General features: G+C 38.9%; 3 protein-coding genes across 3 annotated transcripts; 2 read left to right on the top strand and 1 right to left on the bottom strand.

The window, feature by feature from the left end:
* Positions 1-1,330: 1,330 nt before the first annotated feature.
* On the bottom strand, positions 1,331-17,860 carry OPN3 (opsin 3). Its single transcript, XM_032214804.1, has 4 exons — positions 17,488-17,860; positions 4,637-4,956; positions 3,116-3,367; positions 1,331-1,594 (listed from the first exon to the last, which is right to left on the bottom strand). The coding sequence occupies exons 1-4, from the start codon at positions 17,858-17,860 to the stop codon at positions 1,331-1,333; spliced, it is 1,209 nt and encodes a 402-aa protein (XP_032070695.1).
* A 274-nt stretch (positions 17,861-18,134) lies between these two features.
* WDR64 (WD repeat domain 64) lies at positions 18,135-99,527 on the top strand. Its single transcript, XM_032216039.1, has 29 exons — positions 18,135-18,152; positions 19,225-19,351; positions 24,191-24,346; positions 27,043-27,173; positions 31,475-31,577; positions 35,081-35,184; positions 36,374-36,403; positions 37,509-37,619; positions 40,096-40,313; positions 43,037-43,171; positions 43,877-43,956; positions 50,966-51,105; positions 54,815-54,941; positions 57,922-58,070; positions 59,114-59,237; positions 64,470-64,642; positions 68,798-68,977; positions 69,263-69,390; positions 71,777-71,869; positions 75,220-75,310; positions 83,068-83,107; positions 84,234-84,355; positions 88,569-88,674; positions 89,469-89,539; positions 91,515-91,624; positions 92,459-92,647; positions 94,417-94,516; positions 95,837-95,917; positions 99,426-99,527. The coding sequence occupies exons 1-29, from the start codon at positions 18,135-18,137 to the stop codon at positions 99,525-99,527; spliced, it is 3,339 nt and encodes a 1,112-aa protein (XP_032071930.1).
* An 8,146-nt stretch (positions 99,528-107,673) lies between these two features.
* On the top strand, positions 107,674-130,463 carry EXO1 (exonuclease 1). Its single transcript, XM_032216434.1, has 14 exons — positions 107,674-107,796; positions 109,665-109,845; positions 112,217-112,336; positions 113,258-113,381; positions 114,688-114,825; positions 116,505-116,717; positions 119,373-119,560; positions 120,044-120,140; positions 122,872-123,100; positions 123,898-124,141; positions 125,305-125,785; positions 126,279-126,377; positions 128,749-128,939; positions 130,184-130,463. The coding sequence occupies exons 2-14, from the start codon at positions 109,685-109,687 to the stop codon at positions 130,326-130,328; spliced, it is 2,430 nt and encodes an 809-aa protein (XP_032072325.1). The 5' UTR covers positions 107,674-107,796; positions 109,665-109,684; the 3' UTR covers positions 130,329-130,463.
* The last annotated feature ends 4,897 nt before the right edge of the window (positions 130,464-135,360 follow it).

Below are 135,360 nucleotides of genomic sequence, written 5' to 3' on the forward strand. Positions count from 1 at the left end.
ATTCATCAGGTGAAACCACAAATGCTGACAAAGAAGCTGTCCAAATTATCCTGGGTGAACTTGATGAGATCATGACAGAGAGGGAATTATTTCCCTGAATAGATATTTGATATGAACAAAACAGTTATTGTGGAACAAAATTCTAGGTGTCTAGGACAACCTGGTGTGGCCAGCTCACCGCTGGCAGCTTGCCACTGCCAAGTTGCCACTGCCAACTCACTGCCACCAAGTCATTGCAGGACAACTCAACACAGCCAATTCTCCAGGGGAAAACTTGTCACGAACAGCCAGAGGGACAGCAGACGGGCAGAGTGCAGAACGTAATTGTAATTTCATTAATCAATGGCAAGTCTATTTTTTAAAGCAGTATCAAATTTTCAAACAGATAGTAAGCAAGTGGTTGCTCCATGAGTACTTGTACTGGATTGGAGAATTGACTTTCTACAGATTCTCAGTAAAACATATCCCTTTATGACTATGGTTCTGGATATTCAGAATGATGGTTTCTACCACCAATGGACACCCTTTACTCTTCTGATTAGGAACAATATGGTAAAGACATTGAGAATCATTTGGCTCTTGACCTCCTACTGATTTCCTGGGTCTACTAGGACAGGCCTCCCGAAGTTTAATTAAAACACGTTTCAATCACAAAATGATTTATTGAATTACATGGCTGCCCATCAACCACAGCAGGATTATCATTTTTCTGGTCAGGATTACTGAAAATTATAATCTGACATGTCTGGAAGATACCAACCTGGAGAAGGTTGATCCATCTACAACACCATCTACTTTTATAACAAGTAGCTGTGGACATTGAAGAATACAGTGCAAAAACATTCATCATCACCATCAAGCACAAGTGTAATTAAGAAAATACTGCTCAAGTGCTTCACATTTCTTACCTCATGCTGATGGATTTTAACAATTTAACAATCTATAGCAATCAGTTTCCTCTACTTTGTGCATGTTCCTGCATCTACGTGAGTCATAAACCAGCCTACCAAAGTCACAATGGTGTATTCCTTATAGGGAGGTGAAAGTTAATTGAGACAATAAAGAAAATAATAGGTTTAAAAATCCATCTTTCAGGTGTCTGTCACAATCTCAGGTGGTAACAACAGAGCTTTGAGTCACCGATAGTACAATTCATTATAATTATGCTGAAGAATACTGCATTAAGGTTTGTATTGCTCCCCTTCTTGGCAAATTATAATAGGAATGCAGACAGAAAAAGTATTTCATATAAGATTGTACTATCTCGCAAATTGTGCCACTCACAGTTTTGTTAGCAGATGCCAACTTAGAAAAATTTCTGGCCAATCTGCTATAAAGGCTTCACTTGGATCATGTTTCCTTTTGTGCCTATGTCTTTGGAACTGTCATCTATCTGTTGCGTTTCATCATTGGTGATAATGAAAATGACTGAGGAAGAGCTGAATGTCACTTTCTTCTTGGGCCTGTCCCTCACCTTCTGTGACACAACAATGGGCCTTACTGGCTTTTCATTCCTGATTGCTGGCTTTTCTTTCAAAATCCTCTGAAACCTCAAGAGGTGAACACAGAGAAGCTGCGTAAGACACTGTCGAAACTGCAAGGAAAGAAAACTGCACTGAATTCAGACGGCATGAATGTAATATATTTCAGAAACAGGATGACATGAGGATGACATAAAATCAGCCATGACTTTTGCTAAATACAAAAACATGTTTGATATCCAATCAGATGAAGGCCGATCAGTCAGATTTCTACTAGCATTTAAAGAAAACTAGACAGCTCTATGTACAACAAACTTTATTTGTTCCATTATGGATTAACCTTACAAATACTGGCTTTTTAGCTGATGAATGACCCTCTCAGACATTATGTAATGTTCACCCAATTCTACAAGTATTTGCAGTAAAAATGAAGGGTGATCTGATTCATAAAATGTGAACAGAACAATAAAAAAAAAGAAAGCTGAAATGCTATTGGCATTTCCAAGGAAAGCTTGGAAAGACTTTATTTTAATATAAGCAGTGCTTTACCTACGTAGAATTATCTGAGATGGTGTAAAAAAGCTTTTTACATTTCTACATTTATTGCCCTGAATGTCCTATTTTGTGACTCCTTTGATTGTTTTTGGCAGCTTTCAAATGTATGTATGTATGTATGTATGTATGTATGTATGTATGTATACATATATAAACACATACACATACATGTATATGTATTTGTGTGTGTGTGTGTGTGTGTATACACACACACACACACACACACACACACACATATGTTGCTGCAAAGAAGAAAGTGATATACCTCCAGGGCTTGTTTTTTATTTCATCTAGAGATGTGGACATTACAAAAAAACCATTAAAGAATTGCTAAATTTGCTATGCCAACACTGCATTGTTAACAATAACCTATGTCCTTCTGCTTAAACCAGAAATTGAAAAGATTCATTGCTTCCATACCTTGGCTGTTTCCTTCCTGGAATCTACCATTAATTCCTCAGCCAAACTCAAATTAGCTAAGATTTTCCCTTTGGAATAACTGACAGGGAGTTACAAACCTTTGGAAATGAACTATGACAGGAAATGAACTTCTGACAACAGAAACCAAAGTAACCCTGATAGCTGTGGAATCATGTGGAGCTGTGGAGTCAAGATTTTCCAGGAACATCTTGACATTTCTTTCTCCTTTTTAGAGTTCAATGCCCTGCATTGAGGAACAGCAACTTGGAGCTTCTACTAGCCCAGGTTCTACTTAAGATATGATGGATTACAATTTGGATTATCCCCACTAATATGTCTATTGACTTATGGCTTAGGAGTTGTAGATGGATAGCAACTTACGGAGAAGGTTAAGCAAGTAAGAGTCAAACCTTCAATACCAGTTTGGGACTGGGGGAGATTTCCTACTAGGAATTTTGCCTTGTTACTTCCGCCTTCCCATAAAGAGTCTCTTGATTTTGTATTAGAAGAAAAGCTAATCCTGTTGTTTATATATTTCAACTATCAGAGCAGAACATGCGTTTGTGAAAATGAAGTATTAATTTCTTCTAACATTTGAGAAGTTGAGAAAAATGAACTTAGTGTGATTTACCATTATTAGGTTTCTTTAAGGGACTTACCTTTCTATTCATGAAAATAAAGATAACTGGGTTGTAGGCAGTGTTTGATTTGGCAAAGAAAGACGGGATAATAGCCACTGTTGGAGTTATAAGGTGAGCATAACCATAGGCTATTAAAAGTGAAACCACAGCATACGGCATCCAGCAAATAAGAAACGTGGTTATCATTATAAAACACATTTTAGCCACTTTTTTCTCATATTTTAAGATTTTGATCACATGGACAGTTTGCAAGTCTTCCACACAATGAAACTGGAAATGAAAAGAAAAAGATTAAAACGTCTCATTTAGAATTCTAATCATATTTCTCTCTCTTGAAAGAATTGAGATCTTGTCTTTCTGCCACAATGTATAAAGGAGCTTTTCTTGGGACAGGCTACCACAGTGTGATAATCATCACTTAGAATGGTAGAACAGATCTATGTTGCTTTCCAATCAGCCAATTACTTTCCAACCAGGAATTTATTCAAAGGAAACATTGGATTGGATGCTGGAATGAAGGAAGACTGGACAAAAATTACTCAAAATTCTTTTTCTCTTTATAAGACAGCACTGGACTGCAGTGACTAGATTTATGAATCAGGCTAAACACATAGAGCATTGCACTATTAAATAAGACATTCTTAAACACATTTCATTTGCATCAGGAGGATTGAATTGTTTCTAAATATATTTAGTATTACAGCAATACAGCAAATGCATTTCTACTGAATTATATGCTTTGATCTTTATGTGTTTCTTGGGAGCATCATTTCTCATTTCTCACTGAACAAAACAATTCAGCTATATGAAACACACCAGAATTACTTTTTAGCCAAGCTTTCCCCATGTGGCATCTTCCAAAAACTATAATTTTCCAGCCAACATGGTCTTTGGCCACTTTGCTGGTAATTGTAGCAATAGCACTTAGATTTATATACCACTTCATAATGCCTTACAGCATTCTCTGAGCATTTTAGCATCTTGTCCTCAATAATCTGGGCCCTCATTTTACTGACCTCAGAAAGATGGAAAGCTGAGTCACCCTTGAGCGGGTCAGGGTTGAACTCCTGGCAGTGGGCAGAGTTAGTCTGCAATACTGCATTCTAACCACTGTATCACCACAGCTCAGCAATATTTTAGGGAATGCCATATTAGGATCACTACTCTAGTCCTTGATTCTCAGAGTGATTGAGAGTCAGAAGCACACAAGATTAATAAAGTATTAGTATTTTCTCAATTATTTGTTCCATTTCTTTTTAAGACAGCCACTTAACAGAACCTCCATGCCACCTCCCCAATATATAATAAAAATATATAGAGATCAAATTCAGCTATCACTTTTAATATCAGGCAAAATATATGAGGTTGCGCATTGTCAGAAAAACTAAAGCAAATTATGAAAACATGTATACTGTATAAGTAATAATAGGCACGCACAATAAGAAGCAGTTTTTCATGTTCTAATCAGTGTTTAGCCATGCACATTGGATTTGCTTACTGAAAAAGTCTAGGGGCAAGCTATTAGTTTATCCAACTCACCATTCGTACTGCGTGAAGAATATGCCCATAGCAGTAGACCACGATTCCAAGTGGTATCACTAGACAACCAAAAAAGAAAAAGAGGACAAAGGAAGTATCACTGGGTTCTCTTGAACTCCAGTCCACTGAACAACCTAATCCATGAAGTTCCAAGGTGTAGTGGTTCCAGCCAAGAAGAGGTGCTCCTGTCCAGGCTAAGGAATAAAGCCAGATATATGTGATTGCCCTCCAAGACCACGAGAAATCAATCACTCTTGCATGCACTACTCTAATGTACCGCTCATAGGCCAAGACAGTGAGAGTCATAAGCGAAACAATTCCTGCAGGGAGATATAAAACAAAGCAAGCATTATACAATAATTGTTAAATCGTGTGGTGTAACTATCTTGCATACAGACATGTGGATTTCTAGTTTCATTGTTCTATACTTATAGACCAATATCAGAGCTGTCAAACTCGTAGTCTGCATGCTGGATGCATCACACACTGGCCATGTCCACCCCCGGTTTAGAGAAGGGGATAAAAGTCACAATATATCATGTGACACCAACGTGACGCCATGAGTTTGACACCCCTGCTCTATATGCACAATGAAATATAGACAGAAAAAAAGAAAATATATATTTTTTCATCATTGGGAGAACTGCAAGCCAAGAACATCTTTCACTAATCATCACCACAGTGTTAATTCTTGAAATCAAATATTGAAACATCAGATCCCCCTTCTCTCATTCGAGGCACTCCCAAAATGTTGGGAATGCAACTCCCAAGATTCTCTAGTCAGAAGTAATTTCTTACCAACTCAGTTAAGTCTAGGCTACAGCAAAATCATTAAGAATGCAAATAAAATACATTTCAGAATGTATGTCTGTGAAATATTGGGGCTTACCAATACAACTAATACCATTTATAGCAGCCTCAACCGATATATGCAAACTTGAATTTGGGCAAATTCTGGGAAACTGTGGAGAACAGGTGGCCTTGGCATGCTAGAGTCCATGGAGTTGTGAAGAGTTGGACACAATTTAGTGACTAAACAACACCTGATTACTGAACCACAACTAACCAGTAGCCAGGACCACGAAGAATAATGTGAATTGTAGTCTAACAGCTAGGAATGGGTTCCATTTTGCAAATACTAATTAAAACAAATTGAGGCTAGTTCATTACTTGACATAAGGAATGTAGAATTTGGGGTGGTAGGTGGCTGCATGTAACATTTGGGGGCGGGGGAAGAGCAGCATTATGCACAGCTGCCACCTCTGCCACCCCAAAAGACATGCTGAGCACATCCAAGCCTTGTCACAACTGCCAGCTTCAGCATTTCCACCACTATGCTAACTTGAAGAACAATTTTTTGAACAATTTCCATGTATTTCTTTGAGGCTTATGAGGAAGTTTAAAGTATTAAAATGATCCTTCTCCCTAGATGTGCAGGCTGGTTCTATATACAAATTCTAATTGAAAGAAGGCTTCAGCCAAGGCACAATGAAACAAATCCCATTACATGTTAGAAACTAAGAATCTTTTTTGAGTTTGTCCATATGGGCTGACTTAGACTTGTAAATAAATCAGTACAAAGAACACTTAGAGCGGCCAACTCAGATGACATCTGTTGTATCCACTCAATTACCTAAAATAAACAGAATGAACAGTTCATGTGGCACAAATGAATGCTGATTTTGCTGATTGTATGATGGGTATTAATTGAAATAAAGAGAAATTGGAGAAAAAAATTAAGTAATTTAACATCCTCTTGCCCATTGATATTCTATTACCAATACGTCCTCCAATGCCATCTAACATGTTGGGAAGGGAGAAGTTCTATATTAAGGTTTGAAAGATCGATATACATATATCAACAAATTTCAAATTTATTTCAAATATCAAATTTATTAAACACATCTATATGGTTTTCCAACTCACACAAAGTGACTCTAGGTCTGGGATGGCGAACCTGTAGCACGCATGCCACAGGTGGAACGCAGAGCCATTTGTCAGGGCATGCAAGGCGTTGCCCTGTCAACTGGCCAGAATGCATGCGCGCACTGGCCAGTTGAGTTCAGCCTTTTTTAAAGACATTTTTCGCCCTTCCCAAGCTCCAGAGGCTTTATAGGAGCCTGGGGAGGGCGAAAAGAGCCTCCCCCTCCCGAGGCCCTCCGGAGACTTCAGGGACCTTCAGGAGGCTTCCCTGAAGCCTCTGGAGCACTAAAAACCACCCTCCGAGCAAACTGGTTTCCTCGGAGGGTCCTTTTTAGTCTTCTGGAGGCTTCAGGGAAGACTCCTGAAGGTCCCTGAAGCCTCCAGAGGGCTTAAACCGACCCTATGAGCAAACTGGAAGCAATTTGCTCATAGGCTCATTTTTTGCCCTTCCTGAAGCCTCTGGAGGGCCTCTGGGGAGCAGGGGAGGATGTTTTTGCCCTCCCCAGGCTCCTATAAAGCCTCTGGAGCCTGGGAAGGGCGAAAAAAGCATGGAAAAATGTGGAGGAGTGCCTCTCATGCGCACATGTGCACTGGGGGGGTCGCATATTGCATTATGGGTAAGGCACACCTGCACATGACCCCCAGCGCTCTCCCTTATGGCACGCGAGCCAAAAAAGGTTTGCCATCAGTGCTCTAGGTAGCTTACACCAGCAGTCCCCAACCTTTGCAGCTGGGTGGGGGGGAAGAGGGGGTGGACTGTGGGAGTGGAGGGCCGATGCACATGTGTGTGTGCATGCAGCCCTTGCGGAAAGTGGCAGGCCAGTGTGCAATTGCCCACCAGCCCATCATACGTGCATGTTGACCTTGCTATCCATTCATATTAAATACATATCCTTAATACCCCAAAGCTTTCCAAGATTCAGGAATGCAGGAGATAAAAATAGCCTACTTTTAAGCAAGCATGAAGTTCTAAGAGTTTCAGTGCAGGCTATGCCCTATTAACTTCTGTACATCAAAATCATCAGAGCTTCTGTTTTGGGTTTCTGAACTAGCCCAACCTTTAAAAGATGTCTCCATCAACAACTTTTAAAGTTTGTGTTCTCATATTTTAATTACCTCTCCTGTACACTGTCCTACTTCTTCTAATTAGACTCTGCTTGTAATGGATAAATAGCATGTAGAATCTTATAACTTTCTTCCAGTGTGAAGAATTTTTACACTGTACTTTTTTTTTTAACTGGAATGAACCTTTGCTTCCAGAGGATTCAGCCTAACCATTCATACTGCTAATTGCAGTTGTGGTAGAAATCATTTCCAGAGATTTAGTCCCTGAAGTTAACTCAAATTGTTTAAAAGCTCTTGCTTATGGGTATCAGATTCTTTTATGCTAACTAGGTAGTATTGGTCTATATTATAAACTTAGCCAAAATTCAAACAACATGATAGTGTAGCGTGAATAAGATTCTGGCAGTCATTTATTCAACTAAAATGGTTAAGCCAACCCCAGTTAAGCAAAAAGTTTGAATCAGTAAGCACTTTCAACTACCTGAAGTACCAGTGATTTTCCTAATAAGTTAGTTCTGCTTCTCTTTTATGTGAATTTTCTATTTCTCCATTATCAAGCAAACCAACAATCGTTCCCCATTTTGCTTGGAAAAATCAAAGCTTTTCCTTAAGCTGAACCTTGTCAATACTTACCTTTTCTCCTTGACCTTCATGCAGGGGTGAAATGTTACCGGTTAGCACCGGTAGGGACAATTGCTGTTGTTTCTGCGAACCAGTAGTTAAAAAAAAAAAAGCTTTGGAGGATTGCGCGGCTCAGCTGTGAGCTGTGCAATCATTGGAAGCTTTTTTCCTGCTTTTTAAAGCATTTTTTTCTTGCCTATTCATCTGAACCAGCAGGAAAAAAATGCTTTAAAAAGTCCATGACAATCAGCTGTGCCATGCAATCATGGGAACCTTTTTTTTTTTACTTTTTAAATGATTGTTTACTATCTATTTGTCCCAACCAGCAGTAAAAAAAATACTTTAAAAAGTGGGGGGGAAATCCCACAATCACACAGCACAGCTGAACCTTTTTTTCACTTCTTAGAGCATTTTTTACTATCAGTTCAGGCGAATAGGTAGTAAAAATGTTTTAAAAATTAAAAAAAAGTTGGCCACACCCACCCAGTCACATGACCCCACCACCAAGCCACGCCCAGAGAACCGGTGGCAAAATCTTTTACATTTCACCACTGCCTTCATGCATATCTATTAAATTTTCTTTATGTTGTTTATAACTCTGCACGGCACGTAAGCACGAAAATATAATAAGACTTGGGAAAAAGAAATTTGGCTTTTTATTTAGAACAGCCCCGCAGTTGTGCTGGGTTAAAATAATCTTCTAGAGTCAGATACATTTTTGAATGCAGAAGAGAGTCTCAATAAGGTTACTCTCTTCAACTACAGGACATAAAGAATGCAGAGTGGCTTTGCGATAACAGGGCTATGTGAAAAAACTAAACTGCTATTTTTTTATTTATTTTTTGTCAGGAATAAGCCCTTAGGCTCCACTTGTAATTGAAAGGAAGCAGGCATGAATACAGTCATGGGCACTGGATTCATTTGCATATCCTGTATTCTGGAACAGCCAGATAACATTCCAGCAGGATGTTTCAGCTATAGAATTCGACTTGCACATAAAATACAAAAATTAAGTCCAAAAACAATTTTATACATCAATGATTCCATATAAAGACTGGCTTGTTTTTTTATTTAAATAAAAAATGTATACATTTGGTTTTGTTTCCTTAGGAACACCTACCTGGGTCCCTTCCTAATGAGGGTCCCTGAACCAGGCCACACATCTGGAATAGGGTAGCTGATAATTGAATGTCAACTTACAGCTGAGACACTGGCTATGCCTGCCCTAGAGAAGTCTCTAGATAGAAATGATAGCAGTTTTTAAGTATCAGATGGAGGAGGAATTAGGTACATTTGTTTCAGAAAACAGAACAAGAAACAATGAACATACATTGCAAGAAATGAGACTTGGTTGGACATCGCAAAAAAAGGGCTGTAAAACAATGCAATAAAAAGCTGTGGGGTGTATTTATAGAGAGGTTTGATGGAATCTACAGTTGTAGATTCATGAACTGGACAAGAGATGATGATCTTTAAGATGACTCTCAATTCTTGCATTCTACCTTTCCATGATTGTTTCTGGCATTATTATAGATAAATTAAATCAATTTATGTGCATCTAAATCAGGGGTCAGCAACCTACGGTTCTGGAGCCACATGTCGCTGTTTCATCCCTCTCCTGCGGCTTCCTGTCAACAGTTGGATCCACAATTTATAGGGCTTTCGCTTATGACAGGTAGAGGAAAAAGGATGCCGTACTAGGAGGAGATTCTATGGTGGGGGACCAGACTTCTGGTTGGCTCCAGAATTGAATGGGGTGTTTCCGGTTAAGACCTTTGTAGCTCTTACAAAGGTTTAAGGTTTCCAACCCCTGACCAAAACAAATAAGCAGAAAAATGTCTAGAAAAATAATCTGGAATGAATAGCAGACATTACTTCAGGGCAAAAAAAGTGTGTCCAACCTCTTCCTATCAAATGCACATTCCCATGGCTACATTCATGCAATATACTACTATGTTTAAAAATTAAGTGGCTTGCAAAGCCAGCTTAATGCAATATTTAAAAATAAACATCAATGTTGCAACATTTGTGCCACCCATGCAAGTCTGCTTAAAAGAAATGAAAATATTTCATTTCAGTATCTTAGTCAAGGTGATTCAAGGATACCCCATGTATGAATCTGATCATATGGCAGCTGATTACATAAAAATAATAGAGAGCAATTTTATTTAAACTGCAAATCTTTTTAGTGTGCAGAGGCATGCAAACAAAAGAAATACACTTGGATCACAGACTGATTGTATCAATAGGATTTATTATAAAAATATTGTTTTATACCATCACAGCTGTCTCTTGGTGCTTTAAGTTATGTAATACAATTAAACATCTTTCTTTAAAATAGTTCAAATAAATAAATGGATGCATGGACATTTACAAGAAGTCACTCATGTTCCTTATTAAAGGTTGAGTGCATGCAAACGCTTTCTACAAAGCTGAATTTCACTGGAGAATTCAACTGTACAAAATAATTTGTATAAAAGACACCATGGGGAATTCACGATGAACTTTTGCTTAACTGCGTGACTCCCTTATACGTTTTTGCCAAAGACTTAAAGTACTTCTAATGTAGATCCTGAGAACATGTAGGGTTATAGAAGAGTGGCAGAAATTTTCCTTCTGGTTCTCTGAGAAGTTTCCTCTATACAGGAACTGTACTATTGGATTTCACTCTTTGGTGTTTGAATTTTTTAATTAATTTGCAGTCTTAGAGCAGATCGTGTAACATGTAATCATACCTCTCTAATTATATTGCTTGTTGATTTATCTCTATAATTATATTGCTTGTTGATTTTATTTCTCTAATTATATTGCTTGCATTCATTCCCTTAATATTTTGATATTTAATATCTCTGGTAAGAAATACTCAAAAAAGTCACATTTGCATCAGCTGTCCTTGATAATCTAACCTATCAAGACAGTTATTGGAAGATCCAACTTGTAAGTTAACTACTCTATCAATTCAAGCATCCATAGAGAAGTATCAACAATTTTTTAGATAAGATTTATTAATTTATTTACTTACTTACTAGGGTTTCAATGCCACTGTAATCTGGCCCATAAAATCATCACCAGTAAGTGGATTGAAAACAGTACAGCAAAATAACAAAGGGTTGACTAAAGCAAAACAAAAAACCACAATTATAGTACAGGTAGATCACGACTTAATGACAATTGAGCCCAATCATGCCCCAATTTATGACTTTATTCACCATGGTCATTAAGTGAATCAAGTGGTCATTAAGTGAATCTGATACCCCCCCAATTGATTTTTGCTTGTAAGCAGTTCCCTAGGAAAGTTGCAAATGACATTCCCAGGGCCCTGGAATGCGGCAACTATTGTAAATACATGCCAGCTGCCAAGCACCTGAAGTCTGATCATGTTACTGTGGGGATGTTTTAATGGTCATAAGTGTGAGAACACGTCATAAATCACTATTTTCAGTACTGTTGTAACTTTGAATGGTCATTAAACCGTTTTACGTCTAGGACTATCTGTGAACTTTGGGCCAAAGCAGTAATAAAACATCAGGCTTTCTGGAATGTGAATAGGGAGGAAGTTAGTTTACTATGGGTGAGTTATCCTTCCAGATAACACTTTCTTAAGGGCTAATGAGAGCCCATTGTTCCAGATTTTACTGAATGGACAGACACCGCTAGAACAGCTGGTCCCAAAGATACCCTGCGTTTCCAAGCCACTGGCCTGTTCTGGACTCAGCAAACACACAGTTGCAAATTGTAACTGGTTTATGAATGGGATTGCAATTCAAAGAAGTGAGCAGTCACACACCAGCTCCAGAGGAAACACAGGGAAAATAAGATCTTGCTTAATAATTCAGGTGCAGCACCAATTGTCCAGAGACCCAGAGCCAAGGGTAAAATTACTGCCATTAAAGAAAAGAGGTATTAGAAGGCAGGTAGCAAATGGCATGCAGACCCAGAGAAAGGAATGAAGACAGTGTTTAAGTCTAAGATTCAAGAGGGTTCTAACTATAAAGCATAGAATCCAAGCGCAGTGCAAGAAATGTAGATCCAATATTGAAGAATTGTTTCCAGTGGACATTAAAATCCTAGAAACCAACTGATGGCCTCCTGACAACAACTTCTTGGATCAAGCCCTCAGCTGTTGACTTGAATTTGTCAGAGCAGACTATGGCACCTATGCAAGTGAGAATTAGCAGCTTAAAATGTCTCAGGAATATAACTGGTAACCATTGCAGATCCAAAGCAGAGCTATTATACCAAAAAATTGCTATATTTTGGACTCACTGAAGTTTCTCAGTACAGTAGTCTTCAAGGCAAGATTACCTATAGCACGTTGTTATTTTCATATAGGAACTCATTAAGGAACTCATAGACCAGGAGACATTGGACATAGTCTCTTGATCTAGAAAAAGTCGTAACTGGCATATAAGATGTAACTGTATGAAGTTACATCCTTTCCTGCTACATCTGCCACCTGCTCTTTGAGGAACAGCTGAGGATCTAGAAGGACCTCAAATGATGAATTATTTTTACCCAGGATATTGCAAGTTCATCCATAGCCAACAATGAAATAATTCTGCTATCAGAAGGTTTCTATAGTCATAGCCACTCTGTCTTGCTGAGTTTGGTCCAAGGCTGCTGTTCCCCATCCAGATCCTAACAACCTTCAGGCACTGACCAAAACGTTTTGGTCAGAAATCAAGATGTACAAGTATCAACAGCAGCATATTGATATCTGGCCCTTTGCAGAACAAATAATCTCCATCAAAGGCTTCATTTGGTTGTTAAAAGAGAGGGCCAGAAATGTTGACTAGCAGGACCCACAAAACTCTACTAGCCCTCCCCTACCACTACCACTGCATCAAACTTCTCCCTTGGGAAAGAGAGACACTACAAATCAAACTTGGGCTCAGAAGAGATTCAGGATATCATAAACAATAGTGTCAAAAGTGGATGAAATGCCTAGCAAGACAAACTATGCTAGTAGTGTTCTGGCCTTACCACAGGTCATCCACAAGAGCAATCGATGTAGTTGCAGTACCATTCATAATTCATTTCCTAAAGTGCTCTGCAGATCCATCAACTTTTCAGCAGCCTTACATAAAAAGGGAAGTTTGGAGATCAAGTTATAATTATGTAACATTGCTGGATTAAGATACATTTTGGAATAGAGGGAACTGTCTTCAGGGTTACTGGCAACTTACTTTCATTCAAGGAAGTATTAACCAATCCCCATTCCCAGCCTCTTTTTATCTGGCTTTTCATAAGTACCTAAAAACTTGGTTTTATGCCTGGACCTGGTGCTGTGGGTGTGTGATGAAGCCTTTGTTGATGTCCATTTTGAGATGTTTGCTGCAATGTGTTTTTATGTTCAGGACATTATTTGCTTTATTTTAAGCCACCTACCATCAGAAAGATGGGGTGAGCAGCTACATAACTCAAATAAATAAATCAGAAAGAACCCTGCCTGCTTTTTCAGGACCAACACATTCAAACTTTCTGAGATAATAATGCAATATGTAGCATTAAGCCCCTTAACAGCACTAACCTATTATCAATAGAACTAGATCTAGTGTCCAATGCCAAGCAGAGGAATTTTTTATTGATTTGCTTGGTGAAGCCCCATAAGACCTCTTCAATTCCCTAATAGGATCCATGAATGTTTATAATGTTGCTGGATGACAATTTGAAGATGTAATAGCAGTCTGAATATATTGCCTTTTTGCTGCTCTGATTGCAAAGCTGTAAGTTGAAGCATCTGATACATCTGTCTTTGCTTTCCACTAGCAACATTCTAGGCATTTCATAGAACTCCTCAAATAAATGAACTTCTTTAAAACTGTGGTCTAAGACAGACAGCTCAGTTGTCATCCTGGCTAAAGGCCATCATCACTCTTATATTCTAGCTGGCAAGTCAGAAATGTAGCCTACCCCATGTCTCCCATCATATTTCCCTCTGCCCATTACAATCTGAAATCCCTTCCTTAATTCTATTACCACTACCACCATTAGTCCATTTACCCTAACTGGCCTAGGAGATTTAATTCCAACTTTCCACTGAATCAAATTCAGATCTCAATAACCGCAATATACGTATAATTTATTTATGCAATCTGGGATAAGGATTTCTCTTCTTAGTGACTTGTATTAAACCTGGGAATTGATACTTGGTGATATCAAAATATAAATGCATGAGTGTTAAACAAGGCAATTCCCATTAGCCCCAGCTAGCATTGTTGATAATACGTGATGCTGGAATTTGCATTTTAATATCTGGAAGGCCACATGTTGCTTACTCTACAACTTGCAAACAAAAAAGATTTACCTAGTAGGAGATATATACATTTTCCAACAGATTTTAAAAACATGTAGAGAACTTGGGAAGGCGGAATATTAAAAAGCTGTAAATGCAACAGACTGTAGATACTATAAAAGAAAATAAGATTGGAGGTTTTTCCCAGTTCAGTATTTAAAATTGGATAGAAGTTTTAGATTACAACAGGTGACACTAGGATACTGAAAGCAGACAAGTTTTTTTTTTTTATAATCTTCTCTTTTGGCAACATGGCTGTACTTAGTTTCTTAGTTTAGAGATATCTTTCTTTCACCTAAATATCCCATATTGCAAAAGAGATGCAACAAGGAAATAATGAGGATGGAATATGCCTGTTCAGTGCTTCAATTTAGCATTCATCAGAAAGTCCATCTGATTTTCTGAACTGTTTTCCACACCCCTGGGTTTCTTTCACACACATTACAGATTTATTTGTATCAAATAATTCCAGTAGTTGAATGTAGCTGATAAGATTTGGTAATGGCAGTCTAAATGTTTGAAACAGGAAGAGTTGATGGTTCAAGACATCCACAATAATTTCATGATTAATGGCAATCTCTACTCCAAAAAGCTTTAAATCTAAAATACAATGATGCTACAGTGTATAAGAATTAATTACAGCTGGGAAGAAACAATTCAGAAATTAAAAGCCCCGCAGAAAAGATTTTAGGAGGGCTCGGTGGTGAACTTAGAAGCAGCAGCTAGTGCATATGGTGTTAGGCAACCTTCAAAGTCTAGAACACTCTAGACCAGGGGTGTCAAACCCAAGGCCCAGGGGCCAGATCCAGCCCGCAGGGTGCTTAGAACTGGCCCGCAGGGCTGGCCTGGAAACAGCAAAGGGCTGGCCCGCAGTGCCTCTGCCAGTGAAAACAGAGATCGGGAAGGCCCTTTATTTTCACTGGCAGAAGGTTGCAGGAGGCCATCGCAGCTGAAAACAGAGCTCAGGAGCCTGTTTTCGCTGGCAGAGTGCTTGGGTCACCACAGGCGCCTCCAACACGAGTGACATTGAGCTGACCACACCCACCTTTGCCACCCCCACCCGAGGTCAAACACAACCCTGATGCGGCCCTCAATGAAATTGAGTCTGATACCCCTGCTCTAGACAGATTGGACTATAATTTCTATCGTACACAATTACTCAAAATAATGAAGACTAACACAACAGGAGATTGAAAAAAATGATGTAGAGCATATGTGAAATCAGAGCCTGGTAGAATGACTACAAGCACTGGCCATTACAGGATAAAGTCATAGAAGAGGATACCAATACGATATCAGAACAAACAACATTATAAGCATCATATGATTTATTATCACTGCCTTGGTGAGGATTATAAGAAATATTTGGAGAATGATGATGGTGAGAGATCTACGGAGGTGGTCTGCAAAAACAACCGAGTTGTATAAACTGCAAAGATATTTCCACAGATGCACAACTGCAAAGGTTTGTTCTGCAGACTGATATGATCTGCATAGCACTGTTGAGGAGTACAGTACAACTTCCATGTTGATCTCCAAATGAAGAACAGGTGCGTCTGATGCATAGATGCTGATGCCCTGATTGCTTTGTGCCTGAAACCATACAGTGCTTGCTTGATGGAACATCAGCAGTCTTTCTTTCACTAACTGTCACTCAGTAATAGGGATGAGAGGCTTTCCCAAGGTGAGAAACACCTGCATTATTAGAAAATGAGATGTGAAATGAAACTTATGATTAAGCTGACTAGAGGTTAAATATAAAAGGGGGATGCTATGGAGCAGATATAAAGCAGAGAACAGTATGAGAGTCAGAACTGGAACTCTTAGCTTAACTGATAGATTCCCTTCTTCAAGTAGTTTTCCAAAAATGCATACCTGCTATTTACAGAGGCACATTACCCTAACACTTGCTTCTATATATTGTAGAATGTCAGAGAAATGAAAAAATGGTAAGAAAAATAAACTCTTCCCATGTTCAGCCTATACAACTGGCAATCTCAGAAAGGTGTTCCGGGGCACCTTCAAATCACATTGTGAAAAAGCTATCTGATTAATTGATTGTGGGACACTCAAGTCATTTTTGACTCCAGGCGACCCCCTAGGTTTTCTCCAGGATGACCTATCCCTAATGAACTCAGAGATTAACTAGAAGAGATCAAGCAACTAAAGCAGGCAGGCCAGCTATCTTATGAGGGGCAAGTAAGAGGATAGAATAGAATGAGCTGGAAGGGACCTTTGAGGTCTTCTAGTCCAGCCCCTTGCTCAACCTATACCATTTCAGGTAAGTGACTGGTCTAGACTCTTTAAAAACCTCAGGTGATAGATCACCCACTGTTTCTGAAGGCAAGCTGTTCCACTGGTTAATTGTCCTTACTATTAGCAAGTTTTTCCTTAATTCCAGGTTGCTTTTCTCTTTGATTAGTTTCCATCCATTGTTTCTTGCCCTGCCCTCTGGTGCTTTGGAGAATAATAACCCTTTATTAGCTACCTTGACATTAAAGAGAGGCTCGATCTTAAACCCTTAAAACCTAAATTGGGGTTCGATTGGAAATGTCAACATCAGCACCAACGCGCATCAGAACCCATTTTGGCACTGAAATAAGAGAACTCTGCTCTGGCTTTTCATCATCATCATCATCATCATGTGATTAATTTTTGGTGAGATTCACAGCCTTTGGGGCTGGTTGGTAGCTCAACAGCTCAAACCAAGGACCTAGGAACTGTTAAGGTAATGTAGGAGTATATATGTTGTTCCAAGTAGGGTGTTTTTTTGTAGAATCAGAATGTTCAAGTCAGGCAAATTTAGAAATTATTATTAATTATTGATTATTATTATTATTCCCGTTCTTGTAAATCTTGCGCCGGTCCCACTGCACGAATTCAGAGGGAGGTGCGCCGACCCTAGAGCAGGTCTGGAGCTCAGGGGTCGTGAATCGGTTCCCCTTACCGAAGAGGCTGTTGCTGAAGCCGTCCCACATGCAGCCGGCTTCGTCCCAGGCCCACCGATTTCTGAGGCAGGAGAGGAAAGTGAAGCTGACGCCGAAAAACGACACCAGCAGGTCGCTGAGGCTGATGTTCACCAGGAAGAGGTTGGTGGGCGTGCGGAGCCGCTTGAACTTGGTATAAAGCACCAGGACCAGCAAGTTGTTGCACAAGCCCACGAAACCGATAGCGGCGATAAGGAAGGCTAACAGGTGGTAGGTGCTGGCGCTGAACGGCGTCCCCGAGTCCCCCGCCGCCTGCGGCCGTCGCCGCTCCAAGTCCTGCTCCCCCGGCGTGGGCTGCAGGCGGCTGCCGCGGCTGCTGTTCCCGGAGTACATAGCTCGAGGTGGATGATCGGGAAACTCCGTTCACATGCTGCCGGCTGCTGAGAATCCCGCGCAAAATCTATTGCAAAAGGGAGCTCCCGCGGCTGCTTGCACTACCCCCGTCCGCTCACCAAGCACCCCTTGCCGCCAAAGGCAGAACGAGGGAGGAGTGAACTCTTAGAGAGACCGTGGAAATCCGGGCGCGTCCCCGTTCTCCCCCTCCCCTCCCCGGCGCGCTCCGCCTCGTTAATGGCACCTGAGCGATCAACCGTGCGACAATTCGAGAATGGAAAAGGATCTTCGAGTAAGGCTGTAAGGACCGCGCCGTAGTAAGGCAACTCCTTTGTGCAAGTCGACGCGATAGCCGAAAAGAGAGGAAGGGGGAACGCCGGCGCTTGCGCTAACAGCGCGAAACGTGGGACTTGGTGTGTTCACGGTTGTACGTCTCTTCCTCCCTCCCCCACGGGCCGTCAGGTTTTTGAATTGCTAATACTTCGGGCTTCTAGTTCGTGCGTAATGATGATTGGAGCTTCCCAATCTAGGGTAATAGTTTTGCAACTTTAGGGATGACGACGGCAGTCAGGCAAATGAAATTGTAGTAGCACCTCTCTGTCACTCTAGTCCAGTGGTCCCCAACCTTTTTATCGCCGCGGACCAGTCAGCCTTTGATAATTTTACCGTGGCCCGCTGAGCGCGCACAGGGGTGGGGGGGCGTTGTTCGCGACGACACATTGATTGTTTATATATCAGATTGTTTTGATTAAAGGCGCAGGAACACCGGGGAGACGTCTTCTGAGTGAGGCGTTTTCTGTAGAGCCGCAGGGAGACTGGGGAGACGTCTGCAGGGTCGCAGGTGCACGTCAGCTTTGGGCCACACCTGCGTACCTGCGCGGGGCTCTCTTCCCTGGAGCCTTTGCGCACGGCCCAGGAGCCTTTGCGCTGCAGCGATCATGTCCCCCGGCCGCTGCAGCGATCATGGCCCCCGGCCGCTGCAGCGATCATGGCCCCCGGCCGCTGCAGCGATCATGGCCCCCGGCCGCTGTGCGGCCCGGTGCCAGGTACTCCACGGCCCGGCACCGGTCCGCGGACCGGGGGTTGGGGACCACTGCTCTAGTCTATACACAGACAATAAGGGGGGGGGAGGAGTCCATTAGAACGAAAATGGTTTGGTATCGCCTTCCTATAATTTGTTTGATTTCTCGAGGAGTCCAAAATGTTGGTATTTCTTACCCAGGTACTGTTCTGTTTGTTCAGGCATCTTTGAAGATGGACCTTCTCAAAAAGTAAATCTCTTAGATTTCCCTATAACTGTGTTACTAAGGTGTATGTGTTACTAATAGGTGTAACATCCTATTTTGGCCACATTATGCATCTAGCTCTCTGAAGAAGGCTCTAATGCTGGAAAATGTGGAAGCACAGAGAAAAAGAGTTCAATCAGCAGCAAAGTGGATACACTCAGTTACAGAAACAATGAGTACAATTTAGGAACAGCTGAAAGACCAAGTTAGGGACAGATTATTATGGATCACATAATTATAACATTTCAGGCGTGGTTGTCCAAACGTCTGGCTTGCCTGGGTCACATTAAATAAGGAGGAATTATCTTGGGCCATATATAAAATATGTAAAATAGAGTTGATCGGCAGTTTGGCGGTTTGAATCCCTAGCACATCATAATGGAGTGAGCTCACGTTACTTGTACCAGCTTCTGCCATCCTAGTAGATTGAAAGCATGCAAAAAATGCAAGTAAAAAAAAATAGAGACCACCTTTGGTGGGAAGGTAATGGTGTTCCATGCTCCTTTGGCATTTAATCATGCTGGCCACATGACCACGGAGACGTCTTTGGACAGCACTGGCTCTTCGGTTTTGAAACGGAGATGAGCATCGCCCCCTAGAGTTGGAAATGACTAGCACATGTGTGCAAGGGGAACCTTTACCTATAAATCACAACTTTATTAGTTTTATATATTTATGTTCTTGTGGAGTGCATTATTGTTCAAGGCTGCCTGTGGGTGATGGGTTGGCCACACCTGGTCTAAGCAAATGTTTTCTACCTATATACTCTCAATACTGTTCTGGAACTGAACTTGGTTCCCTTTTTAAAAATTGTCATCACACTACGTATTGGTATAGTACAGAGGCTAATGTTTAGAGTATGTTATTTACAAAAGTCTAGAAACCCTAGGATGGACTTTTTTAATATAGAAAATGGGTAAAGATGAACAGGATTTCTGGATTTACTGATTAAAAGTAAATAGAGAAGGGAACTACATTATGCACTTTTGAAGGTGGGAAATAGTATCAAGTATGTTTATAACTGCTGTAAACAAGAGCAGAAGTTCCTTCATTAAGAGTTTTTTCTTCATTGTTTCCAACTTTTTTATTTTTTTCTACTTCTATATTTTTCCATATTTATTTTTGGCTTTAAAAAAAATCCTTAATAAATACAGATATATATTATTATCTATTTCCAATGTTTGCTAAACGACACATTTTAAGGTAAACCAACATTGGACTGGGGTTTAAAGAATCAATTTCCTAGAACTTTGCAATGCATGTCAGCTAGCCAAATAAGTGCTTTTCTGCCTGTTCTCACAGCAGGAATCTGGGATTAATTTATAGTTATTTTTATTTTGTGGAGCTCCATATCACAGAAGTTCTGAACGTCATATCTGAAGCCCTGACCATTTTTGAAATAGTCAGGACTTCAAAGATGACATTCAGAATTTGTGACAAGGAGCTCCACAAAAAAAAAAAACAGTAAGAAAAACACAGCACAAAATATTTAATGTAAAAAGAAACATACTCTTGAAACACTTGTTAGTATGTCTAATCTGTGCTTTGTAAAATATTCCATGCTTTACAATTGTTCAGTGGCTGAAACATTCTTAACACAGAATATAGATTAATTGGTTTCTTATAGGACAGATGGATGATTTAGAAAACAAACCACTGTTTTAACTGCATTTTCCTTACATTAGCCCTTTCTAAAGGCTGCACTGTGCTTCACTATCTGTCACATAAACCATGTTAATAGTTTTTTTTTGTTGTTTTTTTTTATTTGTCTCACTCATTTATTCTTGGCTAAAGTTAGAACACTGTAAGTATATGCATCATAAGTGCTACAAATTCTCAATAAAACTAAAGCCCACCGATTTCATTGGAGCCCTCTTGTAGAGAAATGGCTACAGCAGTGGTCCATGAGTTAGATCCTGCCTGCAGGTTGGATGTTATTATTGGGGAGAATTGAAGCTCAAAACCTCATTGTTTCCTTGGACACAAAAAGGAAAGAAATCAAAGAATTTGAATAGACTTGAAGACTGCTATTCTTTCTCTCTATTGAGCACTCTCAAGAAGGGAGTCTATTCGTGCCAGTATTTTGAAATGTTTGCTTGCAGAGCATTTTTGCGGGTTGAATGAACTTCTTGGATGATGGATTTTCACTGCTAACTCTAATTATTCTGAATTTGTCAGAAGCAAAGCTCTGGAAGACATATGTGCTTTTGTCCTATATTTCTCTCAACTTAATAACAATCGTGGAAACTACTTATTAGTTGTGAGTTAAAAGAGACACCAGTATTTTTCCCCGTATTGTGTACATTTTTGTACTGAGGAGGAATCATTATGGCATGTTAAATGTCAACAATAGAACTCCACTTACATTTGGACTGTCACATTACAAATCAGGAAATCCTTTTACAAAGCTGGTAGCACAAATCATTTGGCTTAGCATTAAAACTATAGTCCCATCAGCTAGATCAATAGCAATAGCACTTAGACTTGTATACCGCTTCACAGTGCTTTATAGCCCTCTGTAAGCATTTTTCAGAGTCACCCTATTGCCCTCAACAATCTGGGTCCTCATTTTACCAATCTCGGAAGTATTGAAGACTAAGCATAGTACATATATGAAAGACTCTGAAACTAGTTGAAATGCACATACATACAAATGCTAATATCCTCACATACATTTCCCTTGTTTAAATGAACAGCAGTAAAATTTGTGAATAAATATTATAGAGCAACCTTGTCCAGTCTGATGACCCTAATACATAAATACCTGAAAGGGATAGAAGAAAGGAAAAATAATGTGTACAATGACTATATCATGATGATACATAATCTGTGTCATTTGTACAATGCCAATGCATATAATTTAATATCATTGCAATTGTTCTTTCAAAAATGACAAGAAGGTCTGAAATCACTAATTAATACACCCATATGCTGCAAGACCATAATATGACATGATCTATATTAGGGGTGTCAAACTCAAGGCCTGGGGGCCGGATCCTGCCTGCAGGGTGCTTAGACCTAGCCCACAGGACCACCCTGGAAACAGCAAAGGACCGGCCCACAGTGCCTGTGCCATCAAGAACAGAGCTGGCAGAGGGTTGCAGGACACCCATCGCAGCCGAAAATGGAACTTGTGAGGGCCACGGGGGGTCCTCTTGAGCTCTGTTTTTGCTGGCAGAGTGCTCAGACCACCACAGGCACCCCCAACACAAGTGACGTCAAGCTGGCCATGCCCCCTTCCCCCGCAAGGTCAAACACAACCCTGATGTGGCCTTCAGTGAAATCGAGTTTGACACCCCTGACTTGTATGCATTATCATAATTATTTCATTTCCCCCCTTTTAATTGTTAGAGTGACACTACAAGTTGTGAGAGTTCTGACTTTTTCTATAAAGACCAAGGTTCAGGGAAGAATACTAGGTGCGATGCTCAATGGAAGATAATGGAGAGACTGCAACTTCAAAGCAGTTGCATAAGAGAAGAGGTGTGAACATGGCGTAGACCAGTGGTGGGTTTCCATTTCTTTTTTTACTACCGATGTGCTCGCTTCTACGCAGATGCATCCAGGTATGTGGGCTGAGCCTCCTGCCACCGCCACTACCTGTTCGCCTGATCTGGGCCAAACCGGGAGCAACCCACCTCTTTTGTAGGCCTTGTGGACTTCTGGAAAAGAAAGTTTGAAACTCAAACATTTTGTTCTATGGGCTTAGATGTACTGCTGTATAATGAGTTGTTCTTGTATTATAATTAGGAAGACAGTTCAGTCTGATCTATAATTCTTATCACTTAAGATTTCCTTTGAAGATAGAAAATATTATTATTATAAGATAGGTTGTGGTTCACCATTAGTCTCTACAATACAACCAGCATGTACATAACAGTACTCACCAAATCTAATCTTCCATCATTGAAACTGGTTGGGTTTAAATGCATGACTGCTCTCCTCTAAATCTTTCCACCAAATCATGATTTACTTGCTTAGGTTTAGAGGAAAAATATTTATGATAAGATTTGACTGAGCACAGTGGTTGACCATTTGACTCTTGAATGCTTATAGAGGAACTACAGACTAACTATGGTTGGTGAACACAAAAACCTTGGTCCACATGTTGCACAAAGCAATAGTTTTGTTTATAATTTGTGGATTATTCAGAAAACTGTGGTTAAGTTCATCAACTGCATAAACTCCAACATGCAAACCACAATGCCTAGGTTTCGGTAACATACTAAGTCAAAATAAAGTCAGCCACATTATATTTGTTAGCACAACATAACAGTGTTAATTAAACCATTATTTTCTCAACCCTTTTTTCTTTGTTTCCCTGGCTATTGGTCATGCTGGCTGATGATAGTAGTAATGCAACGCATCTGGAGGATATTAGTTTGAGGAAAGCTATGAAAACAAGACACTTTCTTTTATTTCTACCTCTGCAGCATTATATTAGTTTTCCTTGAGCTGAGGAATTTGCAATTCCCAATATTGCCAACCAGCACAGCCAAAGGCTATCCTGATGGAGAGCTATTACTCCCAATACACCTGAAGTGCAGCCACTGGGAAACATTGTACTGTAGTAAATTATTTAATTCAATCTACAGTACCTAGGCTGCCTTTATTTTCCTTGCATTTTATCAAATTGTCTGCAACTGTATTACAAACAAGGATGTTATCCCTTTGCAATTGCTGAAATAAAATTAAATACATTTTTACACAATATTTCCCCTAAAATTACCAATTTGCCTTTTGAATTTACTATGACTCATCTTTGCCCAGAAGGTAAACTTCCTTATGGCCTTCAGCCTGCCAGTTTGGTTTGTGATCTAGATTGGCCAATAGACCAATGAAACTGAGGGAGGAGTTGTGACATCAGGTATTTGATGGCACATTGCCCCAACAAGCTACTGCAGTTATCATTTTTCCAGTTCACCAAAGCAATGCTTAAGATCTGTTGGGGGTATTCCCACAAATGTTATTATTAGGAATAAGAACAGAAGAAAATATTCTGACTGGCAAAAAGAGCTTCTCTGGATTTTGTCTAACTCAGTAGCTTTGATGTCTAGAAGAAGGATTCATGGAGATGATCTACTTGACCTCCCAGATGGAGAGTTATTTAAAAAATCCTTGAAACTGTTTCAGCAACTGGTTGACAAAACAGTGGATCGGAAAAGGGAGGAAAGATTAGGTCTGCGTGTAAAGGATTCTGGTAAGAAAATACTTCATTTGATATACTGTTCTTTGATGTGTGTATCTACTTTTTATTAGCTCCTTTTTGGATGGATGAAGAAGGCAAAATAAATTACAGACAGGTGGATGATGGCAAATAAAATATAACTATGCAGCATAGTGCTCAAGTTGTTAAGTCCAGGACCCCACAAATAGAACCTTAATAGGACAGCAGTATGATTAATAAAGTACTATATAGTACTTTACACTTGTATGCTAACCCTTACAAAATAAGAGAATTGAACAGAGGGTCATAAATCCTTTGGAATAGGAAATTCCATCAGGATGAATTTCTACAGAATTACCGGAGGTTTAATGCTGATCTTAAAGTATAGTGAATGCATTAGGGGGTGACAACAAAACATTTCAGCAGTATTAAATGGAATTTTTAAATTTTCCCTCTTTTTGTGTGAGATATATGGGGATTCTACACACTTCTTAAAGAGACTAGCACGTTTTTTATTATACACTCCAAAGCCAAAGGTTTCTTACTATACATTTTCAGAATTTCCAAGATTTGTGTGAGTTTGTGTCTATATATACATTTAAATACAAGTAGTAATAATAGTATTAATATTTGTTATTTAGATCATACTTATTAGTATTTGTGATAAAATATAGGCCTTCATTATTTAGTTTTTCAACATTTAGCCCCCATTCCAATGACAATAACAATATCATTAAAACATACATAATGTCACCATCTTTCAACATCTAATCCTTATATCTAGCTATTACTTTATATAGTATATATAGTAATATAGTATATAAATAATATAAATATATTACTATATAATATACTTAGTATATTATGTAAAATATGTATAATAATATTCCCCCTATTTCTTGTTCCTGCCTCTGTTCTAGCTCCTAATAAAGCCAATCTTTTGTTACATAACATTTCCTCTATCCATCATCTCTTGCCCGTTTTAATATTTCATTTCTTATTCATTTTTTAACTTGCCTCCCAAATTCCTCACTTGGGTCTTCATCTCTACATCTTTCCTGGTTAGCTTATGTATTTCTTCCATCTCTATTAACTTTTGCTGATAAGCCTCCAGAGGATCTGCCCAATTCTCTATTTGTTTTTCAAACATATCTTTCTGTTTATCCAGTATCATTTTTTGGTCTTTTAGCATGTATTGTCCCTGAATTGCTTCATAAGTTTTTATTGCCTTCTCTTTCTTATCTTTTTGGTTTCATTTGTTGATTTGTCCATTCTATCTTTTCCTTGTCTCTCTATTATCTCCTCTTTCTTGGACTTTTTGATCATTATTCATTATCCCTTGTGGAACACTTTCTAACTTCCCATTTATGTTATTCATTAAATGCATTATCTCCCTGTGATTCCTTGTCATGATATCATGAATGCTTTGAAACATCAACATTATTTTTTGCAACCCACTTATTTCCCCCTGCTGAAACATCTTGTCTTCTTTTAATGTCCCAGTATAGCTCAATAGTTGTCAATGGTGTATCACTGCCCCATGGTCTCAATTATCTTTGATCACAGAAAGTCAATCTGAAAGCCATTTACTCAGTCCAGACGTTGCTCCTCTGGGAATAGAGCAATATAGTTCTTTATGTCCCACAGTTGGTCAATTTAGCTCTTTTTAGGTAATCTAGGAAGATTTCAAAATGCCTCCTTAAATTCACTCTATAAGTTCAATTATAACTTCTAATGTTTGAAAATCACTTTAGATTTCTTCCAGGTTTTCACCATTAGAACTTCAGTAGTCTTGGAGCAGATAAGTGTAGATCAATAGATAGCACAGCGATCCTCCATGTGTTATTTCCACTTTCTCCTCTGTCTTATCAGTATTTTTTCCAAAAGTTGTCTTATCTATGAAATACTGTCTATTTCATTCACCAGTAGATGGCACCTTCAGCTTAACTTCAACGTTCTACAAATTCTATCAGGTTCCATTTGTATTTATTCAAACATATAATCAAAATTCTGACAGGTACTTTCAGAATTTTAAAATGCCTTATTGCCAGTAAAAATTAGAGATTCAATCTTTCAATGTTTTTAAAGGTTTTGCGCTCCCTTCTTAAAATCTTTTCTCTCTGTAATTTCTCTCTCTCTAATTGTTTGCCACTTACACAAACTTTTCGAAGAGTCTCTTTTCCAGAGTTAATTTTGGGGGGGGGGGGGTAGGTTTTAAATTTTAAAAAGTCACCTCATCCAGTTCCTGTCACTGTTCATCCACACTGCTCCAGCACATTCTTTGTTTCTTCAGCTGCCCCAGCTTCACAGCAGCCATAATGGCTACCACTCCTCTTTGTTGTAGGCTGAGAGGGAATTAGCCCTGGGTCAAGCAGAAGAGCCATTGCTCTTTATGACCTGCAGGGCACTCCTCCACTCTTCACCACCTCTACAGAGTGACTTTAGCCACATATGGGGCCCTCCAACAAAGGGATTCAGCACAATTTCTCAGATCCCCGCTCTTTGCGTCCAATAGCACTGCAATGTCAACCAGAAGCCCTCAGAATTTCCAAGATTTTTAATAGCAGCATATGTTGATAAGATTTTGGGATTTAAATGAAAATAAAATAAAAGATTAATAGTGAACTTCTACACAAAATAATGGTGATGATGAGAAAAGAAATTTTAAAAATGATATGCTAGCCTTTGTGGTTATATTCTGTGAGTGCATTATTTTGTTTTAATTGCAGATGAAGTGGATTATGACAAATTCTTTGATGCAGTAAAGTGTCTGTTTGGACCAGATGTCAAAGCCCAAGATGTTAAAACTTTCTATAGGAAGATTAGCAACAACCCAGATGCGCGGACAGAATGGTGTGAGGTAAGAGTTGGTTTTCTTTTGATACATCAACTTTTTCTGACAATATTACATGTGACCAATAAGCTAAAAATATGGAAAGCCAGAAAGAACATGGAACAAAGCAGAGAGGGGCATGGGTAGCATAGTAAAAGTTAGAAGTTTTACTGAAATAAAAAGGAGAAGATGGAGGGATAAAGCCACAATGGCCTGGAAAGGGTTTGCTAAGTGAGATGAAAAGAAAGAAAGAAAAACTCAAACTGGAGGAGTATGCCCTAGTAAAAGAAACAGGAAGTGTTTATTCTAACTGTTTTGATTAGTGATATGCAAAAGTTTTGAATTCAGGCTCTCAAATTGGAAACATCCTGTTTCAAATGCAAAACAGCTTTTCACACCAAGACTGTTTCAGACTTCAAAATCTGAGTGATTTAGATTCGCTTCATTTTACAGTAAATGTGGAACAGCTTTTAGGCTGTTTCACATTAAAAAGAAACACCTAATCCTCAATACTATAGTTTGATGGTCTGTCCATCTAGACTACCCTATAGTTAAAATTCACTGTTCCCGAGGTGAAAAACGATGCCTTTTGCAAATTTAATGTACATCTTCAGCAAAGAGATAGGCATTCCTTTGATCATTGCATGGAAATGAACTCCAAATTGTTCTACTCAGCTTCTGCCAAGGAAACAAGCAAAACATCTGAAATCAATTATCCAGGGTTTTACTTTAAAGACTCTTAAACCAACTCAGCTGCAACTAATCCTGTTTATTTCCTCTTTTGCTTATTTTTCTTTAATTTCAGCAGCAAAACAAATACACAGAGACTCAGGCTACTCCCTATGTTATCCTACAATGCTGAAGTCATCTAAATAGTGTAGTGATGTCAGAATAAGCCCAACTACATTGCTTTAGCAGGATGCATACAGCCGAGGTGGTGCAGTGGTTAGGGTGCAGTACTGCAGGCCACTTCAGCTGACTGTTATCTGCAGTTCAGCGGTTCTAATCTCACCGGCTCAAGGTTGACTCAGCCTTCCATCCTTCCGAGGTGGGTGAAATGAGGACCCAGACTGTGGGGGCGATATGCTGACTCTGTAAACCGCTTAGAGAGGGCTGAAAGCCCTATGAAGCGGTATATAAGTCTAACTGCTAACTGCTATATTATTCAATAAATCCATAGATTGGTAATATTTATACAGTATTGTAAGACTCTTCTGCTAGTAAAGTTTTCTTCTATTTTCTTATGGATCATGTTTCTTAGGTCCATATTTATGGGTACCCGACTAATAGTGCTACAGTTACAGGCTTATCAAACCAGCAGATGTTGATCCCAATCAAATCTTGTTTCATTGTTAAAGCTTGTTCCATAGAATTATTATTTTTGGCTACACTGTCATCTTTTGAGGAGGCCTTATGCCTTCAACTGTCTGCTGAGTGGACTATGATATGGTAGAGCAGGCAGTGATTTGAGCTACTAGCAGAAAATTGAAGCACTTACAGTTTTGCTAACAGTACAATTTAGATCACTTCTTGCAGGGTGGTTGAAGTAACTGCTATTGAAACATCAGCTGAAAATATTTGCACTGGCGAGACTTCATTTTTAACTTTGGTTTTAATAAACAAAATGGATGTAGCTTTTTGGTCAAATATTTTTTCTCAAAGTAAATCTGAAGTGAATTTTACACAAAAATATGTGGTACAATAAATACCGTATTTTTCAGACTATAAGATGCACTGGAGTATAAGATGCACCATGATTTTGAGGAGGTAATTTTTTTAAAAAAGTTTTTGCACTCTGCAGGCCTCCCAAACCTCATTTTTTTTGCAAAAAAGGGGGGGATGCAGAGGCTTTGGGAGGCTTGTAGAGTTCTCCTGGGGCTTGGAGAGACAAAAACAGCCCATTTTTTGCTTGTTTTTTCCCTCCCCAGCTCCCAGACCACTTTGCACATCCATTTTTGCAAAGGGGGCGGGGTTTCAGTAGGCCAAAAAAGCTGTATGCAATGTATAAGACACACCCAGATTTTCACCCTCTTTTTCGGGGGAGGGAAGGTGCATCTTATACTCCAAAAAATACAGTACACTATGGGATAAAAACAACAATCCCAGCAGTCACAGTCATGGAGTTCAGCATAATTTAAAATAAGAGGTAACGCTTATGAAAAGAAATTTCATCCAAAACATGGTACAGGTAGTCTTCGACGTGGAACAGTTCATTTAATGACCATTCAAAGTTACAACGGCATGACAAAAAATGACATGACCATTTTTCATATGTACATCATTTGTAGCATCCTGATGATCATGTGGTCAAAATTCAGAAGCTTGGCAACTGGTTCATAGTTATGACCATTGCAGTGTCATGTGATCACCTTTTGCAACCTTTTGATAAGCAAAGTCAATGGGGAAGCCAGATTTACTTAACAACCGGGTTACTAACTTATCAATTGCATTGATTAACTTAACAACTGTGTCAAGAGAGATCGTAAGATGGGGCAAAACTCACTTAACAAATGTTTCACTTAACAACATAAATTTTGGCTCAATTGTGGTTATAAGTCGAGGACTACCTGTATTCATGACATTCTGCAGTGTTCTTGTGAGGTTCTGTATTGGCCAGTTCCCTTCTTTCAGTCAGTTCACTTTACTCTCACAGTCTAGGATCTTCAGATATGGTTTAGAGATTGAAGCTGCTATTTCTGGTTTGAAAACCATTTAGACAATCATAAGTGTTCTCTACGACCAAGATTTGGGAAAAACTAAATGTGCATTCTGACATCACAACATTCCTCCAACCTTTCATATTTGCAATCCAAATTCAAGTTGTGGAATTTGTACCATGGCATTACAATATATTTTCCTCTTACTAACATAAGCCTGCATAAGAGTGAAAGTCTTTTTGGATTGGTAGAATATAAATATTAAAGAAAGGCTTTTATATTTGGCTTTGATATAAGACATTGAAGCATTCTCAAATGCCTGGCAAAGTTGCAGGATGGGGTTAAAAACATACTTTTTGTGACTATTTTGTTGCCATGGAAGTCAAGGGTACACAAAAAGATGGTACTAAAAATAAAAACAGTCTGCCATTTCCAGTCTTTTGTCTTGCATTAATAACATTTATTAGTGCATTAATAACATTTATATGTGAAACATATAAAATGTGTTATAATAGCTATTAAGTGAAAGCTCTGGTGTTTTTATTTTTCATTTTTCTATTGAATTGCAGCAGGGAAATGAATTTATAATTGTTTATAAAACTGTACAATGAAAATATTTTACTTTTTAGAAGAAATTGTACTGCTAATAGAATTTTGGAATCTTTCTATGAATTTTGCCATTCTTTTAATATTAGAGCACAATTTTTCATATAATAGGATTAGCATAATTCCAGTCTGATTATCTATCTGTCTGTCTGTCTGTCTGTCTGTCTGTCTGTCTGTCTGTCTGTCTGTCTGTCTTTTTTAGGACTGTTAATGTATTGATGGAAAGCAATGAGACTGCATAATGCATTTGCTATTCAAACAATTGAATGATAATCTTCCACAAACCACTACCTTTCAAGCACAATTGTTTCTTAGTTTAATTCAAATGTCATTTTAACCCATATTTGGGAACAAGATGCATAATCATAAAGATAAAGCACACAACACTTTGTACAAATGTGATGTGCTTTATCCATAAGTCAAGACAATGTTTATGATATTTCCCATCCCAGGTTTTATTTAAAACCAGGCAACTTGTGACCTATTGGGTTATTGTTTCAGAGACAAATCCTTACCTAAATGTCCACGGCCACAGACAAAAAGCAGTGGGAGTGACTTCTGATTTCCTACCAGCTTCCCCATTGACTTTTCAATAGGTGGCAGAGAACACTGGAAATGACAATCACATAACCATGGCAGTGCAGCAGAACTAAAACAGTCACAACTTTATCAAATTTCAATCCCATGGTAGCCTTGGATTCTGAAATTTGAATGATTCTGCAAGGTAGCCCATTTAAGGTGTGTTGATTCAAGAATGGTTGCCCTATGATAGTAAATCATAGTAATTAAAACAAGAAATAGATAACTGAAACACATTTTCTAAACTGGCTTAGGTATTATTCATGTCATGAAATCTTTTTTTCTAATTATCTGTTCTAGAATCTACAGGGTATTAAAATAGAATAGAATTGTCAAGACTCATTATCCTTGATCTTTAGCCATATTATCACAAACATTCCTAATGTTGGGAATTATTATTATTATACAATTTATAATACCCATATGCAAATATTTATTTTTTCATGACTATTTAACTTTTCATACACATTTTTGGGTTTCATTTAGATCTTTGGATACTACATGGTGGAAGGTGATATTCTTGCTGCCCAGCTGGATGAAGAAAATATGGTTTTCCTGATATCCAAAAAGCAACGGATTGCAAAAACAGGTCTGATTTTCAATGTTACATCACTAAATAAAAGTTCAGCCTCATTTATTAGTATAAGCAAAATAATGTATTCATGGTTTATAGTTACATTGGTTAAACATATTTTTACATTATTATATGTTGTGTAATATATATTTTCTCTAATCACATTTTCTCATCACTGTCTCATTTGGCATTTTTTCAACCAGAGTGGAATATATGTCAGTTTTATTTTGTTTCCTATACTTGAAACCTGATGACTATATTCATACAATTTTAATTCTCCTTAATTCCAGGTTGCTTCTCTCTTTGATTAGTTTTCATCCATTGTTTCTTGTCTTGCCTTCTGATGCTTTTCCAAATTTGTAGAATTTGTTTTAATTCCACTGCTAAACATATTGTTATTCTCACACAGATCTCTAAAATATGCAGAACTCTTTGCCTGAATTTCATTCTAAGTCATTTCATAATTTTTATTTTTTTAATTGATTCACAGCACTGGAGACCCTTTGCTAGTCTTTTTCATCCATGCCCATATTAATTGTTTATTTTCATCAAAATTGTTCTGCATCTTTTCTGCTTCTTCTAACCTTACTGTTCCATGCTACATTCATTGCATCTTTTTTTCCAATATTCATGGTATACAATATCCTTTCTTGTCATATTTTGTAGTAATCATTATATAATGTATTCCATAACTTCTTTCTGTTCATTATTCCACCAAGAATCCTTTTTCATACTTCCGATTAGTGTAACTCCCACACACAATTTCTCTACTGTGGTACTTTGTAAAATAATATTTGCTATCTTGTTTCAAGTGGCTTCCTCATTACCATTCCTTATGATAATATCAAGTTACCATTTAGTTTGTAGGAAATTGTCTTGTGATTTCTCCTGCAATTTTTTTATTTTGACTTTTCTCTTTTCTTTTGTTGCAATATATAAAAGATCCTCTCTTGAGGTTACCAGGAATGGGCCACCCCACATTTAGAATCTCTCATCACCCTTTGGTATGTTTTAGTAATTCTCTCAGTCTTTTATCAGCAAATCAATCATAATTTTTTAATCCTTCCTTTGTCATCGATACATGATAACCGATTTATGCTTCACAGAAATTTTTCTAAGAAGGTACCCACTAAGCAATCACAGTTCTTGTTCATTCTTGGTATCCCATATGGCTCAATCTCTTTTTCAACTCATTCCCATCTATTCATGTCACCTAACAACATCACATTCATTCATGCTACTTCTTACAGCAATCATCATCCTAGGAATTTCAACTTCAGTTCACATGTTGTTGTTTAGTCTTTGAGTCATGTCTAACTCTTTTTGACCCCAAGGATCTTAGCATGCCAGGCCCCATGTCATCCATTGTGTCCTGGAGTTTGCCCAAATTCATGTTCATTGTGTCAATGAACATCTCATTCTCTGCTGTTCTGTTCTTCTTTTGCCTTCAATCTTTCCCAACATCAAGGTCTTTTCCAATGAATCCTGTCTTCCCATTAGGTGGGCAAAGTATTTGAGCTGCAGCTTCAGTATCTGTCATTCCAAAGAACATTCAGGTTGATTTCCTTTAGGATTGACTGATTTGATCTCCTTCCAGTCCAAGGGGTTCTAAAGAATCCTCTACAATTTGAAAATATCAGTTCTTTGGCGCTCAGCCTTCCTTATGGTCCAACTCTCACAGTCATACATTACTACTGGGAAACCATAGTTTTGACTATAGAGACCTTTGTCAACAACCGATGCCTCTGTGGGCTCTAGTCTAGGTTTACCATTGCTTTCCTCCTGAATAGCAAGCATCTTTTAATTTCATGGCTGAAATAACCATCTGCAGTGATCTTGGATCCCAAGAAAATAAAAACTGTCACTGCTTCCATTTCTTCCCCTTCTATTTAACAGGAAGTGATGGGACCAGATGCCAAGAACTTAATTTTTTAAATGTTTTTTTTAATGTTAAGTTGCAAGCCAATTTTTGCATTCTCCTCTTTCAACCTCATCAAGAAGCTCTTTAGTTCCTCTTCACTTTGTTCTATTAGAGTTGTATCATCTGCATACCTGAGGTTGCTGATATTTCTCTTGGCAATCTTAATTCCGACTTCTGATCCATCCAGTCCAGCATTTTGCATCATGTACTATGCATAAAAGTTAATTAAACAATTAAATATACAGCCTATTTTGAACCAGTCAGTTGTTCCATGTCCAGCAATTGTTGTTTCTTGACCCATATATGTTTCTTATGCGACGGGTAAGGTGTTCCTGTACTCCCATCTCTTAAAGAACTTGCCACAGTTTGTTGTGATCCATGCAATCAAAGAAAACCCTTGGTTCATATCTGCATCAGCGTAAATTAGAGACCAGCAAGTTTCAACAAGCTGACAAGGGTCAGTTTCTATCCCTCTTTTAGCATAGTGTGTCTGGCAAATCTGCAAGCCAAGGACCAGGGCAACCATTGGATGGTGCCAGCAAGGAGGTTGATGATAGGCTGCTGTCACCCAGAGCACCCCCACCATTTATTCATGGAGTTTGGCAGAGGCATGGACCTGGCAATCTATGGCCTGCCTGTTCGTTTTAGCTCACAGGCTGTATTTGATACCAATTCATGCTTTGTGACATACAGTAGATATTGCTTTATTGAGGCTTCTTACAATTGATTCCTCTCCCATTCCAAGTTGAAGTTGCTATGTGACATGGTCAACCTGATGGACCCACAGCCAGACATCATGGTTTAGTCAGTGAAGGTTGTAATCTCATGCTTTTTAATAATATCAAATGTAGATTAGGTTGACTATATAAACATGTCTGTGTGATGTGCAGCATGCTCTGGTAATAGTAAGGGTGCAATATTGATAATTTTGGGAACATTTATGGTCGTATGGAACATGTGCAACAAAGTCAAGCAGGATATCGCAAGCAGGATGATGTTATCCTATACATGCTAGGATCTCCTCTTTAGATTTTACTTTTTTAAGGAAATATATATTTTACTAAGGTATATTCCATTAGCAAGGAAACACATACTGGTGAATGCTTCATTCATTCATTCAAGTAGCACAGTGGTTAGAATGCAGTACTGCAGGCTACTTCTGCGGACTGCCACTTGACTGCAGTTTGGTAGTTCAAATCTCACCCGATTCGAGGTTGACTCAGCCTTCCATCCTTCCGAGGTTGGTAAAATGAGGACCCAGATTGTTGGGGGCAATATGCTGACTCTCTAAACCTCTTAGAGAGGGCCATAAAGCACTATAAAGCAGTATATAAGTGCTATTGCTATTGCTATGTACTGATATGCTTAGGATACCAATATACTGGATTAGTACAATATGAATGGACACAGTGATTTTCAAAACATTTTGGCAACTTTTTAGTATTTTTCCCTGAATGTTATCAAAATATGCGTCATTGTTCCTAGATCAGTTAACTAAATAGTTAATTAATTAATTAATAAACAGGTTAACTCCCTGCCTTCATATGTATTGAGTAATTCCTCATTTAAATTATCTTTTGTTTTATCTTTCTTATAGGAGTCAAGAGAAGTGATGTAATTCGTTGCATGGTAAAGATAACTCAACTTGATTTTTTGCTAACAGCATCTCAGAAAGGAATGTTGTCTATTTTTTCTGGCCAGGTGATTTTGAAATATATATTTGTCTTTATTGAATTAAAATCCTGCCAAATGTGGACAGATGCTTAAAGAATTGTCATTTAAAATTTTCAGAATCTGAAAATTATTTGCTTTGATATATTATTCTGGCACAAATTTATAGAAGTCATACTCATAACAATAAAAAGCCAGCCATGAGTATAAAAGTTTCACAACCATATAAACCAATAAAAGTTCTTAAACTTTGAAAATGTCAGCTGCACTAGAAGTTAATAGTAAGTGTTCAAAACATTAGGAAAATTAGAGAGTACCCCCCCCCCCCAAAAAAACCAAAACCAAAACAAAACCTCAACACTGTTTGTAAAATACCTCTGTGAAGACATTCTGATACTGTGATTCCATTGCTAAAATGATCCTCTTCCTGGGTATTGTTCATCTTTTGATAATATTTTACAACAGAGAAAAGTTTGTCAATCTTTTGTTACATGCTCCTGCTTTGCAATATGAGGGTTGGTACCAACATGTTGGAAAGTTAAAAATATTGATTTGAATACATACTAATTAACAGCAGATAAGACAAAAAACTAAGAGTTTGTCAATCACTTCTCCACTATTTCATCTGCTTTTTCCTCTTCCCCTTTCTAATAATTGTTATCAGAGACTAAGCAATTGTCTGGATTTTTTTTTTACTATTGGGTACAGTTTCATGACCTCTTTGCCTCCTATACTTTAAGTGCGTGCAAATGGGTAAGTGAATACTATACAATTTATGCATCCTTACAGCAAAACAGACTGATTAAATACAAAAGGAATCAAGATTTCTCCACATCAATATTTATGCACAAGAAGGAATTTTGGAAGCATCGTTTGCATGGAAGATCAATAAAACCCCTTTCTAACACAGGCATGAGTGGTATAGGACCTATAATCTTTCATTCTAGCCATATTATTGGAAAATAAAATCCTTTGCATATTATTTTGTTGCAACCAGAGTTAGCTGAACAAACCATAATGGCCTGATTCCTTGTGGTGTGAATCATGGTCGTCAAATCCAAACAGGTAAATCCAATCATGTCCCTAAGCCAAAAAAAAAAGCACTGTTGCTTCATATGAGAATTGTGAAAATGAATGAAAATTTCTGCATATTTTACTTGGGCAGGTAGTGTTTCCTTTCTAATTTTTTTCTGACTCTGTCTTATTCTTGGTTTTCCAGATGCGAATACTAGCAAGCACCAGCATCCCAGTAAGTTTGCATTTCCCTCACATTTGGTTCAGCTAATGAAGCCATTTAATTCATTAAAATGTATGAGGATAATAATACTTTATTTCTCATTTTTTGTATAAATTTACATTTCCAGACAAATTATGTCCTTTTCATATAATATCTTTAAATTATCCATTCTGTAACCCAGTTACCTTCCAGAAAAAATGATAGAAGTCATAAAAATCAAACTCAGAGAAGTTCCAGAACTTATCTCATTTTTCTGATCTGTGACCGTGATAATTGATATCACTTCCAAACTTGTCCAATTTAGAATTTGCCCAAAGGATTACAAAACTTGATCCCAACATTGCCCTCAAGGATAACAGCACCCTACCAATACATTATTATACCATATTGCCAGGTTGATCTTGTTTTATTATATTATTTTAACTTTCAAAAATGTGGTAAGCAAGCATGCTCAAATCAAAGTTTCCGTCTGAAGCACAATAACTCAAGGTATACGGAGGAATACCATATTGGGTGGGTACAATAAGTCCTTTGTTTGCCATTGAGTATAAGGCTATTTTGGGTAACTCTTTCCATGGTAGCCATTTTATGAGTTTACAAGTTCTAAAAATGCAAAGTGTATCCACTGTTTTAAAAAGATAGTAGATGTATGGACAAAACAACTAACTTGATGAAAGCTGATTATTTATAGAGGGAAAATGTCCAGACCAAACATAATTTCTAATGTTGGATTTTCACCCTTACCAGAGGGAGCCCCCTTGTGGAGTACTGTGAAGCCGTTACAATGGCAACTCCACTGTGATGTACAATAGAAGCCATTTAAAGACACAATAGGCTGCATCTTAACAGAACACATACCGCAAGGGGTGTTAGCGGTGTGTTACACCAACAATATTTTTCTCCAGAGAGTAAGTCATCTGTGTACCAAGTTTGGTTGAAATTGCTTGAGGCGTTCCAGAGTTATGCTGGAACATACACATACACATACACACACACACATACACACACACACACACACAATTTGAAACTTCTTTGAACATCAGTTATAATTAAGGCTGTTGCCTGGGAAGGTCAGTAATCAGAGAAGTTGATTTTGCCAATATTTCTTTTTCATCAGGACAGTTCCTGGATCACTGGATGTGACTACCTTGGTCAATTGAAGCGTGCTGTTGGTGTGACAGAAAGAACTATCATCATATGGGATTATAAAACACAAGGGAGTGCCCTGGTATGACACTTAGGGGTGGGTATGTAATAAGCATAAGGTCATTAGTAAAGTAACACATGCAAATGCAAATTCATTCAAAGGTATCTTTGTATGGTGAACCTGTAAGCTTTCAAGCTCAAAAAGAAATGTTGATAGATGTTGATATTGTAACCCTTTGGCATTCACAGAATATCTTAATTTCTTTAAAAATTCAATATAGGGTGGAAACTATAAAATGCATTACAAGACAGCATTGACATTGAAAATGGTCCCTACAGTTGTGATTTTCCCTATTTCTCATTATGTGTAACCAGGGGCGCGTTGCTGCCTGTTTGCTTCGCGTGCATGCATCCTCTAAAACCTCCTTTGTGTAAAACCTCCTTTGTAGATTCAGTAATGTTGCGATATGATCATATTGCACATTTTACTATTACTACTCTAAATTGTTGTTATAACTGGATGCTAGAATATTCTTTTGGACCTAAATAATTTATTGCTTCTTCTGTTTTATCAGCTCAGACTAGGATTGGCCTCATGGTTCCACCACAAAACCGCGATGCCCTTATCTGCGCCGACATAAGTGCGGAGGCAAATCCACGGCGTCCGAAGCGCTAAGAAAAAAACGACCCTACCGCCGCAACAACAGCGCGGTGACAGAAGGGCGTTCTACATGCTTCGTTCTTTGCCTCCAAAGGTAGCCCTCCTCCTCTAGCTGACAGTGGCAGCGGGCACGGGGCAAAGTGGGCTGCCCAGCAGCAGCAGCCCGCGGGAAGGGTCCAGCTCAGCCGCGGGGGGCAGCAGGAAGCAGAGGAGGATGCGGCAGCAGCGGCGGCTGAGGCTCTCCCGGGCCGGCGAAGCGGGCTTGCCCGGCGGAGGCAGGCTGCCCTCTTCTTCCTCAACAACATCTCCTTGGACGGGCGGCCTCTGCCGCCGGCATCTCCCCCGGAGGAAGAGGCAGGGTGGGCGGCGGCGGCTGAGGCTCTCCTGGGGCCAGCGAAGCGGGCTTGCCCGGTGGCGGCGGCCGCCCATCCAAGGAGATGTTGTTGAGGAAGAAGAGGGCGGCCTGCCTCTGCCGGGCAAGCCCACTTCGCCAGCCCCGGGAGAGCCTCAGCCGCCGCCGCTGCTGCGTCCTCCTCCGCCGCCAGCGTCGGCGGCCCTGCTCGGGCCCCCCGCGGGCTTCCTGCTGCCCCCCGTGGCTGTGCTGGACCCTTCCCGCAGGCTGCTGCTGCTGGGCAGCCCGCTTTGCCCCGTGCCCGCTGCCGCTGTCAGCTGGAGGAGGAGGGCTACCTTTGGAGGCAAAGAATGCCCTTCTGTCGCCGCGCTGTTGTCCCCGCAGTGATGACGCGCGGTGATGACGTCGCGACTTTAGTGACGCGATTTAATCTCCGATATTTTGCGTAGTGCGGTTTTGTCGTGCCACGTGGCCTCATATCCTACTCACCTTCAGAGTATTATAACATATCCCACATGTGCTGCTATAAAATATATGGTTCAAAATTCATTTCCATTTCACTGAAACAAACCATACTGATGATTTTACACCAGGCTTATCTTTTTAAAGTAGCTGCTTTTAAATCTTATATATTTTTAAAATACCACTAGTAGTTATCTTTCCAATCCAAATACCGTTTTAATTACCGAATGTTCCAGTTGTCAATTGAAACCACAGTACTATTTTTAGGACTGTTTCTTATGATGAAAAATTAGACAAAAACATTCATTAATAAAAAAAATGTTTTGTTAAAGGAACTAGTGGATACAATAATTACTGGTCACCAAGTCCCGTTGTTGATCTATAGAGTACCAGTATATGGGAATAATCTTAATATAGAGGGTACATTTTACTACTATGGATTTAAAGTTATTTTATTTTTAAAAAATTACCTGGCAGCAGATTGGAGAATTCTATTTCCATTAGCAGCAAGACAAACTTTACTATCACATACTGTAACATTTACTAGTATTTTTCCTTTCCTTATAAAAGTCTGCAAAAACAATTTCTAAACAAAAATAGAGTACTGAAAGTTGCACACAAATAGCAGTAAAGTTCTATAGTTTGAATAAAATATTTTTAAAGGCAAAAAATCTCAATTTTTAATCCATAGGGAAAAAGCCAGAAGAAAATATTGTCCAGCTATTACAGGCAGGATTTTTTTTAGCATCATATATTTCTGTTAAATGTGTAGCTTTATTCTAAGTGTATTTTTAAAATCGATATCATTCTATATTAAGCATTCTTTATCCCCAAAGTTGTATTTTCAGTTATAAGAACTCCCTTTAGAGAGTTATACTATGTTCACTGTTCACAAAAAAAAATAATGAACACAGATGAAGGTGGAACAAAGTAAATATAATTTAAGGGTTGAAACTGAGTCAAGAGAATTGTGTGAAATTTCTTCTAAAGTCTTTAAGCAAAGTTCTGTAACCAACCACTGTTTTCAGTCAACTAATAAGATAAATGCTAAAGCATATAATGAACAATTGCTTGTTTTTGTAGGATAACTGCTGTATAATCAAACCCATGGAACATTGCCTCCTTTCTGTTTCTGCCATTCCTCGGCCATCAGAAATTCTAGTGAAGGATGACATCTTGCTGGGGGATGATGGTGGATTTGTTACTTTGTTTACACTTACCAGTGACGACTTTGGTCTAAAACAAACTAAATCTAAAAAGATGTTGCACATGTTGATAATAGATTCTAAGAACTTCAAAAGGTGAGTTCATAAATCTTTGAAATTTCTCATTTTTGACATTTTTAATTTCAAAATTATAATTTTTAAAGTGAGGTTGTAAAAGCCTAATGCATAGACAAATAAGTTGGAATTTTCAGGATAAATTTTCTACTTCAAATATTTAATTTTAAAGTACTTATAGTGAGGATTTCAACTAGTCAGCACTGCTACTTCTAAGAATATTCTATTCTTCCTTGTGATTTTCAGTTTTCTTATTCTTTCTTGTAAGGATTCAATACCATAACATAATGGCTAAAGGTCATTACCAAACCAAGGTCATTATCACAGCCAAGTATTCCAATTGGTAATTGATATGAGGATCCCCCCCCCCAATAAATAAAATGTAGAATATAAGAGTCATTCTAGACATGACCAAATATTCAGCACATCTGGGAAGTTCAGAAGACAGACATGAAGAGGCTAGCTCTTTTTTATTATTTCTCTCAATCAACTGGAAATTAAGGATGTTGCTTTTATGCCATTGAGGCAATGTAAACCATCATGACTATTGATAGCCCTATTCCCCAAGTATTTATCTAGTTCCCATTTAAGTTCCACAATTAAATAAAGAGCATCTAGCTAATATTGTCGACAGTGAGTTATGGGAATACATCTATAAATAGCACGTTATTAGAAGTGTAGTTTAAAATGGTCATTAAATAAGAAAAATTATGCTATTTCCACTCTGTAACATCTCAAATACAATTTAAAAGAATAATAGGTTTCACTGAAATTTGACGAGATGATACAATTGGCTCATAACTATAGAAGGAGAAACCTGGGAACACCAACCTGTATGCTTGATTTCTACAATGGGTGAGATCTAAACAGATGATCAAGTAGCATATTTTTGAGATTCAGCACATCTGGGAAGTTCAGAAGACAGACATGAAGAGGCTAGCTCTTTTTTATTATTTTTCTCAAATAACTGGAAATTAAGCATGTTGCTTTTATGGCATTAAGGCAACGTAAAACATCATGACTCTTGATAGCCTATTCCCCAAGTATTTATCTAGTTCCCATTTAAATTCCCTAAATTGATAGGAAATCTCAACTTTAATGGTAATAAATTCCTTAGATTAAATCCTACATTAGAAGAACAATTCAATAATACACACTGCAGCTACAACAGATAAGTCTTTTCCGTGTAAGAAGAGGGAAACAAGAAAATATACTCATGAAGATGCTATAAAGAGCATCTAGCTAATATTGTCTACAGTGAGTTATGGGAACACATCTATAAACATGGCACAGCACGTTTAATAGAAGTGTAGTTTAAAATGGCCATTAAAGAAAAAAATGATGCTATATAACATCACCATTTCCACTCTCTAACATCTCAAATACAATTTAAAATAATAATAGGCTTCATTGAAATTTGACGAGATGATACAATTGGCTCATAACTATAGAAGGAGAAACCTGGGCACACCAACCTGTTTATTTGATTTCTACAATGGGTGAGATCTTCTAAACAGATTATCAAGTAGCATATTTTTGAGCATTTCCTAAAATTAACAGAAGCCGGCACAGGTTTGTTGCCAATCAATCATGCTAAACTAACTTTGTCTTCTTTTTTTGATACAGTTACTACCTTAATAAATCAGAGAATGCCTTAGATATGTTATTCTTGGATCTCAGCAAAGTCTTCAGTGGAACATGTTGACTCTTAATTGTCCTCTAGAGGAAGACCTTATACCAGTTTCTGTGTTCCATTGTACCTATTGATACTCTTGCTGTTTGAATCAGAGTCTTCCATGTGTCTACCTTTGCTAAATGTTTTTTTTTTTTTTGCTTACTTCTCTGTCCCTTCTGGATACCCAATAGCCTCTTCTCTTTTCTGAGAGTTCCTTTCCTTTCTTTTTCCAAAAAAAGAAATAAGTTTGCACTTTTAGCAAATGTACCTGGCTGGGTCTTCTTCAGGCAGGAAAACAATTTTGCTTCTCTTGTCGATATTGCTTTCTTATTCATTCCCCCTAGAACACTTACACATAAATTCTCCCTACTTTCCTGTTATAGACACTAGCTCCCAGAAGTTCTCTTTTCCCTCTGGGTTGAAACTAACCTGAATTGAAACAAGAAAAGAAGACAGAGCAATATATCTACATTGATATCTCTATCTATCTATCTATCTATCTATCTATCTATCTATCTATCTATCTATCTATCTATCTATTCCATTGATCTCTGCTACCAAAGTCATGTTTTCTGTTTGTTCATACAAAAATAGATTCACAGTTGACTGACCCAAATAATATTGATGGCTCCACTTTGCTTGGATGGAAAAATGAATTCAGAATTCAGTGAGAATTTTTTCTCAATGACTGGGATAAGAGAAGTTGAAGAGATATTATAACTTTTGGCATGGTACATATAAAAAGGTTCCTGGTGTCTTTTTGTCTATCAACAGTGTAATGCAGTTGCAAAGAAGCAAATGCTAGGTCCAACTCAAATACCAGATCCAGAAAGTAAATGTTCCATTCTACTCTGCCCTGGTCAAGCCACACTTGGAATATTGTGTCAGTCTTGGGCACCACATTTCAAAAAGCACCGTGACAATTTGGAGTTTGTTCAGAGGAGGGTTACTAAAGTGGTTGAGTTTGGAAACTAAGCTCCTTGAGGACCAGTGTGCAACATTAAATTCATTTTCAGATCTATAACCAGATGTGCCTTTTAAATTAATGTTTCATTTTTATCACCTCTAGCATTAGACGTAAACTGCATGATGACTGGGTTTTAAAAGTAAAATATATTCCAGCTTTGAATTGTTTTGGATCCTGTTCATTGGATAGCATTCATTCATTGGTTTTGGATGACCTGAAAAGAATTGAAGACAATTTGTAAGTTTGTTTATTTGTGTTTTTATAAAGCACCCAACTCAAACAGTGTACTGAAAATATGCATTTTAATTATCCAAAACCCAACAAAGAGATTGTTCATATAGCTGATCATTTCACCACGTAGTGTTTACAATTGGTTCTGGCTTGATTTAAAAAATACAAACATCCATGGATTATTTCCTTTCTGCTCATTATAATTTTGCCTGTGTTTCTGGTGATATTGAAAACTCTTACCTTCAGTGACTTTTTGTTTGAAATACCATACAAGTGATGTTGTTGGTTGCGTCTCTGATAGAAATTTGAGTCCTAGCACAAAGTCTTCTATATATTTAGACTCTGAAATCAGTTTCCCAGGACTACCATCATATAACTATTTATGTATTTATTAGTTTTCAAACATGTACAAGATAACAGGTACAAGTATGAACATGGACCTGAACAAAGAAAATGAATATAAATAAATGGGGACCATAGGACAAAGACGGTGGCACGCTGGTGCACTTATTCCCCCTTTACAGATCTCTTAGGAATGGGATGAGATCCATGGTAGACAGTTTAAGGTTGAAGCTGTGAGGGTTTGAGGATGTAACAATGGAGTCAGGTAGAGCATTCTAGGTGTCGACCACTCTGGATCTACTATGGATTTAGGCAAAAATAACTGATACTTAGCTGTATGTATGATCAAATGTCTTGTTACAATTACAGACCTGTCCGGGAATTTTCAATCCCGAGAGGTGTTAACACTTTCACGTATTGTGTAAAAGCCAATATCGTCGTTACAGGAGGTAAGTAAACGGCATTCATCTCAAAGTCTTCTTGCTTCTGCAAAATACTCATTTAGTACAGGTAAGAGAACAAAATCAGTACAGGGCTCCAAAAGCACTCTGTCCTAAGACCTGGGAGAAGAGCTAAAGATTTAAAGATTTCCAGAACATCACCACAAGATGTCTGGGGCAGTATCAATCCAGCACTGTAATGCAGAACCAAACTAGATATTAGATAGGAGTACAGTTCCACTTCCGCTAGCAGCAGGCATGCATGCTTGCTGCGAGCACAGAAACATCCTCTCTCCCCACTGCTGGGACTGCTAATATAAACCATACTTTTTGCCCTTCAGCAAGTCCCTGAGAAATGAATTGGATGTGAGGAAAATTTGTTGATTAATAGAAAATGCATGATAAAGTAAATAAATTTTAACTATGAAATAATTTGCATGAAGTTTGCTTCTGAAAGCTGTAAGAGCTCTATATCAGTGATCCCCAACCCCCGGTCCGCGGACCGGTGCCGGGCCGTGGAGTACCTGGCACCGGGCCGCGCAGCGGCCGGGGGCCATGATCGCTGCAGCGGCCGGGGGCCATGATCGCTGCAGCGGCCGGGGGCCATAGTTTCTTTCTGTATGCAAATTAGGGCTAACTGGCACAAGGGGTGTTACTGGACCGCTGGTGGCACTCTGACGTCACCAGCGGCCCACCGCCCCCCTGTGTCCAGCGCCGCCCTTCTCATTCCTTTTCAGCGCTTCAGCGCTGGCCGATTCCTGAAAAAAACCTAAGAGTGCCTGCGCAGCTACGTAGGGCTAGCGTAGACAGCGCTAGTAGCGTAGCTTTGCACTTTATATTTATGTAATTGTATTTTATTTTGTAAGGCATGTTTAAATACAATAAAATAAAAGTTGTTTAATCAAAACAATCTGATATATAAACAATCAATGTGTCGTCGCGAACAATGCCCCCTCACCCCTGCGCGCGCTCAGCGGGCCACGGTAAAATTATCAAAGGCTGACTGGTCCGCGGCGATAAAAAGGTTGGGGACCACTGCTCTATATGATGCACTAAGCAAGTGAGAATTGGTGGAGTGTTTAGTATAAATTGTTCAAATATGTATTCTATGGCAGTTTTGCAGCTCTGACAAATTGTCCTACCCAAGTTTTTTTAAAACAAGTTTCTAAAAATAAGTGCCTTTGTAACTTAATGGGGTTTTTTTTAGTTGAAACCTTGAAGTGTCTTCTAATCTAATCATCATGCCCAGAAGAATTATGTAGAGTGGCAAAGGATAGACAAATAGTACCTTTATTCTCATTCATGCTAACAAATTCTTGTTTAATCAAAGATTCTTTTATTACATTTTCATTTTCCTTTATACAATCACTTAAATACTGTGCAGTTAAAAAAAAAGAAGCAATAAACAACTCATAACACTTCTATCCTACATACACCCTTCCTTCTACCCCTCCAACTTTCATTTCTCCCTTCCAACAATCCCCTCTTCTACTTCCCCTCTCCCTCAGCCATTCCTTTCTCCCCTTCCCACCATCTCACCCTCCTTACATTCCCTTCTCACTCCCTCTTAATTCCCCCCTCTTCTTTCCCTCTACACCTCGCTTCGGTGTATTTCTAGTATTCATTGGTCTATTTGTTTTGTACTAAAACAAAAGAAAAATAAAAGGAAAAGAAAAAAGAAAAGAAAAAAAGAAAAAAAAAAGCAACAGTATCCAAGTGCATTCATTGTTCTGAAAATTGAGTCTATACTTCCACCCTCCCCCCCACCCACCCCCTGAACCCCCCTCCCTGACCCCCTTCCGACTTCCCAGGTCCCATTCCCGGCATCGTTCTTTATCAAGCAAAGTCTGGAGTATATTGAAACCAAATAGATTAGAAGTTACAAAATAATAAAAAATAATAAAAAATAAAGAACAAAAAAGAAAAGGATAATAAAAAGAAAAAAAGGGGGGGGGAACCCTCCCCCAAGAAAGAAAAGTCAATATACTCTCTAACATGAAACTCAGCTTCTCATTATTTTTAAAATCTTAAACAATGTCTTTACCTGCTTCCGCATATAAATTCTATACCTCCCATCCTGCCTTTACCCGTGTCCGCATATATATTTTATCCTCATCCATTGCTCCTCTCATATTTACTCCACCCTCGTGTAGACTCTCCAGATAATCTTTCTTAACCTTGTATTCAAATAACAATTTATACAAAAATCAGCTTACATTCTGGATCAAGATAATCTAATTGAACTTTCACTACCCTTCCATCTACCCCACGCACCCGACTCCATTCATCCCAAACCACAATCCAAGAAAACTATGATCTCCGCTCTCCTCGCCCCAAAGAATAGATCATGCGCAGTTTAAATTAAGATTCAAACAAGTCTTATATAAGTCCCATACAATATATGTCCAAATTCAGCACCGCTTCTTTCAGTCTCAATATCTCTTCATCGATATACAGCTTTGTCATTTTATACCAGACAGGAGTCCTGAAATTTTATTCAAATTAAAAATTTAAGAAGTATTTTAAAGGCATAGCTGGATCTTTATTCTTTACTCTTCTGCCCTTCCGGAAAGGGAAAGCAACACCCTCCGCCTTGTAGCCACGTGTCCCGCTGCTTATCTTCTCCTTCTCCTTGTCTTTCTCCAAGTCCGGGTGAATCAGGAAGTCCCGCCTTCAGAGTTTTGTAGTAGAAATCTCGGGCTTCGCAAACAGAATTGAGACGATAATTTTGGTTCTCAAATGTGACTGTGATACCAGATGGCACTTCCCATTTATATTGTATCTGAGAATCTCTGAGTTTTTCAGTTAAGAAAGTGTAGTCTCTCCTTGCTCTTAATATTTGAGATGGTATTTCTTTAAAAACAATCAAGTCCTGTCCATCGATTCGCAGCCTGTTATTGTAGAACTTCTGTATTATCGCATTTCTGGATTCTCTTGTGGTGAAATATATAATTATGTCCCTCGGAAGCTGTCGTTGTTTTGCTACACACGAGTTCTGGCGATAAATTTTTTGAATCTGCCAATTCAAGTTAAATCCCGGACTTCCCACCGAACGTCTGAAAGCTTCAAAAAAGGTCTGTTTCAAATTCTCCTGTTCCTTTTCACGCAATCCTCTGACTCTTATTGCAAACGCAGTCTTATTGTAATTTATCATAACGAGTTGTTTTTGAGCATTTTCAACTTCCTGTTGTAACGTTTGAATTTTAGATGTCAAATTAGAATTAGTTTTTTCCAAAAGTTCCAATTTGTCCTCCATTTCAGAAACATAGCCTGTCATAACAGTCATAACTCTGATCGTATCTTCCCTTGTTTGAGCAATCTTGGTGTCCAGTTTATCATATAAGTCCGATAAAAGTTGTTTAATTTCCTGTCTGAACTCTTTAAGGGTTTCAAAAAGAAATTCTTGCGTTAAGAGATCTCCAGTAGAGGGCGTGGGAGGCAAGGGCAGCGATTTTGTAACAATTTCTTGAGATGTATTATTAAGGAAACGCTTAGACTGCTTCGATTTGGGAGCCATTATAAAAAAAACGCACAAACAAACAAAGTCTCTGCTCCCCTCGGTTTTAAATGGGATACTATTTATAGACTTTTAACAGTTAATAAGGAGAAGTCTTCAGGAGAATAGAACTGATTGAGTGTGTCATATATCAAACGCAGAAGCTATAAAATCGCCATCTTGTAACGCAGCTGGATAAGAAAGCCTTTTACAAAATTGAAGCTGGTATTTTGAATAGTAATAAGAAAAAAATTTACAACTTCAAGTTAATATTTGGTTTTGAAGCCATTTCAAAACTTATCTGCCTGCAGTTAATAAAACTCTATTGCCTGAATATGCAGCTTTAAGTAAAGAGGCTGAGTTCCCCTTTTATTTTGAAGTTAAGGCTTGGCAAAACTTTCAGTGAGTAAACATTGTAACAAGACCGTTCAGCAGATTCATCACCATTTAACTTCCAGATAAGCAAAGTTAATGAAGGAGTAACATTCTTGTAGAAATAAAGCTAATTAAAAAGCTTCTGCTGGCCTATTGTGAAACCAAAACATATGATAAGCAATCTCTTTTGTTTTGAATTCTTGTGAATTCTTGTGAGGATTAACAAAAAGTGTTCATTATTACCGGAGAAACCAGCCTGCTCGGCGCCATTTTAAAAGCCTCTAAGTAAATAATTTTTCGGAGGAGAAAAAGAAAAGAAGCTAAAATGTTGATAAACAATTATTGTGCATGGAAATGGATTCAGCTCGTGATAAGATTAAATCAAACAAAACTTTGAACTGAGTGGGGGAGACCTAATTTGTCCTGCACAAGGCAGTTTGAAGTTCCCAGCACGGACAGCCGTTCTGCCTTGGGCTAGCCCCCCTTTCCCTGCAAGCACAAAAGCTGCAAAAATCGAAGAGCATTTGCCAGCAAAACAATTTCTTCTTTCCTTCTTGCCTGAAGGATAAGAAAACCTGATAAGACGTCAGATGGAAGATCCTCTAAACAGGTACGTAGCCAGGAATTCGGAGGCAGCTGATTTTTTGCTGCCACCACCAGCAGGCTCCTCCCAGGAAGCCCCTAACAAATTCTTAAAGTGATTAATACTTAGGAAGTTTGATGGCCTTCAAAGCTATTATGTAGTTTTCTGTGTCACATAAAAACCCCTTCAGACTAAAATTGATTTCTCTGAGAGAAATTCTATGACATCTTGAGAAATGCAAGGAATTGTGCAGTTGCTTCTCTTTTTTTTCCATACTAAAACTATGTCCCCAATCTAGATGCTCTCCAGGAATAATACAGAGATAATATGGCCAATTGATATACTATTAGGAAAGAAGACAACATTAAACATATGCATTAAATGTTGCATCAGATGGGCATCCATTTAGTGATTGGGGCCATGTTTAATATGTTTTGGGTCTTATTGTATCAGTGGTTAGATAGATGCACGCCAGGTGTTTATGCTTTGGAGAGGTTTTGGAGAGGAATGGGAATCCCAATTTAAAAAAAAAAAAAACTCTGGAATTCAGTAATGTACTTCATACAGTCTTCCTATTGAAATTCAAGTAAGCAATTCAAGTGCTTGGTTAGTGACTCTCCCTCCTTCCTATCCCTTTCTGTAGCCACAGCCCAACTCATCCTGTGCCTATAATGAACAATAGGACAATAAGTTCCTTTAAAGCAATACAAGGCTACTTCTGCCTTGCTGCCAAAGCTGCTAACTTAAATGGATCACAGCAGCTAGTCCTAACAATTGAAATGGGTATGGATATGGCAATCTTCCTGATCAATACCTAACACATAGAGCCTTGTGAGATAGTGGTGTCTGGTGATCTAATGAGCATCCCATTCTCCCAGTGATCAAGTTTCAGTTTGAAATTGGAGAGTAAGAGACCAATGGTACTATCTGCCCTATGTGGGCTACTTTCTGCTGTGTAATAGGTCTGGGCTATTAGGGTGCTAGATATATTACTATTTGCAGCTCCAAGACAGCTGTGCTCCTGTGCCACTATGTGTGGATTGTCAAAAGAATATGATTGAAGCATGCGCATGGGTGGACAAGATCCAATCAGTTCCAGATACATTTTATAGCCTGAAGTGGAATAACGAATGGTGCTTCCTGCTTTTCTTTCATGAAAAATATAACATCTAAGAAAAGAAAAGCTCACCTCCAAAACCCCTTCAAGATAAATTAAAGAGCCGAGGTGGCGCAGTAGTTAAATGCAACACTGCAGGCTACTTCAGCTGACTGCAGTTCTGCAGTTCGGCTGTTCAAATCTCACCGGCTCAGGGTTGACTCAGCCTTCCATCCCTCCGAGGTGAGTAAAATGAGGACCCGGATTGTTGGGGGCAATATGCTGACTCTGTAAACCGCTTAGAGAGGGCTGAAAGCCCTATGAAGCGGTATATAAGTCTAACTACTATACTATTACTACTACTAAATTTAAGATAAATTTAAGATAAATTGTTTGGTGGACTGACAGCAAGATTATGGTTGCTGACAGGAATTAGCACATTTCAAATGTTAATTGAACTCAGTGATACTTTAATTTTACCTATGTTTTTAATTTTGATGTTTCTTATTTTGTTTTTTATCATTTGTATTTTTGTTGTTAGTGACTTTGACCAGACAGGATGGGAATATGGGCTTTAAATTACACAATAAGAAAATAGTGGTGGCACAGTAGTTAGAATGCAGTACTGTAGGCTACTTCTGTTGACTGCCAGCTGTCAGCAGTTCAAATCTCACTGGCTCAATATTGATTCAGCCTTCCATCCTTTCGGGGTTGGTAAAATGAGGACCCAGATATGTAAACCACTCAGAGAGGAATGTAGAGCACTATAAAGCAATATATAAGTTTAAGTACTACTGTTATTGCTATTAAGTCATTGTTTGCTTTTTCACATAATGCTTAACAAGCCACATTAAAAGAAGCCTGAAATGATGGGTTACAAACCAGTATGATAGATTAAAAATATTGTTCTAGAGCTTCAGTGGGAAAAACAAAAAACAAATACCCACCACCACCCAACATTTCACGTTTAAAGAACAGAAAGACAAAACAATTTATTTTTGGTAAAGTGTATAGGGTAAAACAACTTACCAGAGTGTCCTTATTTTAGAATGCTCTGCTATAACAACTGTATATATACATCACATATAGATGGATAACTCAAACTGATCATAGCAAACCTTTTCTAACTTTCTAATTAGATATGAAAATAGTTACATATTGGTCCAATATAGTATATAGACAGAATAAACAAGTATTCATTTCATCGTTGGCTTGGTCAGTCTTATGAACCATTCAATATATATACTAGTCATGAATTATTAAAACATTGTATTTTCTTCCTGGCTGGTCTAGTTCTACTCCTAGGTCTTTCTGGCTGGTCTAGTCTGATGTTTTCCAGATTTATTGCTCTTCAGGCATGTTGACTGGTAATTTAGTAGTGAAGCCTTCCACATCTGGAGGACATAAAACTGGGAGATACTGCTGTCTATAAATAAAATAAGAAAATAAATCATCCATTTAATTCCAGGAGAAGACAAAATTATTCGTTTATGGCATCCAAACATCAACACCAAACCAGTGGGAAAATTGATGGGACATTTATTTAGTATTGTAGAGATTGTCACCAATGAAAAGGATCAACACATTATCACCCTTTCTACTGCAAAGGTATGGAATTACCTTTGACTTAGTGAAAACCATTTGCTCTGCCAAAAGTGATCTTTTTAATGTTATGAGTGATAAAATACTATTTTTTCCTTATAGGTTCCAGATCTGAAATAGATGCAGTGTAATTCCACTTTCCCATTCATTGAAATACATATTACCCATTTGTTTGTACAGCATCATTTATATCAGTCATAATTTTAAACTAAAAGACAAGATGCAGACAATATTAAGAGGATGCTACAAATGTCTCATATCTAAGAGAATCTAACAACAATTCCTCTTATCATTCATCAAAATGTTTAACAAATATTTCTAAGATATTTGAAATATGGTTTTATATTTTTAATCCCATATTATTTTTAATAACTCAAGATTGTGAACAAGCCTAATAATCCTTCCTCCAATAAAGTAGAATGTTTGTAGCTCAGGATTAAGATGAAGAGTCCTTGCATTTATTAATTTATTGCATTTGGCAAAGGGAAGTCCTGAATATTTTAAAGAACTTTAACTCTAAAAAGACCTTTAGTTACAAGGCTGAGCAAATGTAGAAACTATGAAAATTTTGGTTGAAATATGCATAAAGTTAAAGATGCTATTTCAACTAAATAGTTGTTGTCCTAAGTTGTCTTCATTTCAGTGTTCTTTTGGGGGGGGGGGGAATACATTTGCTATACTTGTTTTATACTCCATATCCAAGTTTATAAGATATCAACGGTTGTCAATTTATGTATGTTTAGCTTCAACCTCTTCATTTTTACCACAGGCATTCTACATATTTTTGGGCAACAATTCCCCGCATCAAGTCAGAATAACCAATTGTCAGGGATGCTTGGGATGTAATTAAGCTATATCTGCAGGGTCTTACATTGCCTCTTCCTACTTTAGTGGCAATTTGGACTGTATTTTATTGAGAACATTTGGTATGATGGTCTCAGAAATTATTGGAGCGAATAATGAAGGTTTTCTGCCCTCAGCAATACTACGTAGTTGTAGGATTTAAATAATAATGTGATTTTCTTTTCCCACATCTCACTGGTTCCCCTGAGCCAAGATCTCATGCTTTGTTTTGAATACCTGCACTGCCTAAGAAGAATCTTATAGACATTGGCACTTATGTCTAAGTTAATATGCAAAGGGATTGCTATGTCAAAAGACTTAAAACAATTCAGCTACAAATCTAGATAATTTGACAGAAATAAACAGTAACTTTTCTTCCATTCAATCGTGTCCAGTTCTCAGAGGCTGCCTGGATACGTCCCTGCAGTTTTCTTGGCAAGGCTTTTTTCAGAAGTGATTTGCCATTGCCTGCTTCTTAAGGCTGAGAGAGAGTGATTGGCTCAAGATCACCCAGTTGGCTTTGTACCTAAAGCAGAACTAGAACTCATGGAGTTCTGGTTTCTAGCCTGATGTCTTAACCACTGCACCAAACTGGCTCTTGCTCATTGTTTATAACCTCAGATAAAATGATGATGAGTTAGCTATATACCAGAGGTAGATTGCTCCCGGTTTGTCCTGGTTCGGCTGAACCGGTAGTGGTAATCTGGCCTGGGTCACAGAACCGGCAGCAACCCATGATGGCCATGCCCCCGAACTAGTTCCCCGGTTTCTGTTGCTGTTGCTGACATATTTTTTATTAGCTTTTAATGGTCTTCACACATGCACAGAACCATACACAGCAAACTGTACATGTGTGAGCAATGCGTGGCCAGCAAAGCATGCGCAAAGCGAACTGGTACCGGTTTGCATAGGAACCCATCCCTGCTATATACTAATGTGTTTTATCATACATAAAGAATGCCTTTTAAAAGTAAAAACCTCTTCCTTGCCTTATATCCCATGCACTCCTAGCATGCATAGTAGATTCTTTTTGCAGATTCTGGTAGGGCCCCAGGGCAAATTCTGTTTTTTTCCCCAGAACCGAAAGAGTGAGTTTTGTTGCCGTGAATACTGCAGAAGCTCTCTAGGGCAATTTATCATAGTCATCTCCAAATGTTCCAAACAAATCTACTGGAACCTTCCAACTATCCTCGTGTCTGAATTCATACAATCATGCATAGAGAGTGAGATAGAGAATCTGGTACTGAGCATCTGGCAATGTGCATTTCCCAGCAATGCTCACAGCAACCTTGGTTAGAATTCTTCATATTTGAAAAAGTCATTGGCAACCTTTATCCCAAAGTGAGGACAGAAAGCCAAGTAGAAGGTAGAAAACTTGCCTTTGTGGAATGTTTTTTGATGTAAATTTTCTGTAACATGCTGCAGAACAAAATGCTACTTTATAGCAAGGCCTTCGGGAATTGGTCTGTGATTCAATAATAGAAAATAAAGACAAAGTCTCCAAATCAGGCTATGCTTCATTTTTTCAAGATAAGCCAAGATTGGCTAGGTGCTATTCCTGCCAAATGCTTAATTTCAAAAGATCTGAATCAAATTTTTGACTTGATAATAATACATACAATATACTTAAGAGTGAATTCCATTGAAGTCCAACGTTGACCCTATTATTCATTCACTAATCACGGTTTGTGTTTTACAGATGATATTGAATGCTGGGCTTTAAGATCTTAATTTAAAATGATAGTTTTCCATTTAGAAAAAGGAAGAATATACTATAGTCTTGTTGCTTTCACCTTTTTCTGAATATCCCTTCTCAACATTATTGAGCTCACACAGCTGCTGCCCAACAGGAAAATATAAACGTTGAGCAGGATTCCTCCTCTTTCTCAGGGACTCAGTTTATGATGGTTGGAAGCAGGACTAATTTCTCCTTTGTTAATTAGTTGTTAATAATTAGCTTCTCACAATATTTTAATTCTCTACTTTTCCTGATCCACCACCTGAGATGACTGTCTCCTTCTGCCTGATGAGACTAGATCTGGTCTCTTCCATAGAAGTGGAGAATGGTGATCCTGATCACTCAGTCAATCTTTATTGTACTCTCAGATCAGTAAAAAAAAATAATCCTGGTCCATGTGTCTTGTCAAGTTGTGTCTGATGCAGAGGTGGATTTCTACCAGTTCACACTGGTTCGGGTGAACCAGTAGTGGTAATTTGACCTGGATCGCAGAACCGGCAGCGGCCCAGGCTGGCCATGCCCCCGAATCAGTTCCCCGGTCTCTTCTGACATTGCCGCCATGTTTTTTATTAGCTTTTCATGGTCTTCACACATGCGCAGAAAAGTTTAGAGTGAACTGCGCATGCGCAAGCAATGTACATCTGGCGCATATGCGAGCAAAGCGAGCAATGCACATTGCATGTGCGCGCAAAGTGAACTGGTACCATTGCTGGTAGGAACCCGCTCATGGTCTGATGCTATTCTATCTGCAGTGTCTTAATGGCAGGGGGCTTGGATTCTTTTCTAACACAAAAGGAATCAATGTACCTATGGTTAATGCTCAACTTACACTCTGGACATCTAGTTTTGCTCCATAATTTGGTGATGAAATTAATTGAATTTGGGCTGATCATTTTCACAGAATCGTGAGAATAAAATAGAGTATGTTCTAATGTGTGTAGCAGAATATACATATAATACATATGGTATGGTAAGATAAGCAAACAATAGGAAGAATACTAATATGCATATCTAATTCTTTCATTTTGTTTGTATATTGTATATTGAGGCTTTACACAGGGAAGTACAACATATTTTGATCATTTTGTTGTGGCACTTATTTACCGCACATCATATTTCTTGTCATTCCTTTAGATTTTCAGAGTGTGGGATATCCAGACGCTTTCATTGATGCAAGTGTTCCATGACGTTCAAGGGGCACGCAGAGAGTCACAAATTTTTGCTATGGTATTTGATAATACCCACGGAACACTTATTGCAGGTGGGTATGATAAAAATATGTGGCTTTATAACAGGCTTGCTGATATCCTGGAACAGAACCAACAATATCTTTCTGATCATGGAAAATAATATTTTAACTTAAAGATCAGTTTCTCCAACTGCTCTGCAGTCTTGAGAACTTAACTTTCCCAAATAGTCTTCAAAACATTTTCAAGCCCTTCAAAGCAGTTTTCAGGCCTATGAACAATTGTTGAAGGAAATAATGGTAGAAAAACTAATTTGCATACTTGAAGTCTGTTCACTTAAGAGTGGATTTTGCCTAAAATTGTAGAAGATAACAAGTATGTATGAAAAGTGATGCCTCCATAATTTTATTTTAAATAGGAATATTTTATGATACAGGAAAATAATCCTTGAAATGAACTCTCTTGCTATCTACATTTTCCACTTGATTTGCTACAGTTGTCTTCCAACAATGGACAGGTTTCTTAAAAACATCACAAAACAACTGTATACCTTTCCTCTTCAGTGAGATCCTGACAGAGTTTTTCACTGCTTCACTTGAATCAAATAGAGACTCCACAAATGCATTGTTTCAATTTTGGAGAAAGGTGGAAGGCATATGGTGCCGAATTTGGACTGTATGGTGAATAGAGCATAACAGAGAGTGTGGCTTGTGTGGTACAAGGCTTGGTGCTGTCATGTTGCAGCAAAAAATTCCTTCACTTTTTATTATTGTTTTGAAGTTTTAAGATTTGCAATGTAGTGCTCTAAGTTGACAGTTGGGTCCATTTGAAAGAAATCATGTGAATAACATCTGAATCTCAAAAAGCTGCCAATTTCTTCCTTCTAATCCTTCTCTTCCTCCATGTGAAGCTTTGTGATTATATTTTATGAACTGACATTTCATTTCTGGGTCATAAGCTTCCAGTTCATAAACAGTAGCAAAATAATCCATTCTTACAGCAAGACTCTGCTAACTGAAGTGAAATAACAAATGATAAATAATGCAGATTTTAGAATGCCAGTGTTTGGATTTGTTAGTAATTTGTAACATTGAAGGGATTATATTTAATTCAATTGTTTGTGTTTATCTGATCTTGCAGTGCAGTTAATTGTTTATAGTAGATACTTGTGCAAATGTTCAGAGAAATTGTTCAAAAGTATTAAAGTAACACTTTTTAGAAATCTATTGTATAAATAAGGATGGGCTTTTGCGCACAGTTTGAGTCATCACACTTCAATTGTATTATTGGACATGAGGCATTAAAGAGTTATCAAGATATTTAACAGAAATTTGGTGACTTTGCTATGAAGAAAGCAATATATGAAAATTTGAAATTAGAAAAAGACATGTAAACGGGACATTGAATGTATCAATATACATACAACTCAGAGGTGGGTTACTACCGGTTCGCACCAGTTCGGGCAAACTGGTAGTAGCAATTGTGACTAGGTCGCCGAACCGGTAGGGATGGCAGGTTGGCCATGCCCCTGAACCAGTTCCCTGGTTGCCCATGCCATTGCCAGCATGTTTTTTGTCATTTCATAATGTTCTGCACATGCACAGAACAATGTACAGATAACTGTGCATGCACAAGCAATGCGTGGCAGGTGTGCACGCGAGTGAAGTGAACCGGCAGTAATACTAGCAGCAACTCACCCCTGCCTACACTGGAAGACAATAAATATATATTTTAAAGACAAATAAAAGATATTTAAAACAGATAAAAGAAGGTGATATTACTGAGGGTGTTGCTTTCATGCCACGGAATATAACTGCAGATTCAGGTGCTTACTGCTAATGCATCTATGGCAGATCAGCGAATTCATCAGAGGTATTTAGTCTGTCCCCAAAATATTGAAGTGGATATGCTGTATACACAAGGCCCGCAGGCCGGATCTGGCCACAGGGCTGCCCTTGAAACAGTGAAGGACTGGCCCACAGTGCCTCTGCCAGTGAAAATTGAGCTCAGCATCTCCTGCAACCCTTTGCCAACAAAAAGGGAGGTCAGGAGGGCCACTGGCAGAGCATTCAGGCCATCACAGGTGCCCCCTGACACAACTTAAGTCTAGCTGGCCATGCCCATCTGGCCCCTGAGGTCAAACACAACCCTGATGCGACCCTTAATGAAATTGATTTTGACACCCCTGCTGTAGACATTCCTGGGGACATCTAGTACATAAACAAGCAAGGCCACATTAAGACCATTCTGCCTTTACTTTGTAGATGTGATACTGGTATTTCCTACATATTCTCTTTATCTGGCAGTCCACATAACAGAAAAACATCATTTTCTGGATGACCAGCTCAGCTATATTTGGTCAATGACTCATAAATGTAGTCAACATAGCTTGTATCCCATTTTCTATGCTTAAACTTGCGTGCAGAGACAGAATTTCCACTTTTTGTATCCTAAAATATCTGCATGCAAGGCTGAATTCTGCAGAGATTTATTGCCCAATCTGCTGTGAAACCTGACAATGCCATCTCATGCTCATAAAAAGATTTCTCCTGCACTATTTTCCTTCCTGCTGCTCCGAGACCTTTCAGAAATCCACTGGGATTCAGCCACTGTGTCATTGTCACATTCTATTGCATTAGCTGAACATGAGATATTTTCCCTGCAGTTTGCAAGCCACAAGATTTCCCTTTTTAGCACTAAGGGCTTTCCGATTCATAAAATAGGAAAAAAGCAAGTAGAACTGGGGCCTCCAGCCTGTCAAATATTCCATGTCCTTGCTATAGACTATAGACAAAGAAAAAAAATCATCTCTAATTTTCATTTGCATAAGATTTAAGGGTTTGGTTTTTGAATATGTGCATGAAACAAGTTTTTGGAAGAGTAAATGCAATATTGTAGTGCACGAAAATCTAGCAATAATTTAATTTGATCAGACATATAATACCTTCAAACTACATACAGGAGCAAGAACATGCTTGAGGTCAGAGTGTCATCAAAAATTTGAAATGAAAATGTAAGTATTTTCTAGATTTAATGCAATTCTGTAATACCCAGGATCGACAGTCATCGATATTTATCCTCTCACTCGGATGATACAAGACACGAAACAAGTTCCCCAGTCCCATGAAAGGAGCATCAGTGTGCTGGTTTACAATAAAGTTTTTCACCAAGTTCTAAGTATCTGCTCTGAGTCTATTGTAAAGGTGAGTATAAGTCTTATGAGCCTTACAGTTGTAAAACAAAAGAAAAAAATTTCCCCCTGTTTGGACAAATACATAAACTAGGATATTCTTATCACGCGCACATGCAATTTTAAAAACCATTTTGGAACTTGTCTTTCCCAGAGATGGGTGAGGCGGGATGAATAAATTACTTCATTTCTTTCATTTGGGGAAAACAGTTGAACTGCAAGCCCAAAGGAATTACTGAATTTTTCTATTAAATCAAGGAGAAATTGGAATACTTATTTTCAGTATTCCTTTCTCAAACTCAATCAGTTCCTCTCATTCTTCTAGTTTAAGACTTACTACATACATTTTTTTTTTAAAGTAATACCTGCTCAAGTTATTTTTGAAATCTCTTGTTGCTGCATTTTTCAAGAAGCCATAAAGCTAGTTCAATAAATCATGCATTCTGTGCTCCATAGTGACATAATAAGTATAAGTATGTATAAGTATCATCTTTATTGTCATTGTATTTAAATACAATGAAATTGGTTTTAACCTCACTGGTGCAAAATTATAACAGAAACGAAAAAAGAAAGAAAAAAAACCTAGCATGTGCATGGAGTGATTGTGGTTGTATTTAAAAGTCTCACAGCCCAAGGATAGAAACCTGTTTGTTCTGCTGGCTATATTTTGATGCCTTCTGCCTGATGGTAGAAGTGCAAAGAGACACTGACCAGGGTGTGAATCATCTTTGAGTATCTTCCTTACTCTGCTAAAGCAGCAAGATCTGGCAATGTCATCCAGTGGTGTCAGAGGGCAACCAATGGTTTGGAAGTTTGGAAGTTTATTGGCATTTTTATGCTGCCCACTCCCAGGGGACTCTGGGCGGCTTACAGACAAACAAATAAAAAATTAAAAATATTTTCAGTATTCCTTTCTCAAACTCAATCAGTTCCTCTCATTCTTCCAGTTTAAGACTTACTACATACATTTTTTTTAAGTAATACCTGCTAAAGTTATTTTTGGAAACCCCTTGTAGTTAAGTCTGCTGAATTGTGTATAATCTGTTTTATTTTTAGGTCTGGGAATTGGAAACAGGGCAGCTAATATACCAGATTGAAGATGCTCATGGGCCAGGGGTTGAGTTGACATGTGCAGCAGTTGATAAAAATGGATTTCATCTTGCTACTGGAGCATGTGATGGTAATGACATAATTAGTCCCTAAAATAACCCTTTTAAGATAATTTGCTGCGTTTTCAAGAAGCCATAAAGCTAGTTCAATAAATCATGCATTCTGTGCTCCATAGTGGCATAATAAGTATAAGTATGCATAAGTATAATCTTTATTGTCATTGTACTTAAATACAACAAAATTGGTTTTAACCTCACTGGTGCAAAATTATAACAGAAACGAAAAAAGAAAGAAAAAGAAAAAAAACCTAGCATGTGCATGGAATGATTGTGGTTGTATTTAAATGTCTCACAGCCCAAGGATAGAAACTATCTTTAAACCTGTTTGTTCGGCTGGCTATACTTTGATGTCTTCTACCTGATGGTAGAAGTGCAAAGAGACACTGACCAGGGTGTGAATCATCCCTGAGTATCTTCCTTACTCTGCTAAAGCAGCAAGATCTGGCGATGTCATCCAGTGGTGTCAGAGGGCAACCAATGGTTTCTTGTGCCGAATTGATCACTCTCTGTAGGCCTTCCTGTCCGCAGCTGTTAAACCAGCATACCATACTGTAATACTTTATATTACATCTATAGTCATTCAAGCTTTTTATGGCTGCTTTCTTTGGAAATGGGATAATTGTGGCTGCTTTCAAGCATGATGGGACTCTAGCCTGTTGCAGGGAGAAGTTAAAAATCCTTGTCAGGACCCTTGTTAATTGGTTGGCACAGGTTTTTACCACTTTCCCCAACACCCAGTCTGGACCTGCAGCTTTGTTGGGGTTTACAGCCTTCAGCTCAGCTCTCACTTGATGTTCATCCAGGGTGAGTGGCTGAAGGTCAGAGAGCCTTTGGGCTAGAGCCACAGAGACTGATCTTTTGATCTCAAAGTGGTGAAGAAGCTATTTAGGTCCTCTACTAGCAGGGCATTAGCATTGGCTATTTTTTTCATATTGCCCTTATAGTTGGTTAGATGTTGTAGCTCCTGCCATACCTGTCTTGAGTTATTATCTTCCAGATACTTCTCTACCTTTTGTTTGTATTTCTGTTTAGCCACATTAATGCCTCTTCTCAAGTTTGCCCTGGCTTCATTGTATTTGTCTTCGTTTCCTGCCTTGAAGGTGGAGTTTTGGGCTCTCAGAAGTGATTGTACCTCTGCTGACATCCAGGGTTTACGATTACTGTAAACTCTGATGTGCTTATTCACTGTTACATTGTCTGTGCATGATTTAATGTATGAGAGTACAGTGTCAGTGAATTCTCGCAGCTCCAAATGTTCAAATATACTCCACTTGGTAGTCTCAAAGCAATCCTGCAACTGGCAGAGTGTTCCCTCTGGCCAGATTTCGACAGTTTTCAAGACTGGTTGTATCCTTTTCCTAAGGGGGATATACTTTGGGCACAGTAGCAGAAAGATGTGGTCAGACATACCCAGATGGGAGAGGGGGATTGCTCTATATGCCTGTCTTAAGTTTGAGTAAATATGATCTAGAGCAGTGGTTCCCAAACTTTTTCAGTCCACCGCCCCCTTGATGGTACAAACTGATCCTCAGTGCCCCCCACCCAGTGGTGGAATTCATTTTTTTTACTACCGGTTCTGTGGGTATGGCTTGGTGGGCGTGGCTGGGGGGTCATGTGACTGGGCGATTTGCACGATGGAAGGAAGATAGTAACAGTAAAATTCAAAACTGTAACAATTAATTGCACATTGATTCAAAATCCAATTTAAAAACCTTTTTAGTCAATGTTAATTCAACAAAATTGTTGAACATGATCCAGTGATACCAGGTTTTTAAAGTCTGATAGTCATTTATCAAGAACCTTAGTAACTAGTAACTTAGTAAATTCAGTAAAATTTAGTAACTACTTCACTGTTCAGTAAATTCTTAATGTGATGGATGGGCTTGATGAAGCGATATCTGTTTCCCAATGTCTGGTTTTAAGTCACTTAGCAGGAGTCTTAAATCACCACGTTCAGTAATCTGGAGTCGATTTCTTTGCTTGGAGAGAAGTTGGATGACCACACTGAAGCCATGTTCCACCAAATATGATGTTGGAAATGCAACAAGGAGCTTCTTAGCCACTGTCCATAGTGAAGTATAGCAATCAGAAATTTCTTTCTGTAACCAAAACTCTTGGTACGATTTCTTAAACTTTGGCTTCAGCTCAATGTCATTTTGCAACTCTATGAGTTGTTCCTCCACTACCCCATCTTCCTCAGTATCTGAAAATGAATTTATCATCCAATCTGGAATTTCCATCAAAAAAAGATCCTGATATCACTCAGACATTTAAGTCTTAAATGTCAGAGAAACAACTTTAGCTGGATAGTCACATCCCTGCAATAACATCATTGCAATTTTCAGTTTTATTAATTTCCACAATATCAACACTAGCTTTGCTACTAACCCCTTCCAAACCATCTGCATAGCCTTTAAGATTTGGTGGTCTAAATATCAAAAACGGTTGACTCACATACACATCTAAGCAAAACTGAAGTATAATTTATTTTTCCTTTTTTTTAAAAAAAAATCTCAATTTTAAGATTTATATTACTGTTTTCATCTGGCCCCCATCCAAAAATGGCAAGAAACTCTGGTGTCATTTTTTAAACCAACCATGGACAGATAATTGATCATACTTGCCTTAATATTATTGCCCAAGTTTCTCATTGGCTATGCTAACCAAGAGGTGCTCTGGTCATTGTTAACCCTGCTGCATTTTTTTTTTTAAATTTAAAATAAATTTTTATTAAAGGTTGTAAAAAAGGCTGCAAAATTTATGTGTGCACATATCCACACATACAAAGGCATACAATATAATCTTATCTCCTTCAGATTGCCAATTATTTTGCACGACACAGACATTATGCCTTTAAATGCTTACGTGGTTTTAAGGGCTAAACTTTTGCTTGCCAAACCAACTATTCAAAACCAGTAATTCCGCAAGGAGAGAGGGTGGGAATGGGGATATTTACAAAACTAAACACATATCCTAAAAGAAAATCCACCCACAACCAGCATTGAGTGGAGCTTTTATAAGCTTTAGAATAAATGAGCTGGAAGGGACCTTGGAGATCTTCTGGTCCAGTCCTCTGCTCAAGCAAGAGAACCTATACCAAAGGTCTTCAAACTTGGCAACTTGAAGACTTGTGGACTTCAACTCCCAGAATTCTCCAGACAGCTATGGATTTCAACTCCCAGCTATGCTGGCTGGAGAATTGTGGGAGTTGAAGTCCACAAGTCTTAAAGTTGCCAAGTTTGGGGACTCCTGATCTATACTATAGTAGTATATACATATAGTATACTATACCTATATCAAAGAAAGCTCCTGTGAGTTTAACAACACCCGTATTTCCAAGGCTAGAAACAGAAGATTGCAATGCAAGCTCTCTCCTGCTGGTAATCCAAACCTCCCTAACCAAAATTTACACCACCAAAAGAGAGTGACCGCACTCCCGCTCATCACCTCCATCCCCAGTTACTTTTACCCAGCAGTGTCTCCATGCAAAGGAAAAGGATGGCACAAAATATGTGACCGTTTTTTAAACCAGTGGCAAAGAGCTCTCTCACAAGCTCAAGTAGAATTCAATTGGGGGGGGGGGGTTCCCCCTAACAACACCGTGCACGATCTCCTCGCTCACCGACCGTTCAAAAAAAAACCCTTTTCACCAGCCAAGCCGGTCGGTTAAGACACCGGCGGTGTTGGGGGGCAGGCGATTGAAGCGGTACGCGCCCCTCTCCTGGGAGGAAGGAGGTGATTGGAGGGGAGGGTGGTGACGTTGCTTAAAGGGAAACCCGCAGCTATTTCCAGGTTTGTTTGGGTGATTTCGTCCTTCTGCCTGCACCGATGGGCTTTAAACAGTCCATCTTCTGCTCGGCAAGTTTCTCCTTTCCATCTGAGAATTAGCTAAGGGGAAGCTACCAACCTAGGGGTGACGCCCTCTGCAGCCAACACAATACACAATCTTTTTTTCCTCACCTTCTTAGCACCCTCCCTGCTGCCCCCCTGCTGCCCTCTTTGCCTCTTAGCGCCCCCCTGCCATCCCCCTTGCCTCTTAGTGCCCCCCTAAGTCATCCCACCACCCCCCAGGGGGTGGAACCACCCACTTTGGGAACCACTGGTCTAGAGTATTCTTACCTCTGGTGGTACACTGCACATACTGCACAAACCTAGATAGAACAGACTTTAGACTGGCTTGATTAAAATCCCCAGCCACGATAAAAGCTCCCTCATGGTAAGTTTTCTGCTGCCTCTCGATGGCGTCATGTAACTTAGAGAGCGCTGCGCTAACATTTGCATCAGGTGGAATATAGACAGCAGTTATATCTATAACAGAAATCTCTCTAGGTAAATAAAATGGCCGACAAATGACAGTTAAGAATTCCAGATCTGCAGAACAGTGAGTATAAGCAACTCTACTGTTAGTACACCAGTTATTGTGTGTGTAAATACAAAGTTCTCCACCTTTGCTTTTACTCTGTAAACCGCTTAGAGAGGGCTGAAAGCCCTATGAAGCGGTATATAAGTGTAACTACTATACTATACTATACCAGAGTTGCTGTTTCTGTCAAAGTGGTGTGTGGTGCAGTTAGCTAGCTCCACTGACGCATCCAGTACAAGTAGTTGAAGCCAGGTCTCTGTGATGATCATCACAGAGCAGTCACGAATGAGCTTATTCCATAGCTCTAGTTCATCAGTTTTGTGGACAAAGGATCTAGAGTTGGTTAGAAAAATGCTTGGTAATGCTGGTCTGTGAGGCTGCTTCCGTAATCGAACTAGCAAACCAGCTCTGCATCCCTGCTTCTGCTTTTGCTCTCTTCACCGCCTCAACAACGATCCATGGAGAGCCTGGCAGTCTTACTATATCACTCGGTATATTATGAGACTGCTGGAAGTCGCTGGTAATATCTAGTTGACTAGAGGATCCAATCTTTAACAACTCCCAGTGGGTATAGACTAGTTTTTGCCTAATTCTGCTGTGGCACCAGGGAGCTCAAAGCCGCAGTGTCTAAGCACGTCGCCATCTTGGGGGGAAAAAAGATCAATTGAGAATTCTTTTGGTTTTATAACATTGTGCACCATGTATAGTAGTTACAAATAGCCCTTAGTAAAGCGTTAAGAGAATAGACTTTTTACACAATCGGTCGGTATTGTTCTACATGTATTTCAAATAGTTAAGGACAAACTTTGTAGTCAGTAGCACACAGCTATTTGTTATTTCTATGAAGAGTGACATTCCTTCTGTTTTATCACACATTTAGGGACTGTGAAATTATGGGATTTTGGAAGTGGACAGATACTTAAAATGTTGCCCTTGGGCAGGGAAATCACAGTCAATGAACATTGGCTGATGCAGATGGTCTACCTGAAAGCCAGTGAGAGTAAGCATGTGGTCCTGGTCTTGGAGTACAGTGGGCTGATCAAAATTGTTCAGGTTTGAGCTTTAATTGTTACATCTTCTATTTCATTTGCTTAACTTTGTTCTCAATTTCAAAAGTCAAGGAACCCCATCTCTCTTAACTATGGCTTTTCCACATTTGTTAGGACTTTAACTCCCCATGACCAAGTTTGCTATTATGTTAGCTGTAGTCCCAACATAGCAAGACAGTCCCAAATTAGAGAATCTCTGTAGGGCTCAGTTATCAGCATTGTGAAATACTTCATCTCAAGTATTTACATCCTGATATTCCAAATCCATTTGTGCAGAATTACAGCTTTAATATATCAAAGATTGTCCCCCTTCAAGCAATTAAGGTATAATTAAAATTCCACAAATCTAACTCATAAATGGTTTACATATTTATTCTGTTTTTCTTTATTGATTATATCCTGTTTATGAATTCTGGTTCTAATCCTCTTAATCCCATCAAGAATTTTCTCATCTCTATTACAGGTAGTCCTTGGTTAGTGACCATTCATTCAGCAACCTGTAGCACTGAACAAGAAGTTACAGTAGCAGTGAACAAGGAGACTTATGGTTCAGGGTCATGTGGTCATGATTTAGGCATTTGGCAGCTTGTTGACAGTTATGAAAATTGCAGCATCCTGCAGTCACTGTTCATTTGCAACCTTCTCTGTCAATTTTCAACAAGCAAAGTCAATAGGGAAGCCAGTAAGAGATTGCAAATGGCATGTTGTCATGCTTAATGACCAAGCAGTGTTGTCATGCTTAATGACCAAGCAGAAATGCAATCCTAAATCAACATGACAATATGACATCGCACTCACCATGTAGCAACAAATTCCTGGTCCCAATTACCACAATTAACCAAAGACTTCCTATATCTATTTAAATATTTATATTTATAATTATAATATTTATTTGTGTGTGTGTGTGTGTATGTATATGCATATGCATACACACACACACACACACAAATACATACACTGCTCAAAAAAATAAAGGGAACACAAAAAGAAGACATCCTAGATCTGAATGAATGAAATATTCTTATTAAATACTTTGTTCATTACATAGTTGAATGTGCTGACAACACATTGGATTTGTAGTTACACTCAAAATTAAAGTGGAAAAACTATAGGCTGATCCAACTTTGATGTAATGTCCTTAAAACAAGTCAAAATGAGGCTCAGTAGTGTGTGTGGCCTCCACATTCTTATATGACCTCCTTACAGCGCCTGGGCATGTTTCTGATGAGGTGGCGGATGGTCTCCTGAGGGCTCTCCTCCCACACCTGGACTAAAGCATCTCCCAACTCCTGGACAGTCTGTGGTGCAACATGGCGTTGGTGGATGGAGTGAGACATGATGTCCCAGATGTACTCAATTGGATTCAGGACTGGGGAATGGACAGGCCAGTCCATAGCATCAATGCCTTCATCTTGCAGGAACTGCTAGCACACTCCAGCCACATGAGGTCTAGCATTGTCTTGCATTAGGAGGAACCCAGGGCCAACCACAACAGCATATAGTCTCACAAGGGGTCTGAGGATCTCATCTTGGTACCTAATGGCAGTCAGGCTACCTCTGGCGAGCACATGAAGGGTTGTGCGGCCCCCTAAAGAAATGCCACCCCACACCATTACTGACCTGCTGCCAAACCAGTCATGCTGGAGGATGTTGCAGGCAGCAGAATGTTCTCCACAGCATCTCCAGACCTTGTCAGGTCTGTCACATGTGCTCAGTGTAAACCTGCTTTCATCTGTGAAGAGCACAGGGCGCCAGTGGCGAAGTTGCCAATCTTGATGTTCTCTGGCAAATGCCAAACGTCCTGCACAGTGTTGGGCTTTAAGCACAACCCCCACCTGTGGAACATCGGGCCCTCATACCACCCTCATGGAGTCTGTTTCTGACCGTTTGAGCAGCCACATACACATTTGTGGCATGCTGGAGATCATTTTGCAGGGCTCTGGCAGTGCTCCTCCTGTCCCTCCTTGCACAAAGGCAGACGTAGCAGTCCTGATGCTCGGTTGTTGCCCTCCTATGGGCTTCTTCACGTCTCCTGATGTACTGGCCCGTCTCCTGGTAGCGCCTCCATGCTCTGGACACTACGCTGACAGACACAGCAAACCTTCTTGCCACAGCTCACATTGATGTGCCTCCTGGATGAGCTGCACTACCTGAGCCACTTGTGTGGGTTGTAGACTCTGTCTCATGCTACCACTAGAGTGAAATCACTGCCAGCATTCAAAAGTGACCAGACCATCAGCCAGAAAGCATAGGAACTGAGAAGTGGTCTGTGGTCACCACCTGCAGATCCACTCCTTTATTGGGGATGTCTTGCTAGCTGCCTATGCTTTCCACCTGTTGTCTATTCCATGTGCACAACAGCACATGAAATTGATTGTCAATCAGTGTTGCTACCTAAGTAGACAGTTTGATTTCACAGAAGTGTGATTGACTTGGAGTTACATTGTGTTGTTTAAGTGTTTCCTTTATTTTTTTGAGCAGTGTGTGTATGTATCTATATCTATATATCTATATATCTATATATCTATATCTATATCTATCTATCTATCTATCTATCTATCTATCTATCTATCTATGCCAACCATCCTCATTAACTTATAATCATATACAATACATTCTAAGCTAATAAGTCAAAATTAGCACAAACCCTCAAAAATGCCCTCTAAATGGCCTAGATTGAAAAAAAAATATATTTAAGCTTCTGTCAGCTGCCAGTTCATGCTTGCCTTTTGCTATCACTCAGTGCCAGGCCGCCATGAACTCTAGGGGACTGGATGGGAGAGGGGAGGATTCTAGAAAAATGAAAAGTTCATTTCCTGTCTAGGCAGGGGGCTGGACTAGAAGACCTCCAAGGTCCCTTTCAACTCTGCTATTGTATTGTACTGTATCTCCCTGAAACATGGTTTTAAGGTTGGCTGGCTGAGAATACAGCCGCATACCAAACCACACTTGAAGCAACCCTTCTGAAAACATCTTTGAATTTGATTAGGCATTGGGGAGGCCAGCATGGGGAGGTACCTAAGGGAAGGGAAGTTGGACCTGAGGTTTTTGGCATGTGAATTTTAGTTCTGGCTTTGCACTATTGTATTTCACTTGACCGCTAGGAAACTATACCTTTCTCAACAAATGGAATTAAGGATCATTCTTAAGGCTAAAACTGAGGCAGGTCTGACAGCTCCCTTTTAAATTGCAACAATTCTTAATTCACTCAAACCTCAAGAGAAAGATAAACCCTATACATTCTTAGTGTGGATATACCATGCTGGAACCCCTGAAATAATGTATCAAGAAGATGCACAATTATTTTCAGTTCCTAATAATTTTTTAATGAGGGCATGCTAAATGTACCTAATCCTCATGTGGCTGCCCATTGAATGAGAATGCAAAATGTTTCCTAGGTATTATGACTAGTATTTTTATTGGGAATTATCTTTTTAATCATCTAATTTAGGCTTTTTAGAAGAGACTCTGGAAACATGTTTTTCACTAGATGTTTACTTCAGTCATTTGTCCTGAAGACATTATGTTAGAGCTGATTTAATTAATTATGCCTCAAAAGCTTGTTGAGCTCAGAACTGCCTCTTGGATTGCATTCCCTTACGTTTCTAATCAATGCTGCATTCAGTTTCTGACATACTTTTGGCTGATCATTTGTGCTGACCAGAAACTTAAAGCCTTTGTTAATGATAGCAATGTGTTCTGCAGCCTTCAAACCCATCTCAGTTTTAAAACTATCAAAGTATTTCACATAAATGATTACTTTGAAGTGAGTGCATCTACCCAAAGGTAACTCTGTGTGAAATGCCCAGATGTGAATGTCAACCAGAAGTATAACTGTTCATAGCATTTACTGCTAATCTTGGACAAATGTTCTAACATAAATATGTATATAATGACTGTTATCTGCAGTTCAGCGGTTCTAATCTCACCAGCTCAATGTTGACTCAGCCTTCCATCCTTCCGAAGTGGGTGAAATGAGGACCCAGACTATGGGGCTGATATGCTGACTCTGTAAACCGCTTAGAGAGGGCTGAAAGCCCTATGAAGCGGTATATAAGTCTTAACTGCTATTGCTATTGCTATATGCAAAGTAATTTACAAAACTAGAATTTTTTACCAGATTGATTGTCAATTAATCTTCAATTCTTTATTCAATTAGGCTAATCAAGGTGAAGTTTACATGTCCATAACTTGGGAACTTCCTGAAGCTGTGTCGTTTGCTTTACAAGGCTATCCACTCATTTCCCTAAAACTATCTCCCAATGTCAAAAAAAATAATGAATTTTTCCCAGACGTTCAACTACTGCTTGATCCAGATCTCACAAAAACAAATGTAGAGGTGAGGAACTATTGTATTTCTAGATATGTTCTAGAAAACACGAAGAAAGAGAAAATTATTCTGAGAAAGTTATTTGTATCTGAGGTCCACAGCAAAAGTAAGCAGCAAAAATGATTTTTTGTTTTCTATAAGTTCATCTGGATATTGACAAAGATTATTGGAAGGAATTGTGAAGCACTTGGTTGCCTTTCTCTGCGTTGTTTGTCTTTGATTGTCCATCTGTTCTGGTCAGCTATTCTTTACCAATCAATGTCCTTCAGATGCTTTACTTTGTGTATTTTTCAGCTACCTCCTAAGATTGAAGTGAAGTGCTTTGATTTGTTAAAAGTAGAAGGTTACAGTTTGTTAGCTACTGCAAGTGCAAATGGTTCTATCATCATATGGGATTTTGAAACTGCCACAGCCAGACATATGTAAGTACAACACTTTATCATATAATGGATGTGGAGAGACAGTGCTAATGTCCAGTTATCCAAGATAAATGATGTTTTAGTGTCCAGTCTCAAAACAGTTCCCAATGTGAGAAAAGGAGAAATAGAAATATTAAACTAAGAATAAGCTACTGGAACTCAGAGACAAATATGAAGATTGTTGATTAATTATTGGTAAATCCCCCCCAAATCCTGTTCATAATGACATGCTTAGTTGAGTCATAGATGAAGCTATAGTATCATCCAGTCAACATAATCAATGGTTTTAGACAAAACAGCCCAGGGTAGACTTGGGTTTAGCTCTCTTTCCAAAATCAACCATATTTTGAAAAGAGAAAAACCTTGAGATTTTTTTTTACATTCTATCCCTGGTTTGGAAACAAACTAGACTAATCCCACAAAAGAGGACTGATCTAGGAACTACCTGTCCCTTATTAATGTACTTTTAATACTAGTCCCATATTAGCATACGAGGTGGGAGTGAAAAAGAAGCAGGAAAAGGAGATAAAAATTCCCAACTCTCTCTGCTAGTGCTGCTGCTGATCTTCATTGGGCCACCATAGATTTTTTTTTTCTACAATCAAGAAGTGGCAGGAAGCTATAGATTCCTAAAGAGATTTTCAAATGTACTTTTCCCTCTTTGACTGAGGCAACCCTGGAAGCATCCAGGACTGAGTAATTTCTCTAAGATAATCAGCCATTTTGTGTCAACACAGCCTCACCATACATGAACTGCCATTCAGGATTGGAGCTAGGAGACTTTCTTCAGCTCGCGCTCTCTCTCCCCTCCCCAGTGTGAGTGGTAAAAAATGGATTGTCAGAAGTGAAGATCTTAATTATTGTCTCCTGTGCATAACCTGAGTCAGAGAAATAGCACTGAATGGATGAGATGCATAGAAGAGGGAACTTTAGCTCAGTAAAGGGCAGTGCGGTTCAGCAACCTATTTGCCTCCATCCAGGCTTTATTCACTTGGGCAGAGCACTGTGCCAATTATCTTGTTCTTGCTTGTTCAGAGGGGAGAGGGGGGAAAATGTTGGTTAGTTTTGCTGCAGTATAAGAAATAGCTGAGTTTCCCATCTCCAAGAGTTTCAGTGGAATTGTTCTCTTAAGCATACGTTAAAATTCTGCACTAAAGACAGAAGAAATAACTTTGGCTTTCTGTATCCTATTTAGCTGAACTTCAAAACCATTTCCCCTGCAACCACAGTTCCTGTAAATAATTTCTTTGCTGCTTCATTCTTCTCTCCTTCAAAGGATATTTATACAAAGAATGGTTCCCAGACCATGCCCTTATTTTTTCACCAGTTTTGCTTTTAATCTACTTCATGTTGAAAATCTCTTGGAAATGCTAATTGAGATTGCTTCCCTCCCACTAAAATGGATGAATAATTCTTATCCCCTGGCTAAGAAAGCAAAGCTTCAAAAGAGAGATAAATTGATGGGCCCAAAAGCAAATGTCTTCTTTTGAAAACCAGTCCCAAAGGACAGTTGAGTGTGTGGGTGGGTGTTTTAAGTCAGAAGAGCTTGTTCTTAGAATTATGGGATTTTAAGCAGCACAAAAAAGTTATCCCGAGCACAAACAAGATTTTTGCAGAAGTAGGTAGGTATTTGTCATTTAGGCAAATTTTATTGAGTTCACTAAAGGTCTATGTATTATTGAAAAGCTAAATTTGGAGATTTAGTAGTATAAAGAATGAATTCTCTTAGTTTTAATTGGAGATTTTCAACCTGGGGGAATTCTATATTGGCAGTCTATGAATTTTTGAGATGACACAATTATTTGCGCTATCATTTTGAAACCAACATGAATTTGAAAATATGAAGCCAACTTACAAAGTTTTAAAAAAGTATTATTATTCTGGCCCTACTTTGAGGGAGGAAAGATGTACTATTTAACAATATATCTAACAAATGTAGAAAAAACTACAGACAAAGTATCGGCATTTGAGAGACCGCCTCCTGCCAATTACCTCCTTGTGACCTATTAGATCACACAGATTAGGCCTCCTCCGAGTTCCATCCGCCAGTCAGTGTCGGCTGGTGACTACGCGGAGGAGAGCCTTTTCAGTAGTAGCTCCGACCCTTTGGAACGATCTCCCTGTGGAGATTCGTACCCTCACCACCCTCCAGACCTTCCGCACAGCCCTCAAAATCTGGCTATCCCGTCAGGCCTGGGGTTAAAGATTATAATCCGTCCCCTCCCGAATGATGAATGAATGTTGCTTCTATTTTTTAATTATGTACTGTTTTTTGTATGTCATTGTGTGTACTCCCTTCCCTATACGTTGTAAGCCGCCCTGAGTCCCCTCAGGGAAAAGGGCGGCCTATAAATAAATTTATCTACAATCTACAATCTACAATTTTCAGGTTTAAAACTCAGAATGCTATTCATGCAGATAGACCTGGATTACTTAAAATCAACTGCTTACTATTCCTGTATCAAGATGTTATCACTGAGAGGTAAGTCAATTTTTATGAGACATGTATACATTATGGTAGCTGGGCTAAGAAGCTGTACTATTTTTCCTTTTGATAAAGTTGGGGGAGGGGAAACTACCATATTTTTCAGAGTATAAGATGCATCTTTGTCCCTCAAAAAAGAGGGTGAAAATCAGGCTGCCTCTTATACATTGAATACAGCATTTCTGGCCTCCCAAAACTCTGCCCCCTTTGCAAAAATGGCCATGCATAGCCTTTAGTAGACTTCCAGAGTGCTCCTGGGGGCTGGGGAGAGCAGAAATGAGGAAAAAAAGTCCATTTTGCTTCCCCCTGCCCCCAGGAGCACTCTGCAAGCCTTGTAAAGGCTATGCATGTCCTTTTCTGACAAGAAATGGGCCAATTTTTCCAAAATTTGCCCCAATCTTTGCTCGTTTTGGGCCCCCTAGCCCCCAGGAGCACTCTACAAGCCTCCTAAAGACTATGCATGCCCTTTTTTGACAAAAACTAGGCCCATTTTTGCAAAAAAAATGGGCTGTTTTGGGGAGGTCTGCAGAGTGTAAAACCTTTTTTTTTTAAAAAAAATGCCTCTTCAAAATCTTGGTGCGTCTTATACACCGGCACATCTTATACTCTGAAAAATACGGTATATTAGTCACATTCTGTTAAATTCCTAGTTATCTGAAGTTGTTTTGTAGTCCTAAGAGCATGTAGACATCTCTATATTACTTTGTTTCTTGAGCAATGCTTCTTGTAACAAGAATTAGTAGGCAGAATATGATATTGGATAGCCAATGTGGATCCCCATAAATCAGTTCAGATTTTCACTATTAATGGCCACTGCTTGTTAAGGGGAAATGTTACTTTGCATGTTGTTACATGGAATGGGACAACTTACCATGGTCAACTCGTCATGGCCAACTGGCCACGAGACAACTTGCCACATGACAATTCAATGAATATAAAAGTTAAATTAATTTCAATGGAACTGTGGTCAATAATAATGAAAGAAAGTCAATCCAGAAATACAAGTTACAAAAATTTCAATGAAAATATGGTCACCAATAATAAAAGTAACTAAATGAAATGATTAATAACACTTAGTTGTCTTATGGCAAAGTTGGCTGTGGTGAGTTGTCCTAGACCCATCCTTATATGCATGGACCTCTCATACTATTTCTTCTTGACATTAGCAGTGTTAATTCAGAGTGCAAAAAAGGACTAGAAACAGTAAGGACTAAAATTTAAAATTATTAGGTTAAAAGACAAATAAAACTTCCCTAAACTAGTTTCATACAAATCACTGAATTTCTCCATACTTTCTATCCTTGCAAACTATGTGCATACTTCCATTCATACAGTGTCTTATCATGGCTTTCTTTTTCAGGATTTCATGAACTTTATCCAGTGATAACAGTCTCCATCTTGATCAGTGGACTTACTCACTTTTTCTTTCTAGATTTGTTTTTCAATTTAAGTCTTCTTAACTCTCTACATCAGAGATGTCACTCAATTTCATTGAGGGCCACATCAGGGTTATGTTTGACTTTGCGGGGGTGGGAGGGCGTGGCCAGGAGGGGATGGCCAGTGTGTGCATGGCCAGATTGATGTCACTCATGTCTGGGGCACCTATGGTGGCCAGGGCAGGAAGCCCCCAGGCTCCGTTTTTGGCTGGGACAGCCATCTGTAGCACTCTGCCAGCGAAAAAAGGTGTGGCCTCCCTAAACTCCATTTTCACTGGCAGAGAGCTGCAGGAAGCCATCACAGCCAAAAAGGAGCCCTGGGGGATGTGCGCATCCTCCCCTGAGCTCCATTTTATCTGGCAGAGGCACCGTGGGCCAGTACTTTGCTGTTTCCAAGGCAGCCCTGCTGCCAGATCAAAGCACTCCGTGGGCCAGATCTGGTCAGTGGGCCTTGAGTTTGACACCTTGCTCTACATGATCAAATCACTCCAACAAACTTCTTACATACTTGTCAGTTATTCTTATGTTTCACTCAGATTCATTCAGCACCCATTCATTCTTGCTTTATCACCCACAGATCTTTGACTGCATTTCAATTTAACTTTTGTTTCTTCTAACATACCTAATTTTCTTTTTTCTTTTTTTTTAATATTCAAATGTTTTATTTCATTTTTCATTTTCATTTCATACATTCACATATATACTGTGCCTGATTGAGGCCATATAACATTGAGCAATAAACACAACCCTCCTTGTATTCCCCAAAATACAAAACCAATATAGCGCTTCAACCCTCCATACACCCTTTCTTTCTCCCCCCTCCAACTTTCCTTTCTCCCCTCCAACATTCCCCTCTCCTACTTCCCCTCCCCCTCTAACGCTCCTTTCTCCCCCTCCCTTAACATACCCAATTTTCCATTCCATGTCACAAAGTGGGCAGAATATATTCTTATAAACAGCTACTTTAAAAAAAAAAAAAAAAAAAACATCCAGTTTCTTTAAAACAGACATTCCCTATTACTTTTCTATCAGCATTTCCATGTCTTAAAATTTCTACATCAATTTTCCTATTTTTAGGAAACACTCTACTAAGTTCACAAACTCATTTATCGGCTCCAGTGTTTCAAATTTATACTTAACTTAAAGTAGCTCATTACATTTTCTCTGTCAGACAAAATTACCTTGGTCTTTGATACATTAGTTTTCTGATATATATCCCTTTGGTTTCATATAATCTGCCTAATAATCATTACAAATAATTTCTCAGGCTCTCAGCAAACAACATGGTATTATATGTATATAAAAATATATGGATGTTTATCTCCATGACCAACACAGTTCTAAAGTTCAATAAGCATTCTTTATACAGTTATGTATAAATCTCACTGAAAGAGACAACACCTCTCTATCTTATTCCCCATTCGGTATTGAACCATTCTCTTAAGTATACAGTAAATCACAATATACAATCAATTTTATCTCATGTTCACTCCTTCATCAATTATTAGCTAAGGAACAAAACCATCTGCACATCCTATGACAGACATGAACCTGCACAACAAATCTTTTCTTTACTTTTTACATCCTTTCTATCTACCATCAAACACCTTTCCTGTCTAATTTACAGTCCAGATATACGCATCTGAGATTGTCACTGGTATTACTCAACTTCTGAATGATTAAAATAATAACTTCAATTCCCTTTTCACTCCAAATATTTGCTGTTTTATACTGATTTAAAAAAAAACCTTTTACAAACCCACCATACTGAACAAACCTTTGTGGTAGGCTTATTGGAAGAAAAGCAAAAAACAAAACAACCAAAGTAGACTATACAATGGTTAATATGTTCGTAAGAATAGTCTCAGTATTTTCAGACACTGAGCCTTCTGGATTTTATTTCCCATGCAGCCATATAAGTGAATGTTCCTCCTATTCAGAAGCACAGGGCGAGGATATGCCTACACAGGAAACAGAAGATAATGTGTCAGTGTTAAAGCTGGTATGTTCCATTTCAGGGGGGAGAATGGTAAAAAATAACTGTTGCAATTGTTATTTTTTTTGGAACGAGAGGCATCAATGTGTTAAAAAGGTAGATCCACAAGTAAGAACTATAGTTATGAATTCAAAAAGTGATTGTAAGCCATTCTTATAGCATAATCAGGTATTAAAATAGCTGAATCATAAATTAGTGTCCTTCATGTGCCGTTATTCATAGTTTGTAAATCATACTTTAGAGTTATATGTAATCTAGGCTTTGATGGTTTGTTCCACAAATCATGGTTAAAATAATCCATAGTTTAGTACATGTAATTTACCATAAATGTCTAAATCCACACAAATGATTATCAATTTTAACCATAATATAGGGAAGCAGGAGGGGTGGTATTCACTTATCTTCCCTACCGGTTTGCAAATGAGAGAGTGCTCACTACTCTCGCACGTGCCCCTGGTGTGCATGTGCTTTGGGTAAAAAAAGTGCCTAAATGGAATAACATAGAACTGGGGCGGGTGGGTGGGGCCACCCACGATTTCCTTTACCGGTTCGGGCGAACTGGTCTGAACCAGCAGAATACCACCTCTGGGAAGCAATGTAATTTCAAGGCATGGTTTCTTTCTGTAAGAGCCTGAAGACTTGCATCAGGCTTGGGGACCCCATGGGAAAATACTGAACTGAAGGTGATTATTAGACTAACAACAAATCCCACCTTCCTCCCTGGGCTTCCCACTCTCTCTCTCCGCCCATCTTTTAATTCATATTGTTGTGTAGATATCCCTCAACTTACAATTACAATTGAGACCAAAATTTACCCGTATATACTCGAGTATAGGCCGACCCGAATATAAGCCGAGGCACCTAATTTTACCACAAAAAACTGGAAAAGTTATTGACTCGAGTATAAGCCTAGGGTGGGAAATGCAGCAGCTACCGGTAAATTTCAAAAATAAAAATAGATACCAATAATGTTTTTCAAAGCCATTGTAAAAATTTGCTCTGGATAACAAATTATTATCACACAATACCGGTGTATTCAATGAAATACTTCACTCACCTCATGATGCTGATGTCCCGCTGTGATGATGATGTCCCGTGCAGCCGCAGGAGCGATGTCCCGCCTCCTATGACACACGGCACAATGATTCCTATCATTGGATCACTGTACCAGAGGAGGTGGGACATCGCTATGTGGCTGCTTGCCATAACAAGGAGGAGGTGGGACATCGTTGCAGAGCGGCAGGAGGGGGAGGAAGGGGAATCGTAAGACAGCCCTGCATTACATTAGAACGTGAGGAGGGGGGATGGTGCGGTGCGCGCTGCGCGGCAAACTGACACAGAGGGAGGGGAAACTCACAGGGGCGCCGGGCCATTCACGAGCGTCACCCAGCGGCATGGCCCCGCCCCTTTTTCTCCTCCATTTCGGGCAAATTTTTCACTGACTCGAGTATAAGCCGAGGCGGCTTTTTTCAGCCCAAAAAGTGGGCTGAAAAACTCGGCTTATACTTGAGTATATACGGTATGTTGCTAAGTTAGGATTTGTTTAAGTGAGTTTTGCCTTTTCTTGCCACATTTGTTAAGTGAATCACCACAGTTCTTAAGTTAGTGACAGGGTTATTAAGTGAATCTGGGTTCCCCATTGACTTTGCTTATCAGAAGATCAAAAAAGGGGCTCATGTGACCCTGGGTCACTGCAACTCATAAATGTCAAATGCTTGAGTCAGTTGTCAAGCATTCATTAGAATGTAAATCCCGTGACTGTCAGGATGCTGTAACGGTCGTAAATGTGAAAAATGGTCCTAAGTCACTTTATTCAGTGCCGTAACATTGAACAGTCACTAAATGAACTCTTGTAAGTCAAGGACTCAATGTATTTTCATTATTTTTTATGGTTTCATTGTTCCTATTCTTATTATTTGTATATTTGTTTATAATTTTACATTCTACTGTTGTACGCCTCCCAGAATATTCACACACACACCCCACGGCAAGATGGGCCACAAACACATTTAATAAATAAACAAACAAACAATCAAACAAATAAATAGTTTCTGATTCAGGTTACCGTCCACCTGTGTCTCAAAGTTTGAGCAAAACTATCAGCCACTTTAAACCACCATTCTGAGATTGCACTTAACAAGAAGTCACTGTTAGCTGAAAATAGAAGCAAAAGTATGCCAGAGGACAAGGAGAATGCATTCTGTCCTCAGGCAGGCTGTGACTAAATATAGATTTTTATGGCTTTAAGGTTGAGGCAGCTCTTTTGTCTTTATTTCGTTTACTGTTAATCATGATGAAGGTTCAAAGCATACCAAAAATCTTCTGTACTTTTCTGTGATATTTGGATTGATCTTAATAAAGTAATAAATTATTGCTGATGCACATGGGTTATTGCTGATCCATGCTGGATGTTTGAGAAAGTCAAATAACAAAAATAAATTACTATGTGCTTCGTTGATTATATAAAGGCCTTCAATTGCCCTAACCATGTCAGGTTCTAGAATATGCTTAGAAAAAATGACAATCCAGGAACAGCTTATTTTTCTCATGAGAAACTTACATGCAGGTCAGGAAGCCAGTCTGGATAAAATGTGACTTCAGATTGACAAAAGAGTGCAACCAGGCTATATTTTCTCCTAGGTAGTCAGTTTGTGAAATTTTGCTGCACCCACTGATATTTTCACATATCAATGCCTTGGTAAGGCCACACATGGAATACTGCATTCAGTTTTGGTCACCACGATGTAGAAAAAATGTGGAGACTCTAGAGTGCAGAGAAGAGTGCAGAGAAGAGCAACAAAGATGATTAGGGGACTGGAGACTAAAACATATGAAGAATGGTTGCAGGAACTGGGTATGTCTAGTTTAATAGAAAGAAGGACTAGGGGAGACATGATAGCAGTGTTCCAATATCTCAGGGGTTGCCACAAAGAAGAGAGAGTCAAACTATTCTCCAAAGCACCTGAGGGCAGAACAAGAAGCAATGGGTGGAAACTAATCAAGGAGAGAAGCAACTTAGAACTGAGGAGAAATTTCATGACAATTAGAACAATTAATCAGTGGAACAGTTTGCCTCCAGAAGTTGTGAATGCCCCAATACTGGAAGTCTTTAAGAAGATGTTGGATAGCCATTTGTCTGAAATGGTATAGAGTTTCCTACCCAGGCAGGAGGTTGGACTAGAAGACCTCCAAGGTCCCTTCCAACTCTGCTATTGTATTGTATTGTATTGTATTGTATTGTACTTCTTTCTTATATTCAGCTTTTGACTTAGTTGTCTTTAAAAGGCCTCCTTTATTTACTTCCTTAATCATTGGTTCTTCACTTTTCTGGAAGTAATCATTCAAGCTGCGTTTTTCTTCTTCCACGGTCTGTTTTACTTGTAGGAGTCCTCGACCACCCTTTGCTTTTGGTAGATATAATCTGTCAATATCACTTTTAGGGTGCAAAGCATGATTCATTGTCATAAGCTTCCTTGTTTTTCTGTCCAAATTGTCCAACTTCATCTGGGTCCAGTCAAGTATTCCTGCAGAGTATCGAATCACAGGTATAGCCCAGGTATTTATGGCTTTTACGATGTTTCCTCAACTCAATTTGGACTTTAATACCTTGAGAATTCATCGAATGTACTTGGCTGAAGTTAATTCCTTGACTTTATTATGCATATTATGCATCAGAGGCCTCTAAAATCCCCAAGTACTTTTAGCCTTCTTCTGGTTTTACTGCCTTTATCATTTCTTCATTCTCAAGTTCTATTCCATTATCTTCTATGACCTTGCCTGCTTTGGTTGCCATGGTTGCACATTTGTCAATTCCAAACTGCATACCAATGTCTTGGCTAAATTCTTTTGTGCTTTCAATTAATAAATTCATTTCAGCTTTTGTTTTACCAAACAGCTTCAAATCATCCATGTACACCAAGTGCGAAATTTTCAGTCTTTTCTTTGCAAGTTCGTATCCATAGTTTATCTTCTTCAAAATGATTGTCAGTGGTAGCATTGAGAGTATAAAAAGTAGGGGTGAAAGAGAATCGCCCTGGAAAATGCCTTGTTTAATTTCAACTTCACCCAGTACTTCTTCATTAGCTATAAGCTTCATTTTCCAGAGGTTCATTGAAGTTTCCATGAATTTTTGTATGTTGCTGCTGATGTCAAAGATTTTCATGCATTTCTTGATCCACCTATGGAGAACTGAATCAAATGCTTTCTTATAGTCTATCCAAGCCATGAACAGCTTGGTTTGTCTTTTCTTTGAATTCTTTAGGATTAGTTTGTCAATCAGCAGTTAGTCCTTTGTTCCTCTTGAATTTTTGCAGCATCCTTTTGTTCTACAGGAAGCAAGTTATTTCTTTCCAAGCATCCATAAATTTGGTTTGCAATGATACCAGTAAGGAGCTTGTATGTTGTTGGCAAACAGGTGATTGGCTTATAGTTTCCAGGATCCTTTCCTTTTTCTTTATCTTTTTGGATCAAAAATGTCCTTCCAGTTGTCATCCATTCATCATTTTCAGGTGTGTTTAAGATCTGGTTCATTTGGGCTGCCAATCTTTTGTGCACAGTTGTAAGTGCCTTTAACCAGAAGCCATGTAATTCATCTGGTCCAGGTGCACTCCAGTTCTTCTCTTTTCTTGACTGTCTTTGCACCATTTCTTTTGTTATTTTCACATCTTCCATTTTATGCACTTTAATAGAATCCTCAATCTGTTTGATCCATTTTGCATTTCTGTTGTGCTTCTTATTGTTTTCCCACAAATTCTTCCAGAATTTCAGAGCTTTCTCTTTATCAGGATTTTCATTTGTTGTTACTCCATCTCCACTTTCTAAGCTCTTATAAAACTGGTGCTGATTTGCTCTGAACTGTGAGTTTTCCTTGAATTGAGTTACTCGGTTTTCATATCTTTGAATCTTTTCAGCAACGGCAACAACCCTCTGCTTCAATTACTATTGCAATCTCTTTATTCCCCAAATCGTATCTTGCTTCCAGGCTGCTTTTGATCTGCTTGTTATTTAGCTGACCATGCCTTAGGTTCTTCAAGTTGCTCAAGTCTCCATGAAATTTTTTGATCTTCAATTCCAAATGAATTTTCCATTTAGGCTTCCTCTTCTTGCCTCTTTGGTTCTTTTGTATTTTCAAACTCAATTCTTTGGTTGTTATGAAGGCTGCTGCATACATCAGCTGGTTTGTTTCAGCTAATGTAGTGGTTTGAATGGTTTGCACAGCCTCATTGACCTTTTTAGTACCTTTCTCAATTCTTTCCAGTTCACTTGGTTCAGCTTTGGCAAACGTGTCCTTTCAGCATCTTCCATTTGATGCTTTATTTTGTCAGCTAATTGAACAATATCTGTTGGTGTTTGTTCTTTAGTGCTTCCTTGTTCTTTATCTTCATCCATTTCAGCATCCTCTTCCTCCTTTTCTTCTTCTGTTTGTTTTTGAGTCTGCAAATCATTCTTGAAGTTACTCTTCTTTGTTGGTATACTCAGACCATTAGTTGCTTTCTCTTCGATTCCTATTAATTCTGCTGTAGTGAAAAATTTGTGGCTTAGAATTACACGTCGTTGGTCCATTAGCCTTTGTTCACTGATATCATAGTCCGTGTGTTTCACCTTCCAAATCTGATACATTCATTTTTGAAATCCACGTCTTGCTGGCTCAGACTGATAGTAAACTTTCATAATAGAGATGTTTTCTTCCCTCGTCCAGATTTTTCACTTTTTCACTTTTTCTTCCAGTAGTTTGTCAGCTCCATGCCCTGGTTGCCTAGCAGAGGGAACTGAGCCATGTAGCTCATTTTGCACAGAATGCCCAGGAGCCATAGCATCCAATGGAACCCTTATTAATCCGGGTGATGGTTCAGCCGGCATAAATTTCATTTTTTTCATATTCACCATATTTGTATGGGTTGTGGAGCAAATTTTATCTGGCCCTTCACCTAAGACCTGTCTGATATGGTTGCACCTGTTCAGCATATCCCTTAGGATCATTAGAGCATGCAAACCCCTATACCACGACAAGATAAAGCTCGGAGGGGTTGTTGTTGTTGTTATTATTATTATCATCATCATCATTACATTTATTTGCTGCCCATCTCACTGCTCAAGATGAATATGAGTAGCTAATGACAGCAGGTACAACAAGCCTTAGAATTGAGAATGGAATTATTGCGTAATCATGACAATAAAGGAACAAGCAGTCCAGAAATGTTAACACACTAGCACCTGGTAGAGCAGCCATGAAGGCTTTGGAAATCTTGATGTGTCTGTATTGATAAAGATCAGTATAGTGCAAGCCATGGTATTCTCTGTGATTCTATAGAAGCAAAAGTTGGATAGAAGTAGGTTAGTAGAATATTGATGCATTTGATCTTTGGTGTTGGAAAAGACTCGGAGACAGCCAAGAAAATATATAAATGGATCATTGAACAAATCAATCCAAAACTCTCACTCAAGTCACAAATGATCAAGCTAAAATTGTCTTACTCTAGACACATTATGTAAAAACTAAGTTCTCGTCATATACTCCAAATGTTGGAAAAGGTAGAAGGAAAAAGAAGAAAAGTATGATTAGCAGCAAGGTGGATGGACTTACTTGCATCATTGGAAATGTATTGTTGGAAGGTCTAAAAGATAGCTTAGGGACAGATAGAGACACAAAATGTATGTGGTCACTTAAGAATCAATATTAATTTGACGGCACATAATTTTAACAAAGCGTGCTGTGAATAAGAAATCTTTGTTATTGCACTTTCTTATATTTTCTTGAGATTATTTCATCCAAGTTTACGTACATTTTCTGAGTATTCTAATTCAACCTCAGGGATTCTGTTCTGGTATTTGTGGACATATGCATAAGAAAAATAAAATAAAATTATATAAAAATGGTAGCTGCAATAGCAATAGCATGCAAAATGAGCGCTGAGCTTATGCCCAGGGAGAATTTTCTCATGGTGATAATATTCCTCAACTCAATCAGGACATCTCTAATATTGCCATCATTTCTTTTTCATCATAACTGAAAAACTGTTTATGAAATTTTGGAAACTAACAATTTAAACCGTTACACAAAATTTGACAAATGAAATCAAATAACAAATAAAAAAATTACATGCAATTTATCATGATGAAGCATGCAGATAAAAATAAATATAGGGTTGGAATAATTCTTAGAAGCAGCAAGAATAGACTATAAACTTCCATAGACCTGTATTTTTCAAGCAAGAATCAAGTACAGGAATGAATCTGATGGAAACAGGAGTTCAAGCTTCAAACAAACCTTCCCATCTATTATATAGAGGGGAGCAGGACAGTGAAGCTTTTATTTTACTTCGATAGAGAATAGGGTAAAATAATTTGTATTAGCCTAAAGTTCAGCACTACTTCTGTATTATTTTCTCTGCTGGTAGCATTATTACCTACTGTTACCAAAAGTGAAATGAGATGACTGATTGGTACAATTCTTTAAAGAAATCAGCAGCAGAAGGAGCATTGGTCTACTGAGAATTTTAGTAAGCATATGGGATTTTGGAGTGTCTAAATTTGGGGGTGTAATTATTTTGGCCATTTTAAATTCTCAAAGCCCTTTAATGCAGGCTAGAAGAACATTCAGCCTACCTTGTAGGCACATACTCTGGAAAATTCATGTTTTAGTTAATTATGAGAACATTTTTAAAAAGATGGTGTTTTCTTTACTGAAAGTAATCAGCAAGATTAATTTAAATTTGAATTGGATTGAAAAAACTAATTTCTAAATTTCTGTTGTTTGATTTCAGAATAACGTTGTAAGAGACACAGTTGGTACAACTCTTTCAGGTATGAATCATAATAATTTTAGTTCCTTTACACCAGGAGTGTCCAACTCGATTTCATTGAGGGCCACATCAGGGTTGTGCTAGACCTAAGGGGGCTGGGGTGGGTATGGCCAGAGTGGGTGTGACCTGCTCGATGTCACTCATGTAAGGGATGCCTGTGGTGGTCCGAATGCTCTGCCAACGAAAACGGCCCCCCGAGCTCTGTGTCTGGCTGCAAAGGACTCCTACAACCCTTTCCCAGCTAAAACAGAGCTCGTGAGGGCCACACACGGACCGCTCCCTTACTGTTTCCAGGATGGCCGTGTGGGCCAGATCTAAGCACCCCATGGGCTGCATCTGGCCCTCGTGAGTTTGACACCTGTGCTTTAGACAATAAACTGTATTTTTGAGAGTATGTTTAAGAAACTCTTTTAAAAAACTGCAACAGCTAGTTTATTTGAGGTTACTTCAATGACAAGCACGGAAAATTACATTTAATACTTCTGTATCAGAAGTGCTGAAGTGCTTGAAAGGTGGACATAGATACATTAGATAAATCTAATGATATGACATGACAAATAATTATATTCAAAGAAAGAAAAACATGTATATTGTTTGTTGAATCATGTTCTGCTTCAAAAAAAACAACCCTCCACATTCTTCCCCTTCAGGAAGCAAAGGAATAATTTCCACAAGTTCTATATGAATTCCAAAGGGAAAAATTTGAAAAATTTATTTCATAACACACATCTTAACCTTGATCTTGAAAAGCTACACAGGGTTTGAATTGATTAAATGGAAAATCCCTATGGAATCCTAGGAAACCGAGAAGTTGAAAAATAAATATGAAAATAAAGCAATGGCATACTTTTTTCATGTTGTTGCCAAAAACATGTTGTTGACTTCATGGGGTCAACAGGATTAAGTTTGAAAGATTTCCATGAAGTTAATAGGATTAAATTTGACTTGATAGAGACTTGATTATTTATGTAATAACATTCTTGATGGATTTTATGTCAATAAAATTTAAGTGAATAGTGGAAATAGAGTATGCTAATACATCTCATAATAGAAAATGAAAAACAAGTTATATTCAAAGGAAGAAAAATATGAATACTGTTTGATTGATGAATTATCTTCTGCTTTAGATACTTCCATAATCAAAGGAGCAATACCCAATGTATTGTCAGTTGGAAAAAATGATTATTGTACTATACCCATACTTGCCTCAGCACATGAAAATGGTTTCATTTATCTATGGAGCATTACGGTAAGTCCTTTTATGGAACTGGACTGAAGTAGTGAAGAAGAGTTTTCCTGTGATCATGGAGACAGCAGCCAGATGGGTATGTTCCGCCCAGCAACCAATTGGACTGAGTCTACACTTATGATGTCATCAGTCCCTTGTGGCTCCTCCACAGTTTCAGATTCAGTCCAACCAGGACTAGCTGAGAGAATTGATCTCTCCTCCAAATTTTACCTTCATTACTTTAATTGGAGATTTTTTCCCTTGAATTGGCTTTTTAATTGAATTTTTTTCTTCTGACTAAATTGGAGGAAAATTCAAAACTGCTTTCTGGCTGCCTTTCTTCAGCTGTCTGACAGCCTGCGGCCACGAGTTCACCTAGGAAGCCTGCCTTGCAGTCAGATCGGCCAACTCACGAACTACGGCTCCACAGCTGTTTCCCCGCAGCACTCCTTGACTCTGGGCACTCGGAGGGACACACGACCAGCCGTTTCGTGCGCAATGGTTCCCGGCAAGTTCGGTGGCCATTCTGCAGATTGCCTGGCTACATTTAGTGTTGATGGCCATTTTGCGGCTCGGAAAAGCCCGCAAAGATAGCAGCAGCCATTTTGAGGCTTAAAAAAGCCTCAGAGAAAAAAAGTTGGCCATTTTGGACATTTTTAAAAAGGCACGATCTCTACAGCAGCCGTTTGGAGTGCCCAGCGACCCAGGATCATTTCAAATGGACCAGATCACGAGCGCCTGGCCAGCAAACGGGTGAGACCATTGCCTATCTTTATTGGGGCATTGACTTATATCTGGGGAGATGGCTGATCCAGCTGTGGCTACAGATGCAGGATTAGAGGAGGCAGGGCCATCAGAGGCAAAGAGCAGCAGGAAGAGGCAAGCCAAAGAGGTAAACCCCAATGTCTTCAAAGCGACAAACTCTAACTGCCCAGCCCTCCCTCCCTCCTCCCAAGGATCTCCAAGTTGCCTCCCCAGCCCCACCTGTCTTGCCTCCCATGGGTCGTTGCCCTTCCCTGGCTGATTCAGATGGGGAATTGTCTTCTTCAGAGTCCTCCTCTTCTATGGAACCTGACAACAGAGGCAATTTCTTTAATGTCCCTCTCAATAGGGAACACACCTTTGAACAGGCTTCCCTCCCTGTTGCATATGGGTCAGGGATCCCCCAAACCATGTACACCTCTCCTGCAGATATGGCAACTATCATTGCTGAAACCATTAAACAAGTCATGGCTGCTGGCCTACAACAACACCTCCAACCTGCTCCATCACATGGCCATAAGCATAAATCTGCTGCTGCTGCTCAGCAACCTGATCCCTCTGCCTCTACTTCTCAGGTCTCAATTGCAGGGAGCAAGACGCCCTGTGGGATTCAGACCTGTCTAACGACAAAGTGATCACTCCAGATGCCCCGGCTTTTGCCAGATTATTCAAAACTGATCGATTTAAGTCCTTTCTACTTAAGGCCATTAAAGCTGCTAACTTACCATCTTCTGCTTCAGCTTCTACTTCACAGGAAAAAACGACAGAACCAGCTTTAACTGAGGGCCCCAGTACCCCATTCACCGAACCTACTGTGGAAAAGGAGGTGATCCCTGATCCCGAGATCTTCTTGAACATCATCCAGAAGCAGTGGGAGTCCCCAGGCATGGGCCCACAGCTGACCAACCTCGACAAAAGTCTCTACAACATTGCACCGGAACTCACCAAGTTCTTCGAGACTTCCCCAGTGGATGCAGCGGTTGCACTCCTGTCTTCCCCTATTGTGGTCTCTGGAGCCCCTGAGGAGGTCCTCAAGCCTGAGGAGAAAAGGTCAGACCAAACCTTAGTCAAAAACTATCAGGCTGGGGCTTGGGCTGTTAGGGCCTCTACAGCCACTTCCTTTTTCTCCAGGGCAGCCCTGGTTTAGATTGAACAACTTCAGGAGTGCATCACTTCTACTGACAGTAGATCACATAGGAACCTCAAAAAGATTAGGGCAGCCATTGAATTTGCAGCTGATTCTTCCCTCAATGCTGCCAGGTTCGCTTCTAAAGCCATAGCCTACCATCTACCGTCTCATCCTACATCTACCGTCTCATCCTTTGATCCGGAGATTTCTTGTGGAGCATCCAATCTGCATCCCCCTGCCATTCATAGATATCCGACTTGGGACTTGCCTCATGTCCTAGAGGCTCTGACTTTTTTGCCCTTTGAACCTATGAGATCCACTTCATTGAAACTATTGTCCTTTATGACCTTGTTTTTGGTGGCTATAACATCTGCCAGATGTATTTCTGATTTGGCTGCCCTTTCAGTCAGGTAGGACTTATGCGTGTTCCATCCAGACCGAGTTGTCTTAAGACTGGACCCGACATTCATACCGAAGGTGAATAGCTGCTTCCACAGAGGTCAGGAGTTAACCTTACTAGATTTCTGTCTGTCTCCCTGTCATGAGAGGGAACATAAGTGGCATATTCTTGACGTACGTCGGGCCCTCAAGATCTACATTGACCGCACCGCTTCATTCCGCCACTCGGAAGCTCTCTTCATCTCCTTTCGCCAGACCTTGGGTGTCAAGGCTTCATCATCTAGTCTGGGGCGCTGGATCAGGGTCTGTATTAAACTGTCTTAGGAACTTCAGTCATTACAGGTTCCTCTAAACATTACAGCTCATTCTACACGCAGTGCGGTGACATCTGCTGCTTGGTCCACGCAAGCCACGTTGGAAGAAGTTTACCAGGCAGCCACCTGGACATCTCCCACGGTCTTCATTCGTCATTACAAGTTGGACAAGTATGCGTCAGCTGACACAGCCTTTGGACACAGGATGCTACAACAAGTGCTTGTGCCCTAATGGACCTTCTTTCATATTCCCACCCTAGTGGACAGCCCAGTCTTTGGTACATCCCAGTCTGGCTGCTGTCTCCATGATCACAGAAAAATGGGTGTTGGTTCTTACCTGATAAACTCATTTTCTGTTGAAGTGGAGACAGCAGCCAGCCCCACCCTGGGGCGAGTCACGCATTATCACGTTTTTGTGCGGAGGACAGGGGAACAGAGATTATGGACTCTTTTCACAATTCTCACTTGAGTCTACAGTTTCCTTCGTCTGAACCTGGGGAGGAGCCACAAGGACCCGATGACATCATAAGTGTAGACTCAGTCCAATTGGTTACTGGACGGACCATACCCAGTCTGGCTGCTGTCTCCACTTCAACAGAAAATGAGCGTATCAGATAAGAACCAACGCTCATTTCAGTTACGTTTTTATCAAATCAAGGGACTTTTCTACATCTTCCATGTTTTCCTGTTACTCTCTTGTCTCCCAAACACATTCACAGTTTTTTCTATGCCACTGATGGTTCATTTAGCTTTATCTTAAAGTGATGTATTGTTACCCTGTGTCAGGCCACACACTTGGAAACACACAGGGAGGTGGCTCCAAACTTAACGGAGAAGTCTGTGAAACAAATGAACACGTAGCAAAGGAAATGTCAGTGCAAACACACATGTACACATTAGAGAAATCAAATCCTCAAATATCTAGCAAGCTTGCCTTAAGAGAATTCCAAATCCAAAGCAGCGGACCCATGACTGGTCAAGTGAAGTCAGGAGTCAAAGCATACGAAGTCTGGGTAACCAGATAGATGTTGCCAATAAGGAGGCTTCAGCTGGCTGCTCTTCTTTCATTGAAGCAAGCCCAACATTGCTCACCTGAAAGGGTATGGGTCCTTTCTTGTGAGGGTCTTTGCCGAGCACCTTTGCTCTCCTATTTGCATGGCAAGCCCTTGCACTGGGAGCAAGTACTGGTAGCAGCTCAAATTCCTCATTTTCAGAGATAGATGGCAGCTACAGTACCTCCTGGTTATCCAGCAGCGACACAGAAATTGGGTGCTCATTGTTGGCATTCTCACCAGAGTCTGAGCTGGCCAGGACATGTATGAACCCAGCATTTTTGTTTGTGAACAGTAGTTTATGCCTCGTGTGCAAATTGGGCCATTATATTTGAACAACCTTGTTTTAAAAAGCCTTAGCTTAATGTGATGCATGAATCCAGTGCAGTACACCTGAGTACGGTAAAATGTATTTAGAAGGAAGTAGGCATAAGGTTTTGCTGCAAGCCAATTTAATGGATCAAACAAAATATTTTTTTGGGTTAGGTAGGAAAATGGGTATGACTCACGCAATCCCCAAGTCCTAACTGCAGAAAATTCTGATTTGTTAAAGTGTGATTGTATTTCTGTTTGTAAAGGGAGATCTACTAAAAGAAATTCTGCCTTACACAAAACATCCTCCAATTCCTTTGACAGCACTTTGTGTTGATGGGGCTGCCAAAATGCTTTTTGCTGCTAACAAAGGTAAGCTTTATTGCTAGTATGATTCTCATATAATATAGGTGGGTGGCTATACACATTTGTTAAATAAATAAAATAAGTACTTTTCCAGGCCTTTGAATGATACTATTATATCAGTTATACCTTAATGTACAAGTGAATGCTTTTTTTTCTAAATGTATCTGTAATCCACCCTCATTTGTTAAAACAACAGGTATATAGACTTTCTTAGTAAATAAATCATATGTGTAAAAATGTAATATACCTAACTGCAAAAAACTGTATGCAAAAGATTAAGCTGGTGAGGCAAGAATCATGCCCGGTAATAGTGGCAGCGGGGGGCTCTGTCCACCTGCCCGGATACTTCTGCGAATGCTCAGAAGCATCGCAAGCGCACATGGGAGTGTGCCTGAACCGGTAGTATAAAAATTGGCAACCCACCTCTGATACACACAGCATTGCACTGTATAAGATAATAGCAAGATTCCAGGTGGATGTCAGTAGTTGTTGAATCTGTTTTTCATAGTAATCTAGATAAGGTTTTGGTGAAATGAAAATGTGTTCATAGCCTTCCTTAAACACTGCTTTAAATGAGAAAAATGGCTTTCTGTGATATAAAAATAATTTATTTTAAGCTGTCTTCTTTAATCAGAACAAAATAGCCATCAAGAGACCCTGTTTGAATAATAAAATATCATTGTTCACTTGATACCAATTCCGCTGCTTCTTAACCTACAGGATTATTTTAGGGACAGACCTTGGCCAATTCTGTATTATGAAAAAAGTTCTAATTTTTTAATAGATGATTTGTCTTACAGAGGGAAATGTTATTCGATGGAATATTGGCTCATTCCTGGAAAATCAAAAAGATCCAAGCAGGAAGGACAGGGTGAGCAAAATGCAAAATAATGTCTCTCATCCCCAGTTCATTTACATGGATTCGCGCATAATCTATATTCTTTGTGTTACATATAGATTTAATTTAAACACTAAAAGTAAATGAAGCAAATGAATAGTTAATGATTTGTATAATTCAAGAAACATCTGTGGAAATGAGGATTGTTTTCAATATGGCTTACATGCAGAATTTTATTGCCCAAAGCTGCTAAATTAACATTTGAAGTTACTAAAATGTTTAAAAATCTGGTATTTATAAATTAAAATTAGATTATTAATTTAGATTAGCATACCAATAATCTAAGTATTATTAAAAATAATTCGATTAAATACTGGCATGAATATTAATTATGTGATTATCACAAGATCAATCACAGGCTTTTACATATCAACATTTTTAATGACTTGACTGGAGAGGTGAATGTTATTAAATTTGTAAATAATTCAAAAGACTGCTCAGAAGAAGGCAGAAATAAAATGTAAAGAAATATTAATAAATGAAAGAAATAGGCACAAGCAACGAAGTTTAACAAAAGCAAATGCAAACCGGTAGTCCTCGCTTAACAATGGCAATTGGGAAAGTTTGATGTCGCGTGACTGCATCACTTCGTCATGGGTAGCTCAGTTTTCCATATCAAATTAACAATTTGAACATGCTGAAATTCTCATATAAAACCTAGGATTTGAGTCCTCACACCTTTTTTCACAATCTGTTCTTTAAACTTCAACTGCGTGGACATTATAACTTCCATTTACCCATCAATAGTCCCCAGACTATCTGGCATTGTAGACTGTCTCACACATATCATTTTTTTCGGAGTATAAGATACACTGGAGTATAAGACGCACCAAGGTTTTGAAGAGGCTTTTTTTTAAAAAAGTAGGTAGGTAGGTAGAGGGATAGAGAGGGAGAGAAAGAGAGAAATACAGTAGGTAGGTAGGAAGAGAGAGAGAGAGTAGTTAGGTAGGTAGGTAGATAAAGGGAGAGAAAGAGAGAAATGGAGAGAGAGAAATACAGTAGGTAGGAAGGGGAGAGAGAATGTGTATAGGTACATTGGTAGGTAGAGGGATAGAGAGAGAGAAATAGAAAAAGATAGAGAGAGGGAAATACAGTAGATAGGTAGGGAGAGAGATAGGTAGGTTGGTAGGTAGATAAAGGGAGAGAGAGAGAAATAGAGAGAGAGAGAAATACTGTAGGTAGGTAGGGAGAGAGAGTATGTGTGTGTGTGTAGGTAGGTAGGTTGAGGGATAGAGAGAGAGAAATAGAGAGAGAGAAATACAGTAGAAAGGTAGATATTTCTGCTGGCACAGCACTTGATCAATGTAATTCTCTTCAATCAGTTAAAGAGTTTTCCAAAAGAAAAAAAAATCTCCCCTCTGCTAAAATGGGCCATTTTTTTAAAAAAAGCATGAATAGCCTTGGGGGGCTTGCAGAGTGCTCCTGGGAGGGTGGGGTGGGGTGGGGGCAAAAATGAACAAAAAACAATCCGTTTTTTGTGAAAATGGGCCTGGTTTTTGTCAAAAAAATTGCATGCATAGCCTTATGGAGGCTTATAGAGTGCTGCTGACGGCTGGGGGGGGGCAAAAAAACAGCCCGTTATTTGCTCATTTCTGCCCTCCCCAGCCCCCAGGAGCTCTCTGAAAGCCTCCATAAGGGTATGCATGGCCATTTTGGTGAAGTGGGCAGGGCTTCGGGAGGCAAAAAATGCTCTATTCGATGTATAAGACGCACCCAGATTTTCAGCTTCTTTTTTGAGGAAAAACGGTGTGTCTTATACTCCAAAAAATGTGGTATATACAATTAAGACATAATGTATCTTATCCACTTTTGGCTTGGCATGATGTGAAAATCATCTACTGAGACTTAGCTGTGTCTGAACCTGGCCACTGTGCCTTCTTCAAGTGTTAAGAATTCTGACTTAATTGTGCATATGAAGACAGCTAATGTTAACTTATATTTTTTGTAGCAAGTAAAGCAACAAATGTGTTGGCGGGCTCATTCTGCTAAAATAATCAGCCTGTTTTGTGATGATGAAAAATGCCTAGTGGTGACTGCCTCCACGGATGGTTCTGTCAGGTTAGTTATATATAGCTGTTACCGCTGATTTGACAGTTTTTTGTCTGAGGCTCTCAATCCCAACATTAGCCAGCCTAGATAGTTCTTTACTATGTGCCAAGGTGGGTTGCTGCCAACATTACTGCCAGTTTGCTCCGCGCATGTGCGCAGTTACCCAAAAATAGATCTGCGCGTGTGCAGAACATTAAAAAAGGGGGGGAAACATGCTGCCCCAACCGGGGAACTGATTCGGAGACATGGCAGGCCTGGGTCACTGCCAGTTCTGGCGACCTAGGCCGGAAAACCACTACCAGTTCAGCCAAACTGGTCTAAACTGGTAGGAACCCACCTTTGCTAAGTGTCTATCAGTTTTGGAGCTGACTATGCATCCTATTAATGGGGCTTGGGAGACTGGGAATTTGGCTGTGTTGGTCTCTCATGATAGCAACTTAGCCACCACCATAAAAAGATGGCCATTAGTGAAAGATGGCTAAAATATATATTAAAAAAAGAAGACGATGACAAAGGGAAAATGTTCAGGGCAAGTCTTACTTAAAAGTTGGTGTTCCCAGCAAGCATATTCCATGATCTTTTTCATTGAGCCAATTGTTAGGGTAGCTGATGAAACGTTACAATTGCCACCTTGGCAATTACATACGTATATTGACCTGAATTGTCATTCTCTTATTAATGTATTGTCCTGAAAGGTACCCCATTAAAAATTATTATAATGCCAATTGTACTTGATTAGTATTTTTCATAATATTATTTGAAGCCTCTCCATATCATTGGCTCCAAGATCTTTTTATGCTGACAATATTTTTTAAATATTTCTTGGTTGGATTTCTTTAATAGACTTTGGCATTCAATTCGTGGAGTCTACTTTGGCTATTTTGGACAGCGCAGATCGTTTGAAATTACTGAATCCTCCGATATAATTTTGCCTTGTGATGTAAATGAAATTCCATTCACAATAAAAGAAGAATACAAGTTTATGGATAAAAAGCAGAAGTTTGGATACCCTCTGTTTTTTGACAGGGAAAGGTGAGGTTGCACATCTGCTTTGCTGAAAGTATGTGTTTAGCGTACTTTCAAATCAGAAGTAATGGAGATAAGAGGCTCATTGGTATTATGATTAACTAGACAGTCGATGACCTGTTGAATCATCCTTTCCACTTATAATAAGGCTGGCACCATTTCACACACACACACACACACACACACACTTTCATAGCCTTAGTGAACTTTTCTCTTCTTCCTCGTCTAACGCACAGAATTTGGGTGGCAGAAGGGGAAACCAAGGGAACTAAAGACCATGAAGAAGACTGCTATGCTGCTCTCCATTCTGGTATATTCCCAAGAACGATCTCCCTCTTGAGAGGAAGAAGTCTCACCAGTTGACCATTGGTTGTCCCCCATTTCCCCCCACCCCCACCCTCATCAGCTTATCTCATCAGTAAGCATCTGAAAATCTCTCATCCCGTCCCTCATTGCCTATTGCCATTAAGAAATTTCAAATTTTGCTTTCAGTTCCACATTGTCATTCATCCATTGGGCCATGACAATATGTGACCAATGCTGACCACAGCAGCAGAGAGGCAAGATTTGAATCCAATAGGAGTAAGAGGTGCTAGATTTAATTTAGTCCCATTTCACCCAGCAGAAAATTATAAACAGGAGAAATTTAATAGTATATAGATTCTGCACCAGATATACTTCATTTCACACAATCATATTTGTATAAGGAGTGGCACATGATGTCAGCTAATTGAGTTTCTGTTAAATTTTTGATGGTCTTTTTATATTAATGTTAATAGGATTCTTAATTTTTCCCAGAAATGTCCTCATCATTTATCCATTCCTCTAAAATAAATCAGGAATTGTTTTGTCTCAACTACCTGAATCTTTTACTTACATCTGGGGTAATAACTAATTGCCTCTCCTTTTTACCTTGGTTTTTCTGTTTCATTGTTAGGAGCGACATAGTGGGAAACATCATTTTTTCTCACTGTGATGTCAGGCAGCAAATAGGATTTGCAGTCTGGCAGCGATTAGCTAATGCTGAAAATATTTATCTTCCATCAATCTCTTCCTATTCTAATCTATTCATTCTTGAAGTATTGTTTCCCTGTCAATAAAATTATCTCCAATAGTTTCTGCCCATCCAGTACATTCCCGAATAGCGACTGTGCTTCAGGTCCATGAAACAGGGTCACTTTGTGGGACCATGGAAACATGCCTTCTGTTGCTGCTCCCACCCTCTGGAACAGTATCCCACACATACCTTATATAAGAGAGGTATCCTCTCTCCTGGGGTTCCGGAGACCTTTGAAAACCTGGCCTGGATCCCAGGCCTGGGTTGGTGTTTCAAGATTTTTGTAAGGCCCCTGCTCTGTTTTATTGTATTTGCCATCTGTCCAATTTAATAGTTGTAACTATTTTTTATAGTTTTGTGTGCCACCCAGAGTCCACTGGAGATGGGCAATCATTAAATAAATTTTATTTCTTAAAGAAGGGTACTCCATGCCAGAGTCCTGCCTGAGTGTATTTCTGATTTAAAGCAATCTTACAAATACATAATCAGAATAAATAGCCATTGTATTCAATGAATGTTATTCTTCAATAATTGTATTTCAACGGGGCTTATGCCTAAGCAAATTGCAGAATTAAACTAGCAAAGTACCACTATTTTTTTCCTGATGGCCATATTAAAATTCCAATTAATGGTATTCATCACAGACATAATTACGAAACTGAATGCTTCCTTTGTTTTGCAAGTAACATATTGTTTCTCAATTATATCTTTTAAATAGATGGAAGTCTCTGACCAGGTCATCTTTAAAGTTGAAAAAGCCTAGCCGACATGATGTTGATCTGGATTTTAAGTTTTTCAAGTCCCTGGCTTCTCCCAAGGTGCTTACTATTGAAACTTTATTTTGCCTTTTGTTTGTCAACCTCAGCAGCTTTCAGATGTATACAATTCAACTCCTGGCTGAGAAATTCTTGGAGTTGAAGTCCACACATCTTAAAGTTGCTAAGGTTAAGAAACAGTGTCTTATTGGAATGGTTATTGGACTTTATTGGATTTTGGATCACGCTAAGCAAGACAGTAAGAAAGACTTGGTTTTGGCTAGAAAAGCTTTTGGTTTCTTCCAACTGCGTAATATGAAATTTGAGAATTATCATGCTGTCAGATTATGACTCAAAGTATAATAAGCAATGCTTAAATTTCATACTTCCAGAGTATTTAAGAAAAATGTTATGCCTTACATTGTATAATGATAATAATACTAACATTCCTTTTTTTGTTCAAACTAACATGTTGAAATAATGAAAGAAAGAAGAATATTGCTGTTGTGAAATTCCTTGAACTGAACTCAGCTTTTGGTGACTTTATAGACACTAAAGCAGTGGTTCTCAACCTTCCCAATGTCGTGACCCTTTAATACAGTTCCTCATGTTGTGGTGACCCCCAACCATAAAATTGGTGTCTCGGTTCCTAAGATCATGGAAAATACGTGTTTTCCGATGAACTTAGGCGACCCCTGTGAAAGGGTCATTTGACCCCCAAAGGGGTCACGACCCACAGGTTGAGAACCACTGCACTAGAGGGAGGGAGGGAGGGTGGGTGGGAGGGAGGGATGTAACAATACAGAAATGGTATGCCTTGCCATCTTCTGGAGATTCTTTTACTTCCCAGTCTAGTCTACAAGTCAGAACTATAACTAGCCACCATTATTTTTGCTAAAGTAGCTCTACTTAAATGAAACAGGCATTGAATTCAACTTAAACCAGATTTTAGAAATACAAATTTAATATATTAAATACAATATAACTGAGAGACAACTATTTTTGGAACTTAAAGGTAAAGGTTCTCCTCGCATATATTGCTAGTCTAGTCTATTCCCGACTCTAGGGGGAGGTGCTCATCTCCATTTTAAAGCCAAAGAGCCAGTGCTGTCCGAAGACATTCTCCGTGGTCATGTGGCCAGCATGGCTAAATGCTGAAGGCACACGGAACACTGTTACCTTCCCACCAAGGGGGTCCATATTTTTCTACTTGCATTTTTACATACTTTTGAACTGCTAGGTTGGCAGAAGCTGGGACAAGTAACAGGAGCTCACTAGGGATTTGAACTGCTCACCTTTCTGATTGACAAGCTCAGCGTCTTAGCCACTGAGCCATCGCGTCCCATTTTTTGGAACTTAAATTATATTATTTTAATATTACAGGTCAATAAAACCCCTTTGGAAAGTTTCAAATCTGGAAACAAAGACGCTGGTTTTGTATTTGGAGCTATACCAATCTATAGGGTGAGTTCAAAGTAATCTGCTTAAATGGAAGCTTCATAAAGACAACATTAAAATTAAGCTATGCTTAATTAAGCTATTATGAAAGTTATTCTCTGTGAATTTGCCAGTATTTATTTATAAAGTATTTGTAATACTTGATAACATTTATAGCATTTTGATAACATTTTCTTGAACTAGGGTTGACTTAATATTTTTCCTTTCTAATATAGAATGAAAGTTTTTATCAGTTGGGGTTCAAATCACCCATCATCATTAATAAGATCTAACTTTATATAAGACTTTGCATATTTGGATGGACAATAAATATCTATACTGTATACTGTAACTGTCATAATGATTGTCTTTACCAAATCATCTGAATTAAATTTACAACATAACTATGAATACCTGAGTGAAAGTTTAACTCAGCAGAATATACACATATAACCAGAAGTTCCACTGAATTCTGAGGAGACTTGTGAAATATTATGATGTGAAAGGCAGATTTCTTTCAAACGAAACCAATTTTACATCTTAGTTTAAGCCATGTCATCTTATCGCTTTCTATTCTTCCTTCCGTTTTGGAGCACTTTTTTCAGGAGACTTGATTGTCTTAGCAGAACAAGCTGAATTTTTTAAAAAAGAAATCCACAATATTTGCTTTTGGGAGAAAGTTAGTAACTTCCCAGTTGAAAACTTTTAATATGGACATTGGTTTGAGTCCAGAATAGCTCTTCCTCAATTCTGGAAAAGGATTCTTTTCTCTGCACCTATCTCCTGCAAAATTATGGAACTCCAGAACAAATTTTCAGGGAGTATTTATTTTTATTTATTTATTTCATCAAGCATGTATTAGATAACATATATAAGTATAAGCGTGATTTTGAATACATGAAATGAATATGAATAAATGGGGACATTAGGATAGGGACAGTAGGTACTTTGGTGCGCTTATGCATGCCCCTTGCAGACCTCTTAGGAATGGGGTGAGGTCGACAGTAGATAGTCTAAGGTTAAAGTTGTGGTGGTTTGGGGAAGAAACCACAGTCAGGTAATCCATTCCAGTCACTGACCACTCTGTTGCTGAAGTCGTATTTTCTGCAATCGTTTGTATCTATTGTGTGCTCATATATTGTTGTGGTTGAAGCTGAAGTAGTCATTGATAGATAGGACATTATAGCAGATACTTTTATGATAATTTATTATATAATTTATTATAATAATTTATTATATTTATTATATGATAATTTATTATAGATAATAATTTAGAGCATGGAAGTAGATTGGAGACCATCAACTACATCCCATTCTGAAAATGGGAACATTCCAGGAAGAAATGCTTATGGTTTTGTTGACATCAAACGTATAAATGTAAATGCAACAATTACTGAAATATTATATGTGAAATACCTCCTTGTTTCTCATTGGAACGATCATTATTCCAATCTCCTCGGTCACCTAAACATACAAAATTATCAAGAAACTGCTAAATCTCCGGTAACTTAAGACACTTTACAGTTTTCCATTTTCCATTTCCGAGTTATCAACTGAAGAAATGTTATGCCATGCTTTTTTGTGGCTTTTGATTAAGCTACTGGTTAAATAGGATTTAAATATATAAAGAGAATCATGTTATTAGTAATGGGAGTAATTGGCTTGAATTAACAATTTATAGAACAGTGTAGAGCAACATACTTTACAGGCAGCGCTACATTGGTCTTGATTTGGATCAGGGGAATGGTCTGTTTTAAATTTTCAAACATGAAACCTTCCTATCTAACTCTTCCCACCTTGAAATATTTTTAAATTTTGACTCACACCTCCATTTATTCTGTTTGACAGCTGATTACCTTTGCAGGAAACAGTATCAGTGAATGCTGAAAAGTCCCACAGCTTTCTTAGTGAATAGTTGTTTAATATTTGCTTGAAGAAAGAAAAATGTTTGTAAGAGCACACTAGCAACAGGAAGACAGCATCTTCTTGTTTAACAGGCAAAGAAATCTGTTCTGTTTTAGGAAGTAGAACAGTAAATCAAACTTCTGCATTTATTTTTACTCAGTTGCCAGTGTACAGTGGACTGATGTAGATCAGAACTACTGTGTGCTGGATAAGAAAAACAGCCCTTCTTTAGCCTCTATTTAACCTGTGAATTATCCCAAGGGCTTGGGGTGAATCCCCAGCATTTAGCCCAAGTGGGTTGAGCCATGACCATCATACATTTCCAATTGAGTAAATCAATAGCATAAGCTTAATTTTGTCCTAAGAGGCAAGAGTTGGACAAATTGACCTGTTTAATTGGAGAAAATATTTATGCTTATTGTTGACTGAAAAATGAACTTTTTATGTAAAATGGAAAAAAGAACAGCTACATGAAAAGGAGTTGATTTTTTCTGAGCTACACCAGGTCTACATTATTTTTTCTTTGTTGGATGAAAGCTATGATGAGTTTGTATCTTCTCTTGAAGTTCTAACCCGACAGGACGTAACATTAACTGATGTGACTTCACAACTGTTGGAAGAGTCAGAAAATGACTACATCATGCACGTAGTCATTTTCTGACTTCCTAGTTTAGACTACAGTCCTAGCATCTGAATTTCCTGGTAGTTAGTCACTGACAAAGTACAGAGTAGTTCTAACTCAGCATACCTTTGGGGAAATGAGAGACCAAGTCAGAGCTTGGTGATTTCGAATAGCATGAATTAAATTTGCTCCTGGGGAAAAAAAGAGAGCACAGGATTAAGTTACAAATATGGTATTTGAAAAATGCTGTAAATAACAACAAAACAGAATAAGCAATTGAATATATTTTCCACTAATGACAGTATAATTGATGGTTTTATAGAAAAGGAAGGCAAAAGAAAAACCCTGCACTGTTTATAGCATCTTCAACATCCATGAGATAAGAATACAGGAAATTAAACTTTACTGGATGATAGGGAAATGCACAATCTAAGATCTGAAGTATCTTAAGGAGTTGCATACCATCATCTGTTTTGAATTTGCAGAAATTCTCCAGGGTTTTTTTTCTTCAAAAGATCCATGTTTATGACAGACATGTGGGCATTTTATATTTTTGAGCAGGGGAGGGGGAGAGAGCTGAAGTCCATATAGAACTGATTTTTTTAGACTATATAAATGTGACAAACAGGTCATTCAAAAAGCAAAAAAGAAAACTGCATGGAAAACTTTTGTCAAAGTAAACACTTTGCCTCTGGATAAGGATGGTTGATAATATGAATGTTTGGTTTGTAAAAAAACACCACACTAATCATGTATGTAAATTCTAAAACTATGAAACTTTTCTGAAGATAACCTGGATGCCAATTCCAATATAAATCTTTTCCCAGTCATATTTGAAACAGGAATACTACTGATGGTGGTAAGTGTGAATGTAGTAAACATTGAAAAGCTCTTATAAAGATGATTTCAAGACACCGGATAATAGATTATTTTTTCTTGTCCATATTCCTTCATAAACTATTGCAGCTTTTCACATAATTCTTGATTTTTCTGAATTATTTGAAAAAGGTTGTAACACCTCCAAAGCTGAAAATAGCCTCTGCTGATCTAGATGGTTCTTTTGAAAATATGGGCAAGAGAAGTAAACTTCTTCAAATTTCCGTGAGTTAACTATTTCTTCTTCTATACATGTTAAGTACTGGTATATAAATGTGAGCTACCCAATATGCTCAAAAAGCACCATGGACTCCACAGTCAACCCAACCTAAATATATAATCTTATCTACTGGAAGTAGATAAATTGCTTGCAGATATGAAGGCTATTATATTTCAATTGTTTTTTTTTAATTGCCAGATTTTGGTTGGCGACAACAAAAATTCAATTTAAGTTATATTTCTTTAAAATATGATACATCCTTATAGCAATCAATAAAGAAACAAAAATAATTCCACTATATGGAATATATCCACACAATACCAAAGCCTTTCATTCTGGGACAAAATAAATACAAGCAACTGGATTATCATAATTAAGCTTTTTTAGTGGTCTAAGTAGCTGACCTACATTGGAAAATAGGGGAAGTGCAAATCTGTTGATGCCCTTATTATTTTCAGGATGTTTTATTATCATCAATCATGGGATCAGGTTAGACATCAAAAACATCATACTGTGATTTTAATCTTACCAAATAATCAGTTTCCAAAAATGGGGCTTGGTCATTATGGCTCTATCCTGTTAGCATTTAAAATACAAAAAGTGTTGTTCTTATACCTATCTAAGACATTGAGAAAAGATACACAGACCTTTAGCATTCAGTTATATTCATTTCTGTCTAGATATAACACACAAAAATGATGAAATTCTTAAACTGAACTTTTGAATGTCATTTTCAAATGGATATGTTGAATAATTCAAAAATTCAGAGAAGACTATAAATAGGAAAATTAATTATTGGGAATGGAGGCTTGCAACAAATTCTAAACAATGTTGTGTTTCTTTTATTGGGTTAAACTAGACAAACTGACAATAGATTAATGAAAAGAAGGACTAGGGGTTACATGATAGCAGTGTTCCAATATCTAAGGTGCTGTTACAAAGAAGACAGGGTCAACCTATTCTCCAAGGCACCCAAAGGCACGACAAGAAGCAATGGATGGAAACTAATCAAGGGAGAAGCAACCTAGAACTAAGAAGAAATTTCCTGACAGTTAGAACAATTAGTCAATGGAAAGATTTGCTTCCAGAAATTGTGGGTGCTCCAACATTGGAGGTTTTAAAGAAGAGATTGGACAACCATTTGTCTGAAATGACATAGGGAGGTGTCAGCAATCTGCGACTCCAGAGCCGCATGTGGCTCTTTGAGTCCTCTGCTGTGGCTCCCTGTCCCATCACTGCTCTCTCTCTCTGTCTCTGTGTCTCTTCTCTCTCTGTCTGGCCAAGCCAGCAAGCTCTGCTTCGGGCACTTTGCTACTTTTATTTCTTCTTTTTGGAAATCTGGGCTGGGGAATGATTGCCAGCTGTGTCAGAGGCTTCTCTTCGGATGACCTTCTCATCTCGCGACCCCATAACTGACTGTGGCGGGGCCGGGGAGTGTGCATGCGTGGAGAGACCCTCCTCAAGCATGCGCCAAACCACAGCAAAGACATGTGCGGGGTGGGCAGCCACTTGCTTAAGGAGGGCAAAAAGACATGGCTTCTCTCCTGCACTAAGGCTCCAGCGATCCTCCTTCTGTTGTACCGGGGGGGGGGGGGGGGGCATGGCAAGGTGGTGGCCAGAGTCTTACTGCAGGAGAAAAGCCACATCCCTTTGCATCCTGTTAAAGCCCTCAAGTGGGTGGGCAGGCGCCCACCCTGTGTGCACATGAGAGACATAGACAGACACTCACAGACACACACACAGAGTGATACACAGGGAGGGGGAGAGAGGAGGTAAGATAGGCAAAGGGGGGAGTGGGAGATAGAGAGGAAGAGAGAGATGGGGAGAGGGAGGGAGAGAGAGAAAGAGAAAGATGAGAAAGGGAGGGAGGAGAAAAAGATGAGAGAGGGAGAAAGATGGGAGAGGGAGGGAGAGAGAAATATGAGGGAGGCAGAGGAAGAAGGAGAGAGATGGGGAAGAGGGGAGATAGAAAGAGAGAGGGATGGAGAGATGGGGAGAGGGAGGGAGAAAGAGCAATGAGAGAAGGGTGGGTGGGAGAGGGAGATAGAGAAGGAGAAAGATAGAAAAAGATGGGGAGGGGGAGGGAGAAAGAGATGGGAGAGAGGGAGGGAGGGGGAGAGAAAGAAATATGAGAAAGAGGAGATAGAGGGAGAGAAAGGGAGAAAAAGATGAGAGACGGGAATAAAGAGAGAAAGAGATGAGAGGGGGAGGGAGGGAGAAAGAGATGGGGAGAAAGATGAGAGGGAGATAGAGAGGAAGAAAGAGAGATGGGGAAAGGGAGAGGGAGGGACGGAAAGAGATGAGAGGGAAGGGAAAGATGGGAGGGAGGGAGAGAGAGAAAGAAAGAAAGATGAGAGGGAGATAGGGAGAAAAAGAGATGGGAGAGAGAGAGAAAGAAATGGGGAAAGAGATGGAGAGAGAGAGAGAGATACTTGTATCCCATAGAAATCTAGAGAGCCACAAAACCTGGATAGGCATGGCTGGGGGGTGTCATGTGACTCAGTGGGAGTGAGTGACATCAAGTTGGCCATGCCCACCCAGGTTTTGTGGCTCCCTGTGTTTTGTTTTCTGTGGGAAACCGGTCCAAATAGCTCTTTGAGTGTTTAAGGTTGCAGACCCCTGGCATAGGGTTTCAAGCTTGAGCAGGGGGTTGGACTAGAAGACCTCCAACGTCCCTTCCAAGTCTGTTATTCTGTTAGTCCTGGGATCAACACATATTTGGGAAGCTGAAGTAGCAGCACTATTTTATATCAATTTAGATTAATAAACAGGTTTCCTAGTTAAATAAAAGTTTGCATTTGCTGTTATTAACTTTGAAATTTAATAACTCAGAGAATATTGTATCTTTATCCTGAGCAACAAGTTAGCTGGCATTCAATATGATATAAAGAAACATTGCTTTTTTTTTTACAGACATCACATTTATCACACCCTCACAAAGGTCCAAAACTCAGTCAGATTCCACTGCTTTCGGTTTCTTCCTTCCCATTGCTCCCAGTACAACTCCGAAAATTGTGAAACAGTAAGAAGTGTTGCAATGAACAAAGGTGAAAATAAAAAAGACTGGCAATCAAACATATACGCATGCTGTTATTGAATCTTGTATCAAGCAACTAGGTATACACAAACCTGTGCTCATTTAAATTCACCAGCTTATATCAATAGTATAAAGTAAATGATTCTATTTATTTATTTATGAATGTTGTGGCCCGCCAGCAGCCAGCAGAGCTGATGGCAGACTCAGACGGTGAGGAGGTTGGGAAGGAACATGGGCCATTCCTGGAGTCTGGGGAAGGCTCTGACGAGTGCTCTGCGTCGGAGGCAAAGATGAGGCCAGAGCCATCTGACAGTTATCAGCTGCCTTTGGAGTTGGACATCAGTGGCCCAGAAGAACAGCTGGAGCCTGTTCCCAGTGTGTGCATGCACAGAGCTGCCAGGAGAAGGGAATAGCTAAGGAACAAGGGTCAACTCAGTAGTAAAGGCATAGGTGGACGGTGAATGGCCCCTCCCATAGGGGATAAAGAGGAGCGAAAGGGGAGTGGAGTTTGCAGGAGAAAATTAATTCAATTCATTAGGATGAAGATCTGTTCTTGACTTCTTGCCAAGTGTTGTCTACTACAGTCCTGGCAGCTCTCGAAGCCTGATAAAAGTCTGTAGTTGTGAAATCTCTAGAAAGACTGTTGGCCGGGACTTTGCTGGAGAGGAATTCACTTTAAACTAAATAAAAGGGGTTTCATCGGGACAAGGAGTCAGCTTCGTGGTTTTGAGAAGCCTAGGTCAGAACAATTAAGATTATTTATATGGATGCCCAACTCTCACACGCTGACTCCAGGTGGTGTACAACATTAAAAATCAACACTATAAAAAAATCCAGAACTCTCCCCCCACCCCATGGCAGTGATGCTTGATTGGCTTTGAATGAACCTGGAGTCTCTAGGCCCACTGATAAAACCATCTTTTCAAGGACTTCCAGAAAAGTAACAAAGAGCAGGCTAACCTTATTTCCGAAGGAGTGATATTCCAAAGGGTCCCATTAGTTGTACTTCCTTAATAGATGGGAACAGTAACATATCCTACATTCCCATTCTGGTGAGCTGGGTAGATGTAACCGAGAAGAGGTGATTCTTTAAATACAAGTAGACTTTGACTTACAATGCATTTAGTGACTGAAGTTATAACAGCACTGAAAAGTAACAGATGGTTTTAACATGTATGCCCATTGCAACATCCCCATAGTGATGTGATCAAAATTCAGGTACTTGGCAACAGGCATGTATTTATGACAGTTGCTATCAGGGTCCCAAGTAATACATCCAGAGCAAACAGAACTCCGAGGCAGGTCAATTCCTCAAAGAATAGTTTATTGGATATATCATGTTGGCACAGGCTGGTAAAAACCAACTCTTACGTTCCCGTGGTTTTCACCTAATTAAAAGTTTTTCCCTTCCCCAAACAATCAGTCACATGGTCCAATCAAGGTGCCATCCAGTTGCCTGCTAACTTCACTCCTCCTCTCTCCAGCCACCTGTGGGACTGTCCTTGGTTCCCAGGAGAAAGTATTTTGTTTTGGCTACAAAACCCCAGCTATCCCCACCCACCCCCCATCCATCCCTCAGCTCCAGTGTGGCAACACTGAAACCCCAAAATGGCCTCAGTCAGGTCAGTTTCAAGGCTGACAGTTGCACTTTCTTCAGGGGGTCTTCCCAACTGGCTTCCCACAAGCAAAGGCCAGAGAAGATAAAGAAACCTCCAAAGGTATGAAAAAGAGGAAAGCAAGTTAGTTTTACTGCATTACTGAATTTTACTGAGCTTTACTCTTGATAGCAATGAGATAGTATTGTGCTATATGAAGGAACACACACATTAATCACAATTTTGCCTGAGGGACCCTCATTTATACGAGCAATTTAGTCTATTCCAAATCTAAACACTCTTATAAGTATAATTATGGTTTGCAAGAATGTAGGATACTTTGCCATTTTCAGTATTTTTATTAATCGTGTTGGTTTTTATTTAATTGTTTATGCTTGACAAATACGTATGGTCTTCCTCAGGGGATATCTATGGATTATGTTTGAAGGCCATTAGCAGTTGGTATGAATGTTTTAAATTTTGGCTCTGAGGAACCAGCATTACAGGTAGTCTTTGACTTACAACAGTTCACTCAGTGACCGTTCAAAGTTGAAACAGCACCAGAAAAAAAATGACATGACCATTTTTCACACTTCAACCATTGCAGCATCCCTGTGGTCACGTGATCAAAATTCAAATGCTTGGCAGTTGACTCATATTTATCCTGGGGTCAAGTGATCCTCTTTTGTGACCTTCTGAGAAACAAAGTCAATAGGGAAGGCAGATTCAGTTTACAACCATGTTACTAATGTAACAATTGGAGTTATTCACTTAACAACTGTGGCAAGAAAGGGTGTAAAATGGTGCTAACCTCACTTAACAAATGTCTCAGCAACAGTAGTTCTTAGTTCTTAGAAATTTGGGGTTCAACTGTGGTCGTAAGTTGAGGACTACCTGCATCTAGGAATGGTCAGATTGTCTTATGGGCTTTGTGGATTGTATCATTATCAGCTGATAAGCCTATATGGAAGAATCCAGTGGTGAAATTCAGCTAGTTCTATCTGGTTTGGGTGAACCAGTACCGCTGGTGGCAGGAGGCTCCACCCACCCGCCCAGACCTCATCACGTCCCGTTTTTTATACTCTGCACATGTGCGGAAGGTCCTGCGTATGCACGGAAGTGGCACAAGCATTCATATTTGCAAAACAGTAACGAAGGTAAGTTGATTTCACCCCTGGAAGAATCATATTAAAACATTTGGCAATACTGCTATATTTTGTGAAAGATTAGAATACAACAACTAACCTAGGTCAGCTGTATGGAATAGAACTGTTTTCAGATATCTTTTTAGGAGATTCATAAACAGACTTGCAAGTTTCCTGAAAGCAGAAACAAACACATTTTGTTTTAATCCAAGTAAGGAATCAAGGATCCAGTGACCAGAACCAGGCTGCAGAAATTCAGAGGGTCATTATGACACTGCAGTAACACCTTGAATATTAACTTTGTAGGCAGCAATTTGATTAAAAATCTGTAACTGATGCTCCTAATAGCACAGAAGCAGTGGGTGATATATTAAAACTATTATTTCTTTCTTTGAACTAATATATTTGCCTACTTTCCAATTGCTGTTTGACTCATTGCTCTTTTTATCTCAGTGATAATGAAGAGATAACTGTGAATATATTTTTGTCCCCAGGATGGGTGTACTACTTGACACTTCCAAAAAAAGAAATCATTTTGCAAGAATGGTAACGTACAAATTGCTCATAGGCAAATAATAAAGGGAAAAAATGATTCCTCACCAGATCTGTCTGTTCAATAAAATATATTGTACAAAGCATTAAGCTCTTTAAAAATTGTTCCACCTTTAAGCCTAATTCATAGCTGCAAAGCTTATTGAGTAGACAGTAAATTTAAATTAACAGGCTGCAGTGCTGTACAATGTGTAATATTATTTTTGGAGATGGAAATTAGTTTCAGAATGACTGTATGACTCATTTGCAAGTAAAAAAATACTTAGGTTCAGAGTAAATGCATGCAAGCATTCTATCTAGAACATATCAACCTTTTGATTTATTAATATGACAATTGTTATGTTGTGGTACCTTACATTTGGAGGAAAGTGTTTGGAAAGGCAGCAAAGCAGTTTCAGAACTGAAATAGCCCTACCATAAGGCAGAATTTAAACAATAAATAACTAAATGAAAGACATTAATTGGGTTTGAGTTACAACTCTACTTTTTTTCTGAATGAATAACACATTATTCAGCTTAATTATATGACCCCCATGAGAGGTAAAAAAAACCTCTTTATTTTTATCACACCAGGAATAAGTAGTAGCATGGTATCATCTTTTACTCATTTTGTTTTTTTCAAACCTAAGAAATTCATTAAAACTTTTTTTTGTTTTGCACGCTTGCTCCCTAATTCTTTTATTTCTTCATCCTGCAGTTTTTCCAAGTACAAAATCATTTTGGAAATCCATATAATTCATGTTTAAAGTTGTGCACATATATAACCCAAATTTCACCTTTAAAAACACAGTCCTAGGCCTGGAAAATATGTTAGTGCTAATCTAACACCTCTTCATTCCAATCATAAAGTTATATGAATTCCTCATGCATGTTCAATAACAGATACTGGAAAAATGTGCAGAAAGATTAACATGGAGAAAGTTCAAAAGAAAGATGAAAGGATATTGTTACAAAGAGATCCTGGACTAAGTAAAGACTTCCATTGAAGCGATAGGGTAAAGAAATTCACATTCTTTGGCATATGCTTCACTAGTTGCTGAATAAGAATGTTGGCAAGGTTGAGGAAGAAGATAGAAGGGCTAGAAAAAAGCTAAATTGGATTGACAGAATTAAAGAGATTGGGCTCTCCTTTAAAGAATTGTTGGATTATTGCTGCAAATACATCAGCATGACGAGCACTGATCTGTGCTTTTATTGGGAATCAATCGGGAGCCAATGGCCTTTATCCAATTAACCAAGTTAGGCACCCAGATTTTCTGGATCCCGGAGCTTGCCAAGAGGTTTGTAGATTTAATAGGTAAAAGGGTGCTTATTTATGAGATTCATCTATTGTACTGCCTCGATCAAAGCAGACTCTAGGTGGCATACTGATACTAAAGATTGAAAGCTCACAAAATGACTACTGATAAAATAAGGATCAGGTTACTTTATCCACTCATAGGTCCACGACATCTTTCCCACCACTCGCTAAATGAATGTTTCTGTGCTGAATTAACTCAACTGCTAATGTTCACACATGATAAACCATAAACTAAGCTAGATTCCAGCCATACCGACCTATAAACGTGACAACTGCATTTAATTTACTGTTCTAACCGAACGCGTATACCGTAACGGAAAACACAACCCCAGCAGCAACAAGCGCCCCATAACTTTAAAGGCAGACTCCAGTCTTCGCACAAAGAAAACGCTTGTACTACAACACCCAAGATGCAGAGCGGTGAGCACAAAGGCAGGCTTCGGGCCGCGCGGCATGCTGGGCGTTGTGGTCTACATGGGTGCCTGGACTTTCCCTCGTTCTCGCGAGGAGGGCGGGGTCGAGGTGGGGCTTGAGAAGCGCGCGGGTTGAAAGCTTGGCGCGCTGGGTTGGTTTTGCGGCGAATGGCGAAAAATGTCTGTCGCCGGGTGACGGTTCGGCGCTGACCCGGTCCCAGCAGTTGCGCTCCTACATCAGGTACTGGGGGGGGGGGGGTGTTACACATTTTTCATTCACGAGCTTTGAAAATTCAGGAGCTGGACGCGAGAGAGTGCCTTCATTAAAAGGAAAGTGAGATCGTCTCCCGGGATATTTAAGATCCAAACTACTATAAAAGTTATGCGTAGAGCACACACTGCCTGTGTTTTAGTAAAATAAACACGCTGCGGCTTTGTCTCTTTCGCCAATTGAATGCAAAGTGATTAAAGCGCGGGTTGTCCTTTGAATTCAATGGCGCGAGTAAGAATGTTGATGGAGAAAAAAAAAGAAAACTTCGCAATCTTTATCTAGTGATCTAAGGTCTTTATTAAATCCATTGTTTTCAGTGCCACTTGGCGTGCCTGGCTTGCTGCTTCAGCATCTGCAGCTCTGCTTAAAACTTTTACTTGCAGAGGATATTTAACTGTTATTTACTATTTATGTACAGAGAACTTTTACTGCACAGGTACAGTATAGGTGGTACCTTGCTCAACAGTAGTAACTGTGAAAGGGATCTTGGAGTCCTAGTGGACAACCATTTAAATATGAGCCAGCAGTGTGCAGCAGCTGCCAAAAAAGCCAACACAGTTCTAGGCTGTATAAACAGAGGGATAGAATCAAGATCACGTGAAGTGTTAATACCACTTTATAATGCCTTGGTAAGGTCACACTTGGAATTCTGCATCCAGTTTTGGTCACCACGGTGTAGAAAAGATGTGGAGACTCTAGAAAGAGTACAGAGAAGAGCAACAAAGATGATTAGGGGACTGGAGACTAAAACATATGAAGAACAGTTGCAGGAACTGGGTATGTCTAGTTTAATAGAAAGAAGGACTAGGGGAGACATGATAGCAGTGTTCCAATATCTCAGGGGTTGCCACAAAGAAGAGGGAGTCAAACTATTCTCCAAAGCACCTGAGGGCAGAACAAGAAGCAATGGGTGGAAACTAATCAAGGAGAGAAACAACTTAGAACTGAAGATAAATTTCCTGACAGTTAGAACAATTAATCAATGGAACAGCTTGCCTCCAGACATTGTAAATGCCCCAACACTAGAAGTCTTTAAGAAGATGTTGGATAGCCATCTGTCTGAAACAGTATAAGGTTTCCTACCTAGGCAGGGGTTGGACTAGAAGACCTCCAAGGTCCCTTCCAACTCTGCTATTGTATTATTGTATATCTGCTTCAAATGAAAGAATTTTCTCTACTTTAATACATTTTTCCTCCCTGTCACCTTCCTATGAAAGGATTGGTCATTTGTATTGTTTTAGAGATTTCGTTGAAGCTTGCATAGGATCCTTCTAGGACTAGGTGTCCCTGGGATAAGAATGGGAAGCAGGGAGAAGCAACAACTTGGACTTGAGAAAGTAATTCAGCAGCTTTCCAAATACAGTGAATAGCTGTCCCTTTTTCTTAGATGTTGTGTTACTGCTAATTCCCCCCCCCCCCATACTATCAAAGGAGTTGATGGATTTTGGAGAGCAGGAAAAGAGAGAAAGGCATGAACTAGAGATGAAAATATGTCTTGCAACTGTGGCAATCTATTCCTGAAAGTTGATCCTAATGTCATAATATCCTCATGTATAAAAATCAGTTCTCAGTACAAGTGAATGTGAAAGCAAGTTCTGTTGGTACATGCTACAACATACCAGTTACTAGTTACTAATATTTTATATATTATTTCATTGATTAACAATTTCTCAGATTAATCAAATTAATACATCCTGGTGAGGGTGTAATAGAGTCTCTTACACTAGAGATCTATTGCCCCTTTGGCAATCTTATTGATGTGTGTTGTAAAGTTTCCTGGCCCAGCTCAGGAGCAATTATGAATCTGTTGGCTTTGTGTTTCTTTACTTTGCTTTCAGAATTCAACTGATACGATACAATGGGAATCCAAGGGTTGCTCCAGTTTATCAAAGAGGCAGCTGAACCAACTCATGTAAAGAAGTACAAAGGACAAGTAGTTGCTGTAGACACTTATTGCTGGCTGCACAAAGGAGCCTATGCATGTGCAGAAAAACTAGCAAAAGGAGAAGCCACAGACCAGTATGTGCAAAATTATTTGACTGATAGAGTGGGTAAAATAGTTACAGAAGTGGTGGGGGTGCCTGTAACCATTTTTAGCCTTCATGCTTTAACAGGCTTCTAGGCCCACTGAAAGGCTGCAGAAGGCTTCTTTTTGGTGACATCACAGAGGAAACAGGACCCATTTTCAAAGATTTGGGGGTGTTTAAAGCTGGATATTTCTGCATTTTAGCATTTCACGTGAAAATTCATGTTTCCAACCTTTGGTGATTTTGCTACCAAATTTCAGTGATATGCTTTTAACTGTTCTTATCAGCTTTAAAGGATAGAAATTAATCTGTTTGCACCCCTTTAAGTTTTCGTGCTTATTGATGTGTTCTCATGCCAAAAATTGTGGTAGCAAAAAAAAATCCCTGTCATTTTGTCACCAAATTTTGGCTGCAAACTTAGAGTGCTTGGATTTGAAATGACAGATGCATATGGGTTGAAGGTGCACAGCCATATAACCCATTTAAGCATTTGAATGGATTTGATGGCCTCTTCTGGGGCTGATAGGCTGTGAATTTAATTCTAAATTTGAAATAGAGTTCACTGTACAGGGAAGATGGTCTCATTCTGAAAGCTGCATAAATGCTGCCCACCAATGTATTCTATCAGTAAGAAAAATGGGGAAGCTGAGCATATTAAGTATGTTGTTCAATGCATGAACTCAGAAAAATAACATAACTTAATTTCTTTTTCATGTTAATTGCTTGTGAAAACTTTAAACAAATGATTTAAATCCCATTTAAAATAGTAATAGTAAATAGTTATGAATAATTGACGCAAAGGGTTACAGCCCAAATTAAAAAATATTTGGAAAAGAAGATAATCTTTTTAAATCCATACAGTTTTCTTAATGTACAAAATGAAATATTTTTCTCTTGTAGGGTGTGTTTACTACAGTTAATTAAGTCAAATGACGTTCTTCATTTACTTCTGTAAGCTAAGTATTTGACTAGGCACAAAATACCGTATTTATCGGCGTATAACACGCACCGGCGTATAACACGCATCCCCCATTTTAACACAAAAATTTGAGTAAAAATTTTTTTCATTAAAAATAAATGACTTGGAAGCTCGGAACTTAATGTTGGATTAAAATTTATAACATTAGAACATGAATTATAACATTAACTCCTCAACATAAAGTGCCTTCCTTCCTTCCCTCCCTCCCATCCCTTTCTTTATGTTTTCTTCATGCTTTCTTTTCTTTTTCCTCTGCTCTTTTTAAATCCCCCCCCTTCTTCTCCTCCTCTACATTTAGGTTGGATTAGTTTGTACAACGGTCATCAAACTTCTGAAGTAAAAATAAATAAATAAATCATATTTAAGAAGAAGAAGAAAAAGGAAGATGTTTTTAGTTAAGTCAAACGTTTTAATAAAAGTTTCATCTTTTAAGATTTGTCCAACACATCCAATTGTAACCTTAACAGTAAAGAATATCACCCCAGCTGCTAAAGGTTCAACCAGTCTGAGAACCATTGAAAAGACAACAGTGCAAAATCCAAAAGACACAACTTCCTCACCGCCATTGCTTTGGTACCAAATCTTTGAGGAAGGGGCTCCAGAAAGAAGGAGGAGGAGGAGGAGGAGGAGGAGGGAACCAAAGAGAGGCTTTTACCGAGTCTGCGCCCCACAGCCAGGACCGTCCTGGCGCCTCCAGCCGCGTTTCTTCCCCGCAAAGCCCTTCGGGCAACCCGAGAGTTCCTTTTGGCGCCAGAAGGGCTTTGCAGGAAGAAACGCCGCGTTTCTTCCTGCAAAGCCCTTCTGGCGTCCAGCGGAACTCTCGGGTTGCCCGAAGGGCTTTGCGGGGAAGAAACGCGGCTGGAGGCGCAAGGACGGTCCTGGCTGTGGGGCGCAGACTCGGTAAAAGCTCTCTTTGGTTCCCTCCTCCTCCCCCTCCTTCCACAGTCTGTGTGACGCTGCCGCCAGGCTGAGAGCTGCCGCTGAAACAAGTTTGGGGAGGTCCTTTGCAGGCAGCCAGTTCTAGCTGCCTGCAAAGGACTTCCCCACGTTTGCTTTGAAAGAAACCTCTGCGCGGGGGTTTCTTGCCATGTGCGCGGCCTTAGAGGGAACAGTGGACCCGGCGTATAACACGCAGTATCGGCGTATAACACGCAGGCAGGGTTTAAGCTTCCAATTTTAGTTTTAAAACTGCGTGTTATACGCCGATAAATACGGTATAGATTTAGCTACATTGACATAAACTGCAACCACGGCTGATCATGTTGCTACCCTAATCTAATGGCAATTTTGTTATTGCAAGCGGAAGTTGGCCTTGTTATGCAAACCATATGTTATGTTTCAAGATGTCGTGACAAATGTATGAGGCTGGTGTTTCTTTTCACAGATACGTAGTTTATTGCATGAAACTTGTTGATATGCTTTTATCATTTGGAGTTAAACCAATTCTGGTATTTGATGGATGCACTCTGCCTTCAAAAAAAGAAGTTGAAAAAACAAGAAGAGAGTAAGTTATGTTGGTGTATACTAAGAAGCTGGGGATGTTCCTTTTTTAATCTTTCCAACTCAGCAGAATATTGGAAAGAAATTGGGATTCTGCTTTCTAGCAGAATAATACTTCAAAAACAAAATTGGACCAAATTCGGTAAGAAGGGGCAAATTAGCAAAAGATAGATTGAGATCAAAATGGACTGGATCTGACTGGGCATTACAGAGAGAAAGAGAAATCCCCAAGTAGAGACCATTCTCTACAAGTTGGGAAACATGTAGGTATCTCTCTACTATTATTAAGTAATAGCAATGAACAAGAGCTGTGGTGACTCAGTGGCTTAATGACACTGAAGATGGTCTCTTCTCCAACAGTTCAAATCTTAGCACTTCATGTCAGGGTGAGCTCCCAACACTCATCTCAGTTTCTGTTCACCTAACAGTTCGAAAGCCTATTCTATGTGAGTAGATAAATACTGTAGGTACCACATTGGTAGAGAGACAAATGCTCCATTTAGGCAGTCAAATTCCTGCCCACTCTAAACCTTCCTGATTGTGGCGTTTATTTGGTGACTCCGGAAGGGGCTGTGGATGCTGCTGCAGGAAAAGCTGCTCATCTTTCTGGTACAAAGCCCTTCTGTGGTGCACCTTGTCCTACAACACAGCTGCTAAATTGGCAGCTGAACTATTCCTCTGCAATAGCATTATGGTCTTCTGAATAATGTAACAATGCCATTGCTAATAGCAATAATAGTAATGAACATATTATTACTGGACTTTATATTATTGATTATTGTTGTCTTTTATATCTGATTCTTAAGCTTTTATATGGTAAATCTCCAAAATGTAAGGATAGTTTTGGGGAGAATAGCACAATATTCTATTTATTTGTTATAAATGTGAGATTCTTAGACAATGTATTTGTTATGTTATTTTGAAGAAAACGACAAACAAATCTCCTAAAAGGGAAACAGCTGCTCCGTGAAGGGAAATTATCAGAAGCAAGAGAATGCTTTGCTCGCAGCATTAATGTTACACATGCAATGGCTTGTGAAGTGATTAAAGTAAGTGTTTATATTAGCAGGTTCCCTACTATGAATTTCACTTTCCATGTCTTGATTATGACATTTGCCTTTGCTATCAATCTTAAGCTTGCATAACTTAGTTTAGAGAAAAACAACGAATTGTGCTTATTATTTTGTAACCTTTAGTGGTGAATTTATAATAAAAGATGTAATTTGAGACAAAAGCATTTTTCCACAATTACTAAATTTAAAAGCTGGGGGAAATATCTATCTACAACCCCGCTTCTGCCCCATTTTTTTCTATCTAGGATACATATAAACCTAATACTGATCTGATTGCAAGATTTGTGAGGACTGTGTACATTGCTACATAAAAATTTATGGACCATTAGTAGTCTGGTATGACTGGATTCTTTTAGAACTGGAAGTGTATTTAGGTTTACAAGGATTTCAATTGATAACAGCCTTTGTACAGTCTCTTCATTTCTCCTTTACTTCTCTTTCTCCCCTCCCCCAGTGTGAGTTAGACTGGCAACATGTTCCCCAGCAAGGAAGTGTGTGTCCCCAAGTTTCTATGGCCCAAGTCTGTGGGAAGAAAACATTTCTGTAACTAAATAGTAAAAGTTGGTTCAAGAACTAGAAAAGGCCAGGTAGTCCTTGACTTACAATTCAAAGTTACAATGGCGCTGAAAAAAATGACTTATGACCATTTTTCACATTTACAACCAATGCAGCCTGCCCGCAGTCAGGTGATCAAAATTCAGGTGCTTGGCAACTAATATTTATGATGGTTGCAGTGTCCCAAGATCATATGATCCACATTTGCAGTCTTCTGATAAGCAAAGTCAATGGGGAAGCCAAATTCACTTAACAACTGTGTCACTAACTTAACAACTACAATGATTCTCTTAACGATTGTGGCAGGAAAGGTTATAAAATGGGGCAAAACTCATTAACAAATGTTTCACTTAGCAATAGAAATGTTGGGCACAATTGTGGTTGTAAGTTGAGGACTACAAGTATACAGAGTGTAATTCATGAATTCAAGTTGGGCAAAAGCAGCTGGATTTCATTAGATTAGATTAGATTAGATTATAGAAAGTTCCACTTTAAGCATTTGATTTATCCAAGGAGATACAACTTGAATATTGCGACTAGAGCCCCGGAGAGCTAGTTTTTTGTCCTAAACTCAAAGAGTAGCTTTCCAGGATCCCAGATGCAATATTCAAGTTGTATCTAGCAGGTGAACTGTTCATTTATTATAGTTCTATATGTTAATGTGTGGTATTATGATGGGCATTTTGAATGATGCATTATTTTTGTTTGTTTGTTTGTTTGCTTGCAGGCTGCCCGAGCTCGAGGAATAGATTGTCTTGTTGCGCCTTATGAAGCTGATGCTCAGTTAGCTTATCTGAACAAAGCTGGCATGGTCCAGGCTATAATTACGGAGGATTCTGATCTCCTCGCTTTTGGATGCAAAAAGGTAGGAAGTCTACATGGGAAATCACTCCCTGATCCTGTTTGGTCCAGTGCAGGGTCTTCACTTGCTCATCTGCCTTTGCATTCCCTTCCCTTGCCAGTGTTAAATATAGCAAAATATAGGTATATCTTAAGTTAGTTAAGGCAGACTTGAACAACCAGCCTAAAAAGAGCAAGCAATATGGTTTAGAAATTGGCAGTGTGCAATTTATACAAACAAGCACGGATGCTTAGATTTCACTTTTTTCCATATGAGGGAGAATTTGCTTTCATATGCTTAGATCCGAAACTTGATATTTCTAAAGAGAAATCAAAATGTGTGCATGTGTGGGCATATGAACACATGTGCTTGTAAATATACATGTGTGTGCCCTTGAAATATTTAATTTTGATGTCATCGTTACAAGGAGGTAGGTGACTATTATGTTGAAAAGGCGTAATTTATTAAGAACATTTAGGGAGTTCATGGCAGAAGTGAGAATAAAACTGGGGACTTTTAATTTGTGGTGCATCTCTTTGTCACTACTTTGTACATCATCTCTGCCCTGAACTTATAAATATTTGTGATAAGGGCACGTAAAATAAAATGTTCTGCTAATTGCTTTGTAATTAAATCCTCATTAGGCTTAAAATTAAAATAACATTGTACAATGGAACTCTAATTTTTTATTTATTCCAACTGTAAAATCCTCCAAAGTCTTACATCAATTCACTTAATGTTTCCTTACATCAAAAATATTCCAATAGCTTTTCTAGTGTGCAGTGCCAACAGTACAAACTGACCCATCAAATCACATGAAATGTGTATTTTTGTTCTTAGCCCTCCTTCTGCCAACTGCGGCATGAGGCATCCACAGTATTGTATAATATGTATGGCATATGCAAAGTTTTCAAAACCTACAAAAGTGTTGTATATTCATGGTTGATATTTGTCGATATCCCTTGGCAGGCATTTGACAAAATGGTTTTCAAGAAATATGTATACTACATCTGAACTGAGTGAGATTAGGTTTTCAGCTGTAGCAAAAAGAGAAATAAAAGATTACTGTATGTGGCTGCACTCCTAACTTTAATTTAGATAAATGTTAAGTATATTGATTGTGTGTGTGTGTGTGTAAATGGCTGTGTGTGTGTGTGTCTGTGTATATGTTCCAGCACAACTCTGGAACGCCTCAAGCAATTTCAACCAAACTTGGTCCACAGATGATTTACTCTCTGGAAAACAAATACTGTGGGGGTAAGACATCCCTAACACACACACACCCCGGGGTGTGTGTTCTGTTAAGATACAGCCTGTTGTGCCTTAAAATGGCTTCTATTGTACTGTGGTAAAATGGCTTCTACTGTACAGCACAGGGAAATTGCCAAGGTAAAGACTTCACAGTACTCCCTCTGATAAGGGGGAAAATCCAAAATCAGAAATTACATTTGGTCTGGACATTTTCTCCTATAAATAAATACCTGGGCAACACCAGGTTATCAGCACTAGATAAAATTAGTAATCTTCAATAGCATCAAAATGGTGAATGGGTTTTTTTAGGGCAATCAAAGCCCCTTCCCTTTTTGCATGCACATTGAAATGAGGCAGAAGTTTGAACACCTGATCCATTTGATGCTGTTGATACACTTGGTGGATGTTCCTTGAATATATTTATTCATTCATGATTTTATTTGCATTTCAAGGTATTTCTTAAAATTGACAAATTTGGAAATGGCTTAGAAATTGATCAAGCTCGCCTCGGAATGTGCAAACAGCTTGGGGATGTCTTTACAGAAGAGAAATTCCGCTACATGTGTATTCTTTCTGGTTGTGACTACCTTCCATCCATTCATGGTATTGGCTTAGGCAAGTCTTGCAAACTGTTAAAGATAGCCAATAACCCCGATATTATCAAGGTAACGTATTCTTTGCATCTTGATTTATCTTGTATTTTCAAAAATCCTTATCAATAACAAGGAAAATCTGCTCTAGAACTTCAAAAATGGTGCTTTCCTTTGATGAGGGTTAAGGAAGAAACAACCCCTTGAAACTGTTTTATGAAACAATATGGTTCCCAGGATTCAAATGGTGAAGCTTCAACAAGAAAAGCATTCACCCAAGAAAAACTTTTGAATTGGGTTTAATGTCATGAATTCTCTCTCCAGTACAGTGATGGCAAATGTTTTTCTGCTCAGGTGCCAAAAGGGCGCACACGCGATAACGTGTGTGTGTGTGCATGCCCACACCCATAATGCAATACCGTCCCACCCCCGCGCATGCACACTACAGTTTGTTTGGAAACAAACTTTGGGTTGGCCCATTGGGCCATTTTTCTCTATCCACAGCTCCAGAGGCTTTCCTAAAGCCTGGGGAGTGCAAAAACAGCCTCCCCCCCACCCTCCAGAAGGCTGAAAAATCAGCTGGCCAGTGCGCGCATGCACATTCGAGCTTACATAGGGCAATGCCTCGCATGCCCTCAGAGATGGTTCTGCATGCCACAAGTTCGCCATCACAGTTCTTGTATTCTTCCCGTTTCAGAATCATATTTTAAATTCCATCTCATGCTAACATTTTCAAAACCTAGTTTTCTCACTTGGCTCTTGACAGTAAAAGTAACTGTACTATTCTTGGTTCTGAGTAGGTAATGCATTAGCAGGGAAGCAATCAAGGTAAAAATTGAAAGTGGTTAGAATTGGGGGAGAGAGACCAAGTGTTGATAGCCCACTTAAGTGCCACCAAATCTCTGCGTAAGAGCTTTCTACACATACTTTTAATTACTGCCACATCTGCTTTGTCTTCAGCAGACCATCCTTGACTTTATGTATTCTAGCTGTTACCAACACCAAGTTATTCAGAGAAGGTCTATGCTGATTAATTTGCCGTTCTTCCACCGGCAGGAGTGGGCAACCTGTGGTTCCTATTGATCTATAGCTATATCCTGTATCTCTTACAATTAGCTGTGTAGCTGTGCCTGCTAGAAACTGTAGCTCAGCATCATCTGCAATGCAGCTGGTTGCCTTTCAGTATTCTAGGGCATCTTAGATAACAGGTGTAATTCTGCTGTCTTTTCAGAATTCTTTTAGGCCAGTTGTCAATAAACAAATAGCTCAAATAAAAAAGGCCTAATTTTTCCCCTTTCTTATCAGGGTCCCTAAAATAAGAGAAGCAGTTCATTAAACTGAGGAGGCTGCCCCTTCTCTAGATGCTATGATTCTATAGGGGAATCTGTAGCTACAATTGATCAATATATTTGTCACAGGCTGCAGCACTTTGGATACAAAGGGACAAAGATGCTTGGATGATAAGTAGGTTGCACTTGTTGGCATTTCCTTAAGCAGCTGAGTCATTTCATAGTATGTCATGCAACACAATTCCACGAAAAGATGTGGCAGACACTACATGCACATTCTCACACGCTCTAAAGCTCCTTTCGCCCCTACAACTCAGAGGTGTTGCACAATCAGCAGTTAAGAATTTTCCTCTGCGGAGTTCAAGGTCTCTCATGACGGATGTCCCTGTTGCTGTGCATGCAATCTAACTTATAAGTCATTAAGTTGGGATGGGTGGGTTTTATATTTATTGGGTGTTCAGGCCTTTGACTTAAAACATTTCAGAATTTGCCTCACAACAATATGTGATGATCTGTAAGAGAGGAATGTGATTGTGTGTGTTGGGTAATAATTAGTGAAGGTCTTTGGCTTTCACAGCAAATTCAAGAGTAGTCAATAGAGTGTCATCTACTTGTTTTTTGTCACAGGATAGTAGACATTAAAATAATGACATGTGAAGTGTTTTGCTTGGATCTGGAACTATCTTTCCTTCTTCCCCACTTTACCTCCTTTTTTATTTTTTTCTTTCTCTGTTTTATTTGCTTTGAGCAGGGCAGCATAAATATATCTCTAAGGTTTTTTTTAAAAAGTATTTTAATATAATTTAACAATTTAATGTATTTTGGGATGTTGCTATCGCTGACAATCATAATTTCATTATAGTTAAGAAAGTTAATGTCAAATTTGCTACTGCTTGATACACACACACGTATAAACACATACATACATATAGATATAGATACACACACACACAAACACACACAGACACACAGAGTGCCTGTTAAAGATTCTGAATCAAATTAAATAATCCCTCCTTTCATTTATGTTTGTGCTAGATTTCTCCTTAAAAACCCTCTTTAGTGATACATGTAGAAAGAAAATTATTTTACACATTGGCTCAAAACCCATTTGTGCATCTTTTAGTTATCCCTATAGAAAAAAAGAGGAATGATTCTGTGTTTAGGATACTCTTTACTTTAGAAAATAACTTTCTCATAACCCAGATTTTCTAGATTTTCTTCATGCAAAGTCCAAAGCACTGATATGTAGATTCATAAAGGTATTGGCTTGGATATTAACTTTCTTTCTGAACATCTGTTTCTAAGATCATTAGGGAATGATATGATAGGAGGACAGATGATTATGGAAATTGTCCCCTGATGTGACTAAAGAGATTGTTTATAAGCTAAGCACTTGTGTTTGCTATTACTCATGAACACTATTTGTTTGTTTTCCCGACAGATCATTGGAAAAATGGGACAGTATTTAAAAATGAATATTTCAGTATCTGAAGAATACATACAAGGATTTATTCGGGCTAATAATACTTTCCTCTATCAGTTGGTTTTTGACCCAGTCAGAAGGAAACTTGTTCCTTTGAATGCTTATGAAGATGATATTGAGCCAGAAACTCTAGTTTACGCTGGAAAGTATCCTTTATCAAATAAAAATGTAATATACCTAGAGAGCATAAAAATGTCACCATCAAGTTGTTTCTATGTCTTAAGGTAAAATCCTTAAGCACTTTTTGCAAAAAAAGGAATTGTTTCTAGATCAATTGCTATTTAGTTTATCTTGATCCCCTTCAGAATAGTATTGCTTGAATAAATAGTATTTTTTTTCAAATAATATAAGCCATTGGAGGAGGCCTGCCTTTTCATAAGCTCATTGAAACCTCCTGGAAAATGAAGTTGGGATTAGGCTATATGCAGTCTTAATCCCTCAGCTAGCTATTAAATTATTTAAGTTTATATCTACTTAAAACAAAGGGTAAAATTTGTTTTTCATATGTTGTAAAACTGCATGAACATTTCTATGAACTTTGCAGAGTTATGAATGCCATAAAATGAAACTATATATAAAAAAAGAAAATTCTAATTAAAATGGTGTTTTTCTGAGATCGATTCATTTAGATACTTGGATGATAGGACTGCTTTTCAAATTGCACTTGGAAATAAAGATATTTTCACAATGGAGCAAATTGATGACTATGATCCTGATGTATCATCGGTAATATTTTGTATCTAAAAAATTTTTAATGGTCGAGAACAATTTTGTCCTTGTATTTCTGCTTGACTTTGAACTCAGACTTAGATAAAACTGAAGAATATAGTTATACGTTTTATGCCAAGATTTGATACATTATACTAAAAATCCTGTATCAAAACTACAATTTTAGATGATATATTTGTTAACAACCACTTGGAGGCACTGCAAACTACTTTTGTCCTTGTTGAGTCTCTTCAGGCATAAGTATTCTCTGTGCTAAATATTCTGTATTCAACACTTTAATGTGATTTGAATTGACAAGACTTTCTAGTTAACTATACTTTAGATTTGACTTTATCTTGGGTTGGCTGTCAATAACTTGTAAGAAAGGAAGTTTTATAGATGATATGCTGATAAGTCTTCCTTTTTTTTTTTTTTTTTGAATAGTCTCATATTGGAGAATTTTCTGATTTTATTGGTTTGGGCCTCATGCGATTTTTCAGAAATCATAGAAGATTAGCATAGTGTCATAGAGAATTGGAAAAGGAAAATTGTTCCTACTTTCAAAAATAGGACGAAAAGGACTCACAATTTCAGTCAATTTATATTGATACAAGCAAAACTCCAGGAGAGATTATTAAGCAGTCAGTTTAGAAAATTGTTTTGAAAACAATAGTGACTTTATTAGGAATAATTATGCCAAGCCAACCTGATTTCTTTTTTTGATAGTATCCAGTTTAGTTCACCGCAGGAATGAGGAAGACATAGTATAACGACTTCCATGAGATGTGACAAAATTGAGGGTGATCTGTTCTACATTTGGATGAATACTGTTCGGTCCCAAGCCTCTACAATATATATGGACACAGACTTGTCTGTCTGCCACAACTAAGGAGGGAGATAAGCAACCCCTTGGCTGGGAACCCAGAAAGCTATCTCTATGAAACAAGGCTTGAACTCATGAAATTCTCCCAATCTTTTTCTACAGCTGGATCAGTAAATTGCTGTTTCCTGCAAAATTCCCCTCCCGTCGCCCCACTTATAAGGTCTCCGGGAGGGGCCAATCAGTAGCTACCTGTTCCTATTTCCTTCGGTGATCCTTTTTCCAAAGCTGCTCCCTCCTCCTCGCAGCCCTACGCATACGTATGTCAGGGACAGCCTCCTTCTGTTCTTCCTCACTTCTCCCTGACTCAGACGCCACCTGGTGGCCAACAGGCCTCTCTAGTCCCTACTCTGACTCCGAACACCCCCTTCAGCCTCCAGGGCAGTCCTATAGTGTTCATCACTGTCAGATTCCACCAACAGCTCAGCCGGCCGCTGTTACGCCACAACAGATACAGAGTTAGTTAAACAATTCTATCCAACAAGCATATATTTATGGCTTCAGTTTAAACTGGAAGAAAGTTTTGACAAATTCGTACAAGTGTAGGTACTGTGTTGTTCAGCATCTTTATACATGACTTAGGTCATGGGTGTCAAACTCACAGCTTCTCATTGCCATCACGTGATTTTTTTCCCATTCATGGAGCTGGGGTGGGCGTAGTCTGCATGTGACTAGGGAGCACCAGTTTGACACCCCTGACTTAGGTAAAGTACATAAAAGTATCAGATTTGCAAACCACCTAAAGAAAGGAATAGCAAATCATTTTAGAAAACAGTAACAAGATTCAGGGATGAAATATATTGTATTTCTATGTGTTTCAATATTTATCTCCACTCCTCACAGATGAGCATTTTGCTTTCACTAAACAATTATTTATCAGCATTGGCTTTAAAAAAAACCATAACAGTCTCTTCTAAGAATGTGTAGAGGATATAGTTAAATTGACATCACACATGCTAATGTTCTGTTTATTATGATTAAAAAAACCCACATAGCAGCATCAAATGTATTATTGAACAGTCTATTCTATAATACATGCGGCTCAGAATTCACATCACTCTTGCTTGCTAATCACTCCAGCTATTCTATGGGAAGGCATATGTTCTTTTTAATGAGAAATGTTCAGAAATCCTCCAAAAAGTTGCAAATTTAGTTCAATCTTGATAAATTCCAAGAAACAGTATACATACAAGAATTATTTCTTATTTCCCATGTTATAAAGCTATATATTGTTAATATGTAGTGTTACTATATGTTTTGTTCAAATTCTAATATAAAATTTTGGTTAATGTCAGAAATAAAGTTTAAGTATCAAGATTCAGGAGAATCTTGACAAATTGGAACAATGGACAAAAACAGCAAGATAAATTTCACCAGGACAAATGCAAACTCCTGAGATCATATTTGGCAACAGTTCAGGCAGTACAAAAGAAAAAAGTTCTGCTGTCTTTGGAGAGCATAATCTGGAGAAATGTTGACAGCTGCACGACATACAGCTATTTTCAAGTGTCTGAATGGCTATTTGCATAGAAGACAATACAGAATCGTTCAGAGTGAAACCAGTTTTGGCCAGTACATCAACTGGAAAAACTAAAGCCATTGCATAAGTAAAGTCATTATCTCATAGGCAGCTATATTTCAAGAGTTTCCCAATCAGAAAAGTGTTAAGGTATATATGAGTTGAAAAAATTATAACAGTCAATCTTTTCGGTAGGCTTGATCACTACTAGGTTCCCTTTGTTCAGCGTCCAATGGCTACGTACCAAAACATATTGAGAAAACTCTAAACTAGTAATAAAATTAATTTCAGTGTAATTTAGAGAAACAGCAATATAACTTTATGTTTTTCTTTCTGTTCTTTTGGTATAGCCTGTACTACCAAGAAGCCGCAGCTGGGATGTCACTTATACTCATGAGAAATCATCCTATTTAAAGAGCATTTGGAGCAGGGACTACAAACCCTGTGTTACTACAAAAATTGTCACAAATTCAGCACCTTTGCTAGAGAAATCCACTACCCGAGGGGTTGAGCAGCTAATTAACTTAAAAGGACTCAAACTTCCTAGCAAAATGCTAGTGGCAAAAAGACCCAGGCATGGTATGATTTCTACATTTTTGTGTGTGTGTGATTGTGTGTGTGTGTGTATGTATGTGTATGTATGTATGTTTGTATATGTGTATGTATGTTGTGTATATATATATGGTGTGTGTGTATGTATATGTATATGTGTGTGTGTGTGTGTGTGTGTGTGTTATATTTGTGCTGGTAAATAAATAAAGGGAGACTTTACCAGCACAAATATAACACAAATATAACAAAGGCAACAGTAAAAATATTGGGTTTCTGTCGTGATGGACTCTTGTGACGAGCCGATTGACAGATAATGACAGTTAGCTTCCTCCCATAATTGGGGCATATCAGGGGTTGTGACTATATATATATATATATGTGTGTGTGTATGTGTATATGTATATGTATGTGTATGTATGTATGTATATGTGTGTGTGTGTGTGTGTGTGTGTATATATATATATATTTATATTCATATTCATATTCATATATATCTGAAACAAAGCCTTAATCTAATTTTACCTTTAGCATGTAAAGCTTGAATGTTCAATACAATGGTTAGGAAATATAAGCATTTACTCATAGCATCTTTCTTAATTCCTTATATTTCTTTTTTATATATCACCCACAGGAATTATTAACAGAACACTTACATTAAAACAAACATAATTTGTTTATTTTTTAACTTTTCCATTTTTCTTTTTCTCTTTTAGGGTAAACTAATGTACAGCGATAGTATTTGTCTACTCTATTAATATCAATATATTAAAAATGCTGATGTAGATATAGTATAATTGAACTTATTTCATCTTTTATATATTTAGAAGAAGCATCAGAAGAAGAACTTTTAAGCCAGTATTTTTCTGACTCAAAAAAAAACAAAACAGAAAAATGTGATGAGAAGCAGCAACTTTTTAGTGAAACATCTGCAGCCTGTGCTTCCCAGGACTCATGCAAAAATAAGGACAATTCTTGTGTTCAGCCCAGGCTTAGAAATAAATTTGCCACTATTTTTCAGAAGGAAAATGAAAACAATGGTGCAGTGGTTGTTCCAGGAACCAGAAGCAGGTATGTGTCTTTAAATTGCATTCCTGCAATTTCAGTATTTTTTTTTAAGCAAAGTAATATTTTTTTTAAAAAAATCTTAAACACTATCAGTAGAATCAGATAGTATAATCAGGACTACGCAATATATTATAAAATATAATTAATATCACAGCTACTTTATTCAATATGGAACTCTCCAGGTGAGACTGCTGGCTGATAATTCTGGGAATTGCAGTGTCTACATCAGTATTTCTCTACCTTGGCAACTTTAAGGTGTGTGGATTTCACCTCGAAAACTAAAAATAGATATTAACTAGCATGTTTTGATATATTACATAAGTAAAACTATTGAGAATGGTGAGAAAGCATAGGTCTAGAGTCATGATGGCAAACCCATGGTACACATACCAGAGGTGGCACGTGGAGCCATTTGTCAGGGCACGCGAGAGGTTGCCCTGTTAGCTGACCAGCGCTGGCCAGCTGAATTTGGCCTTCTTTTGAGGCCATTTTTAGCCCTCCGGTGGCTTCCTTGAAGCCTCTGGAGCGCCCAAAAAAAGGCCCTACGGGCAAACCGGAAGTTCAGGAATGTATATCTGGTTTGCTCATAGGACCAGTTTTAACCCTCCGGAGCGTTCAAGTCATTTCAGGTTTGCTCGTAGGTTCATTTTTTGCCCTCTGGAGCCTTCAGGGAAGCCTCCTGAAGGCTCCGGAGGGCTAAAACTGGCCCTACAAGCAACTTCTGGTTTGCCCATGGGGCCAGTTTTTTGTGCTCTGGAGGCTTCAGGGAAGCTCCTGAAGCCGCGGGGGGGGGCTGTTTTCGCCCTTCCCATGATCCTATAAAGCCTCTGGAGCCTGGGGCGGGTGAAAAAACCATGCCAAAAACGGGAGGAGCACTGGTCATGCACACATGTGCTCTAGGGTCGTGCGCATAGCATTATGGGTGTGGCATGCCCGCGCACGATCCCTCTGCGCTCCCCCCGCTTTTGGCACGCGAGCCAAAAAAGGTTCAACATCACTGGTCTAGAGGTTGTTATAATTAGCTTCTAATTATTATGTCCATAATTTTAACATACATTAATAATTTATTATCAGTAAAACTGTAACATTTTAACATGATTAGATTAACGCACACATCTTTTTATATTATCTCTCATTTCCTCCTATAATCACTCAATGTATGTTAGATTTTTCTGCAACATTGGAGATCTGCCTGAGACTATATCGAACAACAAAACTGATCTGCCTCTACAGGACAATGAGGCTGATAGTCCAACTAAGGAAATAAAGAAATTAACAGAAGACCACAGTCCCTGTTCATTGGAGACTGAAGAAATAGAAAGAAAGGTCTCAACCACACCTGGGGTAGGGCAGTCCAGCTGTTTCACTTGGTCTAGAAACTTTGCAGAGAAATCTTCGACTCCTAGCCTATCACAAAGCATAGCACTGCTAAAGCAGTATCAAAGACCCAGTAAAGACACAGGGAAAGACAATAGTGTGACTGGATCACAAATAACCTCACCAGCAAATAAAGAGTCTGATGAAGAGTCATCACCTTTAAAAGAACAGCGGTGTTTATCAAAGCAGAATTTTGACAAGCTGTTGCAAAGCAAGGTGGATACTTCAGAAAAGTCCCCAGTGACCAAGAAAAATGCTGCTCCTGCCAAAGTAAGATTTTCTTTGTTTTAGTTAAGCAGTTTATTAAATTGTCATGGCATTCTCAAGGGATTGTCCAAATCTGTTCTTATTTGTTGCAATTGTTACACATCTGGCTCTCCATTTATAAAGTAACTTATGAAACCTCAAAGTCTGCCTGCCTGCCTGATAGTCTGTGTACTGCTGTAAACTAATATATTTTAATTTGATTGACTGTTAAGAGTGTCGGAACGTGTCAAGCAATGAGATATCTTCATTTTCTAATAGACATTCCAATATATATCGTCATTGGTTTTAATAGGGCTGACGTTCATGAAAGCTGGTACAGGATTATAACTGTTGTGTCACTTTGCTAGTTATTGGAAATTAATTCTAATCTCACTTTTAAGGAGCACAGTGGATTACAAAATCATAACTCTTACTGTACTTCATTTAGGCATAGCTTTACTTTTAAAAATGAGTTCACATTTAAAGTAAAATAATGCCTATCTTTTTTTAATGGCAGGAAACTGACAGCAGTCCAGAACCAGGTGATAATCTGAATTCTCAGATCCTTCCATTTTCAGAATGTAGAGATAATAAGAGCACAGTTTCCAAAAATATGGTATATCTTTTTCCTCTTTTTTCATTTTAAGTTCTTGTTTTCTATCTAAATACTAAAGTATGACTTGAAGACAGGACCTGTTTTAATATGCATGGATTATAATATATTATTGATATTATTTATGATCAGCACCCTCCTGTGATATAACTAAAATATTACTCCTCCCCTCTGATACCTCAGAGCTATTCCTTTGAAAGTACAGGCAATCTTTGACTTAGAGCAGTTCAATTAGCGACTGTTTGAAGTTACAACGGCATTGAAAAATGTGACTTACAATAGTTTTTCACACTTAACGTCCCTTGCAGCAATGGTCATCTGATTAACATTCAGATGCTTGGCCACAGATTCATATCTATGACAGTTGTGGTGTCCCAGGGTCATGTGATCCCATTTTGCAACCTTCTGACAAGTAAAATCAAATGGGGAAGCCAGACTGACTTAACAACTTATTACAAAGTTAACCACTTCAGTGATTCACTTAACAACATGGCAAGAAAGATTGTACAATGGGACAAAACTCGTTTAACAAATTTGTCACTTAGCAACTTATGTAGTCAAAAGTTGAGGACTCCCTGTATACATTAGGGTTGTCATATAACTCAGGTTAGGGCTGCAGTAGCTTCTTGCAAGTATATAGGGCTCTTTTCAAATAGCTAAAACTGCAACTGAGCTATTTGATGTGAGCTTCAGACTTTGGCCTCTATCTTCTTTCACCTTTATTTTAAACAGAAGTAGTTTGGCATCATATGCAAATTTTTTGAGCTTGTTTCAACCAAAGTAAACCTTAAATAAAACCTGAAAATCTTTGATTTGATCCTCACATCTATCATAAAATTATTAAGTTGCCTAAGGCATCCCAGCTCAGGCTGCCAAATGCAGTACAATCAATAAGGCTTATTTATTTAAGCATGTATGGAGTGCTTTAAATCATGCAAATCTTATTATTTCAGATCATGTTTTTTATTTCACCTCTTGCACAAAAGGGAAAGAAAGAATATGGAACGCTCTCCTCAAGAGTACCACAGTGATCTACATCATGGTTTCAGTCAAACTTGTGCAGCATTTTTTAAACAGAGAAATTATTGTATATGCTAGAACCATCTAAAACACTGTATTTGGTTTCATTTTAAAATTTATTTAAGTACAAGTTATATATATTTATAATGTTCCACTCTGATCATAAGATTTTGGTTTAGGGTGAACACAGCTGGTTTCAATAATTGATCACACATGGTAACATTGGAATTTTTTTCTGTTTCTTTAATTTAGCTTTTCTTAGTGGGAGAATATTGTTAATTTTCCTTCAGGAAATGATATGATTAGTCATTTGATCCCTATTGAGTAAAAATTCTGATACTGTATTTATCAGGAGAGAATGAACACTGAACAATGAATCCTCATATATAGATACACTGAAAAGTTTATAATAGCTGATATATATTATTTTAGCTTTTCTTTTGATGATTTTTTTTAATTATCTGCTGTAAGCCATTTTTAATAAGCTTTGCCTACAGAACCCTCAAACTGTCATTAGTTGATTAAATACTTCTTTATATTCTTCAGAATTATACTGACATCTTGTGGTTAGTTACTTCTTTTTTTCCCATTCTTGAGGTATACGTATATTAACCATTGTTTGCGTAATTGTATTTGTATTTTAACAATAACATGGTTTAGATTATTCTTTTCAGTGTGTTTTAATACTAGTTAACATTACAAAAAAATAGCATGGCGTTCTCTCTCTCTCTCTCTCACACACACACACACACACACACATACTCCTTAGATTTTAATAGGTGAAACTATTTCAGAAATATTTTGGGGTGAGTTTGCATAACAATTAGATTAAATGGAATTGTTTCTGGTTATTATATTCTAAGAAGTCCTACTATTTTCTTAGCATGTTATGTGAATCATGCTCTCCCACTAACCCAATTTGTTTTGATGTAGCATCAAATGAAAATCCAGTTGTGCATTTTTAATTTGGGTTTAGAGTTAAGTGTGCTCTACAAATCCAGTCTTTAAGTGCTTGAAATGATATGCATGTTCAACTATAAAAATGTTTTTAGTAGCTATCAAGTAACTTCGAGTCCTTGGTGCTCTCTGAGCTAGGCAGTTTCCTTGCAGTGGCTTCATTGCCAAACTAGGTAATGTACCTGGACTGATGATGTTACCTAGTTTGGTAATGAAACATCTGCAAGGAAATCACCTAGCTCTGAGAATACCAAGTATCCCACAGTTCATCCCTGGTTACAAATATTTTCTTCTACCAGTGTCTACTCTTTACAGGGACAATTTATAATTCACTGAAACAAAATAATTTTTTTTACTCTCTCTCTCTCCCTCTCTCCCTCTCCCTCTCTGTCTTCAGATTCCTGCATTATGTAGAACAAATTCTCTAAAATCTCCTATGGTGGAAAAACATAAATTATTGATGCCCGCCAAAGTTAGTGGCTTAAGCAAGAAAATAACAAGTATAAAGAAAAAACATCATGATACTGAAAACAAGTCAGGACAGCAAGTGAAAATTAATGATCTCTGGAAGAGCTTCCAGTTCAAAAGGTGAATCTCTTTGAATCTAAATGTTTATTTGTTTTATTTTAATCTTCTGTGGAGAAAGGGAAGTATTGGTGAAACAATACATGGTCCCAAAACATGGCATTAGCTTAATGACTTTTCAACAGAACAGTGCATTTACAATCCATAAAGTAACCATTTGAATCCCCACAGAATTAAGTTTGTCTGTTGATGGAGGCTGCCAAGAGTGGTTCACATTTGAAAAGGGGGGGGGGGATAAATATTTAAAAGAATTCATTTTACCTCTAATTTTAGGAATATTTGTTGAATTCCATCCTCTTTAAATGATTAGGAATAAAATATATTCCAAGGAAACTTTTATCTCCTGTGGTTGTAGCTGTCATGCTTGGAAGACATGTTTGTATGAGGCCTCAAGCCTGCCACATATTCAAACATTCCTTCCCAGAGAGTCAAGGCCATCTTGCCCCTGCACCTGGACAGATGTGGATGAGTGGAACTGCCAGCATTGCAGTGGGTGATTGGACCATGTGATGGACTTGTGGTGTGGTGGCAAGATCTTGAACTTTCAACTGGGTGGGGAAAACCTGGAAGTTTCAGATTCGGGTTTTCCCAGATGTGCCAACATGGCTCTTCTAATAAATTGGAACTTTGAGGAATCTCTAGCCTCGGACTCTTACTGGATTGGCGATGCTATTTAGAACCCTGTCATTAGCTTTATTAACTGCATAATTCTTCCACTGGCTTAATATTTGCATTTATCTACAGATAATTGATTTAACTCTGGTTTCTTTATATATCTCTTTACTCATAACAAAATATACATGTTCTAAGGGTTATTTTTAAGGTCAGAGCAAGACCAAACTATCAGTTATCTTCTTATCGATTCATCTTCTATGTCTGCTAAAGTATTATTTTTTTCTATCTCAGAAGCAGTTTTCAGAAACAAGTTTTCATTCTCTAGCTTCATTATTTTCCCATAAAGCAGTTTCTCCTTGACTTTGCTGTACCTCCTGCTGCTGGGGAATAAAAAGCTTGTAGCTTCTTCAGACAAAAGCAGTGTATCCTCTTCCCATCTTGGGTAACTGACTTTGGCAGGACTTATTTTCCAAAAGTAACGGAGAGAAAGAGAAAAATTCATCCATCCAGTTGATTTAATTGGTATGCAGTAAAAATGTAGCCCCAAGGAGACTGACAATAAATTCAATTCACTTTAAACTTTGTTAATACTCATCTTTACCACTATTAACCATACTTTTTTTTTCTTATAGGGAATCAGAAATACTACCTTCCTGTAGAAAATCAAAACCATTGTCTCCAATTAAAGATAATAACCAACTCCCTCCAGACACATTTGATGAAACTTTTGATAACTGCAATGGAAAATATTTTAGTGAAGTGGTACTGCAGACCTGAGCAATTCTGTAATCCCTGTTCAATTTCTGTAAGAATTTAGATTACTTCTGGACACGAAAAAAGCAAAGTAACACTTGTACATATATATAGATATATAGACTTCAGCTAACATTATCAACTTCTGTTTTGAAAGAAGCAAAATGAAACAATATTATGCTTTTTGCTGCATTGAATAAAATCTTTTGATACAAACAGATTGCTTGATTATATAATGTGTACGAATGCAAGAAAACTTTTGGAAAAAAGTCAGCAAATTGAACAATGAATAATTTAGATTACAAAAGATCATGTTAAATCTCTGCAACAAAGTGGGTCCAGATAATTCATTAAAGGAAGTAAAATCTAAAAAGTTAGGAAAACAGGTATTATATTTAAATATATAAATTATATTTTATAATTAAAATTTATTACGCTCAATTTCATACAACCATAATCAAGGGGGGGATGATAGTGGATTACAAAGACGTCCTTGAATGGTGGCAATTCTTTAAAATATCTAAATATATGCATACGTACTCTAAAATTGAAGGAAGTGCTTCCCTCTTGTAACTCCGCCGAAACTCATTATTTTCCTAGCAGTACTCATCACCCAGATTTCTTATTAGAACAATGAATGTTTCACGTAAAAGGCACTTAAAATGCAATTACAGTACATGTCCAAGTTGTAGAGAGGGAATTGATGGTCAAAATTAATTCGATTGTATTGGTTTGAATACACTGAGGGTTTAAAACACAATTTGGATTTAAGATAGTTTCACTTCTGGTCCAAACTACTTGGGCATTAGACAAAGCCTGCAACAAAATACAACCCGTAGGCTGTGTGTGATCTGCCAAGCAGCCGTCTGAAGTCCATTTTGAAAAATGATCTACTACCACCAAATGCCACCATCAGGAAAGATGATGATGATGATGATGATGATTATTATTATTATTATTATTATTATTATTTATTTGTTTTGTATGCCGCCCACTCCCGAAGGACTCCGGGCGGCTTACAAAAGACAAGGGAAAGGGGGGAACAAGACAAAGATAACATATTAAAAACAAAACCAACATTCACAATTTCTATGGAGGTAGGTGCTTCTCAGCTCCCCCCAGCCTGCTGGAACAGCCAGGACTTGGTGGCTTTGCGGAAGGCCGGGAGGGTAGTAAGGATCCGGATCTCAACAGGGAGCTCGTTCCAGAGGGCTGGAGCTGCAACAGAGAAGGCTCTCCCCCGGGGAGTCGCCAGCCGACATTGGCTGGCAGATGGAATCCGGAGGAGACCCAACCTGTGCGATCTAATTTGTCTGAGAGAGGTAATCGGCAGGAGGCGGTCTCTCAGGTACCCAGGTCCGATGCCATGTAGGGCTTTATAGGTAGCAACCAGCACCTTGAAGTGGATTCGGAGACTAATAGGTAGCCAGTGCAGCTCGCGGAGGATAGGTGTAACGTGGGTGTACCTTGGTCCACCCACAATCGCTCACGCGGCTGCATTCTGGACTAATTGGAGTCTTCGAACACTCTTCAAGGGCAGCCCCATGTAGAGCGCATTACAATAATCCAGTCTTGAGGTCACAAGGGCGTGAGTGACTGTCTGAAGGGCCTCCCGATCCAGGTAGGGTCGCAATTGGTGCACCAGGCAAACCTGGGCAAAGGTCTAGAGTCAGCTGTGGGTCCAGGAGGACTCCCAGATTGCGAACCCTCTCTGAGGGGCATATAATTTCGCCCCCCAGCCTGAGAGATGGAACAGTTGGACAATCTTTGGGAGGGAACATCAGAAGCCACTCAGTCTTGTCTGGATTGAGTGCCAACTTGTTTGCTCCCATCCAGACTCTAACAGCCTCCAGGCACTGGCACATCACTTCTACTGCTTCGCTGAGTTGGCACGGGGCAGACAGATACAGCTGCGTATCGTCTGCGTATTGGTGATACTTAATCCCGTGCCGGCGTATGATCTCACCCAGTGGCTTCATGTAGATGTTAAATAGGAGGGGGGACAGGACCGAACCCTGCGGCACCCCATACTTGAGGGGCTTTGGGGTCGATCTCTGCCCTCCGACCAACACCGACTGCGACCTGTCCGAGAGGTAGGAGGAGAACCACCGCAAAACGGTGCCTCCCACCCCCACCTCTCGCAACCATCGCAGAAGAATACCATGGTCGATGGTATCGAAGGCCGCTGAGAGGTCAAGAAGCACAAGGATAGAGGGGTGACCCCTATCCCTGGCCCGCCAGAGATCATCGATCAGTGCGACCAAAGCAGTTTCCGTGCTGTAACCAGGCCTGAAACCCGACTGAAAAGAGTCTAGATAATCGGCTTCATCCAAGGACCGTTGGAGTTGCGAGGCCACCACTTTCTCAACAACCTTCCCTACAAAGGGAAGGTTGAAGACTGGACGATAATTGCTCAAAATGGCTGGGTCCAAAGATGATTTCTTCAGGAGGGGTCTCACCACCGCATCCTTTAGGAAGGGTGGGAAGATTCCCTCCCAGAGAGAGGTGTTCACAATCGTCTGGATCCAGCCGCATGTCACCTCCCTGCTGGTCGAGATCAGCCAGGAGGGACACGGGTCCAGTATACAAGTGGAGGCACTCACCGCTCCCATGGCCTTGTCCACTTCATCAGGAGAAGCTCGTTGAAACTCAATCCATAAAGCATGCTCAAGACCCTCCCCCGGTACCTCGGCTGGTATCGTGCAATTGGAGTCCAGCTCTGTCCGAATCCGAGCGACTTTATCCGTCAAATACTGAACAAATTCCTCAGCTCTACCCTGTAGAGGGTCATCCGCATCCCTCCCTTTCAAGAGGGAGCGGGTTATTCTAAACAAGGCGGCTGGGCACGATTCGGCGGATGCAATAAGGACGGCAAAATGCGAACATTTCGCCGCCCGTATTGCCACGAGATAGGCTCTAATAAAGAATCAGGAAAGATTCATTGCCATGTGTGTTTTCCCAGTCACTTTCATCTTTAGAGACAAGCATCTCAACACCTCCAGGCTTCACAGATACTGCCAGCTCCAATATTGCCCTGCACTTCTTAGTACCAAATAGCTGACTGGCATGCCACATATTTCTTGTGGTCCACAATTGTATTTCCGTTATCAAGCTTGACCTTATAATAAATAATATGCTGTAATGTAAGTAATTTGTTGTCAAGTTTGTTGTTCATAAGATCAATTTAATTTGTGGTATCTGATTTAGTGTTTAATTGTTTTTTGAGATGTGTAGGCCATTAGAGTTGGGTGGCCAATGCATTTAAATAAATAGAAATAAAGTTTCTACAAAAGTTGTGCAGGCATATACTGGACTCTTGCTTTCATTCTCCCTATGTGAACAATAAACAGTAACTATGATAGCTAGAGTGTTGCACGTTTGTTGAGTGCAGTTTGGGGCATTTTCAGCCAGATTGTCTGGGTCTATTCTGCAGACCAGGCAATCACCTTGTGGCAGCCTTCTCACGCCCTCTGGACTCACTTTTGCTGGACAACAGATCTACTGAAGGCAGCCTGCCTCATATGGATCAAGGGACTGTGCTGCTCTAGGTGCTATTGAGGGCACATTTCTGATATTTGGATTGAAGTAAAAAGTAAACATGAGTTTGGTAGCCTTTGTTTTTGGCTACCAAAAGTCTTGGCCTGGCTCTCCTCAGTTCTGTGCCAACTTATCCATGATGCTTACTGACAGCTTAGTTCAGGTAAGCAGGTATGGATTGTGACCAGATTAATGTTGGACTAGCAACTTTGGACTTGGATGTCATGTGGAGGTGTAATGTGGCATTGTTGCTTTTGTAGCTTGCCCAACCCTAGTTAAAACCATGGTTTCACAGGATGTGTGCATGCAATCTCACTTGTTTTCCAGGATGGTCATTCAGGACAGACGAGGCAAGTATCAGAAAATAAGCATATTGAGAGGGGAGGGCTGTTGCATATAAAATAACTATTGCTTTTTAGAAATATTTATATTTCTCGTGGTTTGTTTCAGCGCATCTGTTTCCATCTCAAAGGTCTTTCAAACTGCCAATTGGTACTCAAGGCAAAAATGTGGGCCTGTTGTTTCTGGAAAACCTCCCTATCATGGAGCATGGACTGAGGTAACTGCAACAAACCTGGCACATTTGAAGAGCAACTGCTTTCACGGGACAGATGAGGTTGCTAAGCAACTGGCAGATTGGCTAATGGGTCTACAGCTTAATCACAGTTCAGCTGGAGCGTGAGATGTCTAATGTGTCAGAGGCTCAAGGCTTCAAAATCTAAATTAATATTTGTGTTGGATTGAAAGGAGGTTCACGGAGGTTAGCTGCGATGAACACATCCATCTTTTCAGAAAGCAATGCCTATGATATAATTTGAAGGGGTCCCGTGGCTCAGTGCTGAATTGCTTTTGGTTTCCTGTGTCTGACATATGGTCTACTGACACTATATTTCTTTCAGCAGAAGGATGAAAGAGGACCACTTTACTGTACATAGAATGGATGATCTGACTCAAACAGCTGCCTTAGTTCAATACAAAATCAATATTATCTAATTAAGAATATTAAAGGGGTGGGTGAGAATTATTCTGGTCGGAGTTCCATTTTCAGAATTCAGTGGCTACTGAGCATGCTCAGTCCTTATTTGTCTTTATGATTTTTATTTTTTAGTTAAAGTAAATTCCTCTAAAAACTTGTACTTTTCTAAATATGGGATCTCCAAAATGGATATCCTCCTCATACCAGTGGATCAATTGTTTGGCTATATAAACTATTACTCAAGGTTCTATCACTAGAGTCTATTTCTAAATGGTTATAGAAATGTCAAGAACTGCGCAAATGCCATTTTAAAGAAAATACGTTCTGTATAAGATGAATCTACCCATAAAAATTAAGACTGTACACATTTGAAAAAGCTAGGTTGAGCGAAGCACTGCTTTTTGAAATGTTAAATGTGTCCTTTGAAGGGTTTGTTGGCTGGACAATCAACTGTCAGATGTCTGTTGGCTGACTAAAACAACACTTGATTGCTGTACTGGCTGCCTGCACTTATATGCACATGCAGAGATGCCTCATTTCTCT

This window comes from Thamnophis elegans, chromosome 4 (assembly GCF_009769535.1).
Source record: "Thamnophis elegans isolate rThaEle1 chromosome 4, rThaEle1.pri, whole genome shotgun sequence".
Classification (NCBI taxonomy): Eukaryota; Metazoa; Chordata; class Lepidosauria; order Squamata; family Colubridae; genus Thamnophis; species Thamnophis elegans.

Coding starts and splice junctions, on each gene's coding strand:
- OPN3 (XM_032214804.1), bottom strand. CDS start 17,860: ATGTACTCCGGGAACAGCAGCCGCGGCAGCCGCCTGCAGCCCACGCCG. Junction 3,368..4,636: donor TTCTTCACGCAGTACGAATG/GTGAGTTGGATA, acceptor TTTCATTTCCAG/TTTCATTGTGTGGAAGACTT. Junction 1,595..3,115: donor TTATTTTCATGAATAGAAAG/GTAAGTCCCTTA, acceptor CTTTCCTTGCAG/TTTCGACAGTGTCTTACGCA.
- EXO1 (XM_032216434.1), top strand. CDS start 109,685: ATGGGAATCCAAGGGTTGCTCCAGTTTATCAAAGAGGCAGCTGAACCA. Junction 113,382..114,687: donor TGGCTTGTGAAGTGATTAAA/GTAAGTGTTTAT, acceptor GTTTGCTTGCAG/GCTGCCCGAGCTCGAGGAAT. Junction 119,561..120,043: donor ACTCTAGTTTACGCTGGAAA/GTATCCTTTATC, acceptor CGATTCATTTAG/ATACTTGGATGATAGGACTG.
- WDR64 (XM_032216039.1), top strand. Junction 31,578..35,080: donor GCAACGGATTGCAAAAACAG/GTCTGATTTTCA, acceptor TCTTTCTTATAG/GAGTCAAGAGAAGTGATGTA. Junction 43,957..50,965: donor CAATATCGTCGTTACAGGAG/GTAAGTAAACGG, acceptor ATTTAATTCCAG/GAGAAGACAAAATTATTCGT.